This window comes from Ascidiella aspersa, chromosome 1 (assembly GCF_963924565.1).
Source record: "Ascidiella aspersa chromosome 1, kaAscAspe10.2, whole genome shotgun sequence".
In the NCBI taxonomy this organism is placed as follows: domain Eukaryota; kingdom Metazoa; phylum Chordata; class Ascidiacea; order Phlebobranchia; family Ascidiidae; genus Ascidiella; species Ascidiella aspersa.
This window is the reverse complement of record NC_139447.1, coordinates 18,645,525-18,788,266: the sequence shown is the minus strand read 5'-3', so window position 1 is coordinate 18,788,266 and position 142,742 is coordinate 18,645,525. Positions and strand designations below refer to the sequence as shown.

Here is a 142,742-nt window from a genome sequence, read left to right as displayed (position 1 = left end):
TATATGTAATTACCAAAATTACCATTTTGTGTAGGTCAGATACAGCACATCCTTAAAGGGAGACTCATTAATGCAGATGGTAATTATTTGTGTTTATGGAGAAATTAGGACAATTTCATACCGGAACGCAAAACATTATTAAGAAATCACGTCACAATCTTACGTCATAGCGTGATTTCATAAAACAGGTAAAGCTAAACACATTTAAAGAGTTGGTGACAAAGCATTTGCGTGAAGCGTAAGCCCTACACTTTTTGCAGGAGACTCGACTGACTGACCACGGTCCGTATCCGGACCTTTGAAGTGCTGAACGTGGATCTCAAAAATCTCTATTGTTACCGTACTGAAAACAATTATTAACTACTAAGTGGTACGACAATAAATCGCCTTGAGCTTCCCAGACAGGTTAAATTCGTATTATTTTTCGCCGTCACAAGTCTAAACAACTTTTAACAAGGCGTCGCAAGAAACAAAGTTTGAGTACCCATAGTTTACGCATTTTCGGAGAGCATTTTTCAGCTTACTCTTTCCACTAGTCTAAATTATTACGACGTTATTTAGATAATTATTTTATATGTAATCCTCATTAAACACATATTCTAAGGACGACACAATATTACACTCGACAAAGTGGCGACACCATTTTTGTCAAGAGAATGCTGCGGACTATTAAGTTTTCACAGGTGGCACGGTATATACTTTCAGAGGATGATGGTTTCTCACAAAGTGAAGTTTACATTGTGAAAACAGTGTAATAGACATGCTCAGAAGCGCATATAATCAACCATTTTCACGCTGCAATAAACAGTTAAAATAAGTCAGAGATTACTGAAGAACGTTTACCCTATAATACTAGTATAGGACCTCACTTTGGTAACGACTGATCTACCTACTTTACTCACTGATGAAGTTGGCAAAAATTGTGATTGAATCAAAGATTTTGGGTAGCGTAGAAACCACACTGACTGCTTTGTACTATTAGTGAAAAATATTCTTCCAAGAGAATGTTAAACTTTGTGCTAAACAAACGATGTAATCGACCTTGATTTTCCTCTTTCTTTCCTACAAAAAGTCGACAATTCTAAATTGGTTAAAATTACACTTATGGGCGCCGTTTGGGGTGTTGAGGTACTCCGAACAGAAACTTGGGCTGGTAAGGCCGGCCCCCTTAAACGGTGACAAATTTTCCTGTAAAATGTTGTATATTTCTGTTGATGTGTACGGTTTACGACTCTACTCCTGAGTAAATTACAACACAAGTACCATCTATTACGCATTCTTTTCCATGACTAGCAGGACATTTTGAGTTATCACCACTTCCATACATTCTTCAGCCATCAGTGATTCGTGATATTGCTTAGTCTGGTTCGCTTAATCACGGATTTATCCTAACCTACTAATTTAACGACCTATTATGGGCTGAGTCGACCTATAAACAATGTTTTTCTTACCTTTTAATTTACAGCTTGCAATAAATTACTTTTATCGCAACGTTTGTGTAGTATTCTCATTCAAGATGTTGAAGTGGGGTCCCACATTAAGAGTCGCACGCACACGTTTAATCCTCCGTTTTCTCAGAATGTTTGAGAACTCGACATTCCCCAAAATGCGAAATTGTTGCATTTTTTTGGCATTTGTCAGGGAATAAATAAAGTTGAATGCAATTAACTTCCTTCTAGTCGTTCTTTAATATTTTACCGAATTCTAATTTTGAATAAGGTAATTAGATCTTGTTTGAATATTGTGGTTCTTTCTGGATGTTTTGTGCAAAATTTAAATTGAGGTAAATTATTGTGGACAAATGACCTGATTAGATTAAGTCATTTGGGGATATGACTTAGAGTGAAAGTACATGCTTGAATTTAACAAAAGCTTCGCAAAAAAAGGGTATTTTAACAAGTCAAACAGTTTTGGTTAAAAATTGTGGTTGCAATAAGTTAATGTCTTGATTTGGCCTTTACTTGCAATGACAATGACTGTGACTGAGTCTTTGTTTGGGTAAGTAAGGATTTGGAATATGATTTAATTTTAGATTTCAGTCGATATAATAATGATCCATGTCCTTAGGTGTACCACATATTGTAACTAATAGTTTATACCTTATAATAACAAACAAATATATATTAGTTATTAGTTATTAGACAAGATATAGAAGCACTCGTTTAATATATCTAGAGTGAAAATTCGATTTTAAACTTCTGATGGTATAGAAATCAAAACGAAAGTATTCTACCGACGTTAAAACAACGTTGTATGGCGGCTTGGTTGACAAATATTGATATTTGCTTACTTGCGTGTAAGCCCTTTTTGCCCTTTCCACTGCTTGTTCAAACTTTAAGTGATTTATACAAAGCGGAGGTTTGTAAACAAAAGCACAACGTTCGTATTAGAAATATTTTCCTTTGCTTTATGTTAGACGATATTGAACCAAAAGTTCTCGGAAATTCCTAAATATATATATTTTTTATATTACTTTGTTAAATTCCAAAGTATGCTATGATCGAAGATTCGAACATATTAAATCTCGATTCTTAAATACACTAAAGTGTAAAGTAGATTTAGCCTTTTAACTAAATATGCATGTAACTTAAGCATATATAAGAAAGTCTAGTTTTACGCGTAAGGTTTTTTTCTTTTTAATATTACTTATCCTAAAAAAACTAGTGTTTTAAACAATAATAATTTGTCACTTAATTGCAGCTAGAAGCAGGGTAACATCATTTGCTCAGGTGAAAAAATGAGTACGCTGCTCTGTGATGACGTAGTATAATTTCCACACTAAAGCGCTGCTTTGTAATGGCGTAGTGAGTTACGACTAAACTTTCTGCCACAGTTCTGAAATATAGCTGATAATGCTTGGCTTTCTTATGATTCAATATTAACATAAGTGCGGTTGTTCTGAAGAAAAAAACTTACTTAAAAGAAAAAAAATTTGTTAGTTTAAAATTTTGTTTGACGTTTAACTTTTATATTCAACTCAAAAAACGGTGTTAAGTGTTACGTTTTCTTATTTTTTAAATATGCTAAGTTGGTAATAAAAACAACCGTATGTCCTAAATCTACAATCATCCCTGACAAATAGCTTTAAACTGAAAAAAAGCGCAATACGCGCTGTATAGGGCACAGTTTCCTTTCGCAGAGATAAATCGATCCACGGTTGCTTCGTGTATATTACATTGTTATTATAATTCGGTAAAAGAAGTAAGATACTAAAATAATGTAAAATAAAAGTTTTTCACTCCTTGGTCAAATGCATTTTTTCCTTCCTTATAAATACTTACAATACGGTCCAACAAAGCTTAAAAGGCTCTAACGAAACTATAATTTTACCCAACGCGAAAAATACTTTAAAATAATTATAAAGGTGACTAGAGCCTTGTAAGTAATATGGTTCTACATAAATTAATCTTTTCCACTTAATAGGATAAACGCGCTTTATGTTTAGGAATATACGATATAATAGCTATGCCCCTAAGCAAAAATTCAATATGTACGGTAAACCGCCAATGTAAGACGTAACTAACGCAGACAAATTTTCGAATTTTTGGTGACGGAAGTCTTTTCACGACTTTAGATTTTAAAAAAAATTAGAAGATAAAGTATTGAATTATCTCACATTTTATGTTGTGGCGCATTTAACCGTTACGTCGCCGTAAATTGCAATCCCTGTAGGTGTACGAAGTGAAAAAGTTTGCGAAACACTGGTCCACCAATGATAGAGGCACACGTATGAACTGTTTTAAATTGAATGTACGCACCTTTTTGACCATTTGTTGGATTGATGACCCACAGGTTTTTTTGACAAAACTCCTTGCATTTGAACTCCTCCAGGAATCTCTAAGTTACTACCGTAAAGTGACATACTATCTGATCCATGCCGTTTTGACATTTTGCTGCAGCGCATACAATGCTGTTATTCGTAACACGAAAGTGTACCATTGAGCATTTCAACTTGTCGTTAGCCAATCCACCGTCTTCTGGTAAATAATTTACAGAATACTTACGTTAATAAAAATACTGTTGACTTTAAAATGGGTTTCGTTATATATTTGCGGACTTAAAAGTCAGGAACACTGATAGAATCAAACTAAGTGCAAGTAGACAGGGTTTTATGACAAATAAAGAAATTAATTTGTATATGGAAACATCAGTTCTGGGTATATGTTACGATAATCAGCTAAATTTATAAAAGCACTAGTTAAATAGTTTATTCTTCGGGGTTCGTGGATTTTCGGGGAAAAAAACTCATTCTGTTTCAGTTAATGACTTTTTTGAGACAATTTTGGCAAACTTTCTGAAGGGTAATTGACCCTATAGTTTTTGTTGACTGCCACAGAACAAACGTAAAACAAAAAAATTCGTTTGTTTTACCAGGATTTCCCAACGTGGGCGGTGGTACCAACTCCTTATGGGCGTTAATCAGTTACCAGGAAGGGTTATGAATCTTTTCATGATTTTGGGGACACGCAATGGACATAAGCTAAAGTTCAAATAGAGGCTAATACAAAAAAGAACATTAGAAAGTAGAAACTGAAAAGATTGATTTAAAAGGAGGGATATTTTTCAACCATATTATGAGAATGGAATGGTATGTTTTCTATCTCTAAAAGGTACTAAAATGTAATTTATAAACCAGCATCAATTGTACGAACGGTGGGATTTCATTTTTTCATCCCAACACTAATTTAGACGTTTTTATGCACCTGCACTTCTGCAGGGTCGCTGTTAAAATTTATTAACTAAGTTATGATTTGCATAGACTGGCCTAGTCGCACAGGACGGACACAAAAACACACCCGCTTAAGTTAACCGGAGCTCTTTTTAATGCAGCAAAAATATTCCAGAAATATGTGCGTCTCTAAGCAAGAGTCTGGAAGTCGTTTTTGTCTTGGTCTTGTCAACGTTTTTGGGAAATCGTAACAGTAAAACACTTTTATCAAAATTATTTTTGATATGATCGCTTTTGGGGGCCTGCAAAGCATCTTTAGGTTGTTCTCAATTTGTTTAAAATGCTTTCTATTTGGTGGTATTTTTCATGTCTCTAATATTTCAAATCGTACGGGCAATACACGCCTGTTGAACACATTTAGTAGACGTTAAAAAACACATCTTTAGGAAGCTGCAAAACGTGTTGAACTCATTTTTACTTCGTTTTTAGTCCGTACGCGTAAAGGTTTAAAATATTGCACTTTGGTTGCATGTTAAATTGTCAAAATCGTTTTCAAACCATCGGCTGTAACATACGGCTTCAAACTTTTATAACACGCCTGTCGATTATATGCGGCTTCAACAAAGGTATCCTTATAAGTGTTACTCCTATTGTGGGGAATCATATAGGGCCTAGTTAAGTCCTACCAGACATTAGCGGCAAACAGTCGAGGGACAATCATCACCATTTCCGTGTTACAATGGGTTTACATGTTCTCCAATTACCGCAAAATGCAAAAAACACATCTCATGTTATTAAATTCCTGTACAAACGAAAAGGTTTGTATGTCAGTGTGTGCGTGTGCTTGCTTCTGGTGCGCTTCGGTTGGCTACATGTCTTAAGACTTGGGTGACTAAATCGTTGCAGTACAATAGGAGCGGCGACATCAAACTGCGCACTCGCCTCCAAAGGGCGCGCGTGCGACCCGCAAAACCTCGACGAAAAAGGGTAAAACATTTTTAAACATTTATAGGACTATAACCTGCGTGACCGTTGAGACTTTTATGTTTAATGACTTCTTGCAGTTTGTTTAACCACGTAAAAGATAGTCTAAGTTCGCAAAACATGCGTTTATTGCAGCGTTTTCCTTAACACTATTTCTATTGCAGCGTTTCCCTTAACATTCTTTTTTTATTACATATACAACGTTTAGCAACCCTAACCAAGCATAAACTACGCAAAAATTTGGACTAAGTTTGCAAAATATTGCGTTTATTGCAGCGGTTTAAGCACTTTGCAAATTTACTTTTCAACCGAGTTTTTTTTCGTTGGACGCAGTATGGATTCCGTATTTGCTTGAATTTTGCGCAATTTAAACAAATTCTGCTACGGCTAAGGCCTTACATTTGTTAGTGATTCCGATCGATATATGTGACGGGTTTCCGTTAAAATATGCGAGACTTGTTTAGCTAAGGTTGTCTGATTAGTCGTTTTATTTAAACAAAACACACAACGTTTCAATAAGGTTTGATGTTAAATACCCCCAATTTTTTAAATCATCGGCTATGGTACCACGCGTATTAGTGATTAAATGGTCTCAGCGCTATAGCGCCTTTTCTTGAGTGACCTATTTCAGGCACAAAACTGCTTTTAAGGTTATATGTTAATTTTTAATTTTTACACTGTTTTAACAAAATACAAAAATTAATAGGAATCTAAGAAAAGAAATTAGGAAAAAAATTAAATTTTTAGAGCCACGCAGATAAGCAGCCTAAGACCTAAGTTAATTAAAAAAGGTCATTCCATTGATGCCACTTTTACAGAGGCAGTAAGGTGTTACTCTGATTGTGAAGAAGCATTAAGTAAACCGATTTCAGACATAGCGTCAAACAGAATAGCGACGACCAGTCCCTTTGCTTTTTACAGTGTATAGGCCTAACGCATTTCGATCACTGCGTGAAGGATAAAAACAAATCACATGATTTTAAATTTCTTTTTAGTGACACGTAGTGCAAACGTTATGCATAAGTAAAATGATATGCCACTCGAAAAAAAATATTTTCGCATTATTTATGCATCTGACGAAGATCTTAACCCATCCGTAACATTACTTTTTGATCATATTCTGATTTTCTGGTTTAACATGTTACAACGTAATGTGCAATAGATTATCGTGGTTAGGTGTAATTAATTTTTACCAGTTAGAATTATACTGGTAAATGCTATTTAACCTAGGCAACGTCGGGTATTTATATGGGCCGAAAATATATTTTTCCGAAATTGCCGATATTCATTTTGGTTGTTATGGTTTGCTTTGCCATGTTTCAGACCGATTTTTGCCCGGAAGAAAACGTATACATCGCAAAACTTTTCAATTTTTGGACACGATGTAGAATGGTATGTATGGGTATAAGCAGTTCACGAAGCGACTAGCACCATGCTGCGCGTTTTATTTTCACTGGGCGAGTGCAACTTGCCTTTTACAAAGAAGCTTTCTTAGTACAATAATTATAATTTCCTGCTCTTACAAAACAACACATTTTGCAGCCGCTAATTTTAATTCGAAATCTGGAGGTGGTCTACACCTTTCTGTTAGCACATGTTACTCTAACTAACTGAACATATCAACACCAGGACTACAAAACTTACTGTACAAGGGCCGCAACAAGCAAAGTTGACTGCAGTTTTAAAGTAATTTTTTTATCTCCTCAAAAGTATTTCTTTTTCTCCTTGAAAAAATTTTTTTTATAAATAGCCTATCTTTTATATCTTTAACCAAACATTTTCGGTAAAAGGTAAAACTGTTTTACCCGCAACCACAAAACCTTTTACAATGGCTTACAATTATACAAACATTCCGTGAAAATCGTTTCAGCCTTGTACCGTGATATTAAATACATGGTTCTTTAACAGGAAACAGTAAAAACATTGTGAGCTGCGTGGATCACTGGCAGTCAAAGGCAGATCTAGGATTTTTGTGCGGGACATTTTTGGTAATAGATAATATGACAGCACAAGCGATTTTGATTCGAAAAGAATTATGGTAGTGAATTGTACTTGAAGCAGGTCTTGACGGGCTAGTTTTATAATCTGAACTTCCAACCTTCGTTAATTTTGCAAAATACTTCACTGAGTCTTAAACCATTTCAAAAGGATTTGTTTACAGCGAGCAATGGCCATGTTGCAAGACGTTATAGATTTTCAAGTCCACACAGCGCCGTTAGGCTAAAAATATTTCCTTAAAATAGGAAAACATACTATAAAAAAAATAATAATCACGTGCTACATGATCTACTCTAAAAAACACAATCTACAGTGATTTGTAGTATTATATAGTGACTGTATTTACACCAACACCGTGAGCCTTCGGACATTTACTATGAAGTTCACGAACATGATTTTACAAACGTCTAGCCGATACATACACTGCGCAACAACTAAAAACAACGCATAGAACAAGATTCGCAACACTGAGCTATTGTTTTAATAAAAACAAATAAGGAAATCATTGAAAAAATGTTTGAATGAAACAGATACATTTTTTTAGATTAAATTCTGATTTAATAGCGAAATATACATTTTTTTAAATCTTTCATTAAAGGTTATTGACCACAGAGACTTTGAGAAGCCATGCACTCTGCTTATATTAATTATTAATACACCATAGTGGAACGGAACAAAAAAAGAAGGAAGACAGATAGAGAATTCATTTTTTAATGTTTAGTGCAACTAAACACTGCATAACCTCCAACCAGGCGCTTCTACGGTCACATAATCAAAACGTTAATAAGACTGCAAGCATAAAATCGTTTAAATAACAAAAATAAATGAATGTTTTAAGGCCCCCGAATAACTGAACAAGACATTTTTTTTATCTTCTTTTGCAACTGCCGTGAATTGCAAGGTTTACACTGGTTTGACAATATAAATTTATTTCTTGCAAATTATTTAACCATTCGGTATATGTATTGCAAAAAAGTATAATTAATTTACATCATCGAAACAAGTCCACGTTGAAAACTTACTTTTATAGATACCAAGTTTAAGGCGTCACAGTATTAAAACTGGTAAATAGCATAAATAACCTGAGCAACGTCGCGTATTGTCCTTAGTTCAAACAATTCTTTAATGACTAGAACTTTCAAGATAATTTCAATAAAACGTTCTTGCGAAGGATTCAAATGTTTTATTTCTTAATACATCATATCTTACTCGCAAGAAAATAAAATGTACTTATTAATCTGGCAGCAGATAGCCTTACAATAAAACTAATGAAACGGAGGGGAAACTACATATTAACCAGTTGGAACTAAATCTCACCTAAATCTGTTTTTAAATGTTCTCATTTCATAACAAATACTCAGTCGAAGACACACCTAGTCCTATATATTGGCAAATTTTTTCCTATTTGAAAGAAATCGCATTTAAAAGAATAACACAGTTTTACACCACAGCGAAAAATTCGTCAATGCATTTGTTTATGGCATATATTTACTGATGATAGTTATAAACATACAGCAATAAAAATTGATAAAACATGCAATTTACAACATATGATTAATGTTTTTTGTATGATAGGCGTGTAGTTGCACTCCGTAGCGGCGGACTAGGGCTCGGTTTACTTCTTTTTTGTGAAGGGAATCTAGATAAAGTACAGGACTTGATTTGATTTGAGGAATAAAAAAAAAATACGAAATATTAGTTTAAAACACCATGGCTTAAAAAAACTTGTTGGAACTGTATATAGACGTAGTAAGAAATCAGAGCATCCATTTTAAGTGGAAGCGTCCAGCCAAGGCAGTAACTACCACCGGCGCGCAGCTGGTGGACTGGATTGTTCCATTTATTGCAATTTATTTAATCTAAACTCTAAACTTCGTCGTAATTAATTCTTTTGGAATTCATACATATAAATATTTTATGGTTTCGTTTTATTGCGCGATTTATTTTGTATTAGCCTACTAAGAGCTTCGCTTCAAACACTTGTTACTGTGGAACTTATATATTGATACCAAATCCAGGTATTTCGTAGGCTTCGCAATTTCTTTTTTTACGAAATAGTTACATTTACAAAATATAATTAATGAAACATGCACGCTTTTATTAAGCACTACAGCTTAGCTACACGCACTCTGCAAAACTAAATATATTTATTTGGTTAATTGCCCAACAACAAGTTGTAGTTTTGACAAACCCAACCCTAATGAATTTATATAAGCTGGCAATGTTTTACGGCCTGGCGCTTTGACGTAATATACGTACATTCCTCAGATCTGTTGCTTAGCACACGCTTATATACGACGGAGCACAAACAAAAAATCTAAGTTAAGCTTTGTTCATGAAACGTGTACACCTACCTCCTAACCCCACCAACAGTGTTCCCGCTAATTTTTTACCATGTGCGCAGGTGCCCAAATTTTTGCGCAGAAGCCGAAAATAAGTGCGCAAAGTGCCCAAAATTTTCAACAAAAAAGTGCCCAAATTGGATCCGCGGAAGACCTTTTTTTTTGGTCTTCACTATAGATGCTTTCGTTGCAATGGGGAATGATGGAGAGGAGCAATATGCGCGGGAGAGCACGAGAGGCGTCGCCGCCATAATCTTAATAAATTTCTCCCAGACATAAAAATGAGTCTCTTCATTTTGAGAATTGCGCTCCCGTGAGACGCGAATTCGCTTGTAAGTTTGTGTGGCGGACTTGGTCAAGCGTAGCGCTGTGTGTAATTATCGCGCGTAGTGCAGCGGTTTTAGCAGTAAGCATTTTTAACTTTTAAACGGGTTACGCATTTTTTAAAGTGATAACTTTAATTAGAAACAAATTTGGCCTTGGCGTCTTTTCTGTTCATATTGACATAAATTTAACCTACTCCTTTAGTGGACACAACACGCAACCTTGCTTTTTCAGGGTATATTGTAATTTAAAACAGCATGAAAAGTTATTTTTGGCAAATAAAAGCATGTCGCAGGTAATTGTACTAATTTTGTTTAAATAGTTTAAAGCTATTACGACGCGAGGTGTTTTATATAAAGCAAGTACTTTCCTATAACACAAAACATACAGTGCAAAACACAGATACCTTGAGCTAAAAATATCTCCAAATTAGGAATAAAATAAAAATGTAAAACGAAAGATACGCGCGTATCGCAAAAATTTCAGTTACTGAGAACCATGGCCTGGTGTCTATGCAAAACTTAGATTCCAGTCAACTGCACTACCTTGTTTAAACAAACTAAGCCCAAATCCGTCGTAAAAGATTTAAATATGAGTTAAGTAAGCCTATTAGAGACACCGAGAACTTATGAAAATTAGTAGTTCAAAAAGTTGCCCATCACAAAAACTAATTTGGGCACTTTTTTGTCCGTACGTAGCTTAAATAAAACTGATTTGGGCACTTTTTTTGTCCGTACGTAGATCGGATAAAACTAATTTGGGCACTTTTTTGTCCGTACGTAGCTTAAATAAAACTGATTTGGGCACTTTTTTTGTCCGTACGTAGATCGGATAAAACTAATTTGGGCACTTTTTTTGTCCGTAAGTAGCTTAAATAAAACTGATTTGAGCACTTTTTGTTCCGTACGTAGCTTAAATAAAACTAATTTGGGCACTTTTTTGTCCGTACGTAGCTTAAATAAAACTGATTTGGGCACTTTTTTTGTCCGTACGTAGATCGGATAAAACTAATTTGGGCACTTTTTTGTCCGTACGTAGCATAAATAAAACTGATTTGAGCACTTTTTTTGTCCGTACGTATAGCTTAAATAAAACTGATTGGAGCACTTTTTGTTCCGTACGTAGCTCGAGTAAAACTAATTTGGGCACTTTTTTGTTCCGTACGTAGCATAAATAAAACTAATTTGGGCACTTTTTTTGTCCGTACGTATAGCTTAAATAAAACTGATTGGAGCACTTTTTGTTCCGTACGTAGCTCGAGTAAAACTAATTTAGGCACTTTTTTGGTCGTACGTAGAAAATTTGGGCAATTTTTGTTCTGTACGCAGCTCGAATAAAACTAATTTGGGCACTTTTTTGGTCGTACGTAGCTCAAATAAAACTAATTTGGGCACTTTTTTGGTCGTACGTAGCTCAAATAAAACTAATTTGGGCACTTTTTTGTCCGTACGTAGCTGGAATAAAATTAATTTGGGCACTTTTTTGTCCGTACGTAGCTCGGATAAAGTAAATTTGGGCACTTTTTTGGTCGTACGTAGCTCAAATAAAGTAAATTTGGGCACTTTTTGTTCCGTACGTAGCTGGAATAAAATTAATTTGGGCACTTTTTTGTCCGTACGTAGCTCGGATAAAACTAATTTGGGCACTTTTTTGTCCGTACGTAGCTGGAATAAAATTAATTTGGGCACTTTTTTGGTCGTACGTAGCTCAAATAAAGTAAATTTGGGCACTTTTTGTTCCGTACGTAGCTGGAAAAAAATTAATTTGGGCACTTTTTTGTCCGTACGTAGCTCGGATAAAACTAATTTGGGCACTTTTTTGTCCGTACGTAGCTCGGATAAAACTAATTTGGGCACTTTTTCGAAACTTTCGTGAAGCAAAAATGGGGTATATAAGGTATTATATGTAATAATCTTTGCAAAATAGTTATAATGTGGGCTTCAGGAGACGACTGGAGGTCGAATTTAATTAAAAAAAAAACTTTTAATTTTTTTTTGCTTGCGTGAAAAAAAAATGCGCTTAGCGGGAACACTGCCCACCAATATTGTAAATTTCAATTAATCGTTTCAAATAATCGTAAAACAGCATGACATATACCGTCTATATTTGCTGGAGTATCTGATGATGTAACAACACAAACCAGAATTTAACATCGATACCAATTTGGCACCTCTGTATCTTTTTACCATCCATAGTAGTAAAACTAACTAATCTAAACATCCCCTTCTTTTCCTGTTACCATGTCCTTTTTTGTGTGTTATCCACTTCACTTCAAACAACAAAATGTAAAATTTTAACGAACAATATGGCTTTACTACTTTTTTGTGAGTTTAACTTGACTGTGAATACAAAAATTCCAAAGATATCATACATTTTTAACTAGTGTCCCCTCTCAAGATGTAGGCTAACACCCCAAGATGTTGGGAATATACAAAAGAGACGCGGCAGCCCTCGATCTTGCAAACACCCTAGATATTTTAACGCGATAAGTTACGATTCAAGTCGACATCGCACACTCGGCGAAAAGTGCCATGAGCTGCAGACTAGCCTAAGAGTAGCTACAGCTGGTATAGCATGGATGTCTGTTAGAGAACTCCTAACAAACCAAAACTTTGTTTAAAGAATCCTTATTCTAAAAGAGCGGTTTGTCACTGTAAACGCTTGAAAAATAACTGGGCGATAAAAGCGAACCGACAAATATGGAAACCCATAATAGTGAGTTTTTACCAGGACCCCAACGAAGTTATGGCAGTGCGGGAAGGCCCTACTAAAATTATTCACACGCTGGCAAGACTGTCCTGCTAAGTACACAGCTAATCAGTTCGAATCGTTAAGCCAATCAGACTACTGAACTATTTATACGCATGCTTGTTACCAACCTCTAATAAATATTTCGAAAATGGCACGTTTGCGATTCAGAGCGGATTTAAGGGTGGGGGGTGAACCAGGCCATGCCCCACAATTTATTTTTTTTGCCGACTTTTACTACATAAATACTTTTTTAGCGCTTGCGCTAATTCATTTCTGCTATTTTTGTCGGTTTAAGGAAATCTATTCAGCGCCCCATTAAATTGGATTCCGACTACATATTTACGAGTATTTTTTGAAAAATTAACTGTTTATCGCGTCAAACGAGGGGGCTATGTTGATGTATACATTGCTGTAAGAGGGCGACAGTGCATAAAACTTTGGGAACTAGTGAGATAATTAAAATGTGTGACGTTAATCTGATGTCATACAGTAAATCATCAAATTACAAATAAATGTGTGTGTTAAAAAGGTTTTAGTTTCCATAACTATAGGCTCTCCAACGTGAACTGCCTTGCACGTGTTACGTAATTTATACAAAATTATTGTATATTATGCAATAGTGATGTCATAACTTGGACCAATTGATGTTATCCAACAAATATTTTTGTCACCCTCGGTACATTCTTCCATAAGGGATCAACCGTTGAGTATTTATTAGCATTTTGAACTTTGTAGCCCATAAAAAAATACGAATGAGGGCATCATGGTGTATCGACACGAAATTTATCAGGAGACTTCTTGACACCATTCCCATGTTGAAACAGCAAAAAACTTTCTGTTGCAATTTGTTTAATTATTTTACTCTGTTTATTGGCCTGAGACGCGGTTTAAGGCTAACTAATTGTTTAACAACTCTAATTGTAGCTTGATAATAAATTGCAAAGCCAAAAAGGTCGAGTAGATCGACATCATCTTGATTAAGACGTTTCGATACGAGCTTGTATCATCTTCAGTTAATGTGACTGAACCGATGTTTGAATTGCTTCTCAGTCACATTAACTGAAGATGATACAAGCTCGTATCGAAACGTCTTAATCAAGATGATGTCGATCTACTCGACCTTTTTGGCTTTGCAATTTATTATCAAGCTACATTACAGATCCGTGCATAGTGTACCCAACTCTAATTGTTTCATTCTCATTATTTTTCTTTGGTGTAAATATGCAAGAATAGATAGCGTTACAATTTAATTTTACGGACATGGTGACTGTTTGACAATGCGCAGTTATATTCTATATAATGCATTATGCATATTATGTTTTCACGTATCGTTTAGTGTGGCACATCGTGCAACAATTTAATAAATCGGTCTGCAATGTGCGAAAAAAAATATGTACAAGTTAGAGGCTTAAGTTAATTCAAGCCTATTTTCTTAAAAGCGCTGCAAGTACTACATATTAAATTATACCTATTATACAAAGTGTAACACTACCTGCCAACTGAACTCTTTGTAGCAGAAGTATAAGATACTTGTGGCCGTGGAAGGCCTTGAAGCATGGCAGTTTCACTCAGTACTGACTTTTCCTTTTTTTGTTCAAAAGTGTACTACAAAAATTTCATGTAAGTATGTAATAAAATGTAGTTATATATATATATGTTAAAAGCTACCTTCAAATCAATAAGAAAAGGCGGAGGTGGAGGAAAGTCATCAATTGGGTAAGAAGGAATGGCGGACATATTACTGGTTTGGAAATCTTCATAATACATCGTAAGGGGCGAAGATTTAGGTGTGACAGAATTTTGTTTTAAGTTGTGAAGTAGTGCAGGCTCTAATAATTTTTTTGGTGGTGGTGGGTGAAATGATGGGGGCGGAGGTTCTTCATCCAAAGATTCATGGGAAATAGAGGATTTTATTCCATTATTATTGTTACTGTAGTTATGAGAAGGATATTCTTGTGGTCGCTTAAATTGGGCCTTTGGTTTAGGACCGGGTATGGGTGGAGCGGGACACACTGCTTGGGAAGTGATGGGGGGTGGTAACTCATCATAAGAAACGTGAGTAGCAGATAAAGGCTTAGATAAAGGTTTCGGGGGAACAATTGGTGGAGGTTTTGTTTTCTTAGGTGGTGGTGGTGGTGGTGGTGGTGGTGGTGGAGGCGCCGGTGTTGGTGGAAAGCTGTCATCCTCAATAAATTGCGATGGCACTGGAGGAGGGGGAAGATTATGCTCGGTGTACTCAGATTCAATGAAGTTATTGGGCTGAATTACACTTGGTGGTGGAGGAGGCAAATCGGGGAAGTCATCTGTTGCTTCTTCATGCTTCGGATATGAAAGAACGTCTAAAAAGTATAATTGCATTAATAATATTACCTCATTTACAATATTAACTTTTAAAAAAGAAAACCTACCCTTTTCTTCATTTTTAAGGGGCACTTCTTCTGGTAAAGGCTAAATAGAGAAAAAAAATCTTTAAACACCATGTTTAATACGTTTGTTAACTAGGTATAAGACCATGTACCAAAGTTCCTTTGTGGTCTCCTTGATCTTGTAAATCCCACCAGTTGTTAGATTTTTTTGTACTTGGTTTCCAGACAGACTTAGCTCTAGTTACATTTTGATTGTTCGGCGTCTTAAATAAAATATTTGACACGGTTCACATGATTTTAAATACATAAACTTATTACATTGATAAAGTTTATAATAGCAAAAATCAAATCGATACACACCTCGATGTCTGTAGAATCTTGGTTTCCACGGTGCCAAGCGCTTTCAAATACATTTTTAACACCAATAGATCGTGGTAATGTATTTGGCCTGGATCCTGAACTATCAGAACCTACTGATTTGAGAGAAATTGCGTCTATGAAACAAAATAACATATTATTAAAAACAAAAAAATAATAATTTTACACGCGGTAATTTACAAAAAGTAAACTACAACAGTTGACCTAACGCTTTTTAGACAAACCAAAGTGCAAAAAAATAGCCTGCAGTAAGGTTTCAACGCATGGCCAAACTAGGACTAGCACTCTAACTACAAGCTACACGTGATCAGCTTGTTGCTACATACAATTTCATTAAAAGCGATAATTATCAGCCAGGATCATGAAAATAAACAAGTTAACATGCAGATTTATACACCTGTTGTTTTGTGCCGTTGTATTTTGTCAAAATGTATTTCAATCTTGACTGTATGTTCGTGGTTGCATGTAATAGTTGGTTCAGCTGACTTTCGTATGATCAAGTTACCGTTTTTTTGTTTTTGGACAGCCATAATAGGGTAAATTTTCGCATTTAATTTTATGAGGCAAGGTATTCAAGCAAAGTCTTGCTGCTTTGAATTACAATAAATACGCAATACCAGGTTATTACATTAGTTTGAGCTCAAAGAAGGTTACAGAATAAAAAAGAGGAGTTATGATAACATATTTATTGATCTATTTCCCTGTAAATTTGTACATAAGATTTGGTTGTAACATTGATTTGGTCGTATTACATTAATACAGTTTTGAACTATATTTAACGGGGAACCAAAGTTTTATTAAATAAACCTAATATAAAAAGTAAATATTGCATATTAATACTAAGGCAGCCATTCTATGGAGATTTAAAATTTATGCATTTTTTGGAAGGGTTTAAGTATTTTTTAATGTGTTCCTGCAGAGAAGTTTTTAAAAGGGGAAGGGTCTGACTTAAATTTAAGAGAGCCAACATTTATTTCATTAAAACTGACCAAAAGGTATTTGCACAGCTTTGAAAACATTTTTTTTAAGATAACAGCTTCTTATATACTGAGGAAACAACTACAAAAAAATCAATTATTAAAATATACCGCTTTGACTCTGTTGTCTAAATGCATAAGAGGAAGCCACATTAGAGGTTGTCTTTACTTCATCATTTGTCTTTTCATAGTTGTTAAGCAGTTGTCTTCCATACTACAGAGAGCAAAAATAAGTATTGCAGAAAATTGTAGTATGTGTGTTTTAATAAAAAGTCATTACAGAACATTATCAGAAAATAAATCTACCTTAGCGAGGCGAATTCCAACAGACCATCTCATAAGTGACTTGAAGTCCTCACAACACAAATATCGAATATGTTTTGATTTGAGCTGTATTGCAGGATGCTACAACAAAAATATAGTGTGGACAGCCAGTGGCAGTAGAAATGAATTACTTCCAAAATATTAAAGTAGAATAATATCCTTAGATTCTAATCCAAACTGGACCCACTTTTGGAGTTTATATCGGAAAATTGGAACAAATATAATTTAACGTTTTACCATTCAAGGTTGCGCCTAATTGTACATACGCAAGTGGCAAGTTTGGTTAAAGCCCTGTAGGTATGGCGACACTATATAGTGCTTGCTTTAAATCTATGTAGGGCGGTGACAGCGTTTTTTTAATGGCCAATTAATTTGCAATACCCTTCGCCTAAGAATTAAGTGTTATTGGGCGAGCGACTAGCGTGTGGGCGAGCGACTAGCGTGTGGGCGAGCGACTAGCGTGCTACACAGGGATTTCGAATTTCCTTGAATGCAATAGTGGCAAAAGTAACATTCCATCGTACGACGTCTGACCGTAGCCAAACTGCGGTACGGGGTTACTCAAGGTCAACTTAAGGCCAATATTCAGCAAGGTTAAGCACAGCGTTATTATTAAGTAATAGTAACGCATTACCGACAGTAGTAACTTTGTATTCTTTGCAGCATATTATTTGACAGGCTTATTAACGGATATAATGTTGGTAGTAAAGTAAAACTTATCAAACAAACTCAATATGTGAAGAGTTTATTGTGTTGCATTTTCACTCACTAGACTAGATGAACAAAAAATTAAGTTGGGACAACAACCTGGTTTTTATATCATGTTTTTAAGTTCAAACTTTCTTATTTTCTTATTTACTGAATGTAAGTTCAAGAATGTTAGTTTTCACATTTTTCATTCTACAGAATTTTCGTAATATCCATAACCTATGAATTTAATTTTAATATAAACTCAATTTTATGACAGATTCATTAGCCACAACAACTCACATAATTTTACGTACCTTCAATGCAAAACCATATTCAAATGGCGATTTGTACTTTTTTTTCCATCCACGACCCAGATACAGCATACACTGATCGAACATTATCAAACAATTCAAATCTGAAACCTAAAAAATGGTATATATAACCCAAAAAATAAAACAATTCTGTATGGCCATTTCCAAGTTGTGCTGTAATTACCAAAAAAAGTTGGTATCTTTAAAAAATAAACGTCCTTATTTCATAAAAAGTTTTGAAACCATATTTCTGAACCATATTTTGCAATGAACCATATTTTGCAATGTTAACACTGTAAACCAGCGGCAACCTTTACCTAGTGACAGGCCAAAACCAATTTCTAAAGATTTTTGGTGGGCCAATAAATTTCCTCACTTTTTTGTCACTTAAACATATGTTTTTATGCAATTAATTAAACCATGTATTCCATATTAACTTATTATGTTTTGACAACATTCTACTATTGCCAAATTTAGTAGGAAAAAATATGTACTTGGATTTAAAAAAAGTTATAATAACATTCTCTACTCAATGAGAAAATAGATTACTGTTACCCTTTTTCCTTTTTTTGGTTCACCACTTTTGCTAACATATAAACCAGAAGAACGAAGAACACAGTATTTCTTTGTCCATGATTTGCTATCAGCTTTGATGTACAAGAAACCTTCAACTTCTGGAACACCTGAACTTGGACCTTTACCAGAGAAAAATTCCTGAAATACGAAAACAAAAATATCAACAATATTTTTCTCCATGAAACCCTATTCAAATAACAGAAGTGTGATGCCTTTTAAGAAATTTTCGTGCAGATGAATCTACATCCTTAAATTATCATTCATTAAGATAAGAGTACCAAAATACAGTATGGCCTGGTGACTGGGATTAATCTAACCTACAATACACATTAGTTTTCTAAAACTGAATAATTTTGTAGCAATAGAAAAACTGTAGAAAATAGACTATTTTGTGCTAGCTGTTTAGTACAGATCATACTGAGGGAACTTATTTGATCTTTATTTAGAAAAAGTTTACTGCATCTGTTGGTTTAATCAATAAACATCTCTACATTGCATCTGCATTAACAAACTTTTTAATCGTCATGAGTTCTATGTAGATGTAAACTAGCCTGTCACAACTGGTGAGGGCAAAACAAAATAATAAAATGCAGTTTTGTAAAAGCATACCAACTTTTATCACTTATGTTGTCTAAAAACTTTATTTTATAAAAATCCTTTTTTAATATTTTCATACTGAAAAACAAATTATATTAACTAGCCATCTAAAATATTGAACACTGAAAATATAAACAAAACAGATATTTTGTAACAACAAATTTATTTTGAAACTGGTGCTACTACTGAGCTTTTGTGTTTATTCAGCATGTGTTTAACAAATAAACCAGGTTCAATTAGTGAATCGCAAAGTTAGGACATTTTATCTCCAGAGTCATATTTTAAAACCTATTTTTTTGCAAACTAGTTTCTTATATTTATACGGATTAACATGATAAACCTTGTGGCATAATGGTCTTTCAGTAGCTGATGCAGTGGGATGGCTAACTGATTTTAGTACTGATTTTAAGATTTTGCTAAAGGCATATAGTGTCATGTTCTATTGAAGGGATTCTTGAAAACTATTTTGGTTGCAACTTACTTGACACAATTTACTCATGTCCCTCCTTCCCCGAACAATATGTTATAGACACAAGTGACATCCACTTTTACTGTTACTTCGATTGTACAATAATTAGAATTATACAGGCAATGCAAAGAGGCACTTGAAAGTGAAACTGGAAATCTTGTGTTTTTTTATTAGCTAAACTTTTTTTGTTTTACATTTTAATGATGCATATCAGCATCTATACCACATTCAAGTTATCTATACCACATTAAAGACAAGTTGGCCAGTGTGAAGACACAGGGGCAAAATACTATACCACTTAATTTTTCAGTTTCGGGTAGATTTGCAATAAAATGCAACTTTCAGTGTTAATTGCAACTTTGGAAGTTGTTTACATCCATCTACCAGTTTTTAAATATTTACAAGCCCTTTAGGAAATCTTAGCTAACGACCAAAGGTCCCTAGTCCCTGGGAAATTTTGATAAACTACATAATTGCATTCATTTGGCTTAAATCTGCTAAACTTTTAACTTTAGGGCACATAAAAGATAGCTTGGTATATTGGCATTTAGTAATTTGTCCAAAAATAGTATTTTTGGCTAGTGTATGATTTCATACAGTGCAACAAGGCCTTGTATATTGTGCGCGTCGTCTTTGAGCTAAAAAGATTCTAGTAAAACAGTAAAAAAATACACATTACAGGGTTGTTCCTAAGCAAAAAAAAATAACACTCGCCATATTTGTTGGCATGCCGTCTGCAAATTTTCGTCCTAGCGCGGTCATTTCTTAGGTTATCGTTATTCTGTTTTGTGGTTTTTCTATGTAAACAGTAGTTTTTATAAAAGTCTGGTTGTTTATTTCCAAGCACGGATGAACAAATTTAATGACCCATAAAGCAGTTTACGGTTAAGACAATGTTTAGCGAAATATTTTTAACAATCTTTAGTGAAAAAAATAACACTGACAATTTAGTAGCCACGGCCTGCCTGTTTTCCATTTTTCTAAAAATCCTCGCGCTCTCTTTTTTTCGTATTCTGGTTTTTCATTGCTTGAAGGACGTTTTAACGCAGGCTGTTCCACGCCACAAACAAAACGCCACATTTCGCCTAACACTATAGTTTGTAGTTACACAAGTAGGCGTATTTTCAAATATCGTAGTGTTCATTGGAGGTTTCGGTCCCTCAAAACATAAAAAAACACTGCTTACAAATATTATTAGAAGATATTTGCATTGAAACTTACTGTTAGCAAAAACTGTAGCAATTGCTCTTAATTTCGTAATACAAACAATTAAATAAACACAAAAAAGTAGAACTATTATCCTGGGTGCATCGCAAGTCCAATAAACTTATCCAAAGGCGTCAACGACTGGGTTAAACATTTAAAAATTAACAATGTTCAAGTTAAACAAAAAACCTTATAACTATTTGCCAATGCAGCAATGACGTCTTTGATTGTTTGCAGTTAAACTATTTTTTTTAAACGGAACAAAGAGTCTGTATTACGAGCTTCGAACGTGACTTCGATTAACCTTATTATTTGTGTAGTGTTGAAGGTATTTGCGTCTTAGTGTTTAGGGAAATAACTGGCGTCAAGTAATATTTCGCTTAGTAGTGGTGCTCAACACAAGTTGTCCTACACCAACTAATTAAATTTCTCGCCGAAGCCACTCGCCAGTCGGGCGAGTGGGTGTCAATCGGCACTCGCCCGGAGCGATTTGCACTCGCATTGGCGAGCGGGCGAGTGCTTAAGGCCAACCCTGCATTACAAATTTAACAAAAAATTGTCACATTTTGTATAGCGAGTTCAACATGAATACCTACTACAAATACAAACAAAAAAAGTACATTAAAACTTACTTCCAATAGAGTTTGCTTTTGTCTCTCCTGCATTTGATCTTGGTAGTCCGAATGAGACAAAAGGTAGTGCTAAAATACATAAAAAAAACTTTACATCTTATTTACAACTTTTTAACTATCATGCTGCAATTTACAAATGAGTTTGATATAATAGAGTAGGGGTGCTCAAATTCAATGGAAGAGCTATTTGCAGAAAATACAAGTACCAGAGAGCCTCAAAATTATTTCAATACAAAAACAGTAAATAATGGTTCAGCAATAATAACAGAGAATAATTGTAATATAACAAAACGGTAATAATTAACACAATAATAATAACGATAATAACAAAATAACACACACAAAATTTATCAATATCCATCTTTTGTTGGATTTAAACGGGGAAAAAACATGTAAGAGCTTTGAAACTAAAAATCATATTTCAGATGTAAGACCTAAAAATATATAATGCCAAACAGAGTAGTATCACTTAATAAAATACAATGGAATGCATAATTTGTGTCATTTTAACTTTAAGTCACTCTATGTTGCAGTTGGTTCCCCAAATAATGCGCTACAATTAAAACTGCGATGGGGGCATTGGAGACCAAGTTTAGGAGATCTATTTTGAAACAACTTGCATTCTGCTTACTTACTACAGCCTAATATATTTGTGTACGAGGAAGGCATTTATCCATATAGTGAGCATTCTAATGTTTAATAATAGTCTTGCAGTGTAATCCTTATTATAGCAGTTGAAAGATAAATAGCATGCTATAAATAACTATCTGTTGCTTTTAGCGTTTCAAACAAAAAAATACAATGTTGCTTTGCAAAGCAATTAGATATCCATCAACCCGTAGTCATTATGGTTTTCTTATGGAATAAAAGCATCTTTAATTAAAACAGATAGTTATGACATGCAAATTGATCAATCACTAGAACAAATAAAAATAGTGAAAAGTTTAAAGGATAGGCAATGACCTTATACAACAGAGAACATCCATTGTTGGACCCTAGATTAAGATGTCAGCATAAGTGGTTCACTGTTTATCTGACATTGTGAAACTGAATCTGGATGAGATATACTGTCACAAATCATGAATACCACTCTTTCAAGTCATTTGACATTTAAGAAACATAAAGTTAGACCAATTTGTAAAAATGATTTAGGATTAAATTACCTTGGGACTGGTTATTTTACTTATATCCCCCAAGCAAGCCTCTTGGGTCTATCATAGCAAACCTGTGGGTTTTTGAAAAGAGCATATTTATCCTTTCTTTCAATGAAACGAAGTTGATTAGTTGTATCTCTTGTCCAATAACTCATCAGCTCACATGGTTTTTCATGTTCTTCAAACATTCTTTCTGGAAAGTTCAGTAATTCAAAATCATCTAGTTTAGAACTAAGTTAACATTAAAAATAAAAAATTAACAAATTTTTAACTAACTAAAATAAAGCATAGACACAACAAACCCATATAGAGACTTGGCAGTTCTTCAATTAAAGCCCAATTAGGAGAATAATCATAGTGATTTTTTTCAATTAATTGTTTCATTACGCTACGAACAGTCATTCTTTCGTCAATCATCAAGGTTTTTGAACTTTCATCTTTGTTAAACACCTTTACAACCAGCTAAAAATAAATCCAAATATAAAAACCTGCTAAAAAGAATATAAAACAAAATATTGCTTACTTTTGTATTTTTTTAATATATACTACTAAATAACATCTCTTTTGCAGTTATTATTTTATATCTTTATATTAGATACAATATAGTCAAGTAGGGTCAAGAAAGCATTTTAGCTAACTTGTTTATCTAACTTTTGTTTTTAGCAACAGAAGTGTATTTTTTCATTCTGATTGAGCTGATGGTTCTACCTTTCCGATCACATAAAGGATTTTAATCTTATTTTGAAATTAAATAAATTTTTACAAAATTTGTTGTTTTTTACCCTGATGAAGGGGTCAGGAATAACAAAAAAGGCAAGAAAAAATATCCTACATTTATGATCAACCAAACAAGAGACGAAAAATAGCATTTTGTGTTTTGTGTTTGATGTTAGTTTTGCATTTGCTTAAGGAGCGTGAGCCAATTACATTAAAAACATTGCTGCTTATAACAGCGAGGTAAATCTTGACAAAAACAATAATATCACTTACAAAAAGGAGAGGGTGGGGGTAATGTTTAGGTGCATGCAGCCCACCACTTTTTCTCCCTTCAAGTAGTGTTATTTTTAGAAAAAATAATTACAACATCAAAAAGTATGTTGTAACATTGACTGGAAAACTGTATGTTATGCACATTTGATTACTTTCCAGTAAATTAGGAGCAACAAGTGAAGACAAAGGTGAATGTTTCCACCAAGATGTAAAAACTATGGAAAAATACTAATGTAGGGCATTGGAGTCGACTGCCGACTACTTTTTTCTCAGACTGATTGTTTAGTTTATTGCATCGTCGAAGGCCCCAAAAGGATGAGAGATGGCTTTTCTGGCCTTCGTTAGGAGACCAATGGGGTCTCCCCCAGAGAGTAAAGACATAATGTGCAGATAACTAAAAGCAGACAGTTAATACACACAATGGGAATTTGGTTTGGCAGATAAGGCTACTGCTAGATAGAGTTAAGTAAGTTTTCACCTTGATGATGGACAACCTTTGGTGTCTTACTAAAGATAGGGAGGATGCAAATAAGCATTCACGGAGTGTTAAATAAGCTTTTTCCACAAAACAAAGGTAATTCGTCTAGACACATATGTGCTGTTAATAATTTAAACTGTTTTTTAGACATAGGCACAATAATTATATATTCGTAAATGTGAATATTGCCTAATGCTACTTATTTGTTCTTAACATAAAACTTTTTAATTGCGTTTGCAAAAACAATTAATGTGATAGATAAAATCTGGATTCAGTACCACTATGCAAGACTATTTGAGCCAAAGTCAACTGTAAATTGTAGCATTCAGCTGGTTCGCTCCAGTTCTATAGAACTGTCTCATCAAATTTTATAAGAACAGGGAACCGGTTAGCATTACTGGTTACTGTCAATGGATTTCAGCATCTTACACAAATTTTTGAGGTACAAGTAGCTCACATGTTTTTTTCTTCAAAATGTGCAATGATTAAGTAAGCAGTTATACAATGTTTTAATTGTATAATTGTATTCTTTTTGTGATTGTTAGTCTGAAGTTGGTGCTGACATATTTGGTAAATTTGGGTCATAAAACTACTGCATAAAATGCTCATGGCGCACTACATTACTACTTTAAAAGCAATCACTATAAATGATTAGCCACAGTGTCAGGCCCCAATGCAAACTTTTCACTTATGTATGTAAAATTTATTAGTTTCAACCGCTGGTGGTAAAACAAAAAAATTATAAAATTCCAGAAACCCAATCAAAAGCAAAATTAGATTTGAGAATGTTGGGATTTGAAGCCCCCTATTTCATCCCCTCAGGTCATTTGTTGTTATGCACAGAATAGAGACACAGCAAAAAACAAAATATTGGATATATACAATACCTTTTGAACTCTTGCTTCTTTCATTTTTTCTAAAGCAACTTTCATTTTTTCAGATTTTATGCGTTCTTCTCTTTCTTCCTAATAAAATAAATTAGAATTTGTAAATACAAGTACTAGTAATAACTTTATTTAAGTTAGATAGATAGATAGATAGATAAAAATGATTTATTCGGAACTTTGAAAAAACTAAACTAAGAAATGAAACTGTTTTGCAATATTTGAAGTTCCAAGCGAAAGACGGTAAGGTTCATTGATTATAAGTTGTAGTATAAGTTTTTGTATTACACAAAATAAAAACAAACTAAAAACAAATAGGAAACACAAATAAAAAACAAGATAAAAGAAAATTAGAGGCAAGCACTGAAAACAATTTATGGATGCATCTTTTAAAACTAATTGAGTATAGATAATTGTATAACCAAAATATATATGTTAACTTTTATTTTCAGTCAGAGTAAGTTGGGTGTTACCGCGCAGTTCTGACATGAAATTTTTGCCTTTAAATCCTGATCATCCATCTATATATTTTACAAATAGTTATGAACAACATAGATATTTTCCACATGAAACATTTTTTGCAGCTCTTAATAATAATATTCCGAAAAAGGAACCAAGAACACATAAACTTTTTTACATGAAGAGCAGATTATACATTTTTGTTATAAAAATTTATTATGAGGAACCTACATTTATTTTAAGTCAACAAAATTATATTGCGACTTGTACAGTTTTTTAAAGAACTTCCCTAAACAAAAAAATCAAAAAGTTTGAAACACGCTAAAATGTTTTAAACACTAAAAGTTTTCTGGAGCCCACAGGATTGTTATATTTTAAAAATATTTAAACATAATACCTCCAGTACACATCTTTAGGCTTTAAAGGTACAAAATTGTGTCCAAACTTCTCTAAAAGTACTCCAATTAGTATTTTTGATTATGTTTGAATAAAAAAGAGCACACATTTTTGTTCCATCTATTTGCATGAAAAAGTGGCCTAATTTGGTTTTATTCAAGCTACATGGGAATAAATAGATCCCCATATTAGTTTTTTTAGAGCTACTGATAAACAAAAAAGACCCATGACCATTTTGTTCGAGCTACAGGCAAATAAAAAAGTTCCTAAATTAGTTTTGTTAAAGCTATGTGTAAATATAAAAATGCTTAAATAAGCCTTTTTCAAGCTACGTGAAAATTACAAAGGGCACTTATTTTTATCCGACCTATGTGTACTTTCAAACTACATTCGAATAAAATCATACCAAAAATAATATTTAAAACCAAACAAGGGTCCATATTTAGATTTAGTTGAGTTATGTGCGAAAGTGTGTATTACTTTTTAAGTTCTGTACGAATAAACAGATGCTTGCGTGGTGAAAAGGTTGAATCATACCATCCGGAAGAGGCACTACTAAAAACTGTCTACATGGATTGGTCACGTTAAAAGGACAGATAGTCCCTTACCCTAAAAGCATGTTATCTGCCTTTAATGTTATATTTGCAGTAGCAACCTAAAATAAGGTAAAGACTAAAAAAGGTCTTCTAGAAGCCTCTTGCATACTAATATGTTCAATAATTTGGGTACTATCTTTGGACATCTGTGCATGTGGTACAAAATTATAGGTAAGACTGCTTTTAGAGGGCATTAAATGAAAGAGTGAAACTATGATTGTTCATTGCATAATAAAATGAAGCAAATAACAAAACTAAACTATTCAAATAATGTCACGGGTGAATACAAACACTGTCAGGGGTGAGTTACACTTACCAACACCTAGTGAAATGGGAGAATTTAACATTAACAAGAATAGACGGAACCAAATTGGACTACAACCAGAAGGTGGCGAATTAACTGTGCGATTAACATATTTATTTAAATGGGCAATAAAGCTACTCAGGAGTTTTTGTATTGCATTCTTAAAACTCATGCAGGCCCATATTAGCCCTATGGGTGGCATTTGGCCAGCAAGTCACAGGTTGCAGGGTGTACTTACAGCAAACTACATGTAAACATTTTGATTGATTTTTTAAGGTCAATATTTTTCACTGCCAGACATTTTAATAGATAGCCCTTTCTTTGTAATAATTTAAATCAATTATATTGCTTAGAAATTTTGAAATCTGTCAATAGGCTGAATTTATTGGAAAAAAATTTGGTCGCTTAGAGCAGTGGTCTCCAACCTGTGTGTCGCGACCCCGAATGGGGTCACCTAAAATTTTTCAGGGGTTGCCATATCTCACCAAATTTCTGCTGTTTTAGTGCGATTTATTTATTTTGTTTTCTTTACAATGACGTCAAACTGATAAACGTCACTGACAGGGCTGCGAGTCCGACGTGCGTATGCGCAGTATCAAATTTTAAAACTGTTTAGGTGGCAAAATGTAAGTTGTAAAAGTGTAACAGCAAATGGTGAAATATTTTTCAACCATGTAATGCGGGTGGATCAATTATGAAACCAATATTAGTGGATTGCAGAAAATCCACCTTAATTTAGTTGCGTAATCGGGTAAAATACAGGCTGTAGAGTCAGAGCTGAACTCGGGACTCCACAAAATCTTACATTTGGCCGTAGTCGGACTCGTGACTCGGGAGTCGGGTGTATTTTTTTGGCCGAAGTCGCACTCGGGAGTCGGACTCGGGTTATTTTTAACCGACTCCGCAGCCCTGGTCACTGACTGCAAAAATAAGCTTATGTTTATTCTATATAAAAATAGGTGTTTTAACTCTTAAGAGCTGGTAGGTTACAAAGATTTCAGCAAATGAGTATCTACTTTTGGACTTTGAACTTACCCAACTCTGTCCAATTTTGTGAGTTAACTACTCTTTCGTCATGTGACTTTGTTCACCAAAATTCCGGTTAATGTGAATATTAAGAACGAAACATCGTAAATCGCTTGCAAGTAGTAGAGCTTGGCGATTATGCTTATGCAAAGTGGGGCCGCGTTTCCAGAAACTGGTTAATTCTACGCAGGCGCAACCACCACACTAAATGCAATTTACTATTAAAACAAATTGAAATTTTTGTGTTCTTTCGTGTGCTAAATTCAAAATCAATTTAAATAAAACTTTCTAAAATAAATCATTTTGGTGCACATAGCAACAGTTATCTGGAATTTGTATAGTTTACGCATATTTCTTAGTGTTACTTAGTTTCAGCATTATTTAAAATATTTGTGTACCTATCTGAAAATATGGGGTCGCAATGTAATTTCTGATTTCATTTTATTTAAATTGGGGTCGCTTATTAAAATGGTTGGAGACCACTGGCTTAGAGCATGTGTATGCAAATAAATTTTGCCACTCATTTTTTATTGCTCCTAATGAAAAGTGAGCTTGGTGTTTACTACACCAGGGGTCTGTAAATACTTACTGAAGCGATCAAAAATAGTGGGCCTAGTTTTAAGGTCTTCCGACCAAAATAGTTTGCCTTCTGCTTATGATGGTTTGTTTGTAGCGTCATTTTCTCAAAACATTGAGCTTTGTCCATATTGTAAAGACTTAACAGGAATAGCGTTTTAAGTAAAATGCATTAATCTCAAGTTTATATTTTTAAAGTGTTACAACCTCGTAGCGCTTTGCCTAGAAAGAGAGGGCTAAAAAAGATTTCCTCTTGGCAAAATAGAATAGGACTATCGCCAAGCAAAAATTTTGAATTTAGTTAATATTGGCAACAAATAGTTTTTAGGGGTACAAAGCCTCATACTTGACCGCCCAAAGTCAGTGCAACATTTTACCATGCTCAGGCATGTAATGTTAAAAATAAACAGTAGCAAAAATATTGTGAAACAATGCTAGTGCTAAACATAGAAAAAACAGGGGGAGGTATGTCTGAATTTTTTTATGTGTATTAACAAAAATACGTTGTTTTTCATAAGTTTTAAGATTTTTGCATCCCAAAGGATACAGTACAGCAATCAAATCAGGGTCGTGACTCACTATTTGCAGATGGCTACGAGCCTTAAGATTTTCTTAAGGAAACTTTTAACCTGACTAACAACTGTACAAAACAAAATCTTAGAAAGGCAGTAAAATATTAGATTGCCCTAAAATGACATTTTTTGCGAAATGTCTGAGCTATGCCAAAAAACAGTCAAACAACAAATCAAAACTTTCTGACAAATAAAAAAACAATAAGGGTTGTCACACATTCAAGTGTCCAACTTTGTGACAGTAATTGCTTACTTGTTAATGGAAATATTTTTTTAATTATGGCGCTATTTTTATAGTGTTTGAGAACCAGCTAACTTAAGTAACTGCATATTCTTAGTAACGGAAAACAGTATCACAGTTGATAATCTTCCCTATTGAATGATGTTAAGACTGTTTACAAAAACAGGTTATAAAACATAAAATCATTTCTTAAAAGTTCACAGAAATATATTTCGCCTTATGAATAGACATCAGTTTCTATACAAAAAGCAAATATGTATAAAATGCCAATAATAGCGAACTGACAAGCGACAACATGAAAAAAATTAACACGCATTTTAAAAAAAAGGTTTTCATCAGGGAAGACATACTACACATCGCAGAGGTTTGGAAGAACGTTTGAGCCAAAAGTTAAAGCAAAGCCTCCAATCGCAATGCTTGGGATACAGCTTATCCATTGCGCGTTTCGGTAACCCAAAAAGATAAAGTGATAGAGCCTTTTGCCTGCATCACATACAAAAGACAGCTCACATTGGCACATTTTCTCACCAATCTAACATAAATGTTGGTGATGCCGAAAAGCAAGAACCATGAAAAAAGTTTTTTAAATCCATGTGGCAAATGTGTTCTTTGTGGCAATTTTTTTAAACACTAAATCATGGTGCCACACTGCCACACACTACTGTTTTAACAACACCTACAGGTAGTGAGCAGCTACGCCAAAATTTAACGTGTAGCAATTTTGGCATTTACCTGCCAGAAGTGTGGTGGAAAGCAGTATGTCGGCCAACCGAATATCAAGTTTTTCACACGATGAAATCCCCATCGAGCAACTTTGAAAACGTTGGACTATTCGGCCAACAACGACGAAGAAGCATACTACCACACAACAAAAAAAATGCATTTATACCAATGCCGGCAAATCTTGGCTCCTGCTTTATTTTCTTATCTTTAAACAATTGCTCTGTGACACCAATAACATGCTTATCAGTTGAGTGCTCTTTCTTTTTTCTCGTTTTTTTCACGTGTTAGCGTGTTGCCGTTCGCTAAGTTGTCTTTGCCTCTGACCTTTTCATAATTTTATGTTAACTACTATTGGCATTGTATTCATGTTTGCTTTTTGTACAGAAACTGAAGGTGCCTATTCAGGAAAAATATGTTTTTCTGTGAAATTTTACGAAATGATTTTATGTTTTATACCTGTTTTTGTAAACACTCTTAAGATCATCTGATACTTTCTTTTACATTTTATTGTCTGCGGGGGTTCCTTACTTCCGAAAGTGTATCAGCTTCCCTATTGAAATTAGATGGCTAACAGTACAAAGTAATTAATCTATGTTTCCCTTGAAAAATTACTTTGTGCGACTTTCCTTCATCCATTTAGTCACACAAAGTTTTTATTCAAATGTTAAAAAATATACTCTGTTAGCACCTAATTGAAATATAATTTTGGCGAAAAATCATGATTACCTTGTCAATATCATTGATTTCTGATAATTGAGAAGGTTCACAACCTTGTTCGTGTTGGCTTACATTTCTTTCTGGCATGGCAGAGAGATGACCAGAGTACTTTGAATGAGAATTGTTTTCTTGAAAAGTCGATTGATCCAAACACAACTTTTCATCCAAAAGGTTTTGTTGGGGGGTTGCATTGCCAATCAAGTTTGAATCAACATTGATATTATTAGTGATGTTCTGAAACTCATCCTAGGATTATTTTTTTTAATTACACATGATCCTTAAATTCTGGGAAAAAAACTAAAAGACTTACTAATTTAAATGTATCTTGGCCCTTTTCATACATTGGTGTATATACATTTGATGTTTTATATAGGTCAGTGTCACATGTAAATTGTTTAGGAGGTTTACATGCAACAGGATGAACATTATCATAAAAAACATTTATATTTCTATCAGAAAAATGATTTCCGGTGGTAACGCTTTCACTTGGAGGTTGATGCTGCAAAGGTTCAAATGATTGTCTGTTCAAAGCATGTTTCAGTTATCCAAATAGAAACAAACATGCAAAAGTAAAATAAAAAATAAAAAATGAAAATGCATTTAACCATACAACAAAAAAAATGTAAAAGGTAAAACATTACTGGTGACAATGCTGCCAAATCATCTTCAGTCAACATTTGAAATTGTGATTTTTTTTTATCTACTTCCAATTCCTTTGAAAGTGTTTCTAACGACAAATCATCTTCTTCGTCTTCTTCATACATTTCTTCAAAAGAGTTACTAGAAAAGTTTGGACCTTTTGCACCAGATCTTTTTAGGGTGTCAAACTAAAAATAACAATGCACAAAAAGTAGACCAAGTTTTTAAATTAATGATAGAACTATAACACTTTATTAGGTCAATTGTGCTGGTTTACACTCATAGGGGCCAACAAAAAAAATTTTATTTTGTCATGTTTTTATTTAATAATAAACTATAAATCCCAAATAGCTTTAAATTTTTTTTAAATTAAATTGGGGCTCATGATTAATATTTCCATTCGTAAATGACAAATAAATCCAGGCCATGAGCACATTTGCTATTATTAAGCACAGCAATTAACAAAAAAAAAAAAAAAAAAATATTTAAAATTAGCATAGATTGGTGGTCAGTGGACCCACCCTTGGGCTATTACATTTTAAATCAGGAAACCCTTGTATCACCCAACAGAATTTTTTGACTTAATATACAATGCGGGGTTTTAAATGAAGTTTAATCAGGTAATTTGTGACACTATTTCAAAATTTGGCAACTAAAGGGAGGTTTTAACCCCAAAATAATAAAAATACATACAAACTCTATTCATGTAAAATGCATTAAAACTAGGTTTTCTTCCATTTTTTTTTTTATTTTTATCCATTTTTAGGCCAACCAAAAAGTCTATTATTTAAGGTTTAATTTTTGTTTTAATTCACAACCTTACAAGCTAAATTGCAAACGAACTACAAATATTTAAAAACTGAATTTTTTAACTGTGCTTTCATTTAGGCCAGTGTTTCCCGAAGTAGGATCACCTGATAATTGTTCTGGGTTGCTTGTCAAGATACAAAAAAGCTCTCAACAATTATAGACAAAACAGAGAACAAATGTTAATATAAGGAAAAGCATAAGGGTGACACTTAGGGCAAATGAGTAGATATTTTTAAATCCTGATTTTCTACAACTAAATGTTATCCCAAAGCCGGCCTTTGAATTATGAAAATTTTTTTATCGCATTTAGGGACCAAACTTGACAGGGTATTTTAGGTGTTAGGAACTGTTACATCACACAAAGCAGCAGTTATAAAACATTTTAAAATTACCAAAAAATCAGATTGACAGTTAAATTGTTTATTTTTATTTACTTCATGGTGTGAGATAAATTTTACCACGAAAACTTCAAAATCCAAACGTAGAATTCTTATCAGACTAAGCCAGTGTTTCTCAACTTACAAGTCTTAACTCAAAATTGGGTCGCTTAGTTGGGTTGCTGACTGCTGTAGTTTACATGATTAGACATGATTAGATTTTTTTTTTCTATCATGCATCATTATTTTCTTTCTATCTCTGATGTTACTGCAAAATGAACCTAATATAATATTATTTTTATAACACTGTTTATTCCAGTGCTTTTCAACCTTTAAAAGAACTGTTCACACTTTTTAATTCGAAAAACTTTCATCCGCACGAACAAGCATAGTCAGTTTGTAACCTTAAGTTATCCCTATTTCTGACATAACAATGAAAGGGTTAACTATAAAATAAAAGTAGCAAAGAAGCAAGCTCATGATTGCTACTACAGATGTGCAATTGTAATGTAATAACTAAGGAAACAATCAACCACTGAGAGACTATTTAAACTGTAAGGTTTAAGTGGGCACAATAAAAAATATTAACATCAACCATTTTCATCCGCATTACAATTTTTTTCATCGGACAAGTGCATACCATTCCATGGGTTGAAAAGCACTGGTTTATTTAATCAATAAAACACCTTAATTTCGCTTTTTGCTCCCCTAGGTCAATTCTTTTGCAATAAAGGATAACATTTTTTCCTCAATTTTTTCAGGCAATTAAAAATAAAGAATGTCCAAAATTAAATTTTTGCCCTCTAATTAGCCTATGTTAAACTTTTTGCTCCCCTGCAAGATAAAATAGACAAAAAGTGTACAAGATAAATAAGTTTGAGATGCATTGCTACATAGCATTAATATAAAAACATTCAGTTTTTTTAATATTTTCTACCCTTTAGTGATTTAGCTTAAACAGGGACAATACTTTTATTTTTAAGTGCCCAAGGGCCTCTTAAACCTTATTTAAATGCAATTTTGACCGCCAAAGTTGTAGGTAAAATGACTATACATGTAATTTTTAATTATAAGATAGCATTTATATCTATTTTTCCAGTTTTAGGGAAAACGAAAAAGCCCTCCTAAATTTCAAAAATGCTGTAACTTCTTAGCAAATCGGAATTTTTTTAATTTATTTGCGAAGTTTATTCTTTCATGCATAAATAAAATATAAAAATCTGATATTGATGATTACAAAATTTTCATTCTTGCAATGAATGGATATTGAATACTCTCCAGTAAAAACTTTATGACTCAACAGCACATTTTTTTTATTTTTTTTTATTAAGTTGTTAAACTTAAACACTCCAGTACTTTAACAAATTTAACATGGTTGACACAACACACAAAAAATAAACTTACTTTTTGATTGCCTTCTTCTATTGTTAAGTAGTTGCTTTTGTAAGGAACTGATTGAAATCCACTCCCACTATCTTTTTTTATAGTTGATGTAACCATTCCTGCTGTAAATATAGTTTACTTAATTGAAAATAAAACAAAAAAGAATAAAAAAGGTTTAAAAAGTAAATTTCTAATATATTTTTTTTAAACTAATCTAAAAATGTTGTACCTGCTTGAAGGATCACATAATTTAGAAAGCTTTGTTAAAATATAATTTCATGCAATGATTGAGTGATTTGAACGAGTTTAGTTTATCAGCTGCATCCATTATTATCAATGCAACCTGGTTTCTGAATGGCTGTCTACTATTATTATGACTGAAAATAAATTGCCGAAAAAGCTTCTTTGTAGTATGACCCAAAATTGGCTGAGTATATATAAGAGGCTATATATATCTATATGATTTTCAATGTTTTAAGAAAACGGGGTCCTATTTTTTCTTTCAAAAACATTTACTTTTTTGAACTTTCAAAGGTTTAAAACTTCGCCTTAAAAAAGCCAAAATACTTTTGATACATTAGACATTACATAAAAAAGTGCTAAACGAATGACATATCATCCGAAACCATAAATATATAGTTGCAAAATACTCATTACTCAGCATAACTAAATAACTGAAGTTAACTTCTTATTTCAAATACTCACCACTATCAGCACTGTCAGCCATATGGTCTTCGAATGAACATAGGTCATCCAACATCATTGATAGGTCTACATCCTCAACAGCTGATAAAGTTCAAACATACATTTAAGCTAACTATACAATGGATTTAAGGTCTAGAAATTGTTTAAAGGAATGAGTCCAGTACTATACATATTTATTGTGACACTTTTGTTAACACATAATAGTCATTACTTTAAAAATTTGAATTTGTACATCCAAAAGATCGATCAACTGTTGCTTAACCAAAATAATAACATATGATGGCCAATTGTTTTTCTGGAGAACAAGCCATTTATTTTGAATTTTGATATGTGTTTGATGTTTTTTTTACACAGCAGACAAAAGTCACTTTGTGACATACTTTGGTTAAGATTTTTCAGGATATGGGAAGCTGATGGTGTTAAACAACTTTGGTTTGCTTAGCATACAAGCGATGTTAGACAGTATCCTAAATATTTAATGGCATCATTAAACTGATTAATTAAACCCTCCAAAGTAATTTTTTTTAGATTGCAAATAATTTCTTACATTGTAGTGCACTTGGAGGAGCTGCAGCTGTAGTGGTTTGTGCAGAAGGCGGTGATACACAGACAGAAGGAACATCATCAAGTTGCTATAAGTCATATATATATTACAGTAATGAATAAAAATAATCTATTTAATTACAGTACAAAATTAAGGATGTTCAAAATAGAATTACAAGATTCTAGATTAACAGGTTTTGAATCTACATGAAATATGTAGAATATTGAATCCTAGTACTTTTTCAATTAACTATTTACTGACAGTTTTTTGGGATTCATCATACTATACCTTTTAGTGACAAAACATCAATTTATCTGAAACCAATTTAATCGCATATATATTTTGCAAAAAAAACTTTTTAAGCATCCCTAATGTTTATTAGTTTTGTTTGAAAAAGTTTTGTTTTAAAAACCCACTGTCCGAAGCGACCTTTTTTAAAGTAATTGCATGATGCATCTTCGGCTAAAGGAAAATAAAAATTAAATGCACAAGCTGTCTTTAGTCTCTTGTTTGCACCAAGGACCGTAAATGCAGGATTTCTTTTGTTTTACTATCTTTATTCGTTCAGGTTGGCTGATCGGCAAGTCCGTATTTGTCGGTAAAAAGTTAGGCGCAGTTTGGTCTAACTGTGACTTGGATGCGCGATTGACAGTCTATATTTTTACGTAATGTTAGCTAATGCACAACTATTCTCTTTAAGCATATTTTTAGAACACTTGATTAACGTGCAATTGACTCAATTTATTTTCCCTCAAACGCAGCTTGAATTTTACCTGACTTGGCACTAGGGATGTTTAAAGTAGAATTCCAGGGGATTCTAGAACTTTAGTCTCGAATCTAGAATAACCAATCAAGAATATCAAATCCTAATATATTTTTATTAAATTATTTAACCTCGATTTTATTTGGGGGAGGAATTAATCTTAATATACCCTCCAAATCCCACACTCACATCAATAAATCGCAATACACAAATGGACTCTTCTACACCAGGGTTTCCCAAACTTTTTTGGACCAAGGACCATGATTTGCGAATCTGTTTTTTAGCGGACCGCAATACAAAGAAATAAATAAATAAAGCCGAATTTAATTTATTCACAAAACTGACAACTTCAATGGGACGAAAACTTTTGCCTAGGCACTAACTTTTGTGTAGGAAAGCGGTTGGAATGATCTCAATAAAACCTCAAATTCCGAATGGCAATAAGAATATATTATTACGTCCATAGGCGCCGACCTTTCAAAATTTCAGGGCGTTTTTCAAACCAGTCCTTAAAAAGGGGTTCCCGGAATTTCAACTTAGGGAATTTCCCTGTTTTCCGCCTGACTTTAATGAATAATAACGTCATAAAATAGTCACAGCAATGACGTCATAAAAAGACGGAAAACGAACATGTGCGTTGAAACCGTTCAGTGTGCAGAAACCGTTTCAGTGTGCAACAAAGATCGTTTTTCCCGGGTGTTATTATTCCACGATTAGCGCAACATCTTTGCCGAGCTTGTGCCAAGTCAGCTAAAGTACAAGCTGCGGTTGAGGGAAAATAAGTTGTGTCAATTAAACACTAAACACGTGGTCTTTGGATATGAAAATAATTATGCGGTGACTATCATAACATAAAAAGGGCGACTTTAAACAGTCACAGTTAAACCTCCTTTGAAGAGAATCTGCGTTTTTTACAAAAATTCCGTTGTTACACCAACATGGGATACTAGCGCGGCCAGCGAAAAGCGAGAAACATTAGTCTAACTCGACGTTTTTAGCAAAAAAAAGGAAGATGCATCTTAGCGATGTCATTTGTTAAATACACCCTCGCTAATCAGCTAACCTGAACGAATAACGAACGGCGAGAGACGAATAACGAACGGCGAGAGAAAACATCCTGCGTTTACAGTCAACCAAACAGGAGACTTACATTAAAAACATCGCCGCTTTGAACGGTGAGTTAAACCCTGACAGAAACGAACAAAAAACGATAATAGCACTTGCGAAAGAGGGGGCACCAAACAGGAGATCTAATTACATTAAAAACATCGCCGCTTTGAACGGTGAGTTGAACCCTGACAAAAACGAACAAAAAACGATAATAGCACTTGCGAAAGAGGGGGCGGGTGCCGAACTTGGCCCTGGATACACCACTGCTTGCTCATTACCAACAAAACATAGCAGGCCTTGCAAACAGATTTTCCGATTTCGTATATCATGTTTAAAACAAGCAGTATGTCTCCTGTAATTTCGTCAGAATTAATTGTACTTAAACCTAATGCGTGCTTTGTCCTGTATTAAAATGATGAAGGACGAAGGTTAGTGCCAATCTACTTTGAGCAGTGTTCGTAACTTATTATCAGGCATAGCATACATGCAGAAGGAGCAAGCAAAGCGAGGGGGGATTTTTTGCGCTATACTGAAATTAAATATTGAAGAGACTTGTACAAAAGGAGTCGGCGTAATTGAACGAGGATTTTTTTATGTGTTTGGTGTTTAAAAGCTTTTGTTCGGAATATTAAGTTTATTTATCGATTTGAGTGACCAAACGTCTCATATTGGGACGTTAGACGAAGCACTGTGTTATACGGCGTTTAAAAGTTTGGAAATAGGTTAATACTTGTCTATTTTAGATTCACCAATTGGCTTGACGCATGTTTTATCACAGAAACATTTTTTTTAAACACAGCTCACTCTCATCAGCGTAAGCTTGACCTACATTAGCGCGACCTGGTATTTGTTTTTTTCAGCGCCGCTTCGGTTTATTAATAGGTGCGAACGAATACTTTCACAGATGATACTTCTCCCCATATAATTTAGGAAAGCCGCGCATACTGTTAGTGAACCACGATTGTGCTACTTGTCTGGTACATTGTGTAATATAGTGTTCACAGAAGTGGAGTGCACAATAATTGCACACAAAACTTGGTCGAATTCCAGGGCGTTTTGACGCCCTGCAAGAAATCCAGGGCGTCAAAAAACGCTCTGCAAACCCACGTTCGGCGCCTATGATTACGTCATAGACAAGGAATACAAGAATTTTTCGTAAACAACTTTTTGACTACAACGAAGGTGCAACAAGTAAGATTTACGATACTGAACAGCAAAAGCTTTTAAAATCACTAGGTTGTGAATAACTGTGGCAATTATCTTGGAAAGGGTACGCACTGTACAACGTATATGTGTGACTTTTTAATTTCTTGTCATACCGCCAGACCACCTGTGCAGTCGTCAGGGACCACCAATGGTCCACGGACAGTGTTCACGATAAGCTCATTTTTTTTGCGCATTTGCACAAAATTTCACTTTTTTTCACAGAAGTGCACAAGCAAAAAAAAAAAATTAAAAGTTGTTTTTTTACTTGAATTTGACCTCCAGTCGTCTCCTGAAGCCCAGATTATTACTATTTTGCAAAGATTAGTACATATAATACCTTATGTACCCCATTCTTACTTAACGAAAGTTTCGAAAATGTGCCCAAATTATTTGAGCTACATACGGACAAAAAAGTGCCCAAATAAGTTTTATTCGAGCTATGTACGACCAAAAAGTGCCCAAATTTGTTTTATTCGAGCTACGTACAGACAATGAGTGCCCAAATTAGTTTTATTTGAGCTAGGAACGGACAAAAAATGCCCAAATTCTTTTATTCTACGTACGACTAAAAAAGTGCCTAAATTAGTTTTATTCAAGCTACGTACGGAACAAAAACTGCCCAAATCAGTTTTATTTAAGCTTCATACGGACAAAAAAGTGCCCAAATTAGTTTTATTGGAGCTACGTACAGAACAAAAAGTGCCCAAAATTCAGCGCCCCGTTACCGTTGCGCCGTGGAAGGCTGCCAAGTGTGTCGCGGACAAACGGAAAATGTATTAACAAATATTGGACATGTTTTTTTTAACATTTTTTTCATTTTCGTCAGAATAATAATAACTTGAAATTTAAAAGAAATGCTGGTGTACCAAAAATCGCTCTCGCTTCGCTTGCTTTCTACTTCAAGGTCGACTTCCTTCTACTTCAAGGTTAACAAACACTCAACTAGATAAACTATTAAGGTTTCTTTAAAGTAGTTTTATTACACTTTTCATTAGTAGTATACTAGTATGGATGACGACATGTGGACTCGAATTAAAACCAAACAAGCACTATTTTTTCGCGCTTTGTGCTAACACTTTACTGCCTCCTGAAAGTAATTCAACACTTTTTAGGTGCCAAAAAGATCCAAGGCCTGTCTGATTCACAGCGTTGTTCTAACATTTTATTAACACAATTTTTTTTGCGGCCCGCATAGACCTTGCTGGGTTTGGTTTTGGCCCGCGACTAAAAAGATTGCCGACCCCTGGCTTAAAAGCTTAGGACTTCCCGAAGATAAAACTTTTACGCTCATTGTTTTGGTAAAACAGTGTACAGTGCAAATTATAAAATACCCCTAAAAAGCAAAGTTGCGTGTTGTGTCAATTAAAGGAGTGGGTAAAATTTATGTCAATATAAACAGGAAAGACGCGAAGGCGAATTTTTTTTTTTAATTAAAGTTATCAACTTAAAAAAAATGCGTAACCCGTTTAAACTTAAAAATGCTTACTGATAAAACCGCTGCACTACGCGCGAAAATTACCTTGACCATTAGGCGGTTACACCACGCTACGCTTGATTAAGTCAAAGCGAAATCATGTCTTAAGCGAGCGCAATTCTCCAAATAAAGAGACTCAATTTTATGTCTGGGAGAAATTAATTAAGAATATTGCTCCCCCTCTTGTGCTCTTCAGTGCATATTGCTCCTCTCCATTTCAACAAAAACATCTGTCCGATGGACAAAGCAAGCCAAAAATAATTACTTTAAGAGCTAATAAAAACGCATTTAGGTAAATTCGGTGAGCGCAATATTAACACACTAAAAATAGTGAATACCCCCCCCCAAAAAAGGGTCTTCCGCGTATCCTATTTGGGCACTTTTTTTGAAATTTTGGGCACTTTGTGCACTCATTTTCGGCTTGTGCGCAAAATTTTGGGCACCTGCGCACATGGTAAAAAATTAGAGGGAACACTGTCCGCGGATCACAGTTTGGGAAACCCTGTTCTACACAATGGACTCGTCAGCAATTGGTCCACTGTTTTTTGAAAAAACATATACTTTTTTTTGACTAATGTCATCTGTTATGCAGTCAAACAATGTACTGCAAGGAATATAATGTTCCTATTGCCATAAATAATACTTGGCGATTACGTTATGAATAACCTCGCTGAATATTGACCTGAAGTTGACCTTAACCCTGTAGCAGTGACCACATATTGTTTAAGGCCAGCATGTTTTACGTGGGAATGTTACTTTTGCTAATTAACTCAGCTAAGGAAATTACTGCGAACTCCGCACCTGGCGTTGACACATTAGTCGCTCGCCCAATAACGCTTGATTGACACTTAATTATTAGGCTATTGCGGGATGCAAAGTAATTGGTTGGCCGAAAAAACGTTGACACTGCACTACAGGGCTACATTTAAAGCAAGCACTATAAATGTGTCGCCGCAGTGACAGGCCTTTATCTGAATTTGCCACTCGAGTTTGTATAATTAGGCGCAACCATCAGCGGTAAAACATTAAATTTTATCGGTTCCAATAACCCAAAATTAACGTCATAATTGGATACTTTTTTGGTAACACCCCTAAAGTTAAATGCTGTGTTCTCCTAAGGAACGTATCAACCTTGTCATGTTTAGGCTTTTAACAGGTAAATTAGTTAACAAAAAGTTGCAGCCCCCAAAGGCGCAAAATTTTTGTGACATTAACAAATACATAAGGGGCATGCTAAAGTACAACCTGTGGACTGAGGTGCACATGCCGGTTTTTCTTACTCTAACACCGTTTAGGTTGGTTCACATTGGAGCGTTACCGTTACCCTTTCCGTTAGTAAATTAGTTAACAAAAAGTTGCAGCCCCCAAAGGCGCAAAATTTTTGTGACATTAACAAATTCATAAGGGGCATGCTAAAGTACAACCTGTGGACTGAGGTGCACATGCCGGTTTTTCTTACTCTTAACACTGTTAAGGTTGGTTCACATTGGAGCGTTACCGTTACCCTTTCCGTTTAGAGGGAAGAAATTTGCCATTAACGCTTGCAACCCAGAAAGTGTGAACTAACCTTTACATAGAAAAATTGTTAATGGGCGAACTTGTGTGCAAACATGAAGCCAGATTGAAAAAGCGCGAAAAAAATTATTTGGTTAAATTTTCAATTTATATTGCTTGAAACAACAATATTCTTAATCCAATTCAATAGAGATTGTTTGCCAAGGTTATAAGTCTAGATGCAGAAAACAGCGTTTAATAGGAACTTACGGCTGTTTAAAATTGTCTGTTCGATGCTAGAAAAACATAACAGCTCGTTGACGCATTCAAAGTCACATGATTTCAATTGCACGCGAAATGCTATGAAATCGCGGTGTCAGACCAGCATCTATGACATATTAATTACAAACTGTTGCACTTTGTTGGATGCTTAAAGAAGGGTTTTAAAACTAGAATAACAAATCCAGAATATTGAATCCTAGTATATTTTTTTCAATTTTTTAACCTTATTTCGTTTGAGGGAGGGATTAACCTTAAAATACACTACAAGGCCTAAACTCATGATTACGCTGTGCGTAAACTCCCTGAATATTGGCTAAGTTAACCTTAAGTAACCTTGCAGCGCATTTTGTCCAAGGCCCGCAGGTTTTATGAGGGAATGTTACTTTTGCAACTTAACGCAGTTAAGGAAATTGCGAACTTCGCACCTGGCATTACACATTAGTCGTTCGCCAAATAACACATGATTGACACTTGATTATAGACGAAGGTTGTCACAAGACGCAAAGTAATTGGTCGCCTGAAAAATGCTGACACTGCATTAAAGCAAGCACTTTAAATGTGTCGCCGCATCCGACAGGTCTTATCTGAACTTTCCACTCGCGTATGTATAATTAGACGTAAACATGGCAGTAAAACTTTTTATTATATGGTTCCAATTACCCGAAATAAACGCCAGAATTGGATACGCATCCTATTTGGATTGGAATCGAGGGTCAATATTCTACTTTGAACATCCCTAGTTGTCATCAAAATTACTGATCATCAAATTTGGTGTTATTTGTAGTTTGATTTTGCCAGTTGTATAAAGCGTGCAAAGACTCTGCCTGTTACAACTGCGACGGCTGAGCGCTCCTTTTTTAAACCTTTTTTGATAATCAAAACGTTGAATAGGGCGACCTGCGGTGAAGAACGCTTGACATAACTACTCCATGGATGATATTATACAAGTTCATATCAAAAAAATCAAGAAGGATAAATTAATTTTGTTTAAAATGCACATAGCTGTAGCTTACACACTAATATCCGATGTTGGTATAACAACGTCATTTTTTTTAACTGAAGCAGGTTATTAAAACGTGGTATAATGTTGACTCTTGTGCATTTTTTAAAGTAGCCATTTTGCATAGAGGTTAGACACCAGACTATGGTTCTCAGTAACTCGATTTTTTTGCAATATGCGTGAATCTTTCGTTTTACAACTTTATTTAGCCCTAATTTGATGTTATAGGAAAGTACTTGCTTTATATATATAAAATACCTCGCCAGGTAATAGCTTTAAACTTTTTAAAACAAAATTAATACAATTATCTGCAATATGCTTTGATTTACAAAAACAAACTTTTCATGCTGTTTTTTAATGCTTAAAAGGTTAGGACTTTCTGTAGGTAAAACTTTTATGCTTATTGTTTTGGTAAAACAGTGTACAGTGCAAATTATAATATACCCCAAAAAAGCAAAGTTGCGTGTTGTGTCAACTAAAGGAGTAGGTTGAATTTATGTCAATATAAACAGGAAAGACGCGAAGGCTTTTAATTGAAATTATTGTGACGCCTCTCGTGCTCTTCATTGCAACGAAAACATCCGCCTGATGGACTAAGCAAGCAAAAAATAATTACAGATTATATTTAAGAGCTAATAAAAACGGAATTTCCGAACTAATTATTATTAGGACTAGCAAGTTATCGGTGAAAAAGCGTGAATAGTGAAGACCAAAAAAAGATCTTCTGTGAATCCAATTTGGGCACTTTTTTGTTGGAAATTTTAGGCACTCATGGTAAAAAAAAATAGAGGGAACATTGCACGCAACATTGCTTTTTTTGGGTATATTATTATTTGCATTGTACACTGTTTCGCCAAAACAGTGAGCCTAAAAGCTTTGTTTACGAAAAATCCTAACCTTTAAAGCATTAAAAATAGCATGAAAATTTATGTTTTGCAAATAAGCATATTGCACAAGTCATACAGTGCTAAACACAGATACTTTGAACTAAAATACATCTCCAAATTAGGACAAAAGAAAGTTGTAAAACGAAAGATTATTGCTTATAGCAAAAAAATTCCAGTTACAGACAACCATGGCCTGGTGTCTAACCTAAATGCACAAGTTAAATCTAAGCCCAAATTTGTCATAAATAACGCAAATATGAGTTTTATGAGCCTATAGACACAGTGAACTAATTCGGGTGGTCAAGTATTATTAATTCTATCAAGTTTTTTTGAGTTTTCAGCCAATATTTTCTATTTATATTTGCCAGGAGTCTACCTTAAGGTCCAATTAGTGCATCGCACCACCTCAAGGTCTGAAAGTCAAACCCTCCTGCCATTTGGTGCCCTAATTGTCGTAGACCTTGTTGCTTAGAACTGCACTAATTTCTGATGTATCGGGAGAAACTACACATGCGGGTAATTTCAAAGTAAAGCATAAGACACCACATATAGAAAGAAATCACACCAGGCGTAACATGTAACTAGGGATGTTCAAAGCAGAATATCGAATCCTTCTGCCGTTTATTTTGGGTAATTGCAACCGATATAATTTAATGTTTTACCGTGGATTGTTGCGCCTAATTGCACAAACGCGTGTGTTAAGTTGGCCTGTCGCCGCGGCTAGGGATGTTCAAAGTAGAATCCCAAGGTATTCTAGAATAATAGGTTTCGAATCTAGAATAACGAATCCAGAATAGCGAATCCTAGTATATTTTTATTAAATTATTTAACCTCCATTTTGTTTGGGGAAGGGATTAATCTTAATCTACCCTACAGGGCCCACAATCACAGCAATAAATCGCCTAAACAATTTTTTAACATGTGTACATTATAATTAAAAAACTCTCTCATATGTTTAACATTCGTAACAACTGTCATCTGAAGCCGTTCTGTAAACTGTAATATGTCAACTGTCCAGGTTGTGTCCAAAACTTATATTTTTGCCAATAGTGAGAAAATGCAACACTCCACACAGAAGTCTTAAGCAATTCGGTCCTGATTTTGAAAGCATTGTTAAGTCTTATTGCTTCTTTTTTGACTAACATGATCTGTTATGCAGTCAAATGATGTACTGCAAAGAATACAAAGTTATTATTGACATAACGAATTCTTGACAATTACGTTGAGCATAACTGCATAACTTCCCTGAATATTGGCCTAAAGTTGACCTGAAGTAACCCCATAGCGCATTTTCTTGATGGCCAGCACATGTTACTTTTGCAACTTAACGCATTTAGGAAAATTGCGAACTCCGCTCCTGAGATTACATGTTAGTCGCTCGCCCAATAACGCTTGATTGACACTTAATTATTAGCCGAACGTTATCGCCAGACGCGAAGTAATTGGTCGCCCGAAAAAACGCTGACACAGCACTACCAGGTTTACATTTAAAGCAAGCACTGTAAATTGGTCGCCGCAGCGATATGCCAACTTACCGCACGCGTTTGTACAATTAGGCGCAACAATCGGCGGTAAAACATTAAATTATATCGGTTCCAATTACCCGAAATAAACGGCAGAATTGGATTCGAATCCCATCTGAATTCGAATCCAAGGATTCGATATTCTACTTTGAGCATCCCTAGCCGCGACGACCAATTTACAGTGCTTGCTTCAAATGTAACCTCGTAGTGCAGCGTGTCAGCGTTTTTTCGGGCGACCAATTACTGTGTCTCGCGATAAAGTTTGTCTAATAGTTAAGTGTCAATCAAGCGTTATTGGGCGAGCGGTTAACGTATAATGTCTGGTGTGGAATTTGCAATTTCCCAAAATATGAAAAATATAAGTTGAAAAAGTAACATTATGTTGTAAGAGGTGCTGGATGTAACCAAATGCGCTATAGGGATACTTAAGGTCAACTTTAGGCCAATATTCAGCGAGGTTATACAGTAATGCACAGCGTAATTGTCAAGTATTCGTTATGTCAATAGTAACTTATTCTTTGCAGTACATTATTTGACTGCATAACAGATCATTTTAGTCAAAAAAAGAAGCACAAAAACCCAACAATGCTTTAAAAACAGGGCTGAATTGTTAAAGAGTTTTGTGTTCGGTGTTGCATTGTACTCACTATTACCTGGACAGTGGACATATTACAGTTTACACAACTGCTTCAAATGACAGTTGTTAAGAATGTTAAACATATGGGAGATTTTTTTAATTATAATGTACACATGTTAGCAAAAAATCCCTTCCCCAAACAAAATCGAGGTTAAATAATTTAATAAAATTATACTAGGATTCGATACCTATTATTCTAGAATACCTTGGTATTCTACTTTGAACATCCCTAATGATCACCATCACATATTGTGGTGTACCATTTCCGTGTAAGTGTAAATGAATGTGTAATTTAAAATGTAACCGAAAAGGTTGAGTAAATACTTTCTCACAATTAAAGTATAGGATGCGGCCCTTGTGAAAGCAGCAACAAAACTAGTTCTTACAAATTGGCAAAGGTGCTGTGTCCATAACAAATGAGTATTCCTTGGGCCGAATCATGCTCAAGTATAGTTTAAGCAAAATGTAAGATTCCATCAAGCTGTGGCCTCTTAATAACTATTACATACTATGTTGTACCCTGTGTAATTTACTTAGTGTAGATAATTTAAACAGGCAATTTATCAGGTTACGTAACTTTCATGGATAGCATAATATCCTAGCTAGAGGGTAGTGCGAAAATAGTGTGTTAAGTTGTAAAACAATTTTATTTCCCTAATCATTGCATTTAGTGGAGCTACATATTCAGTAAAAGAAATTTAATATTATATGTTTTTTCTGGTATTTCGCAATGATCAGATAGCTTATAATAGTAAAACAGCAATGACACTGACAGCTAGTCAGTCCTATGATTTTAGCCGCTCATTGTGTGTGAAATGAAAAATATTTACCAACAAGAATAGAAACGGCCATTGCAATTTTGTGAAGGTGATTTTCGGTCCTAACAAATGTGTATTTGATTTAAACTCATTCTAAAATTATTTTTCCAACAAACAGAATTTGTTACAGAATTGTTCAACTTACAAATCAGAAATATTTATCCAACTTGCTAAACCAAAACCATTGAATCTTTTGTCCAAAAACGTTTTATACAACAATTACAAATTTAACACTATTATTGCTTTATTTGCTCCTCAATTAAATATACACTATAGTACCTGGGTAAGATCAGCAAGCTCACCCAACATTTGAGAAAACATGTCATCTATATTTCCTTCCATGATTGCAATACACCTTTAATATATATATCCTATAAATCTAGATTTCATTAAATTTTAAAGAAAAAAGGAGGATAAATCCATGTATGCTAAAAACAAGCCAATGTTTTGCTTTGCACTTACACAACAACCTTGTGTAAAGTGTTATTTAAGACCACGAATAAGGCTGCATCAGGATATATTTTTTCAAGTTGTGTCAACAGTCATAAGTAAATTTCAACCCAATCTTGGCAGATGAGAATACAAAAATTGAATTATTTTGTGATCCACAACCAAATATGCAACTAATTTAGGGCATTTTTTTAAATCATAAAAAATCGTATTCAAAATTTGATACAAAAACGGAAAAGAAACTATTTTAGAACACTTTGCAAATGTAAGCAAGATTTAAAAACACATGCTAATGAATATTTTTTCTAAGATCCCTTAATAGAATGGAACATAGCAAAACTGCAGCCAGACAGGCAACATGTTAACTATTTTTAAACATTTTGGGTAACTTGGCAGTGTCATTATATATTAATTTTACCTCTATTTGTATGGTAAAACATGTTTATAAACAAATTACAAATCATGTAAACTTGTTTTTCAACAAAGTGTGTTTCGTATATTTTATAATATGAACACTAACATTGTATTATTTAGTAAAGCTAACTTTGCTAGCTATACAATTTATACAATGTACTAATTGAAATATCTATATTTGTTGTGTGATGATATCAACACATAAGTAAACTGTAAAAGGAAACTAAATACAGCTTAAAAAACATATACATCACCATATATTTATACAAGACTTTAATACAGTAGCTTAATAATAAATTTCAAAGCCAAAAAGGTCGAGTAGATTAAATACAGTACATTACACGATGTGCATATTGTGCAGTTAAATCTCTTTTTGTATGTAATTTGTCTACGATATTTAACATTAGTTTTTTTATACTAAACTCTTCACAATCCTTTAAGTTGTTTAAATCAATTAAGCTAAAAAGAAAACAATTCAAAATTTTGTAATATTTATGACAAGGTAGGCTAGTGTACACATATTGTGTATTCTCTATACAAGCTAGGTGACTGGTAGGGCAATTAATTTTCAGTCATTTCCTTGACAGGAATGAATAACAAACACCATCAGCTAATCAGATATGGGATGTATTTTTATTCTAAAACAGGAAATAAGCTTTGTTTGCGGTAATACTTAATAACATAGGATGGTAATTTATCACAATCATGCAAGATTGTGTTGTATAAAACACAAATATATACCAATTTTTTTTAAGTTGCTGTACTAAACCACATTTTAAAGATTGAATATTTTTTAACACAGAAAATACAAAAAAATTTCACAAAAAAGATTAATAAAACATTTGTTCACCCAATAAGAAAATCTAGACTGCACACTACTAGGGTTATTTAAAGTTTTTAAACTTGATAGTTCAGTGAATAGTATATACAGTAGTAGAAAGGTTGGTGTATGGCACTTTCATGTAATACTTAAACATTTATATTGATTGCAATGAATATGGCACATTGTTTCACTTGGCATTTTTTATAAGAATAATTACTGCCGATTGCTATACCAGCATAAATGACTATTAAGAAAGGTTCTATTAAATGTGACCAGAAGGAGCAAACCATAAAGGCAAATGTTAAGTTTTCGCAATTTACCTACAATTTTTTAAGGTATCGAGTGTTTGTATAAATTTCACTCCACTGCAAAGTGTGTTGTTCTGAGTTGAAATATGCTGATGGGCATACTAAGCCTGCAACAATTCCTAAACTTTTTTTGTATGCAAACAATGCAACATTATTTAAATTAAACAGCACCCATATTATGCCATTCAAAAAAGGATAGAACACATTAGGCAAAATATAATTAATCAAACGATTTAACAAAAAAAGTTGTTCTGGTAGGGATGGTTATGGTGTAATTGAAATGATTATCCTTAAGTTCATTTATTTAGGATCCTAAGGACTGGCTAAACCAATTTTAGGAATCATGTTTACATGCATCATTGCATCAATCATAGCCCAATATCTTGCAATTTTACAAACAGTCATAAAAGAGTACTGGAAAAATGTAATAATAACACAAACTTTTTTTAAGAATCACTACATCATAATACATCTAAAACATGGTTTAATGAGTTGTATATTATTTACTATTGGACCTGTTTGTATTTTGGATTTAGTTGGTGTGCAGATTTATCCAACAAATTAATTTAATATGCATAAAACAGGACTAAGTTAATTTTTTGTTAGATATTAAATTTCCTATAATTATAATTACATAACAAACATCAAACAAAACTATATAATACATCTTTTTGTCTTTCTATCCTACAATTGCTAGAACAAAAGGCAGTGAGGTGCCTGTCAACCTGATAACCTGCCCTTTAAAAACATCAAGCCAGTTTATTATTAAAATGCATACATTTTATATTGCTGGACTGCTTATTTGTCAGCTTTCAATATGATGTATTTTTTTTATTAAAAAGCCAATTTATCCCCTCTACCAATAAAGAGAAGACAATAACGACCAACATTTGACATTAAACAATGGACAACGTACTGTTACTTACAAAAATAGAGCTCGCACAAATTCTCTTAAATAAAGCTTTTCCTAGTGAAGTTTAGTGAATCCTTTCTATTAAGTAAACCTAATACTGTTTTAAAAACCACCTGTTATGAGTAATAAGCGACAAATAATAGACATAAATGCCAGTCTATAATTTTCTTGAAAAAAATAGCAAATGTTAACATGCAGGTGATAATAATTATAGGCCAACCTACGTTTAATGACTGACACATGAAACTAGCTGCAAGTAACGCCTCTGCTAATGTACAACAAGTATATTCTCTGATTGTTTTTTACTAAACAAAAAAACTTTCTAATACTTAGTAGGCATGTTCAAACAAAATAATTTATATTCTTAGATTTGAATAACTGATACTCAAACCCAAATCTGCTGTTTATATATCAAGTAACCAGAATTGTTAAATGTACATTCAAAATACATGGTTTTCTTGCAAAATGTTGCTATTAAGTTGTCTGTACATGGGAGTGTAACATTTCGAGATGTCTCTATAGTTCTTGCTTTAAATGTAAGGTGAAGTAAAAGTAACACACACAATGACCGTCAAGTTTAAGAAGGACAAGCCAGAACAAATTTATAAAAAACAAATTGTCAAAATTGAAATCGCAATGGGAGAATAAGTATAATAATAATCCTGGAGCCACCCGAACCCACAAGCTAACTTGGACCCTAACCCTAATTTTGTTAGCAATATAAACCCCTAGACAAAAATGTGGTACGATTCTAGACCAGCGCTATGGAAAAAGTATAGGGTGTGGTGTTTGGATTTGATTGTTTTGGATTTTGGTTCAGCAATATTATTAAATAATAAATATAATAATACTTGACCCACCTTCACCCAAACGCTAACCGACACCCTAGCCAAAATAATGTGCTTGTGGTAGCATATTTTAGACAAGCGCCAGTATTGGTCGTACTTTTATTCCTATATTGGTCTTCTCCGAAATACATAATATTTCAGCTATTGAAACATAAACTTTCAGATTTAATACGTAAACATTTATTTGGTGCTTATTCGATGGGCTGCGTAAAACCCACATCAAAAAATAAAAAGGTGCGCTTTCACAGTTCATGTTGGTATATCTCTATAAAACCTAATTAGCGCAACTTGGAGGAATTTTTATTGACACCCTGTTACTGTCAACAAATCACTGTTATCTTTCACCTATTTAGGCTATTTAGTGACACAATCTTACCGATTACGGACACCCTATCCCCAATTCGTTGACACAATGTCACCGCTTTACTGACACCCTGTAAGCGAGGAGGGGGACCTGGGCGAAGTTGGCGCGCTGGATTGGTTTTGGGCAATATCTCCAAAAGTTGTGACGATACAAAGTTGAAATTTCTACACAATCCTTATATTGCTTACATCTTTCCAGCAATCACACTTTTAACGAAAAAATATTAATATTCATTTTTATGAATATTAATATTCAGCTATATTAACACCTAATTTTCAAACTTTCTCGCTAATTTTTTCACGAAATAAACTACAAGAAATACTATTCAAAATGAACCATCGCTTGTAGTCAATATCAATCGGGCCTTGCTTTAATATGCGATCAAAAATTTCATAACTGCTCAAATTCGACATATGGCCTTTCGATTTCAAATGCCCCAAATACCATCTAATATTCACGTTAGAGATCTGAAATTTTCACACACGCCTTATAATAGCTTCAGCAATCCAGCAATCACACTTTCAGAAAAAAATATTAAAAAAATATTAATATTCATTTTTATGAACATTGATATTCAGCTATATTAACACCTAATTTTCAAACTTTCTCGCTAATTTTTTCACGAAATAAACTACAAGACATACTCTTCAAAATGAGCCATCGCTTGTAGTCAATATCAATCGGGCCTTGCTTTAATATGCGATCAAAAATTTCATAATTGCTCAAATTCGACATATGGCCTTTCGATTTCAAATGCTTGTTTACCGCAGTTTGTTTTTTTAGGTCAAGTTTGTTTACAAGCAACTGTTATCTGACATCTAGTTTGTTTACTTACACCTTTTTATCTTACGGTTAGTAGAGCGGCGCAAGTCTTATCATCAAGGCTCCAGCGTTATCAATGAACAATGGTATATATCCATTGTTTAACCAAGACTCATTCCATTCTCTTTGAGAAACACTGTTGTATTCATCAAATTCTTGTCAGTTATTACTTGCTTGAGCATCTTAATTTCTAATACTTGAAAAAATACGATGAACTCGTCACAATTTACCAAGGTAAGTGCTAAATAATGTTTGTTTGTATTAGGTGTAAACAGTAAATTTAATTATTCACTATTTAGGTTGGAGTGCCAAAGCCTTGTGGGTCCCGACGATCTGCCGAAAGATACCCTACTGGTGTTTCTAAGAAGCAAGTCCGGTGGTTCATCCCTCCAGCCCGTAAACCTGGCTGTGTGCTGTTCGTGTCGGACAGCAACGGAAGAGATCTGGTTTGTCCGTCAGTAGTTAAACCATCCTCAGACTTTCCCCTGGACTTTACGGCCGTCAGCATTCCTGGTGGAACCATCTCGCATGGGATTGTGGAGCTCAAAGACCATCACCCCCTTCCCTGTGTTGACGTGGTCGTTCTGGCTCTGGGAACCAACGACGTTTTGAAGAACAGCAAATTTAGGTGTTAATATAGCTGAATATTAATATTCATAAAAATGAATATTAATATTTTTTTAATATTTTTTTCTAAAAGTGTGATTGCTGGATTGCTGAAGCTATTATAAGGCGTGTGTGAAAATTTCAGATCTCTAACGTGAATATTAGATGGTATTTGGGGCATTTGAAATCGAAAGGCCATATGTCGAATTTGAGCAGTTATGAAATTTTTGATCGCATATTAAAGCAAGGCCCGATTGATATTGACTACAAGCGATGGCTCATTTTGAAGAGTATGTCTTGTAGTTTATTTCGTGAAAAAATTAGCGAGAAAGTTTGAAAATTAGGTGTTAATATAGCTGAATATTAATGTTCATAAAAATGAATATTAATATTTTTTTAATATTTTTTTCTGAAAGTGTGATTGCTGGATTGCTGAAGCTATTATAAGGCGTGTGTGAAAATTTCAGATCTCTAACGTGAATATTAGATGGTATTTGGGGCATTTGAAATCGAAAGGCCATATGTCGAATTTGAGCAATTATGAAATTTTTGATCGCATATTAAAGCAAGGCCCGATTGATATTGACTACAAGCGATGGCTCATTTTGAAGAGTATGTCTTGTAGTTATTTCGTAAAAAAATTAGCGAGAAAGTTTGAAAATTAGGTGTTAATATAGCTGAATATTAATATTCATAAAAATGAATATTAATATTTTTTCGTTAAAAGTGTGATTGCTGGAAAGATGTAAGCAATATAAGGATTGTGTAGAAATTTCAACTTTGTATCGTCACAACTTTTGGAGATATTGCCCAAAACCAATCCAGCGCGCCAACTTCGCCCAGGTAGGAGGGGGGGGGGGGTCGTGACTTTTTATTGACACCCTGTCAGTGTCACCAAATTGGTGACACCTGTCACCAAATTTATGACACCTGTCACCGATTAGGTGACAACTTGTCACCGATTTGGTGACACCCTGTCACTGATTCCGTGACACCCTGTCAACGATTCAGTGACACCCTGTAACCGATTCGTTGACACCCTGTCACTCATTCTTTTTAAATCTGGAAAAAGTTTGCAGTGGACAAAAGCGCACTTTTATGTGGTTTAAAACGCAGTAATTTGTTCCGCAGTAGTTTATTCGTTGCCCATAACTAAGTCCAGTTTCATACTGTATTTAACACTTTTATGTGGTTTAACACCCCACAAACTAGTTTGCTTTAACACCCTACAAACTAGTTTGCTAACATTTCAGTACTAATCCTGAAATAGACACATTGGTAGTCACAATGTATAACGTCTTTGTTTTGTTATTTTTGACGTTATTAAGATTGTATTTACAATAACGTGAGTTCTAATGTTAAACGATCTTTATGGGAATCCGGAAACTTTATTTTAAGTAGTTCGCTCCATGTAGAATATCCAATAATATCCTTACTGCGTTTTCTTTACTATGCCAATAAATGATTTACAGCAAATAGGGAAACGCAAAATTGGAAAAAAAATTACAAACCAAATAGACTTAACAGTCATCACGATTAAACACAGATATAGTTTAGGCAAAACCTAAGTTCATAGATATTATACAAGTTGTGCAACTCAGATTCATGCGCGCTCAAATGTTTCCTAAATTGCCTCAATTTATAATGGGCTCTTATGGGAGAAAATAGAAAATCGTCGTTTTCAACTTTTTTTGGCAATTTTGTGAATTGTAACGACCCAATATACAAACGTATACGTATAATGAACGGAATCACCCCATCCGTTAGAAATCAGTGCAGTTCTAAGCAAAAAGGTCTACGACAATCAGTGCATTCAAAGGATCAAAAAGTCCGACTTTTAGACTTTGAGGTCGTGGACAATGCACTAATTTGCATTAAGAAATGTGCATAAGAAGATTAAGTTTAACAATACTTGACCCAACCAAACCCAAACGCTAACCAGCACCCTAACCCAAATAATGTGCGATAATTTAATAATTAAAACGCTTCAGGCCCCAATACCTCAATTTGTGACGTAATAATCTTAAATACAATGGACGAGAAACTATCTTATGCCCATCCGAGTATGGGCTTTTTTCCCCAGCATTTAAAGAATTATTAAAATAACGCACATTATTTGGGTTAGGATTCGGGTTAGCGTTAGGGTTTAGGTGGGTCAAGTGTTATTAATCCTATCTCATACTTTTTGTTATCTTTTCTGAACTTTTAATGAATATTTTCAATTTATCTACGCCGGGAGTTTACCTAAAGGTCCAAATCAGTGCATTGCCAGGACCTCAAGGTCTAAAAGTCTAGACTTTTCTGCCATTGGATGCCCTGATTGTCGTAGACCTTTTTGCTTAGAAATGCACTGATTTCTAACGGATCGGGTGACGGAATTAAGTTAAAAAATGTTACATTTGTGTGTTATATCGCATTAATTTGGTTAGATTGGCGTTCGAACGAAAATATAGCAACTATAGGTTTAGGCATTTTAGTTAGGTAAAGCAAGATTCACACCAGACGCAGTTGGCGGCAAGTGGCGCGTTTTTGCGTTCCACGGCAAGCGACGGGGTATTCACACCAGACGGCGTCATGTCGTGACCGCGTGATTTTTTCGCTTGAAACGGCTGATGGCAAAGTTAAATCAGATTTAACTTTTCCGTCAGCCGCACTACTTGCAGACTGAAGAGCTGTGTGCAGAACCTTGTTGGAACGGGACAATTTCGTAGTTTTAAGTTAGTTTGCTTGAGGATAGAAGGTTTATGTAATATTTATTTATGGTACGGGTACAGTTTGTCTTTCCCTAATATTTTTTTGGAAAAAGTGTCGCAAAAAGAATGAAAGACAAGATGAAAGGTGCAATAATGTTGGTTTGATTTAATTATTTTGGTGTTGTGTTGTAGACTTTTGTATAGATAAACTTTTGCTTAAAAAACAATGAAATTCAATTAAATGCTGATACAATTGGTGCAGGATTCTCCCTGTATATATGATTCTGGTAGCAGCCAGTACAAGGATCAAAAGCGGAAAGAAAATGTGTGGAAACATATTGCCCAACAAACTGGCGGAGATATTTGTCTTAATAAATAAAAAACATGCATGACTATCTGATTCTTTACTGGGGTGGGGTTTAATATACTCCTTCTGTCAAGCACATTGTCTGTCTATCAAGCACACTGACTTTCTTCCGCGCAACGTTCGCTCATCGCCAGCCGTCACCGTCAACCGCGTCTGGTGTGCAGAACGCTATTTATCCAGATCACTAAGTGGGTAAATGCATATAATTACAATTGGGGCGTTGGTCTAGAATCCTACCTCAAGAAGCATTATTTGGGTTAGGGTGCGGATTAGCGTTGGGGTTAGGGTGGGTCAAGTATTATGATTAAATAAAAAATATTTGACCCACCTATACACCCAAACGCTAACTCACACCCTAACCCAAATTTTGTGCGTTAAATGCATAACTGTAGTAGGATTATAGTGTATGCCTACTCCAGTGTGCCAGGCAAATAGCCAATATGTACAGTTTGGGTTATTTACCCGGCTAAGAAATTACTTACATGAGTTAGAAAATTAATCATGAAAATAATGCAATCATCAGAAAATTAAAATGGCCAATAAATTTTTGTAGTTTTCCTATGAATCGATATCAAAATATCCGAGTATGTCCAAAATAAAACCTAGCATATTGTCTTACAGCAGATGTACCCCTGTTTTTAACAGAATAATAAATATATTTAAAATCCTGCTGTTACCGGACTCCCTGCTATTCGATTTGCAAGATATCTTCACTGCATCAAGAGAATTTTTTAAAGGAAATTATAATTTAACAAACAAATTGTTCAACATTGTTTTTAAACTACACTGTAAACATGAAAAGTAAACTTCCTTTATTTAAGCTTGATTTTTGGTGTTTATTTACATTCTTAAAAATTCATTTTCAATAAAATTGTGTGTTTTTGTGAAATTATAACAAATGTTTGCAATTATTGTGATTTTGTAGTTACTTATAATAATTTGTTTATTTTAGTTAAAGATTAAAACTTGCCAATATAAAAGCACTTACCAAAGACTGTTAAAAAGAAAAAAATAATTTTTTTAGTTCATTTTATTATAAATTCCATTCTTTCACAAGGTAAAAAACCAAAGTCACTATAGAAATCACAAGTTGCGCAGCTAACTCGCATGGACGCCATCTTGTTTCCCAAATTACAATTGGCTCTTATGGCAGAAAAGCTAAAAATCGCAATTTATTAACGATTTTGACCTATTAAAAACATTTGGATGAGTGGCAATAATTACTATTAGCCAAACTAAACATTTTAGATCATAATAAATAAAATTTGCCTAAAACTGACCGAAATATACTCGATATTAGCCGTGTCGTGTCAGGATCATAATTTGTCGTCCTCAATACTTTAGTTAACCATGCAAACAAAAATATGAGAAATAAATGTAAAGTGTAATGAAAATAAAGAAAATGTTTGATTGGTGCTATTGGTTGAACAAGAATTTAAATTTTTAAGTAACTGTTCCTATTTAAAGCCTGCATTAAGGAGACCTAATACATTAAAAGGCAGTGCTGTCCTTTGGAATATATTTTAATTATTGGTTTGTTAATGGATAAGAGCTTTGTATGTGTTGTAAGCAAACTTTAGTTTCCGTCTTTTTACAGCGGGATTATAAAATCAATGGATTTACAACTTGATAATAGTGTGATAGAAACAATATTTTTATATAAAATTTGTCTAAAAATGAAACAATTTTGAAAACTGAATTTTTGGACGACATATCTCTGAAGGTTAATCGCACAGTGTCTTCTGTTTCTCTCCAACCTTTGCAGCATTTTTTTCTGTCTAACAAGACTTATTTAGTTATTGGCATGAGTTTGCTTCAAAGTCTAAACAGAGTGGAACTTGCACAGCACAACACTCCTGTGTAAAGGGTCTGAGGTCATGCTAATTTTCCCCCACACCAAGCTGAAGTTTCTATTTTTGTGGGTTTACCTTGCCAGCTATGCTTTTTGTCAACAAAGTCTGTTGCTATCCCACACCACTTCTGTATCATTTGGTTTCCCCTTTTCAGTATTTTTGTGTTGCATTTTGTTTTTATTATTTATTTTGTGCATTGTTTTTATTATTTGTGAAAGAATGGAATTTATAATAAAACAAACTAAAAAAAAACACATAGTTGCAATTCTTAACATTCTTTGGTAAGTGTTTTTATATTGGCAAGTTTTAATCTTCAACTAAATAAACAAATTATTATAAATAACTACACAATCACAATAATTGCAAACATTTGTTATAATTTCACATAAACACATAATTTTATTAAAAATGGCTCATCTTTAAGATTGTCAACAAACACCAATATTCAAATTAAAATCAAGGAAGTTTATTTTTCACATTTATAGTGTAACTTAAAAACAAAATTGAACAGTTCTTTGTTAAATTATAATTTTATTTTTAAAAAATCCATTGGATGCAGTGAAGATATCTTACAAATCTTATAGCAGGGAGTCCGGTAACAGCAGGATTTTAAATATTTTTATTATTCTGTTAAAAATAGGGGTATATCACCTGTAAGACAATATGCTAGGTTTTATTTTTTTTTTGAACATATTCAAATATTTAGATATCTATTTATAGAAAAACTACAAAAAAATTGGCTATTTTAATTTTCAGATGATTGCATTATTTTTATGATTGATTTTCTAACTTATTAAAATAAATTTCCTAGCCGGGTAAATAACCAAAAAAAAAAAAATTTGGCACACTCGAGCGAGCATACACTAATTTGTAATTATATTTCGATTTACCTACTTAGTAATTCGGGTAAATAGCTTCTTACCTAACAAAAAGTCTAAACCTGTATACCTTTTCGTTTGAACGCCAATCTAACCAAATTAATGAGATATAACACACAAATGTAATATATTTTAACTTAATTCAGTGCATTATACATATACGTTTGTGTATTGGGTCGTCACAATTTACAAAATTGCCGAAAAAAGTTAAAAACGACGATTTTCTATTTTGCTCCCATAAGAGCCCATTATAAATTGAGGCAATTTGGGAAACATTTGAGCACGCATGAATCTGAGTTGCACAACTTGTATAATTTCTATGGACTTTGGTAAAAACAATGCACAAAATAAATAGCAAAAACAAAATGCATCACAAACATACTAAAAAAGGGGAAACCAAATGACTACAGAAGTGTTGTGGAATAAAGTCAGTTGCAATAGACTATGTTGACAACAAGCATAGCTGGAAAGGTAAACCCACAATATATATTTAACTTAAGCTTGGTGTAAGAGAAATTAACATTGCACTCAGACCTCAGTTGATAAATTGTTTCCTAGTGATAGGGTCTATTTGTTCCAATACTTGATGCTTGCTTTGGCCACACTCTTTGCAATTTAGGAGTGTTGTGCTGTGCAAATTCCACTCTGTTTACACTTTGAAGCAAGCTTAAGCCAATAACTAAATAAGTCTTGAAAAAATTCAGTTTTCAAAATTGTTTCATTTTTAGACAAATTTTATCTAAAAAATATTGTTTCTATTACCCTATTATCAAGTTGTAAATCCATCGATTTTTTAATCCCGCTGTAAAAAGATGAAAAATAAAAGTTTGCTTACAACACACACAAAGCTCTTATCCATTAACAAACCAATAATTTAATCTATTCCAATGGTCAGCACTGCCTTTTAATGTATTAGGTCTCCTTAATGCAGGGTTTAAATAGGAACAGTTATTTTAAAATTTAAATTCTTGTTCAACCAATAGCACCTATCAAACATTTTCTTTATTTTCATTACACTTTACATTAGTTTCTCATTTTTGTTTGCATGGTCAACTAAAGTATTGAGGACGACAAATTATGATCCTTACACGACACGCAAATATCGACTATATTTCGGCCATTTTTAGGCAAATTATATTTATTTTGATCTAAAATGTTTAGTTTGACTAGTTGCGATTTTTTGCTTTTCCGCCATAAGCGTCTATTGTAATTTGGGAAACAAGATGGCGTCCATGTCGCTATAACTAAGAGCGAGTTAGCTGCGCAACTTGTGATTTCTATAGAGACTTTGGGAAAAACCGTTTTAAAAAATGTGCTTGTTAAAAACTTTGTCATAATTTTTAATTGTGGATTTTCATAACTGATAAATTCTACTTTTTGATGGTTGACATTTTCAGCCTGTTCATATAGACAGCTCTTTTAAACCAGCGGCTGGCAAGTTAACAACATAACTTACAAATTTTATACAACACTATTTTAAATAAGTGATCTGGAGATTGTGGTCCGCCAAAACGTTAAAGAATACCTTTTTAAAACGTTTGAAATGACGTCAAAAGTGGCTGAAAAGACGTTAGTTTTGACATCAGTAAACAACGTTTTTTGTACGTCATTTATAACGTTTTAAAATTAGTTGCATTTGGTTTGTCTCAACGTTATGAAAGAACGCTAATAAAACGTTTAAAATTACGTTACAATTTGTCTAAAACAAGTTAATTTTGATGTCAAAAATCAACGTTATTTCTACTTCACGTATGACGTTCTCAACTAGTTGCATTATAGTTTTACGCAACGTTAAAATACAGCGTTAGTTTAACGTGTAAACGACGCCTAAACTGGTCTAAAAATGTTAGTATTGACGTCAGTAATAGACGTTCTTTGAATGTCACGTATGACGTTGTAAATTTGTTTCATTGTGGTTCGTCGCACCGTTTAAAAATAACGTTCATAATACGTTCAGTGACGTCCGTAATGATGTAACACATGTTAGTATCAACGTCTGGAATCAACGTCGTTTTTACGTTACAAATGACGTTGAATTTTTGTCGCATTGCAGTTTGTCCTAACGTTAAATTAGACGTTAGTGCCACATTTTGCATTGCTTTTGATAACAACGGCACGAAATGTTTTCTTAACGTTCGTTTGAACACACTCCCACAACGTTTACGTCGAAAAAACGTTGTGTGTTAGCTTGGACATTCTGTTGATAAACAGCAATCAAAGATAAATTTTGAGGCACAGATTCTAAGATGTAAACTAAGTAAAAAATAAAACCACAGGTGAGGTGACAGTGCTTGTTTTTGCACATCTATCTAACTAAATATAAAAGTTTGTCGGTCGGTCGACCACGCACACATGTTCGCCGCTGGGTCGCTGACAGGCAATCTTTAGCCTAATGAGAGAGACAGAGCAACGTCGCATATTGCTCTTACTTAAGCGAGACGCCGGGCGAGTGGGTAAAATAGAAAGAAACTCGTGTGCTCCCAGACAGAAAATAAATGTTTCTTTCTATGAGAGAAAGTCTTCTTATAGCCTTTAAGTTTTACTGATTTCTCTATTTTACATAATGCAACAATTGAAGGCTCAATAAAAAGTCATGCTGTTGCGTAAACATAATTTAAAAAAGTGCTATATCAAATAGTAGCCTAGTAATGTTTTTTCAACTGATTTAGCATAAAGAAAGATAAATATTTTGAATAGTGTTATAGCTTTGTGCGACGTACCCTACTCTATGCTATTTATGTGATTCTTTACTCTATGTTTATTTGTGCCTTTGTTGTGTTGCAGGTTATGTTTACTTAAAACGTTGTTAATAAAAGCCTAGCAATCCCTAGGCAACCACAAATAGTATGATTTAAATCAGTGACCGGCAAACTTTTTTCGTCGCGGCCCAAAATACTCTCTTCGGAGCTTTTTAAGGCCCACTACGTAAAGCCACCACGCAAACACTGCCAGGATATTTGTTTTAGGTTGGGGGCATTAGAATGACGTCCCAAAGTTAGAAATACTTATTTTACTCGAACGCACTCGTGCGCAAATATGAAGCTAAAGATCAGTTTAATTGAGTGTATGAAAAAACAAAAATATAAAAAACATACTTAGGTTGATTCGTTTTACATTGGCAAAATTTCAATTAAAAGGATATGTGACGCATAAGTCACATAAAAGAATTCGAATATTGAATTTATTGTTACATTCAACAGAAATTGGAATGTATGAGTCACAGGATGCAAGAAATTATAGAACACGCGCTTTTGGGCTGAATAGATTGTATAATATAACTTATAAAAGTACATAAAAATCCTTACATTTGACGTCGCAAGTAACGCCGTAGTTTAAGCAATTTAAGAAACGTGTATGTTGTTATCGAACCAACCAGTGTGGTATTATGTAACTAAAGCAAGTTTATCTCGCAAAACGCTTAAAAACTGCGTCTATTTGTTTTTAGTTGGCGAATCTCTTACCATAGACGTACACTTAAATGCATAAAAGATTAACACTATATCAATTACAAAGCTGAATGGCGGCACCCGCAATCACGCAAAACGTTCGCACGAAACGCGTAAAAGAAATCCATTACATTAGTCTTGTTCTAAATTTTGGATAAATGTTACTCACGATACGCGCCAAATTAAGTTGAACAGAAAATTATTTTCAACTTATACATTTATTTTGGTAGAAATTGCATTTTGCAGGGAGTTTAACTAAGTTCATACAGTTTAGGGCAGGATGTTGACCCCAAGAAAAGGTGAAATATTATACGACTCCTTAACGCCAAAAACACTGCCTGAGACAATGTAAAAATACTTAGCCACACCAACTTTTAAATACAGTGTAATGAATGTACGCTATCACGCGGCACACAACTACATGATAACACTAAGCTATTCAAAAGTGACTCGCGGCCCACCAAAAATAGCTCTGCGGCCTACATTTGGATCGCGGCCCACAGTTTGTCGACCACTGATTTAAATAGTCATGATCCTTAATTTAATATTGCAAGTTACGGATAAAATTCATAAAAAAATGGCAAATAAAGCATTTCCTTTTTTGAGTAATTCTGCAATGCTATGCTTCCACTAACTGCAATATAGGCATACCTGTATTTGTTTTGTTGTTTAAAATGTGTATTACCAACATATTAAACCAATAAAGAGGTCTGTTTGTTTTGTCCCTGGTTTTAAAAGTGTGCTTTATCTATATGCTGAAACACGTATATGCAAGTACATTAAGGGTATTGTTAGGTTTTATTTTGTCGCCCGACAGCACATTTTAAAGAGTGTACTATACCACTACAGGAATAACCGACTAACAACCAAGAGTAGTACAGTTAGAAAGTGATAAAGGCATCTGCAGAATGTAAAAACAAACATATTTTTACCCATATCAGCCGATTTAAACTATCATTTTGGTAAAGGACACTTTTTTACAGATTTTGAGAAGTCGGCGACAGTGTGTCATCTAGTTGTTGAAAGGGTGTCACTGATTCAGTGACAGCGTGTCATCGAATCAGTGACAGGGTGTCACTAAATCGATGACATGGTGTCACCAATCAGTGACAGGGTGTCACTGAATCGTTGACAGGGTGTCACCGAATCGGTGACAGGGTGTCACCGAATCATAGACAGGGTGACACCAAATCGGTGACATAATGTCACGGAAGCGGTGACAGGTGTCACCAAATAGGTGACAAGTGTCAGCATTTTGGTGACACTGACAGGGTGTCAGTAAAAAGTCACAACCCCTGTTGCTGTAAGCACTGATCTCTTTGAAAGGTTTCATAGTGGGTTTCATAGAGATCAGTGCCTCGATTTGGTGACACTCTGTCAAAAACTTAATGACACCCTGTCAGGAATTTAATTTGGTTACACCCACTGATCTCTATGAAACCTGGATAGCGCAACTAGTGGTTGAAAATTGAAGCCAATTAGAAGGCTTCTACGCCATATTAAAAGGTTCCAAAAGTGCGTAAATTTTGCATTACGGCTTATGGGAGAGGTATCTTAAAATTGTCGTTATGGCAATATTTGGTGATTATTTTACCGAATTTTAAGGGATTAGTGATGTATTGGTATGCTTGGTACTATACACAATACTAATAAAGCAGAATAACTTGATTTTAACTCCTGCTGATAGAAATATACTTCGTTTTGACTGGCACCAGAAAATATTTTTTTTTATTGCAACAAGGCAACGTCAAGTTAGGTAAAATCATCTTATATGATATGCAAATCTTTGGAATGGCCTTTTTGATCAGTCTAGTTAATGTATTTATTATGTACATTTAACTATGCTGGTTGGTAGTTCGCTGTTCTGACAACAACATTTCTTAGCATTTATTTTCGTATAATAGTAACAGCAGCAGGTATAGTAGTAAGGTTTAATTGAAGCTATATGCATAAAGTAGAATCAGGTATTTTATTTAATTGCTTTCAATATCTCATGGATGTCCTGAATTAGTTGCTGTGTTTTATATGGTGTTTGTCTGTGTCATCCACTAACAAACATTAGCCACCAGATTCTCAATCCATCACTAACTGGTGTTCAAATGGCAAAATGTAGGATATTATCACATTCCAGTGCACTTTTTGTTTATTGTCGTTACTCTGTTAGGAAAACATTCGTGCATAAATAACTTATCCATAATACAAAATCTCTGCAAATAATTACTATTTTCCACACAGCAGCAACTCTGTTGTATTACAAATAGAAAAACAACCATAACTAAGGAAAACAAAGTCAAATGACACTTGTAATTAAACAAGAAAATAAAAGGTAAGTTGGTAAAAAGTTTTATGTTGCATTTTCTATAAAGTACCCTTATTGAATGTTGAAAATAAATAAAGATAATAATGTTAATAATAATGTTAACAAAACGCTATCTATGTTTAATGAGTAATTCATTATATGTCAAACTACAACCTTCGGTGCTTTAAAGTTTATCTTAGTTTTAGCCAGTTGTTGGGTGACAATATTGATTCAAAAAATGTAAAAATCTTAACAAATTCTTATGTTTTTGGTAAAATTTATGTTTTTTCTTGTTAGTTCTCACTACACATCACATATTCCATGAGACAAAAGTGGTCCAGAATGTATGTATTATTTTGTGGCTTGCATTGATTCTTGCTCTTTAAATTATTCCGATAAGAATATACCACTTTGCTGTTGTTCCATGTTGTTGTTTATTGCAGTTTTTTATTATTTTTTACAGTACAAAAGTCTTCAGGAAATATTTACAGGTTAACATTAAATCTAAGTAATCTGACATACTCAAATCAGCAACAACAATTATATTGTTAGTTTAATATCAAACTAGTTACGTGCAAAAAAGAAACTTGCACTGTTATTCATCAATATTATTATTTGTCATAAATTCATGCATTGTTGAAATTCTGATATTTATTAAAAAATAACTATACTCATGCAGTTTAAGTGGAATTACTTGAAGGCTTTACTTAAATGGTTTAGTGATGAATTCCAGTTCAAAAAATCTAGGTGTGTTCCTGCAATCAAAATTATTTGACTAAACCTATTAACAGTCACAGTGCGGACTAAACCAGTGCTGGTCTAGAATCCTACCACAACGAAACATTATTTGGGTTAGGGTTAGCGTTTGGGTTAGGGTGGGTGAGTTTTATTATTAAATAAAGAATATATCAATACTTGACCCACCCACACCCAAACTCGCACCCTAACTCAAATTTTGTGCGTTGATTTTATAACTGTAGTAGGATTCTAGACCAGCGCCCTAAACCGGATTTGGCTTTGTCTTTCATTGGTAATAAACTAAACCATAAAAAGCCACCAAAAAAGTCCAACCGCCAACCTGAAAAAAACTGATGCCAAAGGAAAACATGGAAAATATCTTGGGGCTTTGTTAATCAGTCTATTTGATCTTTCACGACCACCAAAAGCGTGATCATATTGCGTTGGGAAGAAAATAAAATATCTAAACAATTAACATCTCTTCGCACAGTTAAAGACCGATTTCCGCAATTTTTTCGCCAAGACCATAACGCGAATGGCGATGTTTGTGCAATTTTTTTCTTAGGAAGCGGTTATTTAGTTTAAAATAAATTTTCGGCGCTGGTTTAGAAACCTACCACAACGCACATTATTTTGGGTTAGGCCGCGGGTTAGCGTTTGGGTGAGATTGGGTCAAGTGTTATTAAAATAATGTTGCTTAACCCACCCAAACCCAGAAGCTAACCCACACTCTAACTCAAATATTGTGCATTGATTTAATAATTGGTTGAACGCAGTTGTAGGATTCTAGACAAGCGCCGTTTTGACATAAAGAATGCAAAATTAATTTCTGGTCTATGTTATTAAATGTGTTTGCTCTTTTTCTGGCAACCAGTGGAACACAAATCAGTTGAATGTCAAGTTTAGGCAACCTGTACATAATGGCACATTGTGTCAAGATCTGGGGTTTGCAATGCCAAACCGAGAGGTGTGCAATTGTGTTTTTTGCACTCCTTTTGTTTCCTACCAAAATTTAACCGTTTCTTAAGTTTGTATTGTACTAATTCAGATAATTACACAAACATCTTTAAAAAATAAGGTGCTCACCTGCCATCGCCACGGAATATGGTTGACTTTGTCCTTATTTTTAGCAAACAAAAATAACAATGCATGACAATGCCTTTTAAAAAAATATGCCAGCTGTTTATAAAACTACTTAAACAGTTCAATCAAGGATATTTTGAAATTGAAAATGTGGTGTATTGTCAGGGTTACCATACCGTGCTTATTTCTAAGATTTGTGCTTATTTTTGATTGCAGTGTCTTAGAAAATACTAATGTGCTTATTTCTAAGAAACGTGCTTATTTTTGAGTTGTGTGCTTAGTTTGTCTTATTTTAGAATTTGTTAAGCCTCAATATACGGTTTACTATACAAGTTTGGTGAACCCTGGCCAAACACGTCACGGAAGTTTCGCCAATTCAACCAAATAAACTCATTTTTTTAGCTTTGCACGATTAAGCTGCTTTAAGATTCATTTGGCGCAGAGAACAACAAGTGTTTTTAATTTAACAGTATTGTATTTGGGTGCCTCCCCCCAACAAAATCCTGGATCCGCCCCTAGTTATCAAAAGCGTGCTTATTTTTCGTAGTACCGTGCTTATTTTTTGGTCTTAGCAGATGGTATCCCTGTTTATTGTAAATCACCAATGTAAAATACACGACAAAACTATTAAATATATTTGTCAAAATTAAAAATACAAAACTGACAAAAAACAAAGTACAAGCTCAACCTATCAAACTATGACCCATGGAGACGATTTTACACCAATATTAAAAATCAACAAATAATATAAAATAAAAGTCATGCCAAAAAAGGTCAGCACCTCTTCGCTCTTGACTTCAATTTTACAATTGATTAATTGATTACCTGCCTTGAGCTTCTAACACCCAGTGTGTTTTTCTGTAAAAAACATTTTTTTTTAAAAGGTTATCATTTTCCTAAAAAACATTACCGGGACCCTTATTAATAAAAAAATACCTTTTGTCTTAGCATTTTGTTCCTGATTAGTTCATGGTTCTGGTAAACTGCTAACCTGAAACAGTGGTTTTATTATAGTTCCTAAACCATCATCTGAGCAGCATGCCCCTTTGACAATCTGGTAAATTTTGTCTATGCTTCTAAAAGTGTTTTCTATCTAATCTTGAAATCTAACATCATATGTAATGGTAATGCTTTTTAATTTGTCTAATTTATCAACAATTTTTTTTATGTATTTTAGTGAACTACATTTGAATTTTTTCCTAGAAAATTTTACTAAAATTCATTTCCTAGAATATTTTACTAAAATTCACTCACTCTCTTCAAAGATGTGTCATTAACTTTGCTGGTAGTTTTTTTTTGCTAGATGTTCTGTTAAATTCACATGTTATCTATAGAAATTAAAGTTTCAAAGTAATATATCAGGAACAAAAAACTAAAGATAATTAAAGAAATTATTAGAAGTGCTTTGTGTTGTGGAAACCTTTGTGTTTCAAAACAAGTTACTCTTGCTCTTTGTTTAGAAATCGTCAGCATCTTTTATGTGGGGAATATTTTCCAGGAGTCGTATGCAGGTTTTTTTTAAGGTTTGGTTTGGGTGACCGCTAAGTAGTTTTAAGCGACCGCAAGTGTTTCATTTAAATACCAAAAAGTTGCAAGTCCAAAATTTGGGAAACCGCTGGAGAAATTTGGGGGACCGTTTCGGTCTCAGATATTTTTAAAAGTCGTTTCCATTGAAGGCATTCTACAGTTGACAACGTGCGGAGCTCTCGCTGTATTTTTGTCAATAAAAGGTTAATTTGTTTGAAAATCTAGCAATTACCTAATTTTCTAAATACTTGTCTATTATTCGGAATACAGTTGAAAGTTCTATATAAATATTGCTGGTAAACAATGGAAAATATATTAGTAATTATTAGTATTTGTTTAACGGATTTTGGACAATATTGACTGTGGGCTTACCATTTTTGCCCGGGCCTTCCCGACACATTTAGAACCGGTTAGAACTACCTGTCGCTCCACCAATTATATTTCAATTTACGCTTAACTTAATTCCATTAATTACGCTCAAATTGACCTTGGTAAAATATCACTGACAGAAGGCATGACACTATAATTGTGAAATAAAATTCAGGAATGTCGTTCACAAATATTTTTCATGATTTGCCTTGGTATCCGTTTTTGTAGGTTGGCGGTTGGACTTGAAACACTTGTGATAATTGTTAATTCATCATAATTTGAGAAAATAATAATAAGATTGTTATTGGCGATATAAGATTTTTATGTTTTCATGACTTGGAATATATTTATGGTGTTTTAACATCTACCTTTTCTGCATTTGTTAAACGGGGAAAATGATCACGTGACTTGGAGTTGCAACTCATTTGTTAAAGTCTCTTTGTCAGGGGGAAAGTAGCCTATGTATTTTTTAGTGGTACATTTTTTTGGGTGATACTAAATACCGAATGAAACCCAAAATAACACGTAGGACAATTACTAAAAACCGAATAGTACCGATTGCAAACGAATGTAGGCCTACTAAAAATACCAAATACCCAGAGAAATCGTACGAAACCCAATGTAGCTCTTAGAACAATTACCAAATACCGATCGCAACCGAATGGAAATTTTTGTATAGCCATAACTGTGCCGCGAGACTATGCCTGAAGCGCGCTAGACGATAATTACTCCTCTTATATTCGTTTTCAATGAAACAACCAAAATTCAACGTATAGATCCGAACTAGGTGTAAGAAGCATATTATAACAAATACAATTTACTAAATGACTCAAAGTAGTTCAGCAGTATTTAAGTGGCGAATGCAGAAGGTTCATACTAACCCGATTAAAAGACTTATTGTTAGCTACGTGAGAGATCGACTTCATTACCTAACTACCTGCATAAACCGGAAAAATGGAATTCCAAACAGATCCTTCTGCCAAATCATAAGGAATGATATTCAAAAAGTCGGATCACTGTTAGCATCAAGTCTATGCAGATCTGATCCACCGTGTAGTTTCATAAACTCAGATAAAACTGTGAATCACTCGATCTTGGATCAGCTTGACCCACCGTTCCGATTGTAACGTTTGCGCTCCATATTGTTACCGGCTTGAAACCCCGGCCAACCTAATGAAGCAGGCTGGCCGGTTGTGACGTCGTCACACCAGCCTCTGTGAATTCATCAATTTGACAGTTTATTGCCTGATCGTGTTTTCGTCGTTTGTCCGAGTTTCCTCTTTTTCGATGCGTCGCCGAACCGCATTGTCACGATATTTAATTACCGCCAGCTGGAATGCTGTATATAAGGGATTTCATTTTATACCAAAAATAACAGTCTTGCATACTGTTCATTGTGGAGTCCAGATCGCGTACGTTATACGGAGGTAATTATTGTATGTATGTATCGTAAGTACCTGTGTAAGTACTGTTTGTCGTTTGTATATTTGCAATAAATTTTCTTTCATTGTGCTTAAAACCCACAAATTGGAGACGCACCTGACGTGATATTGAACACGCATTAATTCCTTCTGATTAACTAATATTCTAAAATAATTAATATTAACCTATTGTGTTGATTTAAATCTATTTTGTAACCTACGTTTTTGTACCTATTTTTAATCTTATTTACCGTGTGCTATATTCTTAAAATCATTATGTCGAAGAATAACTTTTCCGTTTTGTTTTCAAAGGTTTCAAGCAAATTTAAAGCTTGCAACGCCAAAACTTCAACGCGTATAGCTGCCATGCTATGTAATATAAGGGAAGGTAATGTTTTTCCGAAACCAAAGGGAAATAATTCGAAATTTTCCATCTCTAAGCTACGGCGTCCGCAAATAGGCTCCTTTTCTAAACCTGTTTTTCCTTTCTCTAAAGACAGTTTAACAGAAAATGATGTTCTAATGCCATCGGTTACAGTTGTTCCACCGATTGCATTGCCATTCTCGTCTACTGATTCAGTTTTGCAACCTGCAGCAGCTCCTTCAGCTGAGAAGCAGATGGACAACGACTTACCGCATTCAACTTTCGAAGCCGCTCCATCGTCGTTTTGCACCACGGCAAAACCTTTAAATGTTCCGGTAAAATCTTTTCAGCCTGTTGCAGTTACGTCCAACAGCAAACTTTCATCTGCAGAAGCGAAGCCTCGTCAACAAAGCGAGTTTACTGCATCTACGATGTTCAAAACATCTATGACGACATGCTATTTAAAGATAGACTTTATTCCAAAGGTACTTTTAACCTATATTTTTCAACTTTCTCTTTACCTAATCTTATCAGACAGGAATTCTTGTCGATCGATTGATGATTTTAGGTATCTCGATGACTGGTATCGTCCGCCTGACCTAACAGCTTGCAAGCAAATCTTGCGGATCTGTTGCGAAGGAAGCAGCACTTTCCTACGACGTTTACACCTGATGATAACATAGTAAGCTTTCATAACTTTACTTTACCTTATCTATCTACGGCCTCTTACTATTCTAACCTTGACTATTCTAATCTTCTCTTCCTCTTATTCTCAGCTTTTTGCTAGTTTTCTTGATAGACGTTTTGTTAACGTTTTTGGGTAATTTTTAGCGCCTATGGCTTAAGGTTATCGCTAACGCAGGGATGGGCCTTGCGTAATCAAATTGAATTTCACTAATACGCTCAAGTAGGATGGCAGCTATAGTTTATTCGTAATTTTTGTGCGCGCTATGCATTGTCAGTTATTGATACATGCCTTGTTTACTTTTTACGCACCAAGCCTGTTTTTCTCTCTAAGCCGCCGCCATTGTAAGTATGTTGTTGCGTAATTATGCGCACGTTTTAATGTTGACATATCGGTCAAACAATGTAGATTTAAAACCGCTTTTGAGCTAACTAAATTTACGGCATAGCTGTTCAGTCAGTTGCAAAATTACGTCTCTTTTTGTTAAGTTAAAGGTGAAACTTTACGTAGGAGAATATTCTTCTCTCGTAAACTAATCTCTAAGCCTATAAACAAATATATTTATCTCTCACACTTACAGAAGTTGTGCCTTCTAAAGTGCCATTTCCGTTTGCAGCTAACCTGCAGTCTGGTCCTATATGGTTTACGGTGTTTGATCAAAGATATCACACCTAAAATAACCTGACCGTTTTGTTTGTATTCCGGGCATAGTTCCCGATGTTTTCAAGGCCACGTGATGCCTTTTTACCTTACTGACGGCTGAGATACCGTCACATGTCCATTTGGGTTACAAGCTTGCAATAGTGTAACTTTTTAGTTTAACCTTTACGCCAAGGTTAAAATGTCTGTCATTTAGGAATTACTTTTAAATGGACATGGCGTTTATTTTGTTTTCGAGTTTCAGAGATTAGCACCGTTTAACTTTCTTTATTTCGGTATTCTAGAACGATAGATTCTAGGCATTTGACTGACGGTTTTTGTCTTTCTTCATTAAAATTACGATTTTTACGGCTCTATTTCTGCATTGTATAGGCTGTGCATTTCTTGTATTCGCATGTTGTTAAACGCCGGTGTAAGTATTTTTACACAGATTGTTCAGCAACAAAGTACCAGCTCGATTACGGAGGGATTCTCGAACACTAGAAGGAGCAGTTCAGTTTCAGCTCTTTGACTACCAACGTGCTTTGTACGAAGCGAGCTTTTTCATCGTTGGACAACAGTCATTTATGTTTCGGAGGTCGCCACCGTTCCTGACTTGTTCTACAAAGAGCCGATCGACAAGGAGGACATGATCATCCCATGAACAATGTTTGACTTCCTGGAGGAAGAAGTCCAACATGGAGTCTCTCCGGACCTATTGCTTCAAAGACAAGGGGAGTGATGTAACGTTTGCGCTCCATATTGTTACCGGCTTGAAACCCCGGCCAACCTAATGAAGCAGGCTGGCCGGTTGTGACGTCGTCACACCAGCCTCTGTGAATTCATCAATTTGACAGTTTATTGCCTGATCGTGTTTTCGTCGTTTGTCCGAGTTTCCTCTTTTTCGATGCGTCGCCGAACCGCATTGTCACGATATTTAATTACCGCCAGCTGGAATGCTGTATATAAGGGATTTCATTTTATACCAAAAATAACAGTCTTGCATACTGTTCATTGTGGAGTCCAGATCGCGTACGTTATACGGAGGTAATTATTGTATGTATGTATCGTAAGTACCTGTGTAAGTACTGTTTGTCGTTTGTATATTTGCAATAAATTTTCTTTCATTGTGCTTAAAACCCACACGATCAATAGATATAGCAATACCTATACAATACATGCCTGGACACGACTGCGATTCGTCAAAAATGCTTCTGCCGTGTTACGCTTCACTGAATTTACCACGCCTCGTTGAATTCTTAGCGCACTTGGTATGTTTTTACCACAGTTATTATTAGTCTTGTGCTTTAATATGGACAAAACCGAGAATTTCAATGACGAAGAAGGGTTGGATGAAGCCTTAGAGCAAATACTTATTGAAATAGAAATGGATATTTCGTCAAACCAAGCAGACAAAAAGTAGTCTATATGCGAAATCGTGTAAAAAATCCTTTTCTACATCACGAGGTCGTCAGTCTCATATCGGATCGGCACCGATACCAACCGGCGAGTACCGACACCATCACATCAGGTATAGGCTACGATCCTATATTATCGGGCATACCAACTCTCAAATAATCCTGTAAGTGCTTAATATTTAAATAACAGTTAACTCAAATTACGGAATAATTATGCATATACCAATTTTATCTGTTCTGGGGTACTGGTAAACAAAATAAAAATGTTTGAACATATTATCTAAATACTATATTTTACAAAAGTTCTGTATAACACACCTAACAGCCAACGTTACTGATTGAAGAGGTTTGCAGTGATCAAACGCTTGACTTGATTTTGTTACAACATGTAAAGCTGTCATATTGCTCTCTTCTCCATCTGCTAACACAGAAACTCCTCCACAAATTGGTAGGTTCGAAATAAAATTTAAAAGATCTCTTACAGATTTGGACCTAACGTTATACTCAAAAATTTCTTTAGAGAGGCCAGACCATCCAAAGTGGTGCATATCCAATTAAAAATTTTCATTAACAAATATTTTATATTTTTCTTGATCGAATTGAGAGACGTGGGAAATCCAAATTTGTGAGAAATCTTTTGCATGTATTTTCCATGTATCACTTTTTAAAACAAGACATTTGGCTTGTTTTAGAAATTAACTAAAAGTTTTAAAGACAGTAGAATTTTCTGGATTCCGTAGAGTGGGTGGTCTGCGAGCTACCTTTGTACTGGCTGCTAACTTCACTGGCATGTTTAATGTTGGAATTGATCAAAATTTTAACGTGTCTCGTTTCTGCCCTGTAGATAAATAACAATTTAGGTTTTTTATGTAAACTAATATAATATTTCTAAAATGCAACAAACTTTTCTAATATTCTATGTAAAATTCCTTCCATGTATATGTACATTACTAAATCTACCACAGCATAGGTCCAATCCAGAAATACAATACACGTGTAGAATAGTTAAGAAAGTTTTTAAACTAACCATGAATAAACTGTTCTGCTTTAAAATGACGACCACATATCTTTACTATATCTCGTTTATATAAATCCCCAATTGCTTTGTCAGCCCTGAGGCCAAGAATATTATTTTCCAAATCATTTGCCCACTTGAGTTTTTCGCCTGAACAGAATCTTTTTGCTGGCACATGGTAAAGTTGGTCGGGATATTTACCATCACAATCAGGAATGCAGCAATCTTTACTCATTTTCAACTAGTCTATAAAAAATAGGAACAAAAGTTAATTTGACCAGGGTAGTAAAATCTTGCTCAAGGTTTACAAATACTGAAACCAGTAAATAATAGTCATTGAAGGTAAGTAGGTCGGGGTCTACATGTACACATGTAAGGTCTACATGTACACATGAAGTAGGTCTACATGTACACATGTAAGAAGAAGTTTGTTCTTCGCTGATGACCAGTCTGTACTTCAAAGCACTTTACGCAAAAATCACCGAGATCTCGTGTGCACACAACTTGCCTAAACACATTTTGGGCGTGCGTTTGCCACACCATACAGACTGGGCCAACGAAATCTCGTTACTGTTGTATTACTTTGCCCACAATCCAAATAAAAAGTAACTATAATGTAATTTTTTCGTTCGTGTCGAAACAATGTAAATAGTTTGGTCTTCAACTAACTTTATAAACTGAAATCCTAATGAACATATTACAAAATATAATGAATCTCGCAAACTACAACCAACGTAAATTGTTTCTTTTGGTAAATTCAGTCAAGCGTGAGACGGCAGACTCAAATATACAACAAATAATACAGCTACAATGGGCGGGGGAATTCCCGTGTCCATGCCTGTGATATAAGCCTTGGTGAAACTCTCAACACAATATAAATTAAATGTAAATTACACTTAAACTGGGATGGGGATGATGACTTTAAATCAGTAGGAGATTTGTTTAGAGTCTATTGAAGTTGAAAAAGGTAAATTAATCAATGGATAAAACACTAACTCTAAAAAATTGTTGTTCATGCGACTTCATGTGCAACAAGGTGGCCTGTATTAGAAGGATAAAGCCTAGTAAAAACAAAAAAATCCAAAAAATGTAGTTACAGGATAATAGATAAGAACCCGCCACTATTTGTGACCATGTCAAGGCAAAAATTCTCCACATGTTAATTCACTATTATATGCAGCTCTTTATTAAACTACTGATTTTAAAATGCGGCTGGCAAGCTAAAAAGTTTGCCAACTGAATTGGTTTACCCAAACTATTATATTCATACCAAAATCATGTGCTTGCTGTTTTTGCCAAACATTAAAGCAATTATGCAAGCAAGTTCACATTGATTTACTAGAAATAAACCGTAAATGTTATTACATTATTGCAAAACGCATGCAGCCCGCATAGAAGGGTGACACTAGCGTTAACTTAGCATTCTGGGCTTCTGTGTAGTTCATTTCTAACAATATATAAATGTTTTTTATAGATGGAGAATCGGAAATTTGTTTGGAGGCAATTCTAATATTTGCTACTGGTGCTGTCCAGGTACTGACACTGGGGTTTGACCCTCAACCTACAATAGAATTTCCTAATGATACAAAATACCCTTTGGTCAACACATGCTGCAATGTGTTGACAATTGCTTGGGGAAATAAAGATTTTAAACTCCCTTGGATTTGGTGTTACATAAATCTGCGTTGTTTTTCATTAAATAAACACCAATCATAGATTTGTACAGATTTTTTTATTTTATAGTCTACTCTAGAGAAGGGCAAGCCAACAAAATGCTACTTTTACTCAAGTTACACATCTATAGCATTATTGAATGTCAAAATAAATTTTTCGTTAAGTATAAAATAATATTTGTTGCTACGAATTGAAGACTTAACTTATATAATATGTTTTCCGCAAGGATTTCATTAAGGATTGAATTGTGCGATCAAATATTGGACATTCAAAGAGTCAAATCATCAATATTCCTTGTTTTTGGCAAAATAGTGTCATTGTTATCAATATTAAATGAAGGGCCCAGGCTCTGCAGTTGTAGTAGCTGGTACCTTAATGCAATACAGTTACAGTGGTGTGTGGTACGTTCAGTGGGCCATAGATAATTGTTTATACTATGCGAAGACAAAAAAGATCTATGCTGTTCGTTGGATCAAGCAACAACTGCTCCTCCTGATAATTAGATTCATTCACAAAATGGTTAACTACTTGATAAATTTAAATCGTATTTAATCTAAGTTTCACGATAAAAATAACAACAGATTATGTTAATGTTGATGGTTAAATCGGAAAGGAATTTAAATCGGAAAGGAATTTTGTCCGATTTAGCCTAAATCGGAATATAATTTGTCTCTCTAAATTAAATCGGACAGAAAATTTGTCCGATTTAAATTTTGTCCGATTTAAGCTAAATCGGACAAAAAAGTTGTCCGTAGAAGGGTATTTGTTTTTTTCCAATGAAACATTTCTATAGTGACTTCCTTGCAGTGTAAAGGATTGTTTTTTTTTATATAATTTAACTAAAATGGAGGAAAATTTACACTTTCAATCAATCTAAAGTTAGACTCATAAATAAAGACAAATCTGTTTCCCATTTAAAAGGTTTGCATCAGACGACTGGACAAAAAAATAACACGCAACTTTCAAAGAGATTGGTAAAAAAAGGAGTGGATGTGACTGTCATAGGCTCAGCCAGGGGGCCACAGAGGCCATGACCCCCTAAAAATTTATAAATATTGTGTACTCTTAATAATATTTGTTTTGCAGTACCACAAAGGTCGATTACAGGCTTGCCAGAACTTCAATTGTCATGCATTGTTACGCCATAAACGATTTAGTTATTATTAAATTCGCTATAGGCTACTTATTGATGTAGTTTGTGTTCGATACGCAGTTCATACAATGGCAAAAGCTAAACAACAAAAGTTTAAACTTTTTGCCCAGACCCCACCTCCCTAAATTTGTGGCTGGCTACGCTACCGGTGGCTGTGCTTTAAAAAAATCGCCTTTTATACTTTCCCTGTTTCTTGTTTCATTTTTGTAATAAACGTGAAAGCATGCCGCTAATTTTTTTTATCTTGATTAGTACGATACCGTTTTTGTGATTGTTAAAGAAAAGCGTGGCTTGAAAAAATTAGTGCCTCACCATTAAGGAACGTCACCGCACGTCACTGTTGATTGTGTTTCTACAGCCGCGGAATGGCCATACGAAACTATTGGCCACATCACTCATAGTAGATTAAGTATTAGCTTTCTTACATGATAGTTGATATAGCCTGATATATTAGTTTACCAAAAGTTTTTCTAAAATTTTATCATAAATATATTATTAGCCTTCCTTAAAAACAAACAATTTTTTTATTTTTTGAACTTCCGACTTGTAACAGATGTTTGCAGTAGTGGGATTCAGCCAGTTCGCACCGGTTCCATAGAACCGTCTCGCGAAATTTTACGAGATGAGCGAACCGGTTAGCATTACTGGTTACTGTCAATAATTTTTTGTATCTTATCTAATACATTGATTTTTGAGATCCAAGTACCTCACGTGTTTTTTTTTTTCAAAATGTGCAATGGTCAAGGTCGCACTTAACAGTCATACATTGTGTTAATTTTTATAATTGTGGTAATTTTCCTTTTGTGGTTGTTTGTCTGAAAATGTAATTGTTGCGCCTTAAGTACAAGAGACGACTGCTGCTTTTTAGTGAATTACTGTAGCAGGGGTCGGCAACCCCTGGCACGTGTGCCGCAAGTGGCAAGCAAGATGATTTTTCGGGGCACGCCAAATGATTCAACGCGCATCTTATATCACCTTAAATGCCACCATTACATTACTATCTCATCATTAACTTTATTATTACAATTAAACGGTTGCACACATTTCCAGTTCTTGTCACAAATTAGTGTCAACTGTTCTATAACATTATTTTTTGTGGGCGTTAAACTGGTTGTTAACGACTAACCGTTCGTATCTTGTGTTTTTGTGCGACTGAGAAACCAAGCTAAAAGCGAAACTAATAGTTAACACTTCTAGGTATCAGCTCAAAAGCGTCGAATTTTGTTAAAAAATAGCGGGCTCAGCATTGTTTTCGTGACATTTGTTTTTTTAAGCGGGGTTAGGGTATCTTTACAGAATTTAACTTATTAAATAAGATTGAGTGGTGTCTCCCAAGATACGTAAATTAGATGTCAGATGATTTATAAGTTAGATGTCAAATCACAGCAGGGTTGCGGAGTCGGATACGGGTAAGACTAGGTAAAACTACCTGAGTTCGACGTGTGCGCGTGCACTACCAAATTTCGCAACTCTTAAGGCAGTGAACTGTAAATGGTTAAGGTGGAACAGCGTATGATGGCATATTTTCCATAATCTCTATGACTGGACTGTGTTGCACATTTGGCTGGAGTCGGACTCGTGTTGTTTTTAACCGACTCCGGAGCCCTGGTTGCATGTGCAAAACCAAACATAGAAAAATGTTTGGCACGCGAGTTGTTGATATTTTAAAATTATTCATAAACTGGCACACTGCATACGATAGGTTACCGGCGCGACCCCTGGACTGTAGGCTGTTAGCAGTGATTGTTAGCAGTGATTGCGGATTCAGCCGGTTCGCAGTTTTCAACATCGCTGGAACCTTGGGTGGCATCCTGTTCTTGCAAATACTTTAATTATTTGCCGGAAAATATGACTTTTTAACAGAACCGGCTGAAATATACCACTTTTGTGATAGAACCGGCTAACAAAAAATTTAAATCCCACCACTGGATGTATGGTATCCCATAGCTGTAGTGTATGGTATTTTAGTTTAACTGAAAGTCGTAGGCAGGGTTACCATTCCGTGTTTATTTCTAAGATTTCAAGTATGGAATATGCAAAATATGGGTTATTTCTAACAAAGGGTTGTTTTTGAGGTGTGTGCTTAGTTTTTCCTATTTTAGTTTCTAAAAATGTTTTCTTTTAACTATAGGACACTTTAGATAAGAAGCGAAAAACTTCATTCAATTATTATCTTACTGGGTTCTTTGACCAGTTTACGATAGCAATTTCACCTAATAGCAAACGGGTTGATTGTTTGTGCCTGGAGATCAAGTACGGTAGCCTACACATTTCAAGTAGGCCTACGTTTTGGGCCTTAGGCTGAGATTGTACGTATGTATAATAATATCAAGGTTGAAGATAGATTTAGGCATACAGTTGTTTCTACAGATTAAATATAAAATAGGAGATGAGCTTTTCGTGATGAATATAAAAAATGAATCGCTCATGTAAAGTCAAAATTACAGATCCTATTATTTTTTTGTAAGTTATTTTTTTCGCCAGAGAAACCACTTATTGTCACGTTAAGCATACATAAGCTTATTATAAACTATTAATATTCAAAACTTTGACAGTTCGGAATTTTCAAAACCAATAATTTTGCTAAAGAATTACGCATAAGCTTGCATAAAAGAAATATGGGCGGTGTTTCATTGTTACGCCTAAGAAGTGTACACACTGCACGATACATTATTATTATTTAAAAAAAAACAGTCGTAATTACGCAACTAAACCTCCAACTGTAACTTTAGTTACTTATACATTTTGTAAATCTCATTCTTACCATTTTTTACACAGTCTTTATTGTCGTGACAACTGTACTTCAATATTATTCCTGTTATACTTCCGCAAACACCTATGGTTATAGGTAGCTCGTTTATTTTTTGACCTACAAAATGAGAAATTGTAGTTTTACATGGTGTTACTCGAGTCCCGAGTCCGACATACGCATGCGCAGTATCAAAGTTTAAAACTGGTTTGGCCGCCAACTGGAAATAGTAAAAGTGGAATATTTTCCAACCAGGTATTTTGGGTGGATGAATTATACGACACCTCTATAAGTGGATTGCTGAATATATAGTGCCGGTATATTGCTTTTTGCCAGTAATTCAAACAAACTGAACGACCTTTTCTAAAAGCCCATGACGCTTTTTTGTGCACTTTGTAAAGGATTTTGACTTGAAATAATTTTGACAAATTTTGACCCAACGTATAAGTTTTGACTATTTTGACAAGTCAAAAAAATAATTGCCGAAGTCACAGGTAATTAGTCCGTGGGCTAAATAGGTTGAAAACCACTAATATTTAAGTAGGCTACACAAAAAACTTTTGTTAGGTAAAAACTCTGTTTTATACACAAGTAATTTGACATAAATTGAATTAACTGTATAGCTTTACCGCGCAGCCATACAGAAAACACATTTTTAGTGCAACATTACTTTTATAAAAATGAAACCAAATGAAAAATTCAAGATGTGCAATAAGTCAGCGCATTGCGCTTTGCCATATAGAGAGCATGTTTTCGTGAGACTGATTTCAATTGCCGTGAAGTATACGATGCTGCTCACGAACATTTCTTTGGGAGTTCCTGACTCCCGACTTCTCTCCATTTTAATTGTATTAAATGCGACACCATATGCTATTCAGTACGGCACCAGCATCAATATTTAAAAAATAGATAACCCTTTGATCGAACTTCTATTGTAATATCTTTGAGATTGTTTTTTGTATCACGTTTGCTGTATTTTTTATAAGGTATAACTTTACCGGTAACCATGTAAGGGGCACCATGACGAAACACTTGAAAACCACTGGTCTCGAAATTTAAGACGGTGTTAGTTAACACAACTTTTTGCATTACTAACCATGCGTGAAACTTGTCGTGTTTTCAGTGAAATATTGCATTTATAAACTATAGCGAATAAAGCAAAGAAAGTGCCGACAATCTTTTAGAAGTAATCTGCGTCAACTGTCATATACATAACGATGTATCAACAAGGAAAAAAAGTAACATTGTTAGCAACGTTAATATTTTATAACGGTAAGTTTATTTTTTATAATTTATTTCAATGTGAAAAATAAATCAGGATCAGGAACTACAAGTAACTTGTATGGATTTTAGCATGTTGATGTAGACCCTAGAGATCAGTAAATACCTAATAGACTGTTTAAAAAGTATGCAGGTAAACGTTCTGCAAAAAATTAAGATATTCTTGTACGGGCAGTCTTCTTTAGAACCAGACCTGTATAACGTACGTAAGGTCTGCATGCGGTCCAATCGTAACATAAGGCCCAACCATTTATTGCGGTCCTTGTGTAATATCAAATTTAGGTTTATTATTTCGATTTTACGCAAGTACATAATTGCTTGTGTATTGCATTACCTTAAATCAGAGACGCGCAACCTCAATCACTGGGTGAAATATGAATATTCGGATTAGCATTATCCCACGGGTCAACGATTAATATTAAAAATATTGTAAACGTCACGCTTTACATATAGCATTATTACCTCTTAGAGCAGGGGCGGGCAACATACGGCCCGCGACGGGATTTTGAGCGGCCCGCAGACAGTTTCCGGTTGTGGCCCGCTGCCACATTCTGCCACAAATAATAGGGATTGCTATTTATTATTTAGTTCTTTGTTTTCTTGGTGTTTAAGATTCTTTGTTTTGCGTTGACATTATATTTAGAATTTACAATAGATATTTTCCCATGGATTTGCTAAGAAACGTAAGTTTGACGAAGAGTGTCGCGAATTTAACAAGGATTGGATGTAAAAATACTTTTTCACTCAAGTCGGCAATAATCAGAATTTTCTTTCGAATTACAAAATCTGCCTGAATCCGAATGGTAAAAACAGACGATTATGGTTGCACATCAATCATAAAGAATGTTTGGATGTTATAAGATGAATATATTTCGCTACAAAGTATTGATGCTTTTAGTAGCGAAATATTGTTATCTTATAACATTCAAACATACTGATTTTTGGTTTACCAAGTTCTGTACTTAGTTTATTTTTTACGTCGTGAAGAAAGCAGTATGTTTGATGTGCAATAAAAGTGTTGCCGTGTTTAAAGAGTACAACTTTAGCCGCAATTATGCGCCAACACATGCAAGCTTTGGCAGTACTTAATCCGGCCCGCCAAGTACTTCATTTTCTCATATCTGGCCCGCCGACTGGAGAAGTTGCCCAGCCCTGTCTTATAGTTACAATCTGTTCAACAAAAGAAATCTGCTTCAAAACGTGTTGATTGCGTAATAACTCAAATACGTTATACACTAAGACAGACTGTAGGTCGTACCTTAAAAAATGTTTTTTGTTAAGCTTTCCCAACAGAAATAAACGTATTTAAAACGATTCACCTATTCTTATGGCTATACTATTCTATATTTAGGTCAACAGTTGCAATAAATTTAGTTAAAACTAACTAAATGTGGCTTGATTACCTACTTTCCACACCGTATGTCAACTAATCGCATTTTATGTCCAACTTAAGCCACTTTTTACTTCCATGCGCGATTTTGATTTTGGTAGAGGCGAGAAATACATAAGAGTCCCGGATTAAAACCTAATCTGTGTTGCAACGCACCAATTAACGTTGATAAGTTTCGCGCGCTGTATTATTCTATTAAAGCAGTGGCCGACAAACATTTTTGTCGCGGTCAAAAATGTTCTTTTAAGAGCTATTGAAGGCCAACTATACGTAAAACCACCACAACAGACTGGGTGGGGGGGATACGTCATAAAACACATATTCTAAAATCACAAGATCCAAGATTATTTCATGATTTTGGTTGGGTATTAATATTAAGTGATCAGTAGGGATGTCCGATAATATCGGATGGGAGCCGATACCCGATACTAATGTGGCAGTTTCATCGGTGCCGTTAATATAGGAATTCCAACATATTAATATGGCAATTCCAACTATGATTTACGATCTTCTACCAAGTAATTTCTGGTTTGAAATGTAAATTTAACAAAACGCAACAGGAGACCAACAGGAGATAAATAATCTATTAACGCAAAAGTAAAAGTTAGTCTAATACCTAGAAAAACAACTGTCTATGAGTGTTTCAATTAAACATATTTTGATTACATGAATGAGGTTAAGTATATAAAAAAATTGTTGTTTTAAAAAAATTGTAAGTTGATTTACGGTTTAATGCATCCCAAAATAAATCAGAGATGCCATTAACGTCATAATTTGGCGTCACCAAGTTACATCTAAACGTTACGTCTTAATGAAGCTAAATTAAGAACATAGTTAAAGTTTATGGTTGAAGAGATGGCACTTTAAAGAATCTAGACAAACAAAGCTACGTGAAACAATTTTAGCCATCTGTTTTACTGCTGGAAGAGCAACACTCCGTTATATATTATGCCTGGCAGCAATAGCTTATTTCTACGTGAAACAAGTTGCCAAATCTTGTTCAAGGATACGATGAGACGCAAGCGCCCTAGGCTCAAATAATTTTATAAAATTGGCTATTCGCGCCGAGCGCAATTTGCATTACGTATAGGTAAATTATACAACCTTTTTATTTGGTAAGGGGGCTTGGCAACGTTTTTGTGTTTTCCAGATGATTTTTCTTCAAATGTGCCAGGATTCCTATACTTTTTTACTTTTTTACAGGGATTTTCTGTAGAAAACAACAACAGCTGCATACAACAAAAATGTCTTTCAGAAACTCTTCTTCGGCTAAAGATTCTATCACTCCTATTGGTGTTACAAGTCCGTATAGTATGTCAACTCCAAAATACGTCACTCGTTAGCTAGTGATCATAAAAATATAATTAATCTTTTATTTTTAGCCATCTGTTTCTGTTTAACACCAGGTGACACTCCTTTTACGTACCGGTATAACAATATTTTCGTAACTTACTACTCTATGTGGCGATATCTGACAATACCCTTTGATTACATGTTAAATTGCCATCTTTATAAGTCGTCTGTTTTACTAACTTGTTGAAGAGTGATACATGACATGGTGAAATCTAAATTTTGTTACGTCACTATAGCGTGTAATATACCCAACTTAAAACTTGCCTTCACCTACTACCTTGTTGCTTAGTTAACTCGGTGGTTGTTGGAGCTATAATTTTAAAGCTTTGAATTAAGTGTGCCGCGATTTTTTGATTTTTTTAGTTTGCCTCAGGCTGAAAAAGTCTGAGAACCAATAAAAAAGGGTGTCTATATTAGTATAATATATATATTTAAATTTGCTGTTTACTTCATTAATATTAAAAAGGCTAAATGCAGAATATTATCTATGACAGAATAAGACCTAAACTTGACGAAATAAAACCAACATATTTCGAATTAAGACAAAAACCTGTATGAACAAGACACGAAGCACTGTTGAATTATTGTAATACGTAAAGTTGAGGGTTAATTCAAATAAATATAAGTGACCAACGATTAGCAAGCATATTGCAATTGTTTGGGTATAGGCCTAATTACTATTAAATAAATTAACCGGTTTACTATCGCCCATCAAGTTTTAATGCAGGGTTGGCAAGTTTTTGGTATGTGTTGGACCGGTTTAAAAGTAACAGTATGAGTACGTCCTATATGGAACTTTCTAAAATGTCTGTTTTGCGAACTTGTATAGGTTACATTTGCGTTTTGTTTTACGTCTTTTTAATGTACCGGTAAACATAACATAAAAATACGACCCTATATAAATTACTATTTTTGCTACTTTAAGGTTATTGAACGATGAAATATATAGCGCTTCGGAAAAGTATTGTTTTGCAGGATTTCACTGTGACTAAAGGTTAACCCCTGGACCTTTCCATCGTGCAATTCTAGCCAAATGTATCTAGTTAAAAAACATTCTACGCCTATAAATGCAGTATTCTGTTTTGTTAACTATGACTCATTTTTTTCGCGCTTTGCGCGCACCATTTTGCCAGCAGTCTCTTTATCACATTACTTTTTGACGATGCTTTTAGTCGTCATGTTTAAACATTTCATGCCCGGCCTTACGAAATGTTGCATATATAGCCTACTTTATGTGGCCCGCCAAGTATATCAAAGAAATATTGTGGCCCGCGATGCTGTCAACCTTGGACCACCCTGGCATATGTGATGATGTATCCTTGAAATCGTTTTGAGTTCCTTAAAACACCTTAAAAACACTGAGCATGATGTTAAATTAGTTGATACTCCCAATCTGACCTATCCACCGTGTGCCAGTATGTCGCCTCAAAATATTGGACAAAATTAGGTAAGTGTCCGTGAACTAGTTTTAGGGGGTACTTTTATTGTTAAAACTTGCAATTAGGTTAATCCTGCCATATCGTAAGGCAAAAAAACACACAAAACTTTAAAAATATCTAAAAATAATTCAAAAACACAGGATACTACAGTTACTCTAAAAATGGCATCAAGCTTTACATAAAATTTAAATTCCTTACAGTTTTTTGCATAATTTTACTAGAACACAACATGCCAACCAATTCTTAAGGCGGCGCGAGCTGTTCACGACATTTACCTTTTGCAAAGTACTTTTGATGGTTTGGGCATCAGACCATTACCCTCAAAGTAGCTCTTTTGTCATTAATTAAAGTTTATGTAGCCAATTCGCGCGATTAACAATTGACTAAGTTTTGCATTTTGTCTTCAAAGTGGCAAATTAGTTGCTTTTCGTAGATACTATTTATTATCTGAGGGATGCGCAAGGCAAACGGCAATCACTAAAGAGGGCGTGGTTAAAAAGAGGCGAAGACCACTGCTTAAACGTTTTTTCATCGACTACAACGCCTGTAATGTCCACATTTTGCAGTGTATTGCAAAGCATGCTTTCTACCCGTATATTTTATGTTATGCGCGTCGTTACGTATAGTTACGTCGTATGCCCTCGGGAGTAGGGTTGTTCAGATTTTGAAATTTTTTGAAAAGTTTAACTAATCGAAGGAATTCTCCTTTTGCGAAAATTTGCTAAATCGGCTCTATTGTAACCAAACGATGGCAAATAGTATTGTAAAATGTTATTTGTAATACATCAACAACAAATACGCATATTCAACACAAAGAAGCATTGCAAATTAGCTGAAAAAATATTTTTTTTTGCAACGATCGATTTTTTAAAGTCTGGAAACTATCGCCGGTGTTCCTCTAGTCTACGACTTGCAGGAGGCTAGCGTGTTGCTGTGCATCATCAGTGATGTTTGCTGGGTAATCGGTGTTCAACTTGATCATTCTCTCAGCAGCATCTTTAACAACTTGACAGTATTCAACAAGGTTTTGTAAACCACCGGCAGCGCATCAACCAGTTTATTGCCTTGTTTAATGTTTCCGCTTTGGTAAAAACAGGTATTGGTTCTGATGCTTTAATATATACCTGGCAATTTGCAAACCGTAAAATAATGTTCAAAATATGACAAGCAGGTGGCATAGGTTGCCTACAACAAGCTGCTGAAGTTTATCAATGGTACCTCAATGAAGAAACTGTATTGTTTTATGTTCAGTTCACAGCCTATTGTGGACGAAGATAGGACAGCGGCATTGGCAAGAAAAAGTTTGGATACACCGAAGTCAAGTAAATTTCGCCTGGAGTTGCCAGTGATGCGTTTAAAAGAAACAGGACGCACCAGAATCGAATTCGGGGGTACAGACGAATCTCAGCCGAATAATGTCGATCCTGCCTGACTACCTCCAGAAGTGGGGACTAAACCTAGGCGAATGCAAAAACAGTTTCGCCAGCCTTTCACCTCAATAACAAGTAGGCTAATGTGAGCTGTGCGTCCAGGCCCACAGAGGAATTTAGACTTTTAAGTCAAGCATACGCACTTACTAATGGGCATCTGGACAGGACACGCCTGTTTCGTCGACACCTGGAAACAATCCATTAAAAACAAACATTACCTGTTGTTCTTGTTAGAATGCTGACTGACACTAGGTTTGGGGCAAGCGCAAACAATCTTTGCGTATTCTCCAAAGATTCCGTCTACGCACCAGCCAAATACTTCGCTCCTGTGTGTGTGGCGGGAACGCTTTTCCCATCTCGTTGAGAAGTGACTCAATGGTTCTATGTATTGTCACTGGGTGCCTACGCCTTACGCCAGTCGAAGAACCTCAAATCCTGACAAGCATCAAACCCGCTGAGCTTTGCCGCTGGGGGCCACATCGTTTCTAGTTCGCCGCGCCCTGATGAAACAAACAATATCTATTCCACCAGCGCAGTCGAGCATTTCGGAATTCAATAATAACTCAGGAGTGGAAACCAGTCAGAGATCAAGAGCCACACTCCCTACTTGGTTAACTACAAAGATCCACACCTTACACAAGGGAAGTAACGAATTTAACTTCGTTTCTTTCTCATTTACTTACATACATACCTTTGCTTAATACTTGGCGATTCGTTCTAAATTAAACTTTTCTTAGTTAAACCAAATAAACGGATTAAAAAAAATCGAAGCGCTAAGTTTAGACTCAAATTTACTTACACATATAGCAAAGATTGGCCAACAACAGAAGATCTTCTTGTAAGGATTCTTGCTAAAGAATTGCAGGGCCGGCGGCTAATCTCCTTTAAAAACTACCGGTGCGACACACATTAAAACTCTCGAATAAACCTTCGGTGTTTGCCCTGTCTCGCCGGCCTGTACTTTTTTTAATGGGATGAGAACAGGCAGGTAGACTCACCGTATCTGTCGATCAATTATGCAAGCAGGGCATGCTAGAAAAATAATTCGTGCAGTGTGGTTCGAACTCAAGGCATCCAGTCAAACCGGGACTGTCGCTCTACCAACTGAGCTATAAAGGCTCAGAAATAATCGAGTCGAGAAATTGAAGTGCATCTACAGTAACGATATCATTATTCAATAAAACACGCACAAACATATTTATGTTAACCACTGTGATGTAGCCCTTCGGAAGCTGCTTTTTGACCAACGATTACGGCTTACGTACCATAAGTACACCAAGCAGCTTTATAATGGCTAGTTCACAGTGGTTAGCACACATATGTGTGTGCAATTCGGAATATTTCATTCAAAAGGGAGATGGACTGAATGCTTTAAAGGGAGATAGACTGAATGCAAGTAATTTTGCAATTAAGAAGTGCAAGTGTGTGGAGTGCAAATAATTAAAAAGTACTATAACATCTTTAACATTATTTCCAAAAGTGAATACTGCTCAGCAACAAAACACTTGATTTTAAGCCATTTCGGTGTTAAGCCTAAAAATTTGTAAAATAGGTTTTACTGGCCACTCGACCCGAGAATTCGGAATATTCTCCGATCGACGTTTCGGCATTTTGCTTGAAAAGCATAACAAAAATGCGAACAGAATAATTAGCGCAACCGTTTGCGAAGCTTTTTTAGGTGAGCCACGCCTTATAGGCTGACATATTTTAATTTTATTAATAAAATATACAAGCTACAACTGTAAAACTTGTTATGTTTTATTTTATTAAGTATGAGTGCGCTTTTGCAAGCTCTTGCATACAAAAAAGTATTTTTATTATTTTTTTTTGACTTAACTACTTATTTTGTGGCGTAAATTAAATTTCTAGTAAAATATTTCGCTCAATAAAGAAAGGTTGGTAAACCAAAAAAAAAAAAAAAAAAAACAAAGGTTGCAGCACGCGGCAGCAATTTTCAGATCATCATTAACTCAGTGGCGTTTAAGTTAAAACGTCCATACTTAATGCAAGGCGAAGAGCTAACTATATATTTTATTAACCAAAGTGTAAACCCTAACAAAACGAGTGGGTAACTAACTTTTTTAGGGACCTTATTTTTTGTCTGGCAGAACTATCTTTCTAAATGGATTAGGCCTAATACATAGAATATAATTGTTTAGTAGTGCGTAGAATATAACTATTTTATAACCTTATATCACCCGATCTGTTAGAAATTAGTGCATTTCTAAGAAAAAATGTCTACGACAATTAGGGTATCCAATGGCAGAAAAGTTTGACTTTTAGACCTTGCGGTCTTGGACAATGCACTAATTTTTGATGGATCGGGTGCTTATATCTTGTTTTAAATTTACTCTTTTCAAAAAATTGAAAATTGTCTTTTTTTAGAAAGCAACAAGAGTACCAGCACTACAGAGGTAAACAATATGCTTAAACCTTTATTCGTATTACTAAAAAATTATTATTGTAAGGAATAGCATTTTTATTGTAAGTAGGATTGTAGGTGTTAATTTAATAAAAATATTAAACTTTTTTGAAGCAATTATTTATACGTTTTGGCTTCTAAATAACAGAATACTGAAAATTATAACTAGGGCGTTTTTGACGTTAAGAATCGCTGTTGTAAACCTTATTTAAGGGTATTTTTAGACCCTAATTGTTAGGGCCTAATAGCTTAGTTTTTTCTAGACCTTAAAAATTAAATTATTTTTAGTTAACAATATAACTACAGTTTAGTTTTTTAAACTTAATTTTAACATTGAGCCGACCTAAATGTTTCTATTTTGTTCATTAAAATTGCAATAATTTAATAAAAGTAATTATTAGGCCTAAAAAATATCTGTTTGTCACTACACGTCATCAGCTCGGCTGTGCCAAAAAACATGGCCATTGGTTATTCACATTCACATTGCTGTCCCAACACAAATTCACCATTTTTAAGTCCACGCATATCAACCCTTTGTGTTTGTTGTAGTATAGCGACTGGAAGAACCTTTTTGAAGTTTAAATAGCTGCTGTTGACACTGCAAGGCCGGCCCCAATTTTATTTACATCTGTCGATTAAAACGCCATTTACTAGGTTGGTACTTGTTGACACCATTTGCTGTGGTGTAAAGACCTTCCTAATTATCGTAGAAGGCTCGAAATCAACGATGTCAGGTTAATAGGTTGGTTTTTGTCGCTAAGGATAGTGTGGGGCACGAGTTTAGTTGTTGAACTCCTGACTCCAATTTTACGTTGCAGCGTTAACTCATTAGCCAACCACAAAATTTCTGGTGATTATAATTGTATTAGCTGATAAGCGAACAACTAGTTCAAACTATAGTTCGGCGACACTACTGGCAAATATGAAAGCTGTAAACAGTACAGTCGATAGCTCAGAAGAAGTTCTGTGGGCCTAGTTAAGAGTACTAGTTAGCCCACAAGTAACTCTAGTGAGTCCCGAAAGGAACTGATTCTCAGTCCAATCCCGATGACTTAAACGAAAAGTCAATGAAGATATAACACTGGGGTGCGATAAGCATTGCTTAGACGCAGAATGCATATAACAAATAAATCTGCAACGACCCAGTATTTGCAAATAACACAGACGTATTTACGTATAAGTGCGAAAACATTGACCAGCTAACATTACAACGCTACACTAGCACTATTTTTAAGTCAGTAAACCCGTTTGCGACATTTTGACCGGTCTAACTCTAAAGTTTACCTACCCCTAGTCACTCGCTCAACATTTTTTATGTTATTGCAAAGACAAGTATGTGAATAGGGAACAATTTCAAACCGTCTTGGCAATAAATGTTTGTTTTTGTGCCGAATTCATGCCCGGATTCGAAGACTAAATAATTAATTATTTGTCTGAGTTCACGATTTTAGCTTGTCACACTAAATATATCAATCACCAGAAAGTTGGTTGAGGTGGCTGTGGCATGTTTAGCCAGTTTTTTTGGCAGGTTAAACTGGTTTAGCGCTGTAGTAGTGTATTGAACTAAAATGCATTTAGCAAGTGAAAGGGCTTCACATGATTAATTTAGAGAAATTCGTCAAATAGTAAATAGTTTAGTGGGAAAATTGTGTAAACTTCTATAAAATAATTATATGGGCCGAAAATTTATTTATATATGGTCCGAAAATTTATTTATAGAACAATCTGGGATAGTTAATTGTGATATACGTTGTGCACAGGTAAGTGGCACTGTAGAAATCAAGCTTTGCAATACTCAGCAATAAACATACCAAAGTTTGATGTCTGGCGTGTATAGTGTCTTCAGTAATGGTGCTGGTGATGACTGCACCAAGCACCGCAAAACAAAAACTTTATATAGCAACTAAATTGGCCCCAAAGGCTAGAAGCTAATTGCCTTCTTTGCGTGAGAGGCGCGCACTACCACGCCTAATTAAGTGAGTGTGCTTATGCGATGCGTCGCGCCATTATGCGCGCGCACGCAAAAACGAAAAATGGAGCAATAGCGAAAGGCAAAAAACTTACAAACTCCCCCCAAAAATAGGATACGATAAGTAACGTATTTTTATACAAAAAACAAAGTTTTGCCACTCGCGGCCAGCGTAATGTTCGTTGCTACGGAGGTAGCGTAGATATTTGCTACTCTTGGGAGTAGCATGGATGGACATCGGGGATCACCGTTGCCGATCATCGTCACTGGTCATCGTCTGCGGCTGCTGGAAGGATGACGCAAAGTTTTGCGATTGGTCGTGTCAATGTTGATGTGGTAACATCAACGCTGCGGACAACTCCGTGTTTGTCCGGGTGCAATTTAACGATACGGCCCAAAGGCCAACGATCACGAGAAGTGGAGTGGTCCATTATTAGAACGATGTCGTTCTGTCGTAAGTTTTCGTTTCTGTCTAGCCACTTTCCTCTTGCAATTATAGTACGCGGATACTCGACCACCCAGCGCCTCCAAAATGCGTCGGCGGCGTACTGTAAAAGTCGGTAGCGTTGTCGGGTGTAGCAGTCGATTGCATCGGTGACGAGCGGCGGAAAAGCCGATCGCAGGGTTAATCTTCAGCAAGTGATTTGGAGTAAGAGGTAGGTCTTCTCCGGCTTCCAATGGAACTTTCGTCAATGGGCGGGAGTTCACGATATCTTCAACTTCTATGAACAGTGTGTGTATTGCGTCGTCGTCAAGTTGCTTGTCGGACACCATTGCCAATAGAACTCGGCGTACCGATCGAATCATACGCTTCCAAGCGCCGCCAAAATGACTAGCGCTCGGAGGATTGAAGTGCCAATTAATCTCACGTTGCCTGAAGAAGGTCTGTACGTGAACCAGATTCCATTCTCGTATTGCTTCACGCAGTTCTCTTTCTCCTCCCACCAGGTTAGTTCCGTTATCGGAATATATGTTGGTGACTGGACCTCGTCTGGAAATAAAGCGCATCATCGCGTTGATTGAGAGAGTCCGTAGTGAGGTCCGGGGCGACTTCCAAGTGTATCGCACGAGTGGTCATGCACGTAAAGATACAACCATATCGTTTCAAAGTACTTCTTCGATGTTTAACTTTGAACGGTCCGAAGTAGTCTACTCCGGTATGGGAGAAAGATCGCTGTCGGATTTGAAGTCTAGCAGTGGGCAAGTCGGCCATCAACTGCTCCCCTGGTTTGGCACCTCTTCTTATGCAAAACAAACACTCGCGTATGACGCGAATGACTTCTACTCTGGCGTTCAAGATCCAATAGTGTTGACACAAAGCATTCAGCGTGTGATTGACGCCAGAGTGACCGGTGTTTCGATGTGCGTGGTCGATGATGAGGTATGTGAGACGCGAAAGCTGTGGGAGAATTTCTGGGTGTCTGGAATCGAAGGGAATTTGTGCCTTTTGCAGCCTTCCTCCTACACGTAATACCCCGTTTATCAATTTTGGGTTAAGTTTGTAGAGAGGCGTGGGCTTTCCCGTTCGTCTAGGCACCGCGGACTTCATCCACTGCGGGAAGTTTTCGTGTTGTACATATTTCACTAGAGCTTCTTCTGCTCTCTGTAACTCTTCAACAGGAAGGGGTGAGCAATCAAGGCGGGCTTCGGGTTCGTTTCGTTTTCGGGACAATAGAAATGATTTCACTCGTAAGAACCACGCTGCGGCAACCTTCAGACAGTAGAGCGAAGAAAAGTGTAAAATTATGCGATCGGTAGCCGGGACGTCGGACGTACACAGGAACACTTGCTTTGGTGTCTTATCGAGGTTGAAGCTTTCATAATGCGGGGAAGCGGTCGGCGGTTGGGCAAAACGGTTCGGCCAATTGTCGGGAGAAAGCTGTAGGAAAGGCGGACCGTTGAACCACATTCCAGACTTTACCAGAGCTTGGGCGCACATTCCTCGTGAAGCTTGATCGGCCGGATTTAATTCGGTTGGAACATGCATCCAGTCGTAGGATTTCGTATGTTCGAGGATTTGCAATAGACGGTTTCGTGCAAATGTCGGAAAACTCTTGGTTTCTGCTATTAACGATTGAAGTACAATGGAGGAATCTGTCCAAAAGATACATGGACAATCGTGGATTTCCAATTCTTCCTGGATACGGCGGGATAGCTTCACGGCGTCCAGTGCAGCCTCTAATTCCAATCTTGGAATAGTGTGTTTTCCAGCACCCGACAGCAAGGACTTTCCCATAACGAGTGAACATTTGACGTCACCTTGTTCATTAAACTTTCGTAATTAGCAGACTGCGCCACGTGCAGAATTGGAAGCGTCAGCGAAAAAGTGAAGTTGAGTTCCTGTCCAAGGACGGATATTCAATGGTTCGAAGCAACGAGGAACCCTTACGTCATGAAGATGACGTAGGCTGTGGCGCCATGTATTCCATCGCTGTTCTTCGGAGCCTGTTATTGGTTCGTCCCAATCTACCTTCTTATGGCAGAGGTCTCTATAGATCAGCCTTGCTTCGAGTATGACCGGCGCAACGAACCCCAACGGGTCAAATAAGGAGTTCGTGATGGACAACATCACCAAAGGAACCGCAGAGCGTCACGGTCTCGAGGCGCGACAAGTACCTGATCAAACATGGCCTCTATGTCTGCCACTATTGCAATTCGGCCTTTCCGAAATCTCATCAGTACACCAACCAGTGAGTTCACTAAATCAGGACCTTTCATTAGCATATCGTTGATGGCGATTCCCTGGCATCTTGCAGCGCAGTCGAAGACGACTCGAACCTTGTCCGGCTTCCGTGGACTTAGGACTGGATGGTGCGGTAAATACCAAGTGCGACTCGTTGTATCACTCTGATCGGAGGGTACTTCTTCTGCATATCCTTCATCGAATAGACACTTCATTTGTTCGATGTATTGTTGGCGAAGCCTTGCGTCGTTTGATAAGCGTTTCTTTAAACTTGTCAATCGTCGACGTGCCATCTGTATACTGTCGGGGGGGATTGCAGAGTCGTTCTTCCATGGAAGAGGGGGCTGGAAATGGCCGTTTATAAGTTCCACCAGTCTGGACATCATGTTGTAAGCTACAACGTCTTCTCTGGAATACTGTAAACCGAATTCGGCCGCTTCCTTGCGGTTACTTATCCAGCGCATGAGAGAATCCACGTGCGTTACGCCCGTTTCGTGTGGAGAGGGAATAACTTCTCCCTCGTCATTGACAATAGCGCTTAGAAGTTCGCCTACCTCTCGTGGTATACACGATGTTCTTAACAGGAAGTTAGCGCTATCCTCGGTTGATTCGAGTTGCGAGTGAAGGTCCCTTTAATAGCCATCCTAAGGGTGTCTTGATAGCGTCTGGAAGATAACGAGGGTTTGGTGCGAAACGACTCTCCAGGCAACGATGAGCAAGGGCGTTGTCGTTGCCGATCAGTAGCATTACCGACCCGCCAGTAATGCGTGGCAAATTAACACCGCGGAGGTATTCATGCCGATCCAATTCGTATTGAGGTGGGGCAACAGTTGGCTTTGCGGGGATTTGGTCGATGAGCAACACATCCGGTAAGAAGATCTCCCCACTGCCTTCCAAGGGGCGTATTGATAGCGATATAGACGCCGTATTGACTTCCCGCTCTTCGGAACCCAACGTGCTTGTTGCTTCGTATCCGCATCCTTCGATAAGGAATGTAGGCAGTTACTTCGTGCAGAGCTTTGACGAGCTGCGGTCTTTTTCTGTGATATTGGGACGTTCAGTCTTGACGAAATGCAACAAAAAATGATGAAAACGGCTTCTACAGCCACTTTGACTGCAAGTGACGTCACTGCTACAGTTTCGAACAGTATGGCCGTGGCGCAAGCATCTGTAGCAGCGAAATGCAGTTCGCAAGTACTCGTTTCGGTCGGAGATGGCGTTTTGACGAAATTCTTCGCAGTTCTCCAGGCGATGGGAATTTTACAAAGCGGACATTGTCGAACAGCCTCGCTCTCAGTAGAAGTTGGTGCGACGACGGTGGTGTAAGTTGTAGCAAATTGTCGATTAGACTTGAAGGTGGCTTTGTCGCTTAGAGCGGTTGTATAAATCTTGTAGAGTACTTTCGAAAGCATCCTGTGGATTCCGGTTTACAGCATGATGCTTTACCTTATCGCAAACATGTTTTTGGCAGTGCTGCAGAAAGTAGTTGACGAATCGACCTTCCTGCCAATATGTATGGTGTATCGATTGATGAAGCTCCAATAGTCCATTGGATCGCCGTCGAACTTCTCCACTATAGGTTTCGGCAGAAAGCGTTCGCCCACTTCACCTCTGCAACAATGATTCGTGTGATCACGTGGACGTGACCCCGTATTGTACAAGCTCTCCGTAGGGGCTTGAAGATTTCGTGATTCATTCGGAGGACTATAACGAAAAGGGTCGACGGTCTGGTGAAATCTGGACGAGCGTTGGGTCACGTTGCGGAAATCCGGTGCGTGGCTTGTTGTAGTGAAAACTGGAACTGTCGACCGTTCTGACGTCGTAAATGCAACGGAAGCAGAAGTAGTTGAACGGGGAACATGTGCAAGCGGAGTTATAGAAGAAGCGGAGTTATAGAACCTGAAAAGTTGCGCTGCGAAAGGCCTCTTCGGCGAGTTGTAACACAGTTTGACTCCGCAGCTTCTTCTTTTCTTGACACTGGAGGGTTAATCGGATTTATGGAATCCGAATAGTTACATAGAGAAAGCCCTCTTCGACGACTAGAGCCGCAGTTCGATTCCTCCTCGTCGCAGGCAGCTTCTAGCTCCGATAGCTCGTGGCGATGACGAGTCTCGCGTAAACTTTCTTGAAACTCAAGCTCCAATGCCTCTCGTTCACGTTGGGTCTTCCGCTCAGCCGCTCTTTTAGCCTCCTCGTTCCGACGCCGGGCCTCTTCTACCTGACGTTGAGCCTCTTCTTTTGCTTCTTCGGCCTGTCGCTGAAGTTGTCTCTCGGCGGCTTGCTTTTGCGATGCGAGACGTTCCTCTTGCCATTTCCAACCTTTTTCGGCTCTCACGCTGTCGAGTGCTGCTCTGCCTCGAGGATGCTCTTGTTGTGATGCTTCCTTGGACTGAACGACGAGCTGCATCAGCGGGGCTCTCAGGCAACGGCGTATGCGCTGGGCCTGCGGAAGAACTTCTCACTAGATTAAGCCACTCTTGCACGTGCTTTTGAAATTCAGTGTAGCCAATAATACACTGTGCCTTTGTAGAGCTGGATCCTGGAACGACTTGGTTGTCGAGGATATTGCTACATAGAGACATAAGGTGAAGGTATTGGGCGTTGACATCCGGCAACAACGAGATGACTGTAGGGCGACCTTCGGCTTGCTTCATCTCACTTTCAACGTCTATACGTACAATCGGTTTAGCGCTTGCCATTCGACAATAATGGGATCCATGGTGTATGCGCAATGTGCTGTACTTCAGGTAACAATGGAGAACAAAAAATGACGTATCCAAGAAACAAAGCCTCAGGTCAGAGCGTAGAACAGAATGCAATGATAAACTTGCTGCTCCAGGCACATGCGTTGTGACACGAGACGACGGACGTTGTGCTTCAGTACAACGGAAATTATAAATAGCGTGAGGGGCAAAACGCGCTGAACTTTGTCGAAGGCACTTCTTGCCGAGCGACGATACTTCGTACGATGCACTTCGGTGCAACGGGACAACAGGAGTCGCAGGCACTTCCTGCCGGGCGACAATAGATTCGTACGCTGCACTTCGGTGCAACGGGACAACAGGAGTCGCAGGCACTTATTGCCGGGCGACGATACTTCGTACGATGCACTTCGGTGCAACACCAGCTGTAAGACGGGAGACTTTGAAAACTTTTGTAGAAATCAAGCTTTGCAATACTCAGCACTTCTTTCTATTATTGCTTGCGTGTACAAGGACAATAGCGAACGTACAATTTTCGCACGGTACAAATCAAAACAGTAGAGAAATCGGTGCAGGTTTTCTGTAAGGCGAAAAAGGAAATTGTTAGCGCGCAATACTTCATATATAAACAAAAAGGTTGCGAAAAATAAACATACCAAAGTTTGATGTCTGGCGTGTATAGTGTCTTCAGTTATGGTGCTGGTGATGACTGCTCCAAGCACCGCAAAACAAAAACTTTATATAGCAACTAAATTGGCCACAAAGGCTAGAAGCTAATTGCATTCTTTGCGTGAGAGGCGCGCACTACCACGCCTAATTAAGTGAGTGTGCTTATGCGATGCATCGCGCCATTATGCGCGCGCAAAAACGAAAAATGGAGCAATAGCGAAAGGCAAAAAACTTACAGGCACTATAGGCTATGCCACCAAACTTTATTATCCAAATTAAACAATGCTAATGCAAATAAATTTCACATGTGGCGCGCGAATCTTTCATTTATAGTAATGTTTTGTCTAGTTTTTGGGGCATCATTTTATCTTAAAACTCTGTGTATTCTATGTCATGTTTCCGTCTTTTAAAATATACATATTATAGAAATTATAACGGCCTATTAATTTACAGTTTTTGTCAACTTAAATGAACGACGTTTTACGTGATTTCTTGTTGTGCGTAGCCTTACAGCTGTGTAGTCAACTGTCATCACAACATGTTTGTCGATATCATCTTAAAAAAGTCCATAAAAAAATCTCAACCAATGTAATTAATCCGACCCTTCACCTCTTTACAAACTCGACACAACGCCATTTTCCATATATTTTTTTTTTTTTTTTTTTTTTTGGACGTACCATGCAAATATTTTTCGCGTAGGTCCGCATCTGATTAACAGTTGTTATTCAAAATATGTCATATAATATATAAAGGCCCGCCGGGACCTTTCTGAGTAACGGTATCATGAACTTCACCAATGTTATTAACCCAACCCAAATTCTAATCCCACCCATTTCTCAATCCTAACCCCCAACAATGATAAACTGTCTGGTGCCAAAGCTTCGGCGTTCCAATCATCGCGTTTTAACTTCGGTGTCCTAACGTCGATGTCAGAACGGTCGATGAAAGAACGGTTACCAACGTCACATCATAATGTCATTTAGTTCATTAATATCTTGTGGAGGACTTATTCCGATAGGTTTATGTCTTATTCCGACGAGTTTTACTCATTCCGTTTAGTTGTTTTTGCGTATTTAGTTTTATTATGTGGATGGCCTTAATACTATGATATATTATAGATATTTCCGTTTTAGATATTGTTGCTTTACAGGCAGGGTTACCATATCTGCCAAGACCAACTCAAACATTCTTATAAATTCCTGTTGTTCTCAAGCGAACTCGTGCGCAAAATAAAGCTCGAATCCTGTCTATATGCAAGAATAGCGAAAAAAGTAGTTTTTTGTTGAAATTGGAAAAAAAACTTTTTTTACCGCGGACCCCTAAATTTTTTTATGCGTCGCGTGAACCACAGTAGGCAAAAAAAATTAAAAATGCCGTCATAAATTTACGTCACAATACAAATAGACTTCATAAATCTGCTGATTTCGGTCCAAACATGTAAAAGTGAAATGGAGTCTAGATACATTCAGTGCAAATCCGTTTAATTTTTTTATTAAACTGTTTATTACTACTTAATTATACACTAATATTTTAAGTATGCCTTGATGGACCCCCTGAAACTAGTTCACGGACCCCAAGGGGTCCATGGACCCAAGTTCGAAAACCCCTACTCTAAGAAAAAAATTACTGCGCAAATATTTTTTGTAATGTGCAAGAATATTTTAATGCTGAGTTAGCAAGGCCCCGCGGAAGATCAATTTTTTGTATGGGGGCAAGTCGTAATAATTTTAGAAATGACGTCAACAGGTGTGACGCCATATAGGAAATATTTTTAAGAAACTTGTATGTCGGCTTTAACTAAATGCGTACAACAAAGAAATCTGCAACAACGCAGTGTTTGCAAATAACACAGACGTCATCACGTAAGTGCGAAAGCATTGACGAGCTGACATCACATAACTCTACAGAACACTGGTCATACCCTGTCATAGTATACGCATAGCGCATTCGGAAAAAAAATATATAGTTTGAGTGGACGTAGGTTTTTCTTAGAAACTAAAATAGGACTTGTGAGCAAACACTTAAAAAAAACGTTTATTTAAGAAATAGACACAATGGTATTTTCTTACACACTGTATTCCAAAAGAGGCACAAATTTCAGAAATAAGCAACGAATGGTAACCCTGTTTATAGATGTTATATTGTGTGTTTTAAAACTCTTTTTGGTGCCCAATGTAGGTGTTTCTCCTAGATTAAAATTGCTGTTTTAAGTCATTAAATATTTCGCATTTCGTGTTATTAAGACCCGACTTAATGCATATTTTTTACGAGAGTATTTTTTTAGATGCATTTTTTTACGAGAGTATTAGGTCACTTTTCCTACGTCTTATGAACATATTATTGATTTTATATCTGAGGGGCGCAAAATATGTGAAAATTAAATTACTAAAAGCGCAAGGTAGAAAAAGTTTCTAAAGTCTAAACGACTGCCTTATCCTAACTACTATATATCTATGTATTTTTGTTCAAGTTGTCTTTGCATGCGTAAAATATACGTAATTGTATTAAAATTTAGGGCGAAGTAATATTATAATATTACCATTTTTTTTAGAGAAAATTTCAGCAATCAAGATCCACATGTTCTTCTCCACCGAGACCAAGACGTGGATTTTACATGTAACTATTTTCATTTTATACTATACTGAATAATACCTGAAGCCATTGATACACATTTGTGTGAGCGACTGTTTGGGGCAAGGCAAATACGACTCGCGCAAAGCGCTAAAATTTTTGGCATTTCCTATTTATAGGGCCCGCGGGCTGTAGGTTGCCGACCCCTTGTCTAGGTCAAAGGTTTCGGTTTGGCCGGAGATCTTGAGTTCAAACCTCAGCGCAGACTAGTTGTTTTTCTAGCTCAATGGCCTTGTTTGCACGAAAATCCTAATTAGGCCGACTGATTTAAACTTTTACTGGAATCATGTGTTTTTACATTTTAGTAGGTTATTGTCCTTTTTAGGGAAATATTTTTAGCTCAAGCGCGCAGTACACATCATACAATGCATGTTGTACGCAATATTGTTAAATGCGATTATATCCAGTAATATGCGTCTCCATTGTGTGTCCAAAGCGTTACGAGTTTCTTTATTAAGCCTATTTAAACAAAATAAATCTTTTTTTTTGAGTTGCATATTAGAGCACGATTTCATTTGAAAACAGCTTTTTTTCAAGATTAATTGTTTTATGGCTTCGTTATTATGACAAAATCTCTTAAAAATGTTATGCAAACCCAAAGCCTGGAGGCGGCTCACGTATTGTGCAACTCATCTTAATATAATTCGCAATTGTGACATAACAAACAACTCTAATGTGTTATAGATGCAAATTTACATAGTTACACTGCCAACTAAAGCTCAACTAAAAAAAAAACCGGGTATCAAAACAAAATTTGAACTACGATAGTTACAATTTTAAGCGCCTATTTGTACTAATTTTGTCATATTTAAAATGTCGTTTAAGTTTTTGCTATGTTTTCAATTTTGAATTTTCACTACTTTAGGCTTGACTTTACCTGAAAATTATCAAACTTACATTTTACGCCCAATCCGATTTTTGTAGAACAAGGCCTTTACCAAGCTTGGTTGTAGACGATGATTATCTGTACTACATAGAGTACCACTGTTTGCCTGGGTTGACCATGGTAAGCGGAGCGAACAAAAGTTTTTGTTTAACGAATGGAACTTGGAGCGGAGTTATCCCAACGTGTGAAGGTAATTATAGAAACAGAAAACAACCAATGGTTTCTTTGACCTTAAAATGTTTTTAGACATACATGGCTGCAGATCTGGATTTAAACGTGCGTCGACAGGAGTGTGTGAAGGTATGTCAAAAATGTGTTCCTATTAATATTAAATATTAATGTAATCAAATAGATAGGAATTGTTATTTAGCTATATGGCTTCAAAATGGATTCCCTATCGCAGGGTTTCCCAAACTGTGGTCCGGAAAAATACAGGTCAGACTTTCCGTGAAATAACGCCAAAAATTGATGATTTTTGCAGAAAGAAGCAATCGCATCCGTCCCATTGATGTTGTCAGTTTTGAGTTTTGTAAATAAATAAAAATCGCTTTTTATTTATTTTTTGCTTTGTAGTGCGGTCCGCGATAAATAGATTAACAAATAGTGGTCCGTGGTCAAAATAAAAGTTTGGGAAACCCTGCCCTACCGCATTGCAGCCCCCCGCTAAAATTATGCGCGTTTATGCCGTTTATAGGTTAACACTACTTTTGTGGATAATTAATTGTGAACCAAATTACAGTTTATGGGTAACTCGCATAAAACTTACCGAATTGATACTTGATAAGAATGCGCCGTATTCAAAGTACGACATAGTAATAATAAGGTATGCGTAATGCTAAACCATAGATTTTGCTTGGGGGGACGTGTCACGTGGCATACTAATGTTTTAAGCGCTTGCCAAATAAATTGCATAACAGAACGAAAATACTGTAATTTCGTTATACAAAATTAGTTATAAACGAGACCACACAAAACATTTTGCTACACCTAAGGAACATTTCGGCATTTTTTAATTTGCTTGAAATTAAATGTATTTGTTAAACGGGCAAATAAAATTATTTACCGTTTTGCTATGGTCTGTAAATCACCATAGGTTGTATAATTTCTTTATGCCACACGCGAAATCAATAAATAATTAATTATAACAATTGTACATGTACAGCCTACATAAAGTGTTTCTTACTACAAAATATATTTCTAATGTAATACAAATATATTTCTAATGTAAAACTAAAGTTGAGCATACTTAAGAATCTCTCAAGGCAGACTGTTTTGCCGCGGCACACAGTTTGAGAATCACTCACTTTTTAGGCCTATGTAATCAGACACGTTAATTTCAGATATAAATGAGTGCGATCGGAACAATGGCGGATGCCAACAAATTTGTCACAATTTTGTTGGAGGATATGTTTGCAAATGTTTAAAAGGTTACGGCGAACAACTCTCGTTTCCAGCCATATGCTCAGGTATGATTATCAAGAAATATTATTCGATGCATATACACTCGAAACAGTTAGTGTTTATTGTTATTTATTATATGGGCCGAAAATTTATTTTCGGGACATATCTTGTTTTTGCCGTTATTATATGGGCCGAAAATTTATTTTCGGGACATATCTTGTTTTTGCCGTTATTCTTTTTTGGTTTCCTATGGTTTCCTATGGTTTCCTATGGTTTCCTATGGTTTCCTATGGTTTCCTATGGTTTCCTATGGTTTCCTATGGTTTCCTATGGTTTCCTATGGTTTCCTATGGTTTCCTATGGTTTCCTATGGTTTCCTATGGTTTCCTATGGTTTCCTATGGTTTCCTATGGTTTCCTATGGTATGTTTCAGACCGAGTTTTGTCCGAAGCTTTATAGAAAAAGTAGACATCGTAGAACCTTCAAGTTTTCAGACATGGCGTAGAGTGGTATGTAGGTGCTTTGTAAAAGTTTATGAGGCTGCACTCCCAGGGGCCTTTGCTTGGGGGGTAAAAACCTGAAATATTGCGTTTTAGCACTTTGTAGCTAACGACAGCCATCTAGCAGCAGAAAAACTTTCATACAGAATTCGTTCATATTCGCTTGCTTTGTCCAGCTCGCGACGAGGCGGCTGCTGGCATCCCTGCTGCGCCCTATTGTCCCGCGCGTGCAACATTTGTGTTGGAAGTGGCTTGCCTAGTAAAACTATGCACATGCGACTTGTCTTTCATAAAGAGGCCTCTCTAAGTAAAAAAACCTATTGCTCTTACAACACAAAATACTTTACCACCGCAAATTTAAATGCGAATCCTACAGGCAGTGTACACATCTCTGTTAGCACATGTTGTAATTGTTGCACCATTCAAACATATCAACACCAGGTCTAAGCAAATATAATTATACAAGGGCCGCAACAACAAAAAGCTTAAGTTTAACGCATTCTTAACGACGACGTTACAAAGCTACGTCATAACATGGCGTCATAAATAAATAAATCTTGCGTTTATTGGATTTAAATTGGCAAAACTTTCAATATAAAACGTGGCTTATTAGGCACATAAACGTGTTTGCATATTGCTCAAAACTACAGATTTAAACTCTGTTTCAACAGTGACTGCTCAGACCAAGGCATGGTAAAAATTTACACAGTAAAAGTTGGAAAAAGTATAGCAAACCATAGACGTTAAATCATTTAGAGAGAATGAAAATATTGACTTTTTAAACATGCTAACTGACCAAAATGTAATAACATGGCCGTAAGCATTATCTACGTAAATTTTTATTGATCAAATGTATGTTTCGATCATTTGCCAAAATCTACGCCATATTTGAACCCCCTTCGCTTCAAAGCCATAAGTTATTATATTATTATACACAACTTATAATTGTGTGTAGATATGTTGGATTGAAGTAACATACAGAACAGGTGCAAATAGCAAATATTCTCCAAATACGATGTTTCCAATATTCTCCAAATCGTATTTCATCGTATTGTCGCGGTAATACACAAAGAGGTAAGGCCGTGAATAAAGTTTCACCCACCGTACAATTAACGGAGGGAAGCATTTCGAGTAGGGATGTTCAAGGCAGAATATCGGCGACAAATTTATAATGCTTGCTTTAAATGCGGCGTCAGCATTTTTTGGGGCGACCAATTACTTCGCGATAAGCTTCGCCTAATAATTAAGTGTCAATAGGGTGTATTTACCGCCACAAGTTTAAATGCGAAATCTTAAGGCAGTCTACGCCTCTCTGTTAGCACCTGTTGTGCATCTTGCTCCAACCAGCATACCAACATCAGGCCTAAACTTATCTAGCAAAACTTTCGATTTAATAGTTTGCGTATTAGGCACGTAATAGTGTTTTTCATATTGTTTGAAACGACAGATTTATTCTTTTTTGGTTTCCTATGGTTTCCTATGGTTTCCTATGGTTTGTTTCAGACCGACTTTTGTCCGAAGCTTTATAGAAAAAGTAGACATCGTAGAACCTTCAAATTTTCAGACATGGCGTAGAGTGGTATGTAGGTGCTTTGTAAAAGTTATGAGGCTGCACTCCCAGGGGCCTTTGCTTGGGGGGTAAAAACCTGAAATATTGCGTTTTAGCACTTTGTAGCTAACGACAGCCATCTAGCAGCAGAAAAACTTTCATACAGAATTCGTTCATATTCGCTTGCTTTGTCCAGCTCGCGTCGCGACGAGGCGGCTGCTGGCATCCCTGCTGCGCCCTATTGTCCCGCGCGTGCAACATTTGTGTTGGAAGTGGCTTGCCTAGTTTGTTATTATTTTTATTTGTTATTATTGTTTATACATATAGTCTATATATGAATTCATGTTTAACGTAAATAAATAAACCATTCGACTAAAACTTGTAATGCAAACCGTTGTGTTTTATACTATAAGGTCAATGGTCATCTACCCAAATTTCGGTCGCGGGACCATTCAGTTTGGGTCGCAAAAGTCTTAATATATTTAAAAGCGGCCTATATTTGGTGATTTTCACATTAGTACACAGATTTTGGAACTGTTCACATTAGTACACAGATTTATATCCAAGAGAGCTGCCTTACTTTTAGCTCGACTAGCATTGTCACGCAAAATATATAGCCTACAGTGTAGGCCCTACACTAAGACCCGTAATATGTCGTGAGACCTTCGATCATGGTGAGGGGCAAGAGCGCTTGCAATTCAACACTATTTTTGGATATTACCGAAATACGAAACTGACTTGCTTAGTCGGAATCTGGGTATACTTCCTAGCATGTGTTTTTAAAACTCCCTGACTTTTTAGTCCGTTTTCTGTTACCAAAGCGTCGTGAGCACGTTGCACTCATTGTGCTGACCTATAATTAAAATTGTGCTGACTTAAACTAGACAAAGGTTTTATTTGCTTCACCTTCGCGATATGGAATGAGCATTATGGTCTCTTTTATAATTAAGTTTTTTGCTAACATAACTACTTAACCAGATTATGCAATTTTTCACAAACTTTAACGACATAAACAAGGTATTATAGGCGCTTTACGCAAATCTTTATATGGTAAATGAGTTTCTATAGCTCTGGAGGACACTAACGTGATTGAAATATAACCTAGTTTTGTAGATATTTTTTTTGTGTGGCTAAGCGTCATCAATCCTTATTAAATAAAAAAGTTTTGCAAAAATTAGATGCAGGTATTCTGTGCGCTTGGTGCATTCAGTTTGACTGGACATAGCAGGGTTCTTTAACGGTATTTGTTAAGAAGTCGCGTTTTGGTTTAATTGTTGTAACATTATGTTTTAACTTTATATTGTCCCATGAAAAAACCTTAGATACGCGCCTTATGCTTATATCCTTATAATGTTGAGTTTCCTAAAAGGATTGCGAGACGCGGTCAAGTAGCGGGCGGGGATTTATGAGGGTTTGTCATCGGATGGCTAAAATTTTGTTTTAATTCGATACATGGATTTAATGAGGCAGTAGTATGTACAGAATCTTGTGATAACATCAAAGTTGAAACAATGTTTTTTTACGCTTTTGAAGTAGGCCTAAATGCATTACACTGATTTTATAGGTTCTTTGAAAGTGAAACAAATGGTTTATTACAATTGATACATTTTATATTCCTTTAGAACAACATTATTATATAGTAATTATACGATAACCTAAATACAATAACGGATTTAACTACTCCTCTTTCGTTGCTGCAAAGATATACATGTCTTTCCTGATTCTGTTCCTACTTATTACATCTCTTCTGACCATCTGAGCTCGTAGGTTGCGTTCCGTACACATGGCTTCGGTCACTTGCTTCACACAACGCTTTACACTCGAGTGTGTAAGGGACGGGCAGGGACAGAAATTTTATCTTGGAAACTCTTACTTGAATATTAGTTGGACTTTAGGTTAAATGACACTTACAGTCATCCTCTATTCTCCAGGTCTATGAGATCACTGAGGATCCTCGCATTTCGATTAATTTCAAATATCTTTCTGATCCTGAATGAGTGTCACCAACAGATTTGTCACGACCAGATTCTTTCATAGGTCTTATATACAAGATCTCCTTGACAGACAGTCTTTTCTCGTCATTGTCTTTACTACAGGGGTCTGTCTGCAGAACTGTCCCTCCAAAATCTGAATCTTACTTGGCTGAATTCTCAAGAGCTCAAGCTGAAAGAGAACATGTCTCGGACCTTCAAGAAAATATGATTTTATCTTGATGTTGAACCAGTTTGGCCAATAAACACCCAAAATAAACTTTACAATTAAGCCCATAAAGCTGTTTCCCTTTCAGTTTGTGTTAAGAGATCCAAATTCTGCAGAATCTAAGTGCCGTTGTAAGCTATGTAGAATGTAAGACTGTACGTATCTGCAAGTAACCAAGCCTATGATGCATGACGCCTGTCGTGATTATTGTACCCCTTTTTCTTACACTGTACCCCTTGTCCTGTGATTACACTCTACCCCTTGTACAGTACACAAGTCATGAATCACAGCCTGTTACAGCTTAACGCATGGAAGGCCAACTTTGATTCTTTTAAACTGCGTATTTATTTCCAACTCAGTAGAAGAATCCTGTATCTTGCCAAAAGTACCAGACCATTTTGTTGTTTGAAAAGAGTATTGCTATCCAACTTCTCGGTCAGATTGCTTTAGTGGCAACTTGTTGGTATGAAGGTCACATATAATCCAGATCAGTTTTCTTCCATCTGTATTTTTCTCTCTCTGAGACAGTTCACAATGTTATCTGTCAGTATCTCTGGTTTATTGATGTCATGTTTTTCTTGGTTAAAATGACGCAAATTCTTCTATCCTGCCTCACTTCAGCAAGTATAATATTCCTCTTTTACCATAGCAGGGTGCAACTTGTTTGAGTCTCCAACCTTAGTGTCATCCCTTCTTCCATCGAAAAAAGCACATAATTTTTTTTGTCGCCTTCTCTTACCCTATTATCAAAATCCTATTCTAGACGACCGACAAGTTCTTTGAGCTGTCTTTATTTCATTATGATCTATAACCAGATGAACATCATCAGGTGATATCAAACCTATTGCTATCTCTGCAGTTTCTCGGAGACATGTGAGTTGTCGCATGCTGACCGTGGGTTGTCGCACGCTGAGCTATATTCGTAATATCTTTCCTATTTCTTATCTTATGCCTGGGACGTTTGAAATCTACACTTTTTTGGGCTAGGAACTAATTCATTGTTCTCTTGACGAACATTTAAATCAGTTGGGAAGTTTGGGAAGTCTTTAAATTTTGAATCAGCTTGATCCCGATAATCCGTCTTCTTTCTTTCAATCTGGCCTTCTCAAGTCTCCTTTCCAAGGAACCTTACTTTTCTTCTGTCTTGGTGTTGCAGCCTTCCGTCTCTTGGTCTCTGAAAAAATCTTAGTTCCAGAATTTAAATGTCCTTAATTTTACTCTTTTTTTCAGATATCAATGAATGTGAAAACGGGGACCAGTATTGTCACCATATTTGCATAAACACTCCTGGTTCTTATCACTGTGGTTGCACAAACGGATTTGTTTTGCTCTATGATGATGAAACCTGCATCGGTAAATGTTTTTCTGGTTGTCTCAAGTATAAACTATAGCCGATTTTAAGAAAAACTGTATTGAAAATAGTTTGGTTTGGTCCACATGATTGGAGCTCGCAAAAAATCGAGCACCCCGATGGTTTTACTTTCAAATGTAGCGGATAAAAAGTTACAAAGACAATGAAATAACGTAAATCCAATAGATGAACAACTATAGTCTTTTTTTGTTGTTTTAGAACTTTTTATAAATAAAATTTTAAAACAAATTGTTCTTGCATAAAGTTATTCCTTACTTTTAAGTTACACATTTCTAACTCAGTGTTGTTACAGTTATAATATAAGCGTTCTTGCTCCAGTTTTGGACATCATGGAACGCCGCTTTTTACACAATTCTATGTACTGAATTCCACATCCGCCCCTTCAGCGTTAAATTGGCAAAGCAACTATTCGTGATTAAAAATAGTTTTTTGATTATAAAGTTTCAAAAATTAAGTTTAAGCAAATTCCGCAAATCGTTAAATGAATGATAAGCAGATAATGTAGTGATTATATTAAATACAATCCTTTGATTCTTGTCCTAGAGACAAACTTTTTCAACTTTTAAAATTAAGTATTCAATATAAATATTGGCTTACAACCAAAAATGGTTTAACCTCATTTTGCTTTCAGATGTAAATGAATGCTGGCCCGATGGTCTTGGACCCTGTAATCAGCGCTGTGTTAACACTTACGGAAGTTTTCAGTGTTCCTGTAATAAAGGCTATCACCTTAGCTCGGACGGAGTTACTTGCAACGTTAAATGCGAACCAGGCTTTGTTCCACGAAACGCAATCAAACCTTTGCTTTCTGACAACCATTGTATCGGTATCAACTTTATATACGAGCATAATCCTTATCCTTATATTGTCACGCCCTGTGGTAATACGTTTGTTTTATATTTTAGATATTAATGAATGTAATGAAATTGGTTCAGCTCTTTGTGAAGGCTTTTGCATCAATTTAATTGGAAGTTACTTCTGTGGTTGCAATCAAAATGAAACGCTTTCCGCTGACGGATTTTCATGTATTGTAAAAGGATTCTCGAATAACTTGTTAAACAGACTTGGTACATACTGATTTTTAAATTAAATCAACAAAATTGCATAAATTAATAAAAAAATAAGGCTAATTAGTAAGATATGTATGCCTTTCGACGGCTGATAAAATTAATTAAAATCAGTAATCTCAGGAATAAGATGCCCAATGCGACTTCTTGCTAGAACTGTGGAACCGGGGGGGTCGTAACAGGTTATCAGGAGGGTCGCCGTGTACTATTTGTCAAACGAATAATGATTAGAAAAAGGAGCAAGAACCACTGCCAGTGTATTGTAACAAAAAACGAGTGTATATAAAAAATCAATTCAAGTTACAGGTCAGTCAATTTACTATTACCGGTACGCCATAAGCCCGCACAATACATTTTTTAAAAATAAAAAAGACGTTAAAGGAAAATGAACCTTGAAACCCGTAACATAAGTTACTCTGGCATACTAATGGAGTAAGTCTAGAAATACCCGCTAATTTTTTAAACAATCGTTCTAACATGCGAACTTTTGCCAAATAGTATATGATCGTAATATGGTTTTGTGTAATAGGTCGAAAATAGGGGTCGCGTAGGCTTTCAAATACTGTAAAAGAGTCGCCATAACAAAAAGATTGGGGACCCAAAGAGATTATAATATTCTCTTTGGGAAACCACTGTGCTAAAATAAGGTTAACCAACATACATACATCCTCTTTTTTACGCACGTGCAGGGGCGCCCGCAGAAAATTTTCCGGGGGGGGGGCAATCAAGGGCGTAACCAGAAAATCAAAAAGGGGGGTCCTGAATTTTCAACTTAGGGAATTCCCCTATTTTTCGTCTGACGTTAATGAATAATGATGTCATAAAACAGTGACAGTATGACGTCATAGAATGGTGATTGCAAGACGTGATAAAAAAACTAATCAGAAACAGCCAAATACGTCCAGCAAAAGCGGCCATGCACGTGCGTCGTCGACAATCCTGTCAGGCGCCAGCTGCGAAATCACGGTGTACAATCGTTAACTTCAGGCAAAAAACAACCAAGACCGTGAAATATGTGTGATTAATTGTGGTAGAATCACACACAATTCGACTATCAGCAGCGCAGGTTTCAAGTTCCATGAACGGAACGAGCGCTAAATTACTGTACGTTTTTCACCACCTGCAATACTAAACGAAGATCGTTTTTTCCGAGTGTTATTATGCCACGATTAGCTCAACATCTGCGCCGAGTTGTGTGCCAAGTCAGCTAAATTACAAGCTGCGGTTAAGGGGAAATAAGTTGTGTCCATTGCACACTTAGCACGTGGTCTTAGTAGAGTACGGTATGCTTAAAGAGCATAATTTTGCGTTAACCATCATTACTTAAAAATAGAGACTTTGAAACGCGCAGGACAGTCACCATTATACCTCCTTTAAAGAATCTGCTTCAGTTAAACAAATGTCGATGTTACACCAACATCGGATATTAGCGCAGAGACCGAACAGAGAGGAACATACTGCGTATGACTCGACGTTTTTTAGTGAGAAAAAAAGAAAGGTTTGACTTAGCGTTGTCAATTGTCGAATACACACTTGCTAATCATAGTCAACCTAAACAAATAACGAAAGAGAAAAACAGCGTTTACGGTCGACCAAACAAAAGACGAATAACGGCGTTTTTTTTGCGCTCGATTTTGGTTTCGCATTAGATTAAGACGCGTGACCCAATTACTTAAAAAGCACGCCGCTTCGAACAGCTTGTTAAACCATGACAAAAACGAACAAAATACGATAATATCACTTACAAAAAGTGGGTAAGAACTCTCGCCCACCTGGATACGCTACTTGGGGCAATGGATGATGTATAATATTTTTAACCTTCATAAGCAATATATTACACTTATAAATAATACTAATAATCGCATTTTGAAATTCTAGGGGGGGGCAAGTGCCCCCCCCTTGCCCCCCGTGCGGGCGCCAATGCGCACGTGCCTTCTCTTTAGAAAAAAAAATATTTGTCTTCCGTTAGTTAAAATACTTCAATGTTCTCCCTTATAAATACATACAAGGCGGAATAAAAAAATCAATGACTTATTGCAAAAGAAAGAATAGTTCATTGGTGACATTTCAAACTTCGTCAAAGGCGCTACGCTTGGCTAAGCACATTAAATACTGCCATTTCAGCGCGAGAAACATTCAAAGTGACTTGGCGGCTGTGGTCTGTTTGAGCGAAAACTGTTGTCTGTTTAAGTCAAACTGTTTCTTGCGGGGTTCCGACAATGTGGTATGAAACGAATTTTTAATATATCCCAATCTTTGTCTCATAACCATTTTTTCTGTCTGTTTGACTGTAAGTACGTCTTTGAACCCTTGGCGTTATACGTAAGCCCTGCTGAGCGGCGATCGCTTGTTTTCTGTCCCCTTTCTTTTTCAAACAACTAAACTACAGAGGCATCGGAAGACAAACGGAACCACTTCAATTTATATTCTTTTTTTCGGCACTGGTCTATAGAATCCTACCGCAATGCAAATTATTTTTATTTCAACAACTTGTCTTGTTACTGTAAAAAAGGAATAAGATTCTAGACCAGTGCCTACTTTTTATATCAGGGCCAAACATTTTTCTGTGATTTGTTTTGCACTGGCAACCAGGACTGTGGAGTTGGTTAAAAACAACCAGAGTCTGAGTCCGGCCAAATGTTCGATCCCGACTCTACAGCCTGTATGTTATCCATTTACGTAACTAAAATATGATGAATATTCAGCAATCCACTCATAGGCATGATGGAAAATATGCCACTATATGCTATTCCACCTTAACAATTTACAGTTTGCTGCCTTATAAGTTTCAAAATTTGCATGCGCACTTCGGGTGGTTTTACCTAGTATTACTCAAATTCTGAGGCCGACTCCGCAGCCCTGCTGTAATCTGCTAATTTACGAATGATCTGACCATAGGCATCGCCAGGGGGCCACACAGGCCATGCCCGACAAATTGATAAATATTGTACTCCTAATAATTTATTTTGTGGCATTTATGAGCAGTACCACAACAGTCGATCACAGGTATGCCACTCCTTCAGTTGTCATGCACTGTTACGTCACAAACGATGTATTTATTATTACATTTGCTATATGTAATAATGTAGTTTTACTACTTTTTGGTCATTTTGTTTTTGCTCGAAATATTTTTTGAGTATATACTCAGTCAGTTGCTGCTCAAAACGGTTTGCTAGTATATTTATTTGTAATCGATATGCAGTTCATACAATGGCAAAAACTAAACAAAAAAGTTCAAGCTTTTTGTCCCCCAAAATTTTCGGCTGGCTACGCCACTGGATCTGACATCTAATTTACGTATCTTGGGAGACGCCTTTAAACCTAATTTTTTTTAATTCTGTGAATATACCCCAAACCTGCTGAAAAAAAAACATACTGTCACGAACATAATAGCCTACTGTGCCTGCTATTTTGGAACATACTTCGACACTTTTTAGCCGATACCAATAAGTGTTAATGAAAGACACACACAAACATATGTGTTTAATAACACCTGTGATCTACCCAGTGTAAAGTTGCTTGTACTAACAAAATGTGCACGTATTGGCACATGGTTGTTTCTCGACTCGCTCCTCTCTGAGCCTGCATAGCTCAGTTGGTAGAGCGTCGGTCCCGGCTTGACCGAAGGTCGTGAGTTCGAACCTCACTGCAGGCCAGTTGTTTTTCTGGCTTGCTCTGCTTGAATTGAAACAGTAATTATTTTCTGTTAGTCACATTGTTGAAATTGGAACAATATACTTAAGTTAACAAAAATCAGTGAAATTTTGACATCATTATAATATAAACCTTGGTGTATATGGCATGAAAATTTGGAAGTTTAAAAAACTTGTTATGTTTTACACATAGAATGCGGCGGAAACCAGCCTTGCATAAATTGTCCACCAAATGCTGTGTTTAATTTGGCAGATGGTCATTGTATTTGCCAGGCGGGATACAAGGGACACCCAAAGCTTGGAATTCCTTGCACAGGTTTAATTTTTACTTTGAAGAATATTTCAATCTGTAGATATATTAGATTCTTGATGTAACAAGATAATTTTAAACTTCAAACCGTTTAAATCAGTGGTTTTTAACCTTTTTTCTTGCACATTTGCTCTTGCTGTGCTCAAATTTTTTTTAATCCTATGCCGATACCCGATATTTTAGATAAAGTATAGCAATTATGTCTGATACCAGTGATGTCATTACAGTGCTGAAATGAACAAAAATTAAATTAAAAAGCACTGGTAACGTACTATTTTTGTTGAATTCACAATATTATCGGACATTTCCTAGTTTAAATATTGGGGCATATCAAGATGATTTTTACAACTATATTGTGAGGGCCGCTGACTTTACAACTGTAAGGCTGTATAGAAACCACATACAAAAATAGTGCAAAGCTCAAAAAAGTATACATTGTGTTTATCTGCTTTCCAAAGGTGTTACATAAAATGCAATAAATGTAGAATGGATTTAAATCACTATTTAAATAGTACATTGGAGTAGATCTTGCGCCTTCCTAAGAATTGGTTGTTCCCCTAGGGCAGGGGTGTCCAACAAGCGGCACGCTTGCCAAATGTGGCACGCGACCAAATAAAAAATGGCACCCAAGCCCCCCTAAATTACTTATTTTGGTATTCAGCCAATTGTAAAAAAATACCTAATTTTTTATACAGTAAATTGCCATTGTTTATTTTTAATATAAAACAATCGCTGCAATCACCACAACTAACAATTACTTCTAATACTATAACATTATGAAACACCTCTGTTTTAAAAAGTTTGTTCCATGTCCCTATATATTGTATACATCCACATACAAAAGGTGAAATTGATTTGTGCACAGAGTGAACTAGTTTTGTATTTACAATAAAAAATATTTTATAAAAGCTTTCCTCGGTTCTTTTGTTACCTAACTCTTCATAAGATTACCCCCTAGATACTTTTCCATCAACGCTAATCAAATCTTCGAGAATTTTTTTTTTCATTTTATAGAAATTGATGAATGCAATGACAGTAACTATGGTTGTTCCCATTTGTGTATGAATACTGATGGAGGAGTTTACTGTAAATGCCCCCTCGGTTTTGCGCTGGACACTGATGGAAGAACATGTAGAGGTAATATACTTATGCTGAGGAGCACCTTTTAAATTTTAAGATCGCGGCAGTGGTTGTTGGTAGCTTAATTGCCCCAATTCATTAATTTTGCCGAACGTACAACTTAATAATTTGCAAACATACAACTTAGTTAAACAGAAAAGGCTACCTGAAAGTGATTGGTGAAGTGAGAGGTTCTTACCTTCAAGCAATGCTTATAAATAATACATGAAATAATTAGGCATGTCAATAATGCTCTGCCGTGTAAGCAAATACGTTTCAATAATACTATCAAATTTATTCTATAAAGTTTTTACATTTTTTCTCGTAGATGTCGATGAATGTTTGGTGGACAATATATGTTTCAACTCTGTGTGCAGCAACAATATTGGGTCCTTCAACTGCATTTGTCAAGAGGGATATAGCTTGGGCCAAGGGAACTTTCCAGATTGCATTGGTAAAATAATTGTTGAATTTCAGAGTTTGGTTTTTCGTATGTTTATTATTTGCAGAAGATTATGAGAGCTGTGTTCCAACAAAACTTCTTGAACATGGAAGAGTTTTACCATCAAAATTTTGCAATCCATCAAGTACACCTAAATTAGGCCTCGTTTGCATGTACGCTTGCAATCCAGGTTATAGTCTTAAGGGTTCTAAAAAGAGAAAATGTACGTCTTCTGGATGGAATACTGAAACACCTATATGCTCAAGTACTTATTTGTAACGATATGTTATAAAACATGTTCAACCAAATAAACACTAATGTTTTGAATTGGTAGTTACCAGATACAAATGCAAGCCACTGAAAAATCCTATTCATGGTCAAATATTGCCTGCAAGGCTGTGTCTATCAAATTTGTTTCACAGGAAAGAACAAGTTTGTATTTATACATGTAATCGTGGGTATCAAATATTGGGCGACAGAAAAGTTAAATGTACCTCTAAAGGATGGAGTAATACACCTCCGACCTGTGTTGGTAAGTCATTTAGTGTAAAGCTTGGAGTTCAAATTCAAAACATTTGTTTGTTTAGTTTAAATTTACACAGTTTGTAATGGCATGGATTAGCGATGTCTGATACTTGACATTTTATTCCAATACCCAATATTTTGGACAGAAAGTATCGCAATCTGATCCGGTACTCAATGACATCATTACTAGGCTTGAAACATGACCAAAAATTACTAGTACCAATGTCTTGTGACCCAAATTCTTCTTGAGTTGTTTTTAATAAATAGCTTTGTTACAAAAAAACACTGTAACTTATTGTGTCTCTAATTATTAAGACAAATCTGTTTTATGCGCTTTGTTCAAATCTGTTTTATGCGCTTTTGTTTAAAAGAGAAAAGGTTTTGTAACACCACTGAAAAGAAAGCCTTGAGTTTTACTATTAAAGATGTCTCATTGGGATGGCAATGGTTTTAGACATGATGTTACAAAATTAAACCAAAATGCGACATCTAAACACAAAAACATTAAAACAATCCTGCTTTGTCCAGCCTAACTCAATATGCCAAGCGCAAACAGATTGCCTGCATCTGGTTTTGGTTAGCAAAACTTTTCATTTATGTGATAGATGACACTTGACCATTGCACAAAAAATATTTCCGCAAAGCTAGGTTACATTTTCATCATGTTAGTGTCCAACAGCTGTATAGAAACGCATTAACCACATAAAGATTCACGTAAAGTGCCTTATAATAGCTTGTTTATATCATTAAAGTTTTTTGTGTTTTTTTTTTGTGTAAAAAACTGCATAACCTGGTTAGCAAAAATGTAAGTATTAATAGATACAATATTGCTCATTATATATTGCGTTAAGCAAAAAACATATTTATCTGGTTTAAGTTGCATATTTTAATTGCGTGCAATGTGGTTACGACGCTTTGGTTATGAAAAACGAGCTAAAAAGTAAACAAGGGTTTTTAAAAAACATACTAGGAAGTAAATCCGGATTCAGGCTAAGCAGATGAGTTTGGTGTTTCAGTAATGGCCAAAAAAATAGTGTTAGATTGCAAACGCTTTTTCCTCACCAGCTCAACTGAAGGTCTCGCAACATTTTACTGGGCTTAGTGTATATATTTCACGTGACAATGCTAGTCGCGCTCAAAGTAAGACGGCTCTCTTGTATATAATTTAGCATATTAATGGAAACAACTAAAAACTTACCAGAATATAGGCCACTAATAAAATTTAATAAAAACTTAATGGTTCCTTGGCCTGAAATTCGGTCGCAACCCACAATTTGCGGACCCCTGGCTTAACATATGCTCAAGTGTGCATAATATTTTATTATTTCAAATATAACCTATATATATGTATTAAACACGTGCATACATGCAAACATGTGAGACGTGAATGCACTCTATTTAAAAAAATGTTATTATTAAAACATTTATGTATTGTCAAGTTATAAACTTTGCCTTTATTGAAAGTTGCTGCAAATAATTCAATTTTTTTTTGGTGTCCTGAAAACCAAACTACTACTACATAATATGTTAAGAAATATTTGTAGAAACATACAAATATTATGTAACATTTGGGTTTATTTTTTTTAAAGTGCCCCTCCACCACTAAGCAAGCTTATAGAATTCTGCTTCTTTGTGTGAAAATATATGGATACCGGTAGTCAAAATTCTCTCAAGAATATATTCTTTCAATTCAACTCTGCCATAAAATTACCTAAAATAGTTGCATAATTAACTAAATTTGGTTTATTTTGTGCTTCCCTTAAAAAACCTCCATGGCCCCATATGGGGGCGCACTCCATAAGTTTAAGAACCACTGTTATATACAGAGTTTTAATAATTAAATGGCAATAGTCTGGCGACCCCTGTGTTTGATCGGGGGTTCTTAAAAGTTTTTAAGGATGAACCCCCCAATTTTTTTGGGTCGCGTGGACCAGGTTGAGTGATAAATTATTTAAAAATGTCCCGATGTAAATAATTAAAAATAAATGTTTTTTCCGGTTGAATTCATCCACAAATGGTAAACTTAAATCCAGTGTAAATAAAAGAAAAAGTGTTATTTAAATAATCTTTAATTTATGAAAAAAAAAATTTAATTTAAATACGCCACTTAGATTTCTATTAGGCCTTAATGGACCCCCAAAAAGAACGAGTTTAAGAATCCCTGTGTTGAATGAATATTGTTATTTTTTCTGAGGCTAAGGCCCCCAAAAATTTTATGCTTAATAGTTATTTGTCAGTGATATTCCAATGCGTCACATTTTGCAACACCACAGCAGTGCAAGTTTTGTCTTGGCGCAATTAACGCAAAACTGCGAAAGATCCGCGTTCTTTCAAAAAATGTACTATTATATATTTCTATCGGTTTTACAGCTATGGATTACTGTCAACCACTGGAAAGGCCCAACAATACTCTTATTTTTCCACCAACATGTTATAAGCAACGTAATGTATACCGCCAGTTATGCGTTTATGTTTGCAAAAACGGCTTTATATTGAAAGGCAATTCTACAACGAGATGTGGACTAAATCAAACGTGGGAGAGAGACTCACCTGAATGTTTAAAAGAAGGACCAGGTAATTAAACCTTGACATATCCTTCCAACAATCGGCGTTATAAACACAAAATATTTTGTTTGAATGTAGTTTTGTTGTTCAAGCCTTTTTGCAACATTCGATAACTTATAACTAAAAAAATTTCCTATAACTAAAAAAATTCCTAACTAAACAGGTTGTTTATTATGTTTACGACTATTCGAACTACTGTTGGACTCCACGGTTTTCAATTAGTACTAAAGAATTTTATAAAAGTATAAAATGTGTAATATTCATTTTTGGACATTTGTCTGATAAGTTTGTTGAAACAAGAAAACGCCCAGGAGAAACACGAATTTAAACTAGATAAAATAAAGAATAATCAAGCAAGACATAAAAAGCTGTTGCCTTCATATGTATGGCCTCCTACAGCGTACAGAACAGGACACACAACAGCCCGATATGCATTATGCAAATCAAGATTGCTTCTCCCTAACTAAATACAACTTTGTTTGTAAATATAACTCCTCTTAAAAAGCGCAAAACCTCATTACGTAACCGCGCCAAAATTTTTTAAACAAAATTACGAAGTTAAAAATTGTTTTGTTAAAACAGTGTAAAGTTAAACACCGTAACTTGTCAATTTGCTGATCCGTTTGCTAGTGATGGCTTACTTTTTGTAAAGTTACAAAATTGATATTTTTTTCAAGTGTAAATGCTGCATACAGTTTACTACTTTGATCGATATAGTTAAAATACTGTGGAATTTTAGACAGTACCGCATTCACGTTGGCTTTCGATGGAAGTATGTGTGTTGTGCGGAGCAAATTGGAATCTTCACAGTTATATATAACTTTTAATAATTATGTAAATTTTTTCTACACTACGAATTTAGCAGGGCGTAATTGTTGCAGGACAAATCACTTAATCTAATTAACTTTATGAGTCGCTTTTATGATTTTCTTTTAGTCATTCCTACAATTGTATGTCCACCTGACCTGAACTTCGAACTTCAACCAGGGAAATCATATGTAAACGTTACGGTAAGTTGACATATCATAACTTGTTACAGTTTGAGTTTTATTGTAACATGTTGTTAAAAACTAACATATTGTACTTTTAAAGGTACCGTCACCAGTATCCAACATGAATATAATTGAAAGAAGATATTCAGGCGTCTCAGCTGAAACTGTTTTTCCAATAGGAACATCTGTAGTGCAGTTTACGGCATTGACCGATAGCAGGAAACGAAATGTTTCTTGTTTCGTAAATGTTACTGTAAAAGGTTGGTAAATTTTAGTCAGAAACAATACAGCGAGGTCTAACTTTATTCTGTTTTGAGCTATTCGTTTGTTTTTTAGCCGTACAAATAGAACGAGGTAAATCGGATTGTTACACTTAACGCTAATCGTGGAACTGTTGTAGTTACCTGGCTACAATTACGTTTAAATACTACCCTTAAAAAGGGAGGGGGGGTGGGGGCAGTACATATTCAACAGGACGCTAAACTTAAGTTCAAGATTTTAAAATGTTTTGCATATTTATGCATGTTATAAGTAAACGTGGGATTTTTCTTGATTTTGATCTTTGCCCATCTATAACACGACATAATACCCGACGTTGTCCAAGTTAAATAGGGTATTTACATACCATGTAGCATTTTGCAATAAGCTCGGTATATGTTACGTACAATGTCCCGACTTTATGAAAGTATGAAGCCATTAAGCTGCTGTCCGTCTCCATTGTAATCATTATATACTGTGTAAGTGTGCTGAAACCCCGTGTTAAAGTCGAGGATTTAAAAATAATTGTGTAATTTAAAATGTAACACCAAATAAATGTTCCGTTTTGTGTTGGAACCATTAACAAACGTAATACCTTAATGGTAGCATTGCTTGATATTTAAGTAATACGCAATCCCGGTACCCTACATAGTCCAAGAAAATTCTCGTTTAAAAATTCAAACTGATGTCATGGTCATGGTATTACAAAAGTTCTTCCGTTTATATCGGGTAATTGAAAACGATATAATTTATTCTTTTTATCGCGGAAAATTTGGATTAACGTAGCCTATCTCTGTGGCGAATTACTGTGCTGCAGCTTCAAATGCAGCCATATATGCGGCGTTGGCGTCTTTTTCCGCGACTAATTACTGGCCGATAACCTTCGGCCACGACAGTAAAGAGTCTATCAAAGGGGGCCACGAAGCATAAAAGGTTGAGAACCACTGGTCTAAACTTAAAGACATTAATTTTTTATTACCAAAGCGATATAGCAAGAGTTTTGTAGAAGTAGAGAAAGCTATCGCAGTTTGACATAGTCGCTCCTTGTTGTTCAGCCACGAATAAGTCCCCAACTCGAGCGCACAGTGTGACGTCTCCGTTCCTTTAGTTCGGCGACGATTTAACCAGTGCCGAGTAAATACTTTCTCACCATTAAAGTAGGATGCGGCTCTTGTGAAAGCAGCAACAATATTAGCCCTTACTTATTGGCGCTGTGTCCATAATAATTCCGTATTACCCGAAAAATCATTCTCGAGTATTGGTTGAACAAAACGTAAGATTCCATTAAGTTTTGGCCTGATATCCCTGAAATGGGTTAACGAAATGCTTACCCAAAATTGGAGTTACACCTTTAAGCCTATGTGGAAGCGGTATTAAATCGAATTGCCTGTTATAATTGTTCATCTGCGTGACTGCAAAACATATAATTGTTAGTCGTCGTAAAATACCATTTTTATAATTATATGGGCCGAAAATTTGTTTTCGGGACATATCTTGTTTTTGCCGTTATTTATATGGGCCGAAAATTTATTTTCGGGACATATCTTGTTTTTGCCGTTATTATATGGGTCGAAAATTTATTTTCGGGACATATCTTGTTTTTGCCGTTATTATATGGGCCGAAAATTTATTTTCGGGACATATCTTGTTTTTGCCGTTTTATATGGGCCGAAAATTTATTTTCGGGACATATCTTGTTTTTGCCGTTATTAAATGGGCCGAAAATTTATTTTCGGGACATATCTTGTTTTTGCCGTTATTATATGGGCCGAAAATTTATTTTCGGGACATATCTTGTTTTTGCCGTTATTTTTTGGTTTCCTATGGTTTCCTATGGTATGTTTCAGACCGATTTTTGTCTGAAGCTTTATAGAAAAACTAGACATCGTAGAACCTTCAAATTTTCAGACATGGCATAGAGTGGTATGTAGGTGCTTTGTAATTTATGAGGCTTCACCCCCAGGGGCCTTTGCTTGGGGGGTAAAAACCTGAAATATTGCGTTTTAGCACTTTGTAGCTAACGACTGCCATCTAGCAGCAGAAAAACTTTCATACAGAATTCGTTCATATTCGCTTGCTTTGTCCAGCTTGTGAAGTGACGAAGCGACTTACCGCCTGCTACGCTTTATTGTCCCGCGCGTGAGACTTTCATTGTGCGAAGTGGCACGTCCTAAACTGGGCTCGTGCGACTTGCATTTTAAAACGAGGCTTCTCTTTAGTAAAATTACTTAATGCTGTTAAGAAACAACTTATTTTACCGCCGCAAATTTAAATGCGAAATCTGGTGGCAACTCTAATCTAACATATCAACACCAGGCCTACACAACTTAAAATTGTGTGTTGATATGTTGGATTGGAGTAACATACTATACAGGTGCAAATAGCAAATATTCTCCAAATACGATTTTTCCAATATTCTCCAAATCGTATTTCATCGTATTGTCGCGGTAATACACAAAGAGGTAAGGCCGTGAATAAAGTTTCACCCACCGTACAATTAACGGAGGGAAGCATTGCGAGTAGAGATGTTCAAAGCAGAATATCGGCGACTCATTTATAATGCTTGCTTTCAATGCGGCGTTAGCTTTTTTTCGGGCGACCAATTACTTCGCGATAATCTTCGCCTAATAATTAAGTGTCAATAGGGTGTATTTACCGCGGCAAGTTTAAATGCGAAATCTTAAGGCAGTCTACGCCTCTCTGTTAGCACCTGTCGTGCATCTTGCTCCAACCAGCATACTACCAACATCAGGCCTAAACATCTAGCAAAACTTTCGATTTAATAGTTTGCGTATTGAGAACATAATAGTGTTTTTCATATTGTTTAAAACTACAGATTTAAAGCCTGTTTTAACAGTGATTGCTCGGCCCAAGCCATGGTAAAAATTACCGGGTAAAAGTTTGCAAAAGTATAGCAAACCATAGGGAGACTTTACTGCCTCCTTAAAAGTAATTATAAACACGTTTTAAAAGCGACTACTACACAAAGGTTGCCGACCCTTGTGTAAGGATTTAAATAACCTATCCAATGTTAGTATTAACTTTGCACAAAGTTTTGCTCATTTCAGCAATCTTAAAAAAACAACTACAGTAACTTAAAAATTGAGAGAAGTGTCATGAAAGAACCACAGCCGACCGCAGCAGACAACGCTATGGTTTTATTGCGACGTGGCCTCAGCGCTTTTTCGGAAGCATGTGCGGTTGTCCTCGCCTTTTCGGGAAAAAGCAAGATGTGTAGACAATAGACATGGTAGCGTCATTCAGCGATATTCTTCATACCAGGTCAAACTAGGAAACCGGCCCACTGTTAGAGGCTAACCTTATTACTTTTTCGTGCTTTCAAAAGGTCTGTTTTTCGCGTTATTTTACAGGAGTTAGTTTATTCGTCCAGCCGATGTTATTTTTACCTGAATTATGACGTCACGCAATGGTATACTTTTGTGACGTCATATCTGAAAAAAATCCATAGCCCTCCCCAAACTGAAATCCTAGATCCGCGCCTGGTATTTACCGCCGCAAATTTAAATGCGAAATGGCATTGTACGCATCTCTGTTAGCACCTGTTGTGCATGTTGCTCCAACCAACATACCAACATCAGGCCTAAACAACTAGCAAAACTTCCGACTTGATAGTTTGCGTATTAGGCACATAATATTGTTTTTCATATTGTTTGAAACTACAGATTTAAAGCCTGTTTTAACAGTGATTGCTCGGACCAAGCCATGGTAAAAATTTACCGAGTAAAAGTTTGCAAAAGTATAGCAAACCGTAGGCGTTGAACCATTTTTAGTCTTTAAGAGAATGATAATATTTGATTTTCAAACACGTAAGCTGGTCAAAATGTAATAAAATGGCCATACGCATTATCTACGTAAATTCTATTTATCAAATATATGTTTCGATCATTCCCCAAATTCTACGCCATATTTGAACCCCTTTCGCATCAAAGGCATAAGTTAAGTGGGGAAGTTTTCGGCCCATATCTGTTTTTGCTTGCAGAAACAAGTTAAGGAAAATGAAAAACAAAATATATAATATAAAGTACACAATACAAAATATTAAAACAAAAAAAATTAAAAACAAAAAAAAAATTAAAATAAAGTAAAAATTGAAACTAAACACTAAGCCCTGAAAACATACCCCCTGACAAAATATGCAACAACCGCACCCCCGTCTAGTTCTTTTTTGGTTTCCTATAGTATGTTTCAGACCGAGTTTTGTCCGAAGCTTTATAGAAAAAGTAGACATCGTAGAACCTTCCAATTTTCAGACATGGCGTAGAGTGGTATGTAGGTGCTTTGTAAAAGTTTATGAGGCTGCACCCCCAGGGGCCTTTGCTTGGGGGGTAAAAACCTGAAATATTGCGTTTTAGCACTTTCTAGCTAACGACTGCCATCTAGCAGCAGAAAAACTTTCATACAAAATTCGTTCATATTCGCTTGCTTTGTCCAGCTTGTAAAGTGACGAAGCGACTCACCGCCTGCTGCGCTTTATTGTCCCGCGCGTGAGACTTTCATTGTGCGAAGTTGCACGTCCAACTGGGCTCGTGCGACTTGCATTTTAAAACGAGGCTTCTCTTTAGTAAAAGAAACAACTTATTTTACCGCCACAAATTTAAATGCGAAATCTGGTCCAACATATCAACACCAGGCCTACACAACTTAAAATTGTGTGTTGATATGTTGGATTGGAGTAACATACCATACAGGTGCAAATAGCAAATATTCTCCAAATACGATTTTTCCAATATTCTCCAAATCGTATTTCATCGTATTGTCGCGGTAATATACAAAGAGGTAAGGCCGTGAATAAAGTTTCACCCAACGTACAATTAACGGAGGGAAGCATTGCGAGTAGAGATGTTCAATAAAGCAGAATATCGGCGAATCATTTATAATGCTTGCTTTCAATGCGGCGTTAGTATTTTTTTCGGGCGACCAATTACTTCGCGATAATCTTCGCCTAATAATTAAGTGTCAATAGGGTGTATTTACCGCCGCAAGTTTAAATGCGAAATCTTAAGGCATTGTACGCCTCTCTGTTAGCACCTGTTGTGCATGTTGCTCCAACCAACATACCAATATTAGGCCTAAACAACTAGCAAAACTTTAAATTTAATAGTTTGCGTATTAGGCACATAATAGTGTGTTTCATATTGTTTGAAACTACAGATTTAAAGTCTGTTTTAACAGTGATTGCTCGGACCAAGCCATGGTAAAAATTTACCGAGTAAAAGTTTGCAAAAGTATTGCAAACCATAGGCGTTAAACCATTTTAAGTCTTTAGGAGAATGATAATATTTGCTTTTCAAACACGTAAGCTGGCCAAAATGTAATAAAATGGCCATACACATTATCTACGTAAATTTTATTTATCAAATATATGCTTCGATCATTTCCCAAAATCTACGCCATATTTGAACCCCTTTCGCAACAAAGGCATAAGTTAAGTGGGGAATTTTTCGGCCCATATCTGTTTTTGCTTGCAGAAACAAGTTAAGGAATAATGAAAAAAAAATGAAAAAACAAAATATATAATATAAAATACAAAATACAAAATATTAAAAAATAAAAAGTATTAAATAAAAAAAATTAAAATTAAAATTAAAAACAAAAAAATTAGAAATATAAAAAAAATCCAAAAAAAATCTAAATCAAAAAAATAAAAAATAAAAATATTAAAAAATAAAAATATTGAAAAATACAAATAAATAATTAAGTCAACTAAAAATATTAAAAAATAAAAATTGAAAAAAAAAATATAATTAATAAAAAATAACACTAAACCTTGAAAGTATACCCCCTGACAAAATAAATAACAACCACACCCCCGTCTAGTTCTTTTTTGGTTTCCTATGGTATGTTTCAGACCGAGTTTTGTCCGAAGCTTTATAGAAAAAGTAGACATCGTAGAACCTTCCAATTTTCAGACATGGCGTAGAGTGGTATGTAGGTGCTTTGTAAAAGTTTATGAGGCTGCACTCCCTGGGGCCTTTGCTTGGGGGTTAAAAACCTGAAATATTGCATTTTAGCACTTTGTAGCTAACGACAGCCATCTAGCAGCAGAAAAACTTTCATGCAGAATTCGTTCATATTCGCTTGCTTTGTCCAGCTTGTGAAGTGACGAAAAGTTTTTCATATTGTTTAAAACTACAGATTTAAAGCCTGTTTTAACAGTGATTGCTCGGCCCAAGCCATGGTAAAAAATTACCGAGTAAAAGTTTGCAAAAGTATAGCAAACCATAGGCGTTAAACCATTTTTAGTCTTTAAGAGAACAATAATATTTGCTTTTCAAACACGTAAGCTGGTCAAAATTTAATAAAATGACCATACGCATTATCTACGTAAATTCTATTTATCAAATATATGTTTCGATCATTCCCCAAATTCTACGCCATATTTGAACCCCTTTCGCATCAAAGGCATAAGTTAAGTGGGGAAGTTTTCGGCCCATATCTGTTTTTGCTTGCAGAAACAAGTTAAGGAAAATAAAAAACAAAATATATAATATAAAGTACACAATACAAAATATTAAAAAAATAAATTATAAATAAAATAAAATAAAAAAAATAAAATAAAGTAAAAATTGAAAATAAACACTAAGCCCTGAAAATATACCCCCTGACAAAATATACAACAACCGCACCCCCGCTATGGCATGTTTCAGACCGATTTTTGTCCAGAGCATTATAGAAAAAGTGAACATCGTAGAACTTTCAAATTTTCAGACATGGCGTAGAGTGGTATGAAGGTGCTGTGCAGAGGTTTAAGAGGCTGCACCCCTAGGCACCTCCAATTGGGGGACAAAAAACAAAAGTGTTATGTCATCGTTTTAGTTCATAACAGCTATCTACTACTATCTAGCGGCAGAAAAACTTCAATACAGAATGCTTTCATATCACTTGCTTTATTCAGCTCGCGTCGCGACGAGGCGGCTGCTGGTATCCCTGCTGCGCCCTATTGTCCCGCGCGTGCAACATTTGTGTTGGAAGTGGCTTGCCTAGTAAAACTATGCACATGCGACTTGCCTTTCATAAAGAGGCCTCTCTAAGTCAAAAAACCTATTGCTCTTACAACACAAAATATTTTACCACCGCAAATTTAAATGCGAATCCTACAGGCAGTGTACACATCTCTGTTCGCACCTGTTGTAATTGTTGCACCATTCAAACATATCAACACCAGGTCTAAACAAATATAATTATACAAGGGCCGCAACAACAAAAAGCTTAAGTTTAACGCATTCTTAACGCCGACGTTACAAAGCTACGTCATAACATGGCGTCATAAATAAATAAATCTTGCGTTTATTGGATTTAAATTGGCAAAACTTTCAATATAAAACGTGGCTTATTAGGCACATAAACGTGTTTGCATATTGCTCAAAACTACAGATTTAAACTCTGTTTCAACAGTGATTGCTCAGACCAAGGCATGGTAAAAATTTACACAGTAAAAGTTGGAAAAAGTATAGCAAACCATAGACGTTAAATCATTTAGAGAGAATGAAAACATTGACTTTTTAAACATGCTAGCTGACCAAAATGTAATAACATGGCCGTAAGCATTATCTACGTAAATTTTTATTGATCAAATGTATGTTTCGATCATTTGCCAAAATCTACGCCATATTTGAACCCCCTTCGCTTCAAAGCCATAAGTTATTATATTATTATATACAACTTATAATTGTGTGTAGATATGTTGGATTGGAGTAACATACAGAACAGGTGCAAATAGCAAATATTCTCCAAATACGATGTTTCCAATATTCTCCAAATCGTATTTCATCGTATTGTCGCGGTAATACACAAAGAGGTAAGGCCGTGAATAAAGTTTCACCCACCGTACAATTAACGGAGGGAAGCATTTCGAGTAGGGATGTTCAAGGCAGAATATCGGCGACACATTTATAATGCTCGTATTGTCGCGGTAATACACAAAGAGGTAAGGCCGTGAATAAAGTTTCACCCACCGTACAATTAACGGAGGGAAGCATTGTGAGTAGAGATGTTCAAAGCAGAATATCGGCGACTCATTTACAATGCTTGCTTTCAATGCGGCGTTAGTTTTTTTTTCGGGCGACCAATTACTTCGCGATAATCTTCGCCTAATAATTAAGTGTCAATAGGGTGTATTTACCGCCGCAAGTTTAAATGCGAAATCTTAAGGCAGTCTACGCCTCTCTGTTAGCACCTGTCGTGCATCTTGCTCCAACCAGCATACTACCAACATCAGGCCTAAACATCTAGCAAAACTTTCGATTTAATACATTGCGTATTGAGAACATAACAGTGTTTTTCATATTGTTTAAAACTACAGATTTAAAGCCTGATTTAACAGTGATTGCTCGACCCAAGCCATGGTAAAAAATTACCGAGTAAAAGTTTGCAAAAGTATAGCAAACCATAGGCGTTAAACCATTTTTAGTCTTTGAGAGAATAATAATATTTGCTTTTCAAACACGTAAGCTGGTCAAAATTTAATAAAATGACCATGCGCATTATCTACGTAAATTCTATTTATCAAATATATATGTTTCGATCATTCCCCAAATTCTACGCCATATTTGAACCCCTTTTGCATCAAAGGCATATTTTAAGTGGGGAAGTTTTCGGCCCATATCTGTTTTGCTTGCAGAAACAAGTTAAGAAAAATAAAAAACAAAATATATAATATAAAGTACACAATACAAAATATTACAAAAATAAAAAATAAAAATAAAAAAAATAAAATTAAGTAAAAATTGAAAATAAACACTAAGCCCTGAAAATATACCCCCTGACAAAATATACAACAACCGCACCCCCGTCTAGTTCTTTTTTGGTTTCCTATGGTATGTTTCAGACCGATTTTTGTCCGAAGCTTTATAGAAACAGTAGACATCGTAGAACCTTCAAATTTTCAGACATGGCGTAGAGTGGTATGTAGGTGCTTTGTAAAAGCTTATGAGGCTGCACCCCCAGGGGCCTTTGCTTGGGGGGCAAAAACCTGAAATATTGCGTTTTAGCTCTTTCTAGCTAACGACTGCCATCTAGCAGCAGAAAATCTTTCATACAGAATTCGTTCACATTCGCTTGCTTTGTCCAGCTTGTGAAGTGACGAAGCGACTCACCGCCTGCTGTGCTTTATTGTCCCGCGCGTGAGACTTTCATTGTGTGAAGTGGCACGTCCTAAACTGGGCTCGTGCGACTTGCATTTTAAAACAAGGCTTCTCTTTAGTAAAATTACTTAATGCTGTTAAGAAACAACTTATTTTACCGCCACAAATTTAAATGCGAAATCGGGTGGCAACCCTAATCCAACATATCAACACCAGGCCTACACAACTTAAAATTGTGTGTTGATATGTTGGATTGGAGTAACATACTATACAGGTGCAAATAGCAAATATTCTCCAAATACGATTTTTCAAATATTCTCCAAATCGTATTTCATCATATTGTCGTGGTAATACACAAAGAGGTAAGGCCGTGAATAAAGTTTCACCCAGCGTACAATTAACGGAGGGAAGCATTGCGAGTAGAGATGTTCAAAGCAGAATATCGGCGACTCATTTATAATGCTTGCTTTCAATGCGGCGTTAGTTTTTTTTCGGGCGACCAATTACTTCGCGATAATCTTCGCCTAATAATTAAGTGTCAATAGGGTGTATTTACCGCGGCAAGTTTAAATGCGAAATCTTAAGGCAGTCTACGCCTCTTTGTTAGCACCTGTCGTGCATCTTGCTCCAACCAGCATACTACCAACATCAGGCCTAAACATCTAGCAAAACTTTCGATTTAATAGTTTGCGTATTGAGAACATAATAGTGTTTTTCATATTGTTTAAAACTACAGATTTAAAGCCTGTTTTAACAGTGATTGCTCGGCCCAAGCCATGGTAAAAAATTACCGAGTAAAAGTTTGCAAAAGTATAGCAAACCATAGGCGTTAAACCATTTTTAGTCTTTAAGAGAATAATAATATTTGCTTTTCAAACACGTAAGCTGGTCAAAATTTAATAAAATGACCATACGCATTATCTATGTAAATTCTATTTATCAAATATATGTTTCGATCATTCCCCAAATTCTACGCCATATTTGAACCCCTTTCGCATCAAAGGCATAAGTTAAGTGGGGAAGTTTTCGGCCCATATCTGTTTTTGCTTGCAGAAACAAGTTAAGGAAAATAAAAAACAAAATATATAATATAAAGTACACAATACAAAATATTAAAAAAAAAATAATAAGTAAAATAAAATAAAAAAAATAAAATAAAGTAAAAATTGAAAATAAACCCTAAGCCCTGAAAATATACCCCCTGACAAAATATACAACAACCGCACCCCCGCTATGGCATGTTTCAGACCGATTTTTGTCCAGAGCATTATAGAAAAAGTGAACATCGTAGAACTTTCAAATTTTCAGACATGGCGTAGAGTGGTATGAAGGTGCTGTGTAGAGGTTTATGAGGCTGCACCCCTAGGCACCTCCAATTGGGGACAAAAAACAAAAGTGTTATGTCATCGTTTTAGTTCATAACAGCTATCTACTACTATCTAGCGGCAGAAAAACTTCAATACAGAATGCTTTCATATCACTTGCTTTATTCAGCTCGCGTCGCGACGAGGCAGCTGCTGGTATCCCTGCTGCGCCCTATTGTCCCGCGCGTGCAACATTTGTGTTGGAAGTGGCTTGCCTAGTAAAACTATGCACATGCGACTTGCCTTTCATAAAGAGGCCTCTCTAAGTAAAAAAACCTATTGCTCTTACAACACAAAATATTTTACCACCGCAAATTTAAATGCGAATCCTACAGGCAGTGTACACATCTCTGTTAGCACCTGTTGTAATTGTTGCACCATTCAAACATATCAACACCAGGTCTAAACAAATATAATTATACAAGGGCCGCAACAACAAAAAGCTTAAGTTTAACGCATTCTTAACGACGACGTTGCAAAGCTACGTCATAACATGGCGTCATAAATAAATAAATCTTGCGTTTATTGGATTTAAATTGGCAAAACTTTCAATATAAAACGTGGCTTATTAGGCACATAAACGTGTTTGCATATTGCTCAAAACTACAGATTTAAACTCTGTTTCAACAGTGATTGCTCAGACCAAGGCATGGTAAAAATTTACACAGTAAAAGTTGGAAAAAAGTATAGCAAACCATAGACGTTAAATAATTTAGAGAGAATGAAAATATTGACTTTTTAAACATGCTAGCTGACCAAAATGTAATAACATGGCCGTAAGCATTATCTACGTAAATTTTTATTGATCAAATGTATGTTTCGATCATTTGCCAAAATCTACGCCATATTTGAGCCCCCTTCGCTTCAAAGCCATAAGTTATTATATTATTATACACAACTTATAATTGTGTGTAGATATGTTGGATTGGAGTAACAGCAAATATTCTCCAAATACGATGTTTCCAATATTCTCCAAATCGTATTTCATCGTATTTTCGCGGTAATACACAAAGAGGTAAGGCCGTGAATAAAGTTTCACCCACCGTACAATTAACGGAGGGAAGCATTTCGAGTAGGAATGTTCAAGGCAGAATATCGGCGACACATTTATAATGCTTGCTTTAAATGCGGCGTCAGCATTTTTTCGGGCGACCAATTACTTCGCGATAAGCTTCGCCTAAGTGTCAAATAGGGTGTATTTACCGCCGCAAATTTAAATGCGAAATCTTGAGGCAGTCTACGCCTCTCTGTTAGCACCTGTTGTGCATCTTGCTCCAACCAGCATACCACCATCAGGCCTAAACATATCTAGCAAAACTTTCGATTTAATAGTTTGCGTATTAGGCACATAATAGTGTTTTTCATATTGTTTGAAACGACAGATTTAAAGCCTGCTTTAACAGTGATTGCTCGGACCAAGCTAAGGTAAAAAATTACCTAGTGAAAGTTTGCAAAAGTATAGCAAACCATAGGCATTAAACCATTTTTAGTCTTTAAGAGAATGATAATATTTGATTTTCAAACACGTAAGCTGGTCAAAATTTGATAAAATAGCCATATGCATTATCTAAGTAAATTCTATTTATCAAATATATGTTTCGATCATTCCCCAAATTCTACGCCATATTTCAACCCCTTTCGCATCAAAGGCATATTTTAAGTGGGGAAGTTTTCGGCCCATATCTGTTTTTGCTTGCAGAAACAAGTTAAGGAAAATGAAAAACAAAATATATAATATAAAGTACACAATACAAAACATTAAAAAAAAATTTAAAAAAAAAAAAATTAAAATAAAGTAAAAATTGAAAATAAACACTAAGCCCTGAAAATATACCCCCTGACAAAATATACAACAACCGCACCCCCGTCTAGTTATATGGGCCGAAAATTTATTTTCGGACATATCTTGTTTTTGCCGCTATTCTTTTTTGGTTTCCTATGGTATGTTTCAGACCGATTTTTGTCCGAAGCTTTATAGAAAAAGTAGACATCGTGGAACCTTCAAATTTCCAGACATGGCGTAGAGTGGTATGTAGGTGCTTTGTAAAAGTTTATGAGGCTGCACCCCCAGGGGCCTTTGCTTGGGGAGTAAAAACCTGAAACATTGCGTTTTAGCACTTTGTAGATAACGACTGCCATCTAGCAGCAGAAAAACTTTCATACAGAATTCGTTCATATTCGCTTGCTTTGTCCAGCTTGTGAAGTGACGAAGCGACTTACCGTCTGCTGCGCTTTATTGTCCCGCGCGTGAGACTTTCATTGTGCAAAGTGGCACGTCCTAAACTGGGCTCGTGCGACTTGCATTTTAAAACAAGGCTTCTCTTTAGTAAAATTACTTAATGCTGTTAAGAAACAACTTATTTTACCGCCACAAATTTAAATGCGAAATCTGGTGGCAACCCTAATCCAACATATCAACACCAGGCCTACACAACTTAAAATTGTGTGTTGATATGTTGGATTGGAGTAACATACTATACAGGTGCAAATAGCAAATATTCTCCAAATACGATTTTTCCAATATTCTCCAAATCGTATTTCATCGTATTGTCGCGGTAATACACAAAGAGGTAAGGCCGTGAATAAAGTTTCACCCACCGTACAATTAACGGAGGGAAGCATTGCGAGTAGAGATGTTCAAAGCAGAATATCGGCGACTCATTTATAATGCTTGCTTTCAATGCGGCGTTAGTTTTTTTTCGGGCGACAAATTACTTCGCGATAATCTTCGCCTAATAATTAAGTGTCAATAGGGTGTATTTACCGCGGCAAGTTTAAATGCGAAATCTTAAGGCAGTCTACGCCTCTCTGTTAGAACCTGTCGTGCATCTTGCTCCAAATAGCATATACCAACATCAGGCCTAAACATCTAGCAAAACTTTCTATTTAATAGTTTGCGTATTGAGAACACAATAGTGTTTTTCATATTGTTTAAAACTACAGATTTAAAGCCTGTTTTAACAGTGATTGCTCGGCCCAAGCCATGGTAAAAAATTACCGAGTAAAAGTTTGCAAAAGTATAGCAAACCATAGGCGTTAAACCATTTTTAGTCTTTAAGAGAATAATAATATTTGCTTTTCAAACACGAAAGCTGGTCAAAATTTCATAAAATGACCATACGCATTATCTACGTAAATTCTATTTATCAAATATATGTTTCGATCATTCCCCAAAATCTACGCCATATTTGAACCCCTTTCGCATCAAAGGCATAAGTTAAGTGGGGAGTTTTTCGGCCCATATCTGTTTTTGCTTGCAGAAACAAGTTAAGGAAAATGAAACACAAAATATATAATATAAAGTACACAATACAAATATTAAAAAAAAATTAAAAAAAAAAAATTAAAATAAAGTAAAAATTTAAAATAAACACTAAGCCCTGAAAATACACCCCCTGACAAAATATACAACAACCGCACCCCCGTCTAGTTCTTTTTTGGTTTCCTATGGTATGTTTCAGACCGATTTTTGTCCGAAGCTTTATAGAAAAAGTTGACATCGTAGAACCTTCAAATTTTCAGACATGGCGTAGAGTGGTATGTAGGTGCTTTGTAGAAGTTTGTGAGGCCGCACCCCCAGGGGCTTTTGCTTGGGGGGCAAACACCTTAAATATTGCGTTTTAGCTCTTTGTAGCTAACGACTGCCATCTAGCAGCAGAAAAACTTTCATACAGAATTCGTTCATATTCGCTTGCTTTGTCCAGCTTGTGAAGTGACGAAGCGACTTGACGCCTGCTGCGCTTTATTGTCCCGTGCGTGAGACTTTCATTGTGCGAAGTGGCTCGTCCAAAACTGGGCTCGTGCGACTTGCATTTTGAAAAGGACTTCTCTTTAGTAAAATTACTTAATGCTCTTAGGAAACAACTTATTTTACCGCCGCAAATTTAAATTCGAAATCTGGTGGCAACTCCAATCCAACATATCAACACCAGGCCTACACAACTTAAAATTGTGTGTTGATATGTTGGATTGGAGTAACATACTATATAGGTGCATATTGCAAATATTCTCCAAATACGATTTTTTCAAATATTCTTCCAATCGCATTTCATCGTATTGTCGCGGTAATACAAAAAGAGGTAAGGCCGTGAATAAAGTTTCACCCACCGTACAATTAACGCAGGGAAGCATTTCGAGTAGGGATATTCAAGGCAGAATATCGGCAACACATTTATAATGCTTGCTTTAAATGCGGCGTCAGCATTTTTTCGGGCGACCAATTACTTTGCGATAAGCTTCGCCTAATAATCAAGTGTCAATAGGGTGTATTTACCGCCGCAAATTTAAATGCGAAATATTAAGGCAGTGTACGCCTCTCTGTTAGCACCTGTTGTGCATGTTGCTCCAACCAACATACCAACATCAGGTCTAAACAACTAGCAAAACTTTCGATTTAATAGTTTGCGTATTAGGCACTTAATAGTGTGTTTCATATTGTTTGAAACTGCAGATTTAAAGTCTGTTTTAACAGTGATTGCTCGGACCAAGCTATGGTAAAAATTTGCCGAGTAAAAGTTTGCAAAAGTATTGCAAACCATAGGCGTTGAACCATTTTAAGTCTTTAGGAGAATGATAATATTTGCTTTTCAAACACGTATGCTGGCCAAAATGTAATAAAATGGCCATACACATTATCTACGTAAATTCTATTTATCAAATATATGTTTCGATCATTCCCAAATACTACGCCATATTTGAACCCCTTTCGCATTAAAGGCATAAGTTAAGTGGGGAAGTTTTCGGCCCATATCTGTTTTTGCTTGCAGAAACAAGTTAAGGAAAATGAAAAACAAAATATGAAATATATAATATACAATACAAAATTAAAAAAAATAAAAGTGTAAAATAAAAATTAAAAATTAAAAAAATGAATATGAAACAATAAAAATTGAAAAATAAAAAATAAAAAAAATAAAATCAATTTAAAAAAAAAATTAAAATAAAATAAAAATAAAAACTAAGCCCCGAAAATATACCCCCTGATAAAATATAACAACCGCACCCCCGTCTAGTTGATATATATTTTTATGTATCGATAGGCAACCGCTCGTAAACGTAAATCCCTAAGTAGTTGCAGCCATTGTTTGCATTGCGTGATATTCAAGCAAATACGTAATCCCGGTAGCATACTGCGATTAACGTTAGTAAATTCTCGTTTAAAACTGAAAATTAGTTGCTATTAAAACCGCCGCATTAAATGCGATATTTTTCCTAAACTTTGCGCCGTAAGAAAACTTAAAAAAAAAAAAGTCTTAAGTTGGATACATTAAAGTTTATTTTTATTAGGCCAATTTACTTCATTTGATTTTTATGTCCATACAGGTTGCGCTTGTAAAAAAGTTTTGCGTGCTTACGTTAAGAGTTTTACGAAATGTCGCGCGCGTGAGATGGAGATGCGAATGCACTTTGCCGCCGCTGCTCCCTTTGTTAGTAGACGATGACGTCTGTCTCTATAACAGCGGTTCCGAAACTGGGGTCCGCGGACCAACTTGGGTCCGTACATTAGTTTCAGAGGGTCCGCAATGAGAATTCGTCTTCAAGTTTTTCAACGTTAGGCTTTAGCGAATGTTTTTAACATTATCTGTCATCATTATTGTTTTTAGATATGCTTCAATATTCGACAATATAGCGTGTTTTATAATGTCTCCTGTGATATTATAAAGCATCTGTTATGCTGTATTACCTGCTATCAGCGAATCATTTGCATTAGTTAGAAAGTTGTTACATTATAATGAATCGTGGCAGCACTAGTGTACTACAAGAAACATGGGTCAACTGACCTTGGTATTTTATAGGGCCGCGAAATTTTAAAATAATTGCAAGGGGTTCACCAGGCAAAATTTCTAGAAAAGTTTGGTAACCGCTGCTCTATAAGATTACATGCCAGTGACCGCCCGGGCGAACATATGCCGTTGTCAGGCGGACAAACTTTGCCATCTCTTATAACAAATGGGAAAGATTGTCCGCCGAACGATGTGATCTTAAAGATTAAGAACAACGTCATAGTCGTCGAACGAAAGGAGCGGCGACGTCAAAGTGCGCTTTCTTCTCCACGGGCGCGCGCGTGACATTTTCGTAAAAAATAATGTCTGTTGCAACTTGGCAGTATGGTACCAGAATTACGTAAAATATGTTCGACGTGCATATTACTGTTTTAACAAAATGTAAAGCCACGCAGATAAATGTAATAATAATTTATAACCCGCCGTCCGATTAAATGCCGCTATCACATGCTTCCCATTACCGGTAACGTTTATGGATAAGTAAAAAAAGGTTTAGGTTTGTTAGTGATCCCGATCGATATACATATCACAAAATTTCGTTACGTTGTAGGTTGTTGGGTTCACTCCTGATTACTAACCATTCCGAGAATGATGTGGCGCCGGAAATACGTATTTGTTAGTGATGACCATTGCCTTCGCTAAATTGTAATGGTGTTGCCAGTACAACAGTGGCTTTATCATTAAGCGGTTTTATTTTAAATTTGTATTTCGACGACCTATTTTAGACAAAATACGGAACATTTCGCTTCGGTTACATGCTAAATTGCCACATGTCATTTTTAAATCGGTTATAAAGCGACAAACTGACACGTTATCGGACAGCATAATATTATGTAATGGTGATTCACATGGAACAACTTAAAGGCCACCAAAAAACGATTTGGCACCGGGATTGCATATTTGTTTTAAATATGACGCCAATCGCCAAATCGATTCCTCACAGGCCTTGTCCATATAACGTTTTACTGGTGTTGTGGGAAATATTTTTCATTTCACACACAATTAGCGACTAAAAGCATAGGGATGACCATGCAGTGCCACTGTTTTAATATTATAAGATATTCGATCATTGCGAAATACCAAAATATACATATTATGATATTTATTTTACCGAACGTGTAGCTCCACGTAGTGCAACGATTACGGAAAGTAAAATGTTTTATCATTATTATCAGTAACATTACTTTTTAGTAACATGGTAATTTGCCTTTTTTAAATCTTCGGCAATAACACGCAGCTTAAGCAAATGGACCGCAGGGTACACAATAATATGTAATAGTTATAAGAGACCACAGCTTGATGGAATCTTACCCTTTGTTTAACCTTATATACTTTCGAATGATTTGGCCCGGGAAATTCGCATTTGGTATGGACACAGCGCCTTTGACAAGATGTGGGGCCTAGGGAAGGTGTTGGACACATAGAAGGGATTTTGTTTTTTCAGTGATACCTTTCGAATTACAACTCAAAAACACTCTCGGTTATTTTCTATGGAAATCTAACAGCTATGGGTACCTACAAGAAAAACATAATTGAAATCTGACATATCCTTCTAAGATTTTTTGTTAATAGAAACATCATGACTTTTTGTTTCATCGGTCATACCCCACTGGACCCATGGGACCTATAGAACAGAGCATGACTGCATCTATAAAACTGTGCAGAATATTGCTTAAGTGCATAACTACTTAATTAATGTTGTAGAAATAGTGGTGTTACGTTAACTATTTCAGGACTCCCTACTTCACGGCCTGTCGGATGCCTGAGCACTACACGAGACTTATCTGTATTGTATATAATACAGGACGACAGAGGCGAACTAACATACAAAACATAAAACAATGAAAGCGCGTAATATAAAGCGACCAGAGATTAAAATAGGGCGTAAACAACGGCGATCTAAACGGGTGGTTATCCCAGCCTTGCCCAGCCTGACTGTCGACATTCGATTTCGACCACGCGAAACACAACAACGAGAGAAAGAAATGGTGTCTATGTCAAACGTAACTAATTATTAGGTGCCAACGAAAAACGTGATAAGATAAGAAATAAAGCGTGAAAGGTGAGGTGCAAAAGAGGAAAGGCAAGAAAAGTTAAGTGAGTGACAACGCAATAGTGAACATAAGGCGAAAACAACACACAACTAACGATAAAACATTTTGTGCAACAGTGGCACAAGAAAATGTACTTACAAGAAGAAAATAAAAAACATGGAAACAAGCACGAAACGCAGAAATGATGTTTTTGTTGTATTTCGGGCAGAATTTGCAACCCAGGTTTACTATATCAATTATTTATCTTTAAGAGAACATATCTGCAAAAAAGGAATGGTCAAATGTGCGATTTTCGTCGAATCCGGAGTCCGACTCTGACTGTACAGCCTGTATTCCGCCAATTTACGTAACTAAATAAGGTGGATATTCAGCAATCCACTCATAGGGGTGGCATTAAATTCATCCAATAACAATACATGGTTTGAAAATATCCACCATATGCTATTTCCTCCTGACTCGGGACTCTGGTGGTTTTTCGTGGTCTTATTCGAGTCCCGAATTCAGCAAAACAAATCCACCACGTCGAGTCCCGACTCCGCAGCCCTGGTCCTTTGTAAATAACCCCTTATTAAACCAGAATTTAGCGCCCCAAAGCGTAATTTACTTTCTAAGAAAAAAAAAAGAATAAAAATATATTTGTTAACGGCTTCACAGTTTTTTATAATTTTTTAAACCGCACTAATTAACTATATGCCGCTTCACTAAGTTAAGCTTGCCTATTTACCCTATTTTGTTGCAGATAAAATTGCCCCTACGGTAGAATGGTGTCCTCCGTCCATAACCACAACATCTTTAGCCCAGTTTCCAAACATAACATGGACAGAACCTTTATTCAGGTTGGTTGGAGTGTCACCTTTTGGCACAGCCAAATCTTGTTAAATACTATTATGTAAATTGTACAAACAAGATAATTAGTGTTCATTGAATCTAAAATTGTAAACGTCACAATATTATGCACTTTTTGTACTTTAGCACAGTTGCAAATAAAAGAGTTAAAAACTCGCTCAGGTCCGGTGAGCGACTTTGGTTTCTATTAAAGTATTGTAGATCTAATATCTTTGAAAGGCAAGTCATAATTGTTCTGCTAGTCAGCTCAATGAAAAAATAAATAAAAAAATAAAATAATCCGGCAGTAGTGGTTCATGATTTCTTAAATAACCTTGCACGACTCTTACTACTGTCACATACTTGTTATTGATTGTTGAGTATATTCACTCGCGCATGCGATAAAACGTATTTAAATAGAAACAAGTCGAGGTAATTAATTATTTTTATTGTTTATTTAGGTGCACTATTTGTTTTCGCGTTAAAGTTATTGAAAAGGCAAATAGACTATTTTTTAATTCCGTAAACTGAAGAACAAATGTGGTGTATGTCAACAAAATTTCGGGTGTGTATTTAAGTGGAAGAACGAAAAAAAACAATACTTTTTACAAGAATTTTCTAATTATTAAAAAGTTGTATTGTTGAAGTGACAACGTTGGAGTTGTTAGTGTGGAAATGTTTCAAACACCTTCGGATCGCATGACGTGGGGAATATATCAAATAAAGTATTCAGCCAGGGATTCATCAGAAAATATTGCAGAATGTACATTCTCCATAACAATTAAAGGTGCCACTTTACTGATAAATACATATTTAACCCGCATGTCGCATGTTGTACAACCCCTTTGCATCTAAATTTGTAAATAGTCAGTTATTTAAGTAGAAATGGTAATCTTTGGTCAAAAATAGGCGAAAGCAACTATGAATATCAATTTAGGCATTTTTACAACATTGTCGTAAGTGATGTACGGTATTATACCCAATATATAGCAATTATAGCATAGTTTTATTTGTTTAGAGGTTTTCCGTAAATTATAAAAAAGCGAAGAATATTAAGGGCCAATTACGGAGTAAATTTCTTGAAAATTAATTTAAAAAATGTACTAATTATAACACAGCCAGCAGTATGCCTTGTTCGGGTGACAATTACGGAGGATTTCAGGTTTTTTATTTCGGGAGCATGACATTTTTCATGAATGACGTCACAAACTTACGCCATAAAGCCCTAAAAAGTATATTGTTGTTAAGCGAACTCGTTCTCAAATATGCAGCTAAAATCCACTATCATCGCGCGATGCGCGAAACAATTGCGCATATTTCGTATAAAAAGTATATTTACTTCGTAGAAGTTGGTGAAAATACAATATATGTTCACTGAAATGAACAGGAGCCTGCAACAGTTTTCAATGGTGTGCAAATGCGAAATTATATTGACGCGGCCAGATAATGGTTTCGTAAGAAACAAATTTGGAGTTCAATCCTTGTAAGAGTACGATTTATGAGTAGCTTAAACCTATACAAAAATATGTAAAGCATAATACACTACAATGGATGTCAGTGTAAAAAGCTGAAGACTAAAAAGTCACACTTTAATGAATTGTAGCGTAATACGAATACAAAAAATAGCAATGATTAAAAATCAATAACGTATTACATAATGCTAAAATAGACCACTTGACGAATAGGCTGTGCGAGCTACAAAAACAGTCAACCCAGCCATACTCTGTCCCGAGGGCCGCCTGCTGCCCGCCTGGGATCCATAATATCATAGTATTCGGACTAAGGATGTTCAAAGTGGAATCCGAAAGTTTTCCAGAACATTAGCTTTCGAATCTAGAATAACGAATCCAGAATAGCGAATTCTACACTACAGGGTGGTCCAAACCTAGGCCCATGTGGCCCGCGACATCATTTTTCGTAACCCGCTATAAGTACTGTTAAATTATTGTAATGCGAACCTTTGAGGGTTTACTTAAAGTATAAGTGACCAACGGCCAACAAGCATGTTCGAATTGTTTAGTTGTGATTACATTTTTCCGGTTACACCAATAAACCAGTTTACTATCGCTTATTAAGTTCGGGTCCAGGGGGTGGCAAGAACGCCTAATTTTTTATATGTGCTTGACCGGTTTGAGTCGCAGTATGGCTGATTTGGAACTTAAAAGTTGTATTTGCGTTTGGTTTTCCGTCTTTTTAATATGAACATAATAACACAAAAAGTACGACCCGATATAAATTACAATTTTTGCTACTTTATAGTAAATGATTGATTAAAGTATATCGCGGGGTTTTCACTGTGAGCCTTGATCTTTTCCATGATGCAATTTCAGTCAAATTGATCTAGTTAAAAAACATTTTACGCCTAAATTAAAAGTTTTGCCGAATACGCAATTTTTTCGCGCTTCGCGCGCACCATTTTGCTAGTCTCACTAATTATTATCACTCGATTTCGTTGCGCACAAGTTCGACGATAACAGAAAGTTTTTTGGAGCTTATATGTGTGCGCATTTTGTACATTTTATGATACGATGTTACTTTTCTAACGTAACATTTTAAGGGAATTGCGAAATCTTATGTTTTAGTTCGCATTAAGCGTTGCACAATGTTCGGTAAATATAAATTTTATATCATATGATGTGATTTTTTGTGTTTTGCTTTGATCCGAAATCATCCTCCATTGTAAAACAACAAAGGCGCTTTGGTCGTCGCTATGCTATTTCAAAAATCATGTAACCTCCATTGTAAAACAACGAAGACGCTGTGTGATCGTCCCTATGTTGTTTTTGGTTAATTGTGTGTAAAATACAAAAGAATACGGCTCGTATGGAAGCAACATTTAAAATAATAACGTGGTTTAAATTATGACAGACCCTTGTGCACCTTTGCATCTATGGTTTAGTTGTTTTGAGTAGAACATTGTTATTGTAGGCCATCTTATATATCCAAGTTAGAATGCACTTTAACCTAATGTTTAATTTATTTATTAGGTATGTGCTATATTATGTTTTATTAGGAATTTCGTCCACAGTAGACGCATCGAGACCTTTGAGCAGGCAAACTACGTTGAAAACTCGGACATTTGGTATCTGTCAGGAAGGATACGAATTAATAACTACTTCGAATGGAATCATGTCATGTAAACCATGCAGTCGTAACACCTACAGACCACCTATAGATTTCATCAAATCGTGCATTCCATGTCCAGGTGGTTTTTTTCAGGAGTTGCCTGGACAAGGATTTTGTAAGCAATGTCAAGCCAACCAGCCATGCTAATTAATTGTTATTGTAGCGTTATTGTCCATTTTGAAACTTGTAATTTTAATAGCTTTAATATGTTTTGTTGTTTTCTACGTAATTCCATTTATTCTAGAGCAGTGATATCTGCAATTTGAGTGGGGCCAAACCGCCTAAAAAGGTAATCTAGAATTTAATTTACGATTCACTAAAGCTCGGGTTGCTAGGTATACCGGTAACGTTTTATATTGTATACTTTTTAAAGTTATTAAATATATGATTTTGGATTACCCTAAGTTCTAGGCGTTAGTTGCTCTGCTTAGCTAAAATTCTAGACTCCAGCCATAGGACCGAAATTAGAATAACATCAACGTCGGAATAGTTCCGAACCAGACACAAATAGGACTAATACCTAATAGTTGTAGTACCGTCTAAACCGGAATAAACCCGTCGGAATATGACCTACATGGTCAGAATCAGGCCTAACAACTGTTCACCTAACCCCAAATACCACCCCTGTCCCCTATGTACATCACTAACTCCCCTAATAATTTTAGCCCTAACCCCACTCATTACCCACCAAATAACTCTAAACCGGGCAAAAAAATCGGTAAAACTAGGACGTCCAAACATCGACTCCAAAACGGCCGATGCCAAACCGACGGCCCTCGATCGTCCCCTACCTCTAGAGCTACAGTTCCAGGGGTTATTTTGGCCATTTAGGACGTATTCCGGCAGATTTAGGTCTTATTTGGACGATTTTGATCTTATTATGTACCGGATATTACTGCGTATTTGGCTATATTATGTCGTTGGTCTTAATACTATGGTTTCATAGATTTTGTTCCTTTAGGTATTGTTGCTTCTTAGGTCTTTTTGTTAGATCCCAAAATTCTGTCTATTCTACAAAACACCATTTAACTGAGACATATAAATAGTATATGTTTGAGGGGCAACCAAACTAGCTGGCACAAACGTTTTCATATAAGGTAAACATAAAAATATAACACGAACCGCATATGAAGTTCATGCAAGTTATACGAAGTTTTCGAAGATAAAAGTCCAAGTTATTCATATTTAATTATCAAAGTTTGAAAAGTAAAGGAAGAGTGGCGTTTCTGAGTGAGTTTTGTCGTCCTGTCCGCCCCTCTAATAAGTGGGGGCAAGCGGGGCAAAACGGACCCGTACCATTTCTCGTTAACGAAAATTAACAGCGTCAATATTTGTTTTTTGAACTGTGACTGTCGTCGAAAAAACGTTTGTGGTCAAATTAGGCAGATTCAATTTCGCATAAACCAGGGAGGGGAGAAAATGTGTTTGGGGATTTTGATATAGAGATGGCACAATAAAAGAGAAATCAGGTGGCACTGTATAAAGACAAATTGTATTTGATTCTCGACAAGCTTTCGCACAACCGTGCTTCATCAGGTCAAAGTGATACAATTTGTCTTTATACAGTGCCACCTGATTTCTCTATTTAAAATTTGGACAAATACGGCCATATACAAAGATCACAATAAAAGAATACGTTTGTTACTTTTTTGCTGAATAATTTGTGGTTAAGGGCCTGTTTATTAATCCGAGACGGTCGGACTTTTTAAATTTAAGAATTTTTAGAAAGTTAGGGTTTCATTCTTCACATAGTGTTGGGTCAAAACGGACCCTTCACGTTATTACGATGTAACTCAACTTAAACTTTTACTGTTTGTTTTATGATTAGCCTTTCAGTAAGACATTTTGGAACTTGTATAAATTTGTTTTACGTTTAGATCCGTTTTACAAAACAGGCCAATCAATCAGAAATTTTAACAAGAACTGTTGTAAAAAACGTCCATTGATATTTCTTTTAATTCATAGGGAAATATAAGGCAGTTTATGTACGGCCTATTTATAAACATGTAGATTCGATATTGATGCAATGCTACTTACGCATAGTGCTTTTTTGGTTTTCTTGAGTGTTTAGGCCCACTTTTGTAACATATTTTCAACCTATAATGCACTATGTATACCATAAATGGAATTATGACGTCACGTTTTGACGCAACTTGTGATAATATATTGGGAATTTTTATGCGCGCCTTAAACAAATATATTTGATACTGCATTTAGGACACAACTAGGCAATTAAATTATATTTTTATTTGTGGGGTCCGTTTTGCCCCTTCAGTGGTCCGTTTTACCCAGTGCAAAAATCAGCTAATGATGTTAATTTATTCAGAAGATATGCTTCTTTCAGTCGCTTTTTTCAGCATAGAGGTACTTGTCAGTAAGATCTTTCGGTTGCTACCCTACTGATCAAATATTTGGTAAAACTCAAAAAATATAATTTTTCCCATAAGGATTCCGTTTTGTCCCGCCTTCCCCCATAAAATATGTTGATATTGATTGGTTTATGGCCAGTTTTTAGAAGAGGTTGGCATGGGGCATGTGCTGACCGTGACTGAGGCATAATGGCCTATCTATTTTAAAATTGTCATTTTGTGGGATACGCTAGAAGAGTATTTCAAAAAGTTAATTCGTTAATGCGAAATGTTAGTTTACGCCATTGTTGACTTTTGGTTTAGTTTCTTTTGTAGGCAACATGCCAAAATTTGTACAGAACTTGAAGAAAGTATTTCGTTAATGTAAAGTGTTAGTTATTTGCACAAATCTAGTGGTTTTAGTATTATAAAAGCAGTACGCGACTATTTTAAAACATTTAATGGAATTATGCATTTTCTCATGTCCCATGTCACAAAAAATTCATTTCATCGGTCACTTGCACGGTAAATAGTTCTTGGCGTTAATATCATATGCGGCAGCCAACGCAGTCTTTTGGGGATATCTCACTTATGCTAGGGACCTTAGATAGGGCAACACACGATAAGAATGACTTTCAAGACATTTGTTAAAAAAGTAATTACACAACTGCTGTTGCCAATAATTTACAACGAGGTCAACAAAATGGTTATTTTAAACCTATACCAAGCCACTACGTTGAGATAAGAAAACGTATCTGTGTTTGTAAATCAACAGATTGCCACCCAAACTTGAATAATGATGTGTTTGTACAGACGTACAATACAGTTAATTTTGCCATTTACAACTTTTTGTTATGAGCTAATAACTAAGCCTACAAAGAACCGTGTTGGTGCTGGTGATTGAGATTAACTTAACTTACCAGGCAGATACAATAAAAGCACCCGATCCGTCAGAAATTAGTGCAGTTCTAAGCAAAAAGGTCTACGACAACTAGTGTATCAAAGCATCAAAAAAGTCTGACTTCTAAACTATTGAGGTCTTCAACAATG

The 142,742-nt window shown here is 35.7% G+C and overlaps 2 protein-coding genes and 1 non-coding gene across 8 annotated transcripts; 2 read left to right on the top strand and 1 right to left on the bottom strand.

Moving 5' to 3' along the window:
- Positions 1-7,828: 7,828 nt before the first annotated feature.
- Positions 7,829-46,743, bottom strand: LOC146168158 (ras-associated and pleckstrin homology domains-containing protein 1-like). Of its 5 annotated transcripts, none has more exons than XM_083382133.1 (21): positions 46,642-46,743; positions 35,172-35,256; positions 34,625-34,705; positions 33,941-34,041; positions 31,352-31,537; positions 31,021-31,209; positions 30,720-30,956; positions 25,104-25,181; positions 23,051-23,210; positions 22,820-22,941; positions 21,595-21,663; positions 18,670-18,828; positions 18,118-18,225; positions 17,096-17,194; positions 16,901-17,003; positions 15,795-15,928; positions 15,587-15,697; positions 15,477-15,516; positions 14,737-15,407; positions 14,561-14,673; positions 7,829-9,290 (listed from the first exon to the last, which is right to left on the bottom strand). In XM_083382133.1, exons 1-21 carry the CDS (start codon positions 46,702-46,704, stop codon positions 9,206-9,208), a joined length of 2,994 nt encoding a protein of 997 aa, XP_083238259.1. In that variant the 5' UTR covers positions 46,705-46,743; the 3' UTR covers positions 7,829-9,205. The 5 variants fall into 5 exon arrangements, with proteins under 5 accessions (XP_083238259.1, XP_083238284.1, XP_083238276.1 ...); XM_083382158.1 differs by having other exon boundaries at positions 30,783-30,956; XM_083382150.1 differs by having other exon boundaries at positions 30,720-30,944.
- Positions 46,744-79,412: 32,669 nt separating this feature from the next.
- Positions 79,413-140,747, top strand: LOC146168156 (uncharacterized). Of its 2 annotated transcripts, none has more exons than XM_083388942.1 (21): positions 79,413-79,553; positions 82,156-82,263; positions 87,560-87,588; positions 98,171-98,235; positions 99,175-99,326; positions 99,383-99,436; positions 100,477-100,602; positions 106,016-106,138; positions 106,789-106,983; positions 107,063-107,224; positions 111,071-111,193; positions 112,202-112,324; positions 112,635-112,760; positions 112,819-113,013; positions 113,083-113,280; positions 115,644-115,847; positions 116,775-116,848; positions 116,931-117,090; positions 136,133-136,229; positions 136,866-137,005; positions 139,232-140,747. In XM_083388942.1, the coding sequence occupies exons 1-21, from the start codon at positions 79,499-79,501 to the stop codon at positions 139,489-139,491; spliced, it is 2,769 nt and encodes a 922-aa protein (XP_083245068.1). In that variant the 5' UTR covers positions 79,413-79,498; the 3' UTR covers positions 139,492-140,747. The 2 variants fall into 2 exon arrangements, with proteins under 2 accessions (XP_083245068.1, XP_083245067.1); XM_083388941.1 differs by having other exon boundaries at positions 112,816-113,013.
- Positions 110,805-110,879, top strand: Trnaa-ggc (transfer RNA alanine (anticodon GGC)). The gene has a single exon. It is a non-coding gene; the product is annotated as a tRNA-Ala (tRNA).
- Positions 140,748-142,742: the final 1,995 nt, after the last annotated feature.

Bases quoted from the DNA above. Each gene is read 5' to 3' on its own strand.
- LOC146168156 (XM_083388941.1), top strand. From the start codon at position 79,499: ATGTATCAACAAGGAAAAAAAGTAACATTGTTAGCAACGTTAATATTT. The intron at 82,264-87,559 runs GTATGTCAACTC...GTCTTTTTTTAG, and splicing joins TGGTGTTACAAGTCCGTATA to AAAGCAACAAGAGTACCAGC. The intron at 116,849-116,930 runs GTAAGTTGACAT...GTACTTTTAAAG, and splicing joins AATCATATGTAAACGTTACG to GTACCGTCACCAGTATCCAA.
- LOC146168158 (XM_083382133.1), bottom strand. From the start codon at position 46,704: ATGGAAGGAAATATAGATGACATGTTTTCTCAAATGTTGGGTGAGCTT. The intron at 25,182-30,719 runs GTAATCATGATT...TTATTTTATTAG, and splicing joins AAATCAATGATATTGACAAG to GAAGAAAGAGAAGAACGCAT. The intron at 18,829-21,594 runs GTAAGTTTTAAT...TTCGTATTTCAG, and splicing joins AAAAGCAAACTCTATTGGAA to GAATTTTTCTCTGGTAAAGG.